The sequence below is a fragment of the Bufo gargarizans genome, chromosome 5 (genome assembly GCF_014858855.1).
Source record: "Bufo gargarizans isolate SCDJY-AF-19 chromosome 5, ASM1485885v1, whole genome shotgun sequence".
Taxonomy (NCBI): Eukaryota; Metazoa; Chordata; class Amphibia; order Anura; family Bufonidae; genus Bufo; species Bufo gargarizans.
In genome coordinates, this window is record NC_058084.1 from 448,204,874 (window position 1) to 448,349,052 (window position 144,179).

A 144,179-nucleotide genomic window follows, 5' to 3' on the forward strand; every position below is an offset into this window, starting at 1 on the left:
TGTGGGACTCATTATTAAAGCGCAAATGTGGGACAAATTATTTAAGCGCAAATGTGGGACAAATTAGTGAAGCGCAAATGTGGGACAACTTGTTAAAGTTTAAGCATTGAATAAAAAGAGGTAGCGCTCATCAATTAAAGAAGAATTTCTGAAATTTTATTCCCTGTCACCTATGCAGAGCAGGTGTTTATTCACATCCAAAATTGTAAAATGTCAACCCAAGAATGTAACAGAAAAAGTAGTTAAGTTTATTAACCTGTCTACTTGGTAGAGCAGGGGTCTATGACAGAAAAAAATTGTTTCACTCGAAAATGTAAAATAAAAATTTGTGGAATTTATTAAGCTGTCAACTTGGTAGAGGAGGGGTATATTACACCCAAATATTGGTGAATTTCACTGGAAAATGTAACAGACAAATTAGTGATTTTATTTTAACTGTCTACTAGGTATAGCAGTGGTACATCACACCCAAAATTTGGTGAATTTCACCCGAAAATGTAACAGACAAATTTTAATTTTTTTAACCTGTCTAGTACATATAGCAGTGGTACTGTCACCACCAGACATCTGAGAAGCTCTGACAGACGTTCTTCAGAACCTCCTCCTTGAGGTTCCTTTTGTTTTGCTTTCGTTTTCTCATCTCGTTAGCCTCTCTCAGCTGTCATGTAGTTGCACTGATTGCATCCCTTTAAATCCCTTCCCATACTGCATCACTTTGCGGCTTATACAACTTCCTGGAGTGTGTGCATGCTGGATGTTACTACTGAGTCTTCTACAGATAAGTTTTGTTCATTCATTTGTGTTTTCCTGTTTGCTGGATCCCAGGTGACCCTGACTCCCTCCGTATCAAGTGTAGGGAGCCGGTGGTCGTGTCCCTTCACTATTATAGGGTGTTCAGGTGTTATACAGTCGAGGTACGAGGATATGCGATCATCTACCATTGAGATTTTTGCATAGGCTGAGCAGTTAGGGAGAGAGCCAGGTCTGTTGCACGGCTCTCTCTTTGGTTCCTTAGTTTTGGATCCAGTCAGTCGGATCTTCATTTTGTGTTTTCTAGTTTTCTGTACACCTTCCATGACAGGTACATCACACCCAAAAATTGCTGAATTTCACCAGAAAATGTAACAGACAAATATTTTTTTTCTTGAACCTGTCTACTACTGTGTTTCCCCGAAAATAAGACATCCCCCGAAAATAAGTCCTACTTCCAGTTTTGCCTCTCGCTGTAATATAAGGCATCCCCCGAAAATAAGACCTCCCAGATAATAAGGCCTCACCGATAATAAGGCCCCGCCAGAATATAAGGCCCCCGAAGCTACCGTAAGGCGTCTGAATCGTCTGGACTGTAGCGGCGACCGCAGCCACGCAGCTCACTGATTGCCCGCAGTGTAGACAGAGCTGTTCAGGCAGTGTCTCTTTTAATCAGAGAGCCCGTGCCGCCGCCAGGATAAGCTGCCGCCTGCTGCTTGCTCTGCCCTGACAGAATCTGGCTGACTCGCAATTAGACAGTGAGTGAGTCACGCGGAGCAGGAGTTGGGCACATTGTGTGGAATCTGGCCGGCATGGACACACAGGGGTGATTGAGGTGGGGGGAATGTCTGATAAAGTAGTGGGGGATGTCTGGTGAAGGTTGGAGTGGGGAGAGACTAAATAATCCACTGTCCACTGGCACAGGGTAGGGGGAACACTTAAAATGACACAGGGGTATCAGAGGGGGGAATCAAAATGAAACAGGAGTATCAGAAAGGGGTACTAAAATAGTAATCCCCCCCCTCTGATTCTATTGTGCCATTTTGATTCCCCCTTCTGATCCCCCTGTGTCATGGAAAATAAAACATCCCTGAAAATAAGACCTAGCGCATCTTTGGGAGGAAAAATTAATATAAGACACTGACTTATTGTCGGGGAAAAAGGGTAGGTATAGCAGTGGTACATCACACCCAAACTATGGTGAATTTCACCTGAAAATGTAACAGACAAATTTTTTATTTTTTTTTAAACCTGTCTACTAGGTATAGCAGTGCTACATTACAACCAAAAATTGGTGAATCTCACCTGAAAATGTAACAGACAAAGTCGTGAAATGACATAAAATAAAATACGGACAAATATTTTTTATTTTTTATTTATGAGGTGGAGTTCCATATGGAGTAAGAGTTTGAGGAGGCGGTGGACGTAGCGGTGTAGGTGGAAGCGGCGGTGGAGGAGGACGAGGTAGCCAACACTGGTTTTTGGTTTTAATTAAAATATTTTTTTTAAATTAGGGTACACTCCAAAAGAGTGTGAAATATCCAAAATACAAGAATGAGCAATTGCGCTGTAGTATAACAATGGCTGGTTAAGGCCGGTATACATGTCTATTCTGCACAAGGTACAGATAAGTCCTGTGGGATCCATGCCTGTTTCATTTTAATAAACGTAAGCTTGTCAACATTGGCTGTGGACAGGCGGCTGCGCTTGTTTGTGATGACGCCCCCTGCCATGCTAAACACATGTTCAGATAATACACTGGCTGCAGGGCAGTCCAGCACCTCCAAGGTGTAAAGGGCAAGCTCAGGCCATGTGACCAATTTGGAGACCTAGAAGTTGAAGGGGGCAGCACATCCTCCACCCCGTCATCCTCCAGAACTGTGCCCTGGCGGGACAATTGTGTACCTGGCGTTTGTGGGTGCAGGAACCCACCGTTGGAGCCACTTGTGAATGACTGGCCGGAAACCCTACGAAATGATCCCTCTTCCTCCTCCTCCTCTTGTGCCACATCCTCTTCCATCATCGCCAGCAGCTTTCTTTCAAGGAGGCATAGAAGTGGGATAGTAACGCTGAGAAAGGCGTTATCGGCACTGGCCATGTTGGTGGAGTACTCGAAACAGCGCAACAAAGAACACAGGACTCGCATGGAGGCCCAGTCATTGGTGGTGAAATGGTGCTGTTCCGAAGAGTGACTCACCCGTGCGTCCTGCAGCTGAACCTCCACTATCGTCTGCTGCTGCTCGCACAGTCTGGCCAGCATGTGTAAGGTGGAGTTCCACCTTGTGGGCACGTTGCATATGAGGCAGTGAGCGGGAAGGCCGAAGTTACGCTGCAGCGCTGATAGGCGAGCAGTAGCAGGGAGAGAACGCTGAAAGCGCGCACAGACGGTCAGCAATTTATGCAGCAGCTCTGACATATCGGGGTAATTTTTAAGGAATCTCTGCACCACCAAATTCAGTACATGCGTCAAACCGGCTAGTCCCAGAGCTACTACGAGATTTCGCCCATTATAGCACACTACCAGGCCGGGCTTGAGGCTCACAGGCACCAACTACTCATCGGTCTGTTGTTCAAGGCCCATCCACAGCTCCTGCGCGGTGTGGGGTTTGTCCCCCAAACAGATACGTTTTAAAATTGCCTGCTGTCGTTTACCCCTGGCTGGGCCGAAGTTAGAGATGAAGGTGTTTCGCTGACCAGATGAGGAGCCGGTAGAGGATGCGGAAGCGGAGTAGGAGGAGGAAGCAACAGGAGGCAAACTGAAGCACCCTGCAATCTTCGGTGGTGGAAGGACATGCAGCAAACGGCTATCCGCCTCGGGCCCAGCCGCCACTGCATTTACCCAGTATGCTGTTATGGAGCTATAACGTCCCTGACCATGCTTACTGGTCCACGTATCCGTAGTGAGGTGCACCTTGCCACAGATGGCGTTGCGCAGTGCACACCTGATTTTGTCCCCCACTTGGTTGTGCAGAGAAGGGATGGCTCGCCTGGAAAAGTAGTGACGGCTGGGCACGACATACTCTGGGACAGCCACCGCCATAAGGCCTTTAAAACTCTCCAACTCCGTCTCCACCGACGGAATGACAGCATTTCAAAGGCCAGTAATTTAGAACTGCTGGCATTCAGGGCTAGGGATCGCGGGTGGGTAGAGGGGTACTTCCTCTTCCTCTCCTGTGTTTGGGAGATAGAGAGCTGAACGCTTCCGTGGGACATTGTGGAGATGCTTGGTAATCCAGATGTTGGTGTTGCTGGCAAATCCTCTGTTTGCGGGTTGGCAGGTGGCACTGTCACTCCAGAGGTGAATGAAGAGGCCGAGACTGCAGCAGAAGAGGAAGCAGGAGGAGCCAGAGACCTTTCTTGGCTTTTGAGGTGTCTACTCCACTGCAGCTTGTGCTTTGCACTTAAATGCCTGGTCATGCAAGTTGTGCTCAGGTTGAGAACGTTTATGCCTCGATTCAGGCTCTGATTGCACAGCGTGCAAACCACTCGTGTCTTGTCGTCAGCACATTGTCTGAAGAACTGCCACGCCAGGGAACTCCTTGGAGCTGGCTTTGGTGTGCTCGGTCCCTTTCTGCGGTGGGCAGTAGCAGGCGTACTGTCTAGGGGATGGCCGCTCCGCTTTTGCACCCTGCTCCCTCTTCTGCTGTGCTGGTGGCTCTGTGCGACCACCGCCTCTTCCTCCAAACTACATAGGTCACTCGCATGACCTTGATTCCATGTGGGGTCAAGGACCTCATCGTCCTCCACATCATATTCCACCCAGTCTTCAGCCATGCCCTCCTTGTCAGTCTGCACACTTTCGAAAGCCCCAGCAGTTGGCACCTGTGTTTCGTTATCATCCGAGACGTGCTCCGATGGTCCTCCCATGTACTCATCTTGAAACATAAGTGGTTGGGCATCGGTGAACTCAATCTCTTCCACTTCTGGGGCAGGGCTAGGTGGATGGCCCTGGGAAACCCTGCTAACAGAGTCATCAAAAAGCAGAAGAGACTGCTGCATGACTTGGGGCTCAGACTGCTAGGCTGATTTGCAAGGGGGTGAGGTGAAAGACTGATAGTCATTGGCTGCAGGTACCAACTCTAATCTTTCAGTAGGAGACTGGGTGGGAGACAATGTGAAGGAACTGGAGGCACTGTCAGCAACCTAATCTACTATGGCCTGTACTTGTTCTGGCCTCACCATTTGTAGAGCCGCATTAGGCCCGACCAAATACCGCTGCAGGTTCTGTCGCCTACTCACACCTGAGGAAGTGGTTTCACTTGTGCGTGTAGCTTGGCACAGATCGACCATGTCCTCTCTCTGCAACAGGAGCTCCACCAGCAGCACCAGGACCTGGACTACGTCCCTTATTTGACGCTCTCCTCATATTTCTCAAATTTAGGATATTGCCCTAAATGGGTGTTCAATTAAAAGCAAAATAGAACGACAGTATGTAAAGGTTGTATCTCACATGTACAGGTGCAGACTAGGCTGCAATTAAAGTTTTTTGCCTAAAAAAGGGTGTTTTATTATTAGAAGAATATAACCACAGTATCTAAAGTGTGTATCTCACACTTACTGATCCAGACTAGGCCGGAATTTAAGATTTTTCACAAAATGGCTGTTTTTCAAATAACTGAATAGAATCACAGTATCTAACGTGTATATATCACACGTATTGATCCAGACTAGGCCGAAATTTAAGATTTTTGCACAAAATGGCTGTTTTACAAATAACTGAATAGAACCACAGTATCTAAAGGGTGTATCTCACACGTACAGATCTAGACTAGGCCGCAATTTGAGTGTTTTGACCAAAAAGGCTGTTTTTCAAATAACTCAATAGAACCACAGTATTTAAAGTGTGTATCTCACAATGACATATGCAGCAAAGGATGCAAAATTAAGTTTAGGGCCCAAAATGGGTGTTTGTTTAACCACTTCAACCCCCCCTAGCTGAAACCCCCTTAATGACCAGGCCACTATTTACACTTCTGCACTACACTACTTTCACCGTTTATTGCTCGGTCATGCAACTTACCACCCAAATGAATTTTACCTCCTTTTCTTCTCACTAATAGAGCTTTAATTTGGTGGTATTTCATTGCTGCTGACATTTTAACTTTTTTTGTTATTAATCGAAATATAACGATTTTTTTGCAAAAAAATTTAATTTTTCACTTTCAGTTGTAAAATTTAGCAAAAAAACGACATCCATAAATACATTTTTCGCTAAATTTATTGTTCTACATTTCTTTAATAAAAAAAAATGTTTGGCCCCAAGAAAAAAATGGTTTGGGTAAAAGTTATAGCGTTTACAAACTATGGTACAAAAATGTAAATTTCCGCTTTTTGAAGCAGCTCTGACTTTCTGAGCACCTGTCATGTTTCCTGAGGTTCTACAATGCCCAGACAGTAGAAAACCCCCACAAATGACCCCATTTCGGAAAGTAGACACCCTAAGGTATTCGCTGATGGGCATAGTGAGTTCATAGAACTTTTTATTTTTTGTCACAAGTTAGCGGAAAATGATGATTTACTTTTTTTCTTACAAAGTCTCATATTCCACTAACTTGTGACAAAAAATAAAAACTTCCATGAACTCACTATGCCCATCACAAAATACCTTGGGGTGTGTTCTTTCCAAAATGGGGTCACTTGTGGGGTAGTTATACTGCCCTGGCATTTTAGGGGCTCAAATGCATGAGAATTATTTTTCAATCAAAATCTGTAAAAAATGACCGGTGAAATCCGAAAGGTGCACTTTGGAATGTGTGCCCCTTTGCCCACCTAGGCTGCAAAAAAGTGTCACACATGTGATATCGCCGTACTCAGGAGAAGTTGGGGAATGTGTTTTGGGGTGTCATTTTACATATACCCATGCTGGGTGAGAGAAATATCTTGTTAAAAGACAACTTTTCCCATTTTTTATACAAAGTTGGCATTTGACCAAGATATTTATCTCACCCAGCATGGGTATATGTAAAATGACACCCCAAAACACATTCCCCAACTTCTCCTGAGTACGGCGATACTACATGTGTGACACTTTTTTGCAGCCAAGGTGGGCAAAGGGGCACACATTCCAAAGAGCACCTTTCAGATTTCACAGGCCATTTTTTACAGATTTTGATTGCAAACTACTTCTCACGCATATGGGCCCCTAAAATGCCAGGGTAGTATAACTACCCCACAAGTGACCCCATTTTGGAAAGAAGACACCCCAAAGTATTCCGTGAGGGGCATGGCGAGTTCCTAGAATTTTAAAAAAATTTCACAAGTTAGCGGAAAATGATGATTTTGTTTTCCTTTACAAAGTCTCATATTCCACTAACTTGCGACAAAAAAAATAATCTAGGAACTCGCCATGCCCCTCACGGAATACCTTGGGGTGTCTTCTTTCTAAAATGGGGTCACTTGTGGGGTAGTTATACTGCCCTGGCATTTTAGGGGCCCATATGCGTGAGAAGTAGTTTGCAATCAAAATCTGTAAAAAATGACCGGTGAAATCCGAAAGGTGCTCTTTGGAATGTGTGCCCCTTTGCCCACCTAGGCTGCAATAAAGTGTCACACATCTGGTATCGCCGTACTCAGGAGAAGTTGGGGAATGTGTTTTGGGGTGTCATTTTACATATACCCATGCTGGGTGAGAGAAATATCTTGGCTAAAGACAACTTTTTCCATTTTTTTATACAAAGTTGGCATTTGACCAAGATATTTATCTCACCCAGCATGGGTATATGTAAAATGACACCCCAAAACACATTCCCCAATTTCTCCTGAGTACGGCGATACCACATGTGTGACACTTTTTTGCAGCCTAGATGCGCAAAGGTGCCCAAATTTCTTTTAGGAGGGCATTTTTAGACATTTGGATCCCAGACTTCTTCTCACGCTTTAGGGCCCTAAAAATCCAGGGCAGTATAAATACCCCACATGTGAACCCACTTTGGAAAGAAGACACCCCAAGGTATTCAATGAGGGGCCTGGCGAGTTCATAGAATTTTTATTTTTTTTGCATAAGTTAGCGGAAATTGTTTTTTTTTTTCTCACAAAAAGTCTCAATTTCCGCTAACTTGGGACAAAAATTTCAATCTTTCATGTACTCAATATGCCCCTCAGTGAATACCTTGGGTGTCTTCTTTCCAAAATGGGGTCATTTGTGGGGTTTTTGTACTGCCCTGGCATTTGAGGGTCTCCGCAATCATTACATGTATGGCCAGCATTAGGAGTTTCTGCTATTCTCCTTATATTGAGCATACAGGTAATGAGATTTTTTTTTTCCGTTCAGCCTCTGGGCTGAAAGAAAAAAATGAACGGCACAGATTTCTTCATTCGCATCGATCAATGTGGATGAAAAAAATCTCTGCCCAAAAAAAAAAAGGGGAAAGGTGTTTGCCAGGACATAGGAGCTCCGCCCAACATCCATAACCACTTAGCTCGTATGCCCTAGCAAACCAGATTTCTCCATTCGCATCAATCGATGTGGATGAATAAATCATTGCCGGGATTTTTTATTTATTTACAAAGTGTTTGCCAAAGCATAGGAACACCGCCTCCTCCGCTCATATGCCTCGGCAAATGTATCTTTTACTGCAGAGGAGAAATCTCGTCTTGCAGCGCCACATACACCGACTTGTGTGTAATCTGACAGCAGTGCAATGCTTCTGTCAGAACGCACATCAGTGCTGCAGCTAGTCGATCGGTTGGTCCACCTGGAAGGAAAAAAAAAGAAAAAAAAGAAAAAACCAGGCCGCAACGCAATAATTTTATTAACTTTTGAACAGAACATATAAACTTTAACTTTTTGAACTGAACATTAACCTTTTTGCTTACTGGTGATTATTTTTATTTTTTTACCTTTATAGGACAAACCTCTCCTTCCCCATGGGACAATGTGCAAAGCGCAAATCGCCCAAAGATGTGGCGAAGTGCGTTATGCACTTTGCCCCAGGTGAAAGGAGAGGTTTGCAGCAGCTCTGTGTGAATGGGCCCTAATAGCCCTGTGTGCCTGTCCTGGTGAGATGTGATCCCTATGCTAGGTGTACCTGTGTGTGGTACTTCCGGAAACACTCCCCTAAGCATAGGGCAGGGTGGTCAGGGCAGTCAGGACAGAAATAGCGGTGTCACGCCTTAGTGTCACGCCTTATTCCACTCCTGCTACAGACACAACATCTTTTTCGGGGTGACGGTTGGGTTGAGGTACCGGAGACGACATTGGGGAAATGTCGCTCGTGTAGACGGCTAACTACACTGGGCTAACTACACTGGTGGATGGGGCCACGAAACCTCCTGGGTACAGGAGGTTCTCGATGATCTCTTCCTGAAATTTGAGGAAGGATCGTGTTCTCCCAGCCTTACTGTAGAGAGCAAAACTATTATACAGAGCCAATTGAATTAGGTATACAGACACCTTCTTATACCAGCGTCTGGTTCTGCGGGACACTAAATACGGAGACAACATCTGGTCATTGAAGTCCACCCCTCCCATGTGAAGGTTATAGTCGTGGACTGAGAGGGGCTTTTCAATGACACGGGTTGCCCGCTCAATTTGGATTGTCGTGTCTGCGTGAATGGAGGAGAGCATGTAAACGTCACGCTTGTCTCTCCATTTCACCGCGAGAAGTTCTTCGTTACACAAGGCAGCCCTATCCCCCCTTGCAAGATGGGTGGTAACGAGCCGTTGGGGGAAGCCCGCACGACTAGTTCGCGCAGTGCCACAGCAGCCAATCTGTTGTAGAAACAAATGCCGGAAGAGGGCCACACTTGTGTAGAAATTGTCCACATAAAGATGGTACCCCTTGCCGAATAAGGGTGACACCAAGTCCCAGACTGTCTTCCCACTGCTCCCCAGGTAGTCAGGGCAACCGACCAGCTCCAGGGTCTGATCTTTTCCCTCATAGACACAAAATTTGTGGGTATAGCCTGTGGCCCTTTCACAGAGCTTATACAATTTGACCCCATACCAGGCGCGCTTGCTTGGGATGTATTGTTTGAAGCCAAGGCGCCCTGTAAAATGTATTAGGGACTCGTCTACGCAGATGTTTTGCTCTGGGATATACAAATCTGCAAATTTCTGGTTGAAATGGTCTATGAGGGGCTGAATTTTGTGGAGCCGGTCAAAAGCTGGGCGGCCTCTGGGACGGGAGGTGGTGTTGTCGCTAAAGTGCAGGAAACGCAGGATGGTCTCAAATCGTGTCCTGAACATAGCAGCAGAGAATATGGGCATGTGATGAATTGGGTTCGTGGACCAATATGACCGCAGTTCATGCTTTTTAGTTAGACCCATGTTGAGGAGAAGGCCCAGAAAAATTTGAATTTCGGAAACTTAGACTGGTTTCCACTGGAAAGGCTGGGCATAAAAGCTTCCCGGGTTGGCGGTTATAAATTGTGTGGCATACCGATTTGTTTCTGCCACAACTAAGTCTAAGAGCTCCGCAGTCAAGAACAGCTCAAAAAATCCCAGGGCCGAACCGATCTGAGCTGTCTCAACCCGAACTCCAGACTGGGCGGTGAAAGGGGGAACTACAGGTTCGGCTGAAGTTGGGGACTGCCAATCAGGGTTTGCTAGCACCTCAGGGATTCTAGGGGCTCTACGGGCCTGTCTGTGCGGTGGCTGTGACGGGGTAACTACTGCACGTGCCACCGTACCAGCTTCAACTGCCCTTCTGGTGCTCGCCACTTCACCATGTTGTACGGCAGTGCTGGTACTAGGTCCAGGATGTGCTGCGCTGCTGGTGTATGCCTCACCGCGTAATCCGACAGCGCCAGCCCCACTCTGCTGCCCTTGAAGCGGATCCTGCGCAACCTGTGGTCTAGCGACACAGGGCCGGGTACGCCTGGTGCTATCAGGGACCTCAGCCTCCTCGTCCAAACTTTGAGTCAGACTGCCACTGCTTTCTACAGGTTCATATTCTGACCCACTGGATTCATCAGATGAGGGTTCCCATTCCTCATCTGACTGGGTCAGAAGCCTGTAGGCCTCTTCAGAAGAATACCCCCTGTTTGACATTTGGGCAACTAAATTTAGGGGTATTCCCTGAGACTATCCAAGAAAAAAAGCAAGCCTGTCTTACAAATGGGAGGCTAGCGAAGTACCGGAGGCCACTGCGGTTGATAAAAAATATCAAAACAATTTTTTTTATCGCCGCAGCGCGTGTAAAGTGAATGTGCAGTGATAAAAAAATATATATTTTTTTGTCACTGCGGCGGGGCGGGCGTGGGTGAACGCACGTGTGGGCGACTGGTCAGGCCTGATAGGGCAAACACTGCGTTTTGGGTGGAGGGCGAACTAAAGTGACACTAATACTATTATAGATCTGACTGTGATCAGTTTTGATCACTTACAGATACTATAAAAGTACAAATGCTGATTAGCGATACGCTAATCAGCGAATAAGGGGACTGCGGTGCGGTGGGCTGGGCGCTAACTGATCCCTAAACTACCTAACCAAGGGGCCTAAACTATTCTAAAACCTAACGGTCAATAGCAGTGAAAAAAAAAAGTGACAGTTTACACTGATCACTTTTTTCCTTTCAATAGTGATTGACAGGGGCGATCAAAGGGGTGATCAAAGGGTTCATTGGGGTGCAGGGGGTGATCTGGGGCTAAAGTGTAGTGTTTTGGTGTACTCACTGTGAAGCCTGCTCCTCTGCTGAGACCAACCGACGAAAAGGACCAGCAGAGGAGCAGGGAAGCCATATAACACATCATGTTTCGACATTTTAAAAATTGCCAGCCTGCCAGCCACGATCATTGGCTGGCAGGCTGGTGACGAAATGGTGCTTGTAATTTTGCCGGCCCGCGATGCGCATGCGTGGGCCGGCTCAGTCCGAAATCTCGCGTATCGCGAGATGACACACGGATGCGTCCAGGAGGAATAAATCAACCGCCTCCCGGACGCATCCATGCGTTACATGGTCGGGAGGCGGTTAATAACCGAATATGACATCAGTATATAACCCTTGAATTTCACATGTTCTGATGCTGCAAGGGCTGTAAAATTGTGTTTCCTGCCCAAAATTGCTGTTTTTCAAATAACTGAATATAACCACAGTATCTAAAGTGTGTATCTCACATGTCCTGATCCAGACTAGGCCGGAATTTAATTTTTTGCACAAAATGGCTGTTTTGCAAATATCCGTATAGAACCACAGTATCTAAAGGGTGTATCTCAGAATTACATGTGCAGCAATGGCTACAAAAATAATTTTTGGGTCCAAAATGGTTGTTTTTAAAATAACTGAATATAACCACAGTATCTAAAGGGTGCATCTCACACGTCCTGATCCAGACTAGGCCGGAATTTAAGTTTTCTGCACAAAATGGCTGTTTTTCAAATAACTGAATAGAACTACAGTATCTAAAGTGTGTATCTCACAATGACATTTGCAGCAAAGGCTGCAAAATTTACTTTTTTGCCCAAAACAGGTGTTTGTTTAAAAACTGAATATGACAGCAGTATATAACCCTTGAATTTCACACGTGCTGATGCTGCAAGGGCTGTAAAATTGTGTATTTTCCACAAAAAGGGTGTTTTTAAAAACACAGAGAATTATGGTTGTATTTCTAGCTTAAATTGCACACTGACTAATCCAGATGTTGGATATTGCCAAAAAAAAGTGTGTTTTTTTTAGTAACAGAATATGAAAGCTGTATATAATGCTTGAATTTCACACGTGAAGATCTGTAAAATAGTGTATTTTGCAAAAAAAAAGGCTGTATTTCTAGCTTAAATTGCACACTGACTAATCCTGCAAATGCACCAGATGTTGTATATTGTCCAAAAAATTATTATTTTTTAAACCAGATTGTTGGTGAAGTATTTCAAGCTTGGATTTGAATGTCACAAATGCTCAGATGCAGTGCTTGTGAACTGAGCTTAATAAAATGTCCGCCGCCCACCTAACTAACAGATGGATAAAAGTTATTTGTTTCTGTCAGTGGTCACGAGGCAGGGTAAAAAGATTGTGCACTGCACCCACACAACTAAATGTATGTAGATTGCTGAGTTATATTCGAGTTCTGATCACAGATTCTGTCCTATTCTCTCCCTGAAATCACCAGCAGAAACCTCTCCCTACACTAGTAACAGCAGAGGTACGTGCAGCGCTACGTGACTCCAGCTTATATAGAGGCTGGGTCACATGCTGCACTGGCCAATCACAGCCATGCCATTAGTAGGCATGGCTGTGATGGCTTCTAAGGTCACACAGTTAAACGCTTGTTGATTGGCTGCTCTGCAGCCTTTCAAAAAGCTCTGAGAAATCGCCGAACAACAAACTTTTACTGAAACTTTACAGTTCGGGTTCGCTCAACCCTAGTCCTGAAGCAGTCAGTTTTGTCTGCGATTGCATGCAGTTGTTCAGTTTTTTCTGCGCGGGTGCAATGCGTTTTGATGCGTTTTTCACGCGCGTGATAAAAAACTGAAGGTTTACAAACAACATCTCTTAGCAACCATCGGTGAAAAACGCATCGAACCCGCACTTGCTTGCGGATGCAATGCATTTTTGACGCAGCCCCACTCACTTCTATGGGGCCAGTGCTGCGTGAAAAACGCAGAATATAGAACATGCTGCGATTTTCACGCAACGCAGAACTGATGCCTGAAAAACATAGAGGTGAAATAGAGGTGAAATTTCAAAATGTCATTTTTTTTTGATTTTTCATAGTTATTAAATTTTTTCTTGCAACACAAGAATGGTTAACAGCAAAATAAACCTAAATATGCATTAGGAGTAGGTATATCACCCGTAGGGGATATAAGACATAAGCGCTGGTACACAATCAAATTCAGCTAGTCCTAGGAAATTGGCACTATGCTTGGTGACAATCTGAATAATCAGATGATTTTGCTGCACAAGTAGGATGTATCGGAGTGTGGATAACTATCGTAGTAGGTCAGGATGTATAATCAGTGGCTGGGAGTGAGCGGACAGTGTGTAATAGGCACTAGGAATAAATCGGCAAATGAGAGGTGGATACTGGTATAACCACTATCCTGGGTACCTTGTTTGTTCTTTCTATAAGAAGTTCCTTATGTCGGTGTTCTATTGTGTTGTTCCTTCTGCATTCTTCTTGTTGCTTCCGAGGGGATGTTGATATCCTTTCAAGTACCGGCGTTCTTCTTGCTCTCCTGTCAGCAGCAGCGCGGCCCCGGCCGGAAGCACGCGCGTCGCGAGGGAGCTTGGTCCGTTACCCGGGAAACCGCTAGCGGTGACGTCACCTGATACGAGTATGGTGGCCTCCGTGGGGCAAAAGACTGTAACCTACGCGTTTCGGAGCCAAAGCGGGCTCCTTCGTCAGGGTTTAGGGTCTAAATATGCATTACTCTGATTCTGTAGTTTACAGAAATAACCCATATGTTGTGGTAAACTGCTGTAGGGGCACATGGTAGTGGTCAGAAGGAAAGGAGCGCCATGTGGTTTTTGGAGGCAGATTTTGCTAGAACGGTTTTTAGGCACTATTTTGTATTTGAAGAGACCCTGATGTACCTCTACAGTGGAAACCCTCAAAAAGTGACCCTCATTTTGGAAACTACACCCCTCAAAGAATTTATTAAGGGGGGTACTGAGCACTTTGACCCCATAAGCGTTTTACGGAATTCACTTGCTTTAATAATGTTGCTTTAACCCCAAATGATTTCATTTTTTTTACAAGGGGTATCAGGAGAAAAAGCATCCCATATTTTGTTATCCATTTTCTCCTGAATATGGCAATACTCCATATGTGGTGGGGCACATAGCAGGACTCAGCAGGGAAGGAGCGTCATATGACTTTTGCAGCACAGATTTTGATAGATTGGTTTACAGGCAGCATTGGTTTTTATTTTTGGAGCGATTGTCTTATGTGGAAGTCTATTTTTTTCGGAATGAGGTGATGTTTTCATTGGTATCATTTTGGGGTACATAAGACTTTTTGATCACTCGATATTGCGCATTTTGTAATGCAAGGTGACAAAAAAAACTGCTCTGGCACAGTTTTTATTTATTTATTTTTACAGCGTTCACCTGACAGGGCATATCATGTGATATTTTTATAGAGCAGGTTGTTACAGATGCGGCGATACATAATATGTTTATTAGGCCTCATGCACACAACAGTATTTTTTCACGATCCGCAAAACGGGGTTCCGTTGGTCCGTGATCCGTGACCATTTTTTCGTCCGTGGGTCTTCCTTGATTTTTGGAGGATCCACGGACATGAAAAAAAAGTCGTTTTGGTGTCCGCCTGGCCGTGCGGAGCCAAACGGATCCGTCCTGAATTACAATGCAAGTCAATGGGGACGGATCCGTTTGACGTTGACACAATATGGTGCAATTGCAAACGGATCCGTCCCCATTGACTTTCAATGTAAAGTCAGGAATCCCTTTTATACCATCGGAGCGGAGTTTTCTCCAATCCGATGGTATATTTTAACTTGAAGCGTCCCCATCACCATGGGAACGCCTCTATGTTAGAATATACCATCAGATTTGAGTTGCATCGTGAAAACTCATATCCGACGGTATATTCTAACACAGAGGCGTTCCCATGGTGATGGGGACGCTTCTAGTTAGAATATACTACAAACTGTGTACAAGACTGACCCCTGCTGCCTGGCAGCACCCGATCTCTTACAGGGGGCTATGATATGCACAATTAACCCATCAGGAGCCGCACCTGAAGGGGTTAATTGTGCGTATCATATCCCCCTGTAAGAGGTCAGGGGGTGCCAGGCAGCAGGGGGCAGACCCCCCTCTTTCCCCAGTTTGAATATCATTGGTGGCCAGCGCGGCCCCCCTCCCTCCCTCTATTGTATTATCATTATTGGCACAGTGTGCGGCCCCCCCCCGGTCCCCCCTCCCTCTATTGTATTTAACTCATTGGTGCCACAGTGTGCGGCCCCCCCTCCCTCTATTGTATTTAACTCATTGGTGGCACAGTGTGCGGCCGCCCCGGCCCCCCTCTATTGTATTTAACTCATTGGTGGCACAGTGTGCGGCTTCCCCCCCCCCCCTGATCATTGGTGGCAGCGGAGAGTTCCGATCGGAGTCCCAGTTTAATCGCTGGGGCTCCGATCGGTAACCATGGCAACCAGGACGCTACTGCAGTCCTGGTTGCCATGGTTACTTAGCAATATTAGAAGCATCATACTTACCTGCTGCGCTGTCTGTGACCGGCCGGGAGCTCCTCCTACTGGTAAGTGACAGGTCCGTGCGGCGCATTGCTTAATGATCTGTCACTTACCAGTAGGAGAAGCTCCCGGCCGGTCACAGACAGCGCAGCAGCCAGCAGGTAAGTATGATGCTTCTCCGCTGCCACCAATGATTGGGGGGGAAGGCCGCACACTGTGCCACCAATGAGTTAAATACAATAGAGGGAGGGAGGGGGGCCGCACACTGTGCAACCAATGAGTTAAATATAGTAGAGGGAGGGAGGAGGGCCGGGGGGGCTGCACTGGCCACCAGTGATATAAATATAATAGAGGGAGGGAGGGGGGCCGTACTGGCCACCAATGAAATTGAAACTGGGGAGGGAGGGGGGTCTGCCCCCTGTTGCCTGGCAGCCCCGGATCTCTTACAGGGGGCTATGATACGCACAATTAACCCCTTCAGGTGCGGCACCTGAGGGGTTAATTGTACGGATCACAGCCCCCTGTAAGAGATCAGGTGCTGCCAGGCAGCAGAGGGCAGTCATGTACACAGTTTGTAGTATATTCTAACTTGACGCGTCCCCATCACTATGGGAACGCCTCTGTGTTAGAATATACTGTCGGATCTGTTGGGGATGGGACATCGAAGTTTGGTCGAATGATCGACGCTCTGATCTCCTCTCCCTACAGGCCTCCCTCTCCTATTCCATCTAAATCCTTCATATATTACCCGACATCTGGATCTAGATCAACCGACTCCATGCCTCAATAAGATATGTGCAAAGGTTTCCTTCCCCTCCCCTCTCTCTCTCTCTCCCCCCCCCCCCTCCAGAAATATATAATGGATTCTATTGTTTTAGAAGATTGCTTTATACCTCGGTACTATAGGTTTTAAATATCAGTTATTATTATGAAATTATGGCCTCTCACAATGATATTATGGCATAATCCCTATTATAAACTTAATGGTTTAGCTTTATATGTACTATTGGTGATTTTAAGATTTTTTATATTAAATATATTATAACATATGAGGAGGAGACTATGTACAGATTTATATATACAATAATGTAGCACTATATTTAATGCAAAAAGACAGATGGTGAACAGGGATTCCGGTCCAGAATTTAGATATGATCCATTAATATGTGGACTGATAGGCGCATGACTATAAAAGACCGATACCAAGGCTCACTCCTGATATCCACTGAGGAAGGGGTTGTCCCCGAAACGCGTATGTTCCCAGGAAGTGAGCGCAAATATCCGATGTTTACATAAAGAACATTTGATCGATAATATGACAGGCCTGTCTAAGAAATAATCCAAGCCCGATCTAAACCTCCGGCAAGTACAACCAGCTGACCAGCAGGGGGAGCTCCGTCACGTGATACGCCGTGCCGACGCCAGCTTTGTCACCACGTGGGACGCTGTGTGAAGTGTGAGAAGCAGGGCAACGGAGGACGCCGTGGAGCGAGAGGCCGGTAAGAGACGCCGAGCATCAGGAGGCGGGCGAAGAGAACCCGGTAAGCAAAATCTATACCTAGCTCCGGATATAATTAGCGCACCTCACAGCCGGCTGGCTGATACATACAGTACATCAGAGCAATGGACCCAGAGAAAATTGACTCATAATATTGAAATACTATCAGGATAACAACATACTGGGCTGCTCAGACTGTACATTTTTATCAAGGAACGGCACTAGTGCACTTTAAAAGAATTAAGAAACTGAACACCATCTTTTTTGCAACTAAGGACCTACTATCCCTGAAAAGGAGATATATATGGTGGACTATTTACTAACTTCTTTCCCTTCATATAAATATTGATTTTAGGAATGTATTTTATATTGATTGATGTGGTTTTATTGGGAGTGGTAATATTTTAATATTTTAGGGATTGCCTATTATTGTCATTTTGTCATCTTGCAGTGAAGATATTAAATGTAATATTGATAACCAATTATATGGTCTATGTGTGATCCCATCTGTAGAGAGTGCCCCTCTTAACTTTATCCATATAATTTCTGGGCTTTGCTGAAGACTTTGGAGGATTTACTGGGATTTGCCATATAACTTGTGGTTTGGACGTAAGAATTTACTCAAGTCTGTTTTACTTCCCATGGTGCTGTATTATTTATAAGCTCCGCCCATAACCATTCCTCAAACATTTTTTACACGCCCGCAATCTATTTTCTTAGACTTCCAGTGGAGAAGAAGTAGACTTAGACTTTCTCATAATTATTTGGTTTAACATACCAAACGTGGGGGTATTTGCCTGCAATTATATGTGCATGTTGTCTGGATTGGCTTTATTCTCCACCCGTTAGGTTTGACTTAACTCTAAGTCTTTGTCTAATGTTCCTCTATGCTCTCTTTTACTTTTAGACAGGGTCAAGTTCATAAATTACATCTTACTAAAAATTCATTGATCAAATATGCAATTAATACTTGGCTAGACTCTAAATATGTCACTAACTTGACCCCAAATTACCCTGTCCTTCTCCAACTTTTGAGATGTGTCCTGCCTTATGGCTGACATTGTCAGCGAGGGCTCAGAAACTGAATACTGTACTCCTATCCCTTTGTCAGGATGGTGAGGATTCCTTTGCAGATCTTTCTAGTCATCCATCCTTATTATGCTTATCCCCTTTTAATTTGCATCATTTTAGATCTTATAATGTTTTAAACTCCACCTCTACAGCACCCTCTGCTTTTGAAACCTTAACATCGCGGAAGATGGAACTAAAAAGAAAGGTGTCTATATTGTACAATATACTGATCCAGACTTGCCTGTCCAAATATTATTTTATTTCTCTATGGGAACGGGAACGGGGTTTATCTTTTTAGATCAAGAAGTAAAGTTTCTGTTATGTAGTTCTACCTGGGTGTCCAGATGTGTCAAACTGCAAGAAACCAGCTATAAAGTGCTAACCTGCTGGCATTACATGCCACAGCATCTTCACTGTCTTTTCCCAGTCCTTTATGTTGGAGGTCTGGGAGGATGGTGGGTACTTACTTACATAAATGGTGGCAGTGTCCTTGTATTACTCCCTTCTGAAGAGAAGTATGCGATTTATTGTCTTAGGCCTGCAAAGTCTCAGTGACCCCAAAATTATGTCCTCTAGGTATAACTTCGGATATTAAAGGCCCCTCACATGTCCGCACCCCATTGATAAGAATATTTGGACTTTGCCAGGGAGAATTTTACTCCAAAAAGTTATTAGTGTCTTTTCACATAACTAGCAATTGATGCGAATACAGCAAGGAAGCTGTCCTGTGCGAGTCAGAAGGATTAAAGGGGTATTCACATCACAATGATCACTGTTAAATTTGTTAATGATTTGACAGTGATCATTTTTGTAAATACATTTTATTACCCAATTACCACCCTTTTTGAGAAAATAAGTCCCCTCTTAACTGATTGTTGTCTTTCGTCTCCCCTGGTTATGGCAACCTCTCGCTGTCGAATCCGGCCAGGCCGCGCTTGTGCAGAAGACTGAACGCGCACGCTGGCTCTGTACTATACAGGCCAAGAATAAGTCACCATGGCGCATGCACGGTGGCGTGCGTGTTCAGGACATTGCACGGCTCAACCGGGAGAAAAACTTCAGTCTTCTGGCCTGGCCAGGAGAAGACGTCAATCAAGCCCAGCCGAATCCAGGAAGTGAACGTCGTGCTGGACGAAGGTAAGTATGAAAACTCATGATGGGAGTACCCCTTTAAGAAAAGTTTTTTTCTTTTGGTCAAAACTATTTTTTAAAATTAGGTGGATTCTATGAGTAAGAGAGATTAGTCTAAATAACCATTAACTCTCAATATTTGAAGGAGTAAATGCCAACATGATAGAAATCTGGAGGACAATCAACATGACTTTAGAGAAATCAATTTCTATTCCAACAAGGAAGTGAAAATCACTGAACCTAATAATGGCATTCCCCTTTGGCATTGAAAACTTGAGTAGTAAGCTCTATTTCAGCACTCTTTTAATGATTGCTAATATATGCAAAAATAGGGATGGGCAGGCAGACCAACACTACAAAATGAGTGAATGCTAAGGGGTTATTAGCATTCATTCCATATCCCAGACGTGTAAGTACTGAAGGTACTGGTTTATCTGGTACTGTATTTTATTGTCCATTATGAATAGATATTTTCATTTTTAAATTTTTTCCCTGCTGTCGTTAGACTTCACTCTCATCTATTTCTAGAAAAGACCATATCATTTTTGTGAAGATGAATTTATTTTCAATTTGATATTTGGGAATTTTACTATGCTTTCATTTTTTTATCTCAATTATTTGTAGCTAGTTCTGGCATTGTTTTTTTGCTAACGGTTAGGGCTCATGCACACAAGCGTGTATACCCTGTGCTGCAGACAGCAAATAGCAGTCTGCTATGAATGGGCACTAGGCAAAGTACATGCCATTTGCGGCTTTGGACCCATTCCCCTAAATGGGTCCGTGATTTGCAAGATATGTTCCCCGTCGCCAAAAAAAATATAGATAACATTTTTGCGGTGTGGATGCATGGACCGAAATCCCACAATAGAGCTTTATAGTGCTTCAGTGGGCTTCTAATGCATCCCTCCTCTCCATATCTTAGGAATTGCGAACCCATTCAAGTCAATGGGTCTGCATCCGTGATACAAAGTGCACACAGCTGGTGCCTGTATATTGTGGACCCGCTCTTTGCGGTCAGCAATGCTGGCACGAGGCACATGGTCGTGTGAATGACCACTTAAGTGAACTGGTACCTTCATTCTCTGGGTCAACACAACTACAGAGATACTAAGGGGCATAGCTAGAACCGATTGGGCCCCACAGCAGAATTTTGCATGCCCCCCCTCTCCATGACTATTCTGGCATCGTATGTGTGCATATGTAAGGGAGGGTTCACATCACATTTTTGCCTTCCGTTTGATGTATACATTGTTATACGTTAATGTATAATTTTTTATTTTATTTTTTACAATGGGACTCTATGGTGACGGATGCCACTGTATGGTGTCAGTCTGAGGCATTTGTTAACATATACATTTTATGTATACATTAAACGAAAGGCAAAACGTGATGTGAAACCGGCCAATGTACTGCATGCTATAGTACAGAAGGGTGGCAGAGCGTATAGCCTGGTCCTGGTGATCAGTGGTGTGGACTGTATTCTACAAGGCTCACTCCACAGTATCATGTACTGGAATCTACAGTAAATACTGTAAAGATATTAGCCCTACCCCCGAATATTAATAGATTTAGTGACTATATAATCACCAACATATAGAGACTAAATAATACCACCATATTGGATAATAGCTCATACCATGACTGGATAACAAAACACTGTAACGTTATAGCTCCATATCATGACTGCATAACACCACCATAAAGCGACTGAATAACAGCCAAACAGTGACTTGATAACCGCCATACAATGACTGAATAACACCACCGTACAGTGACTGGATAACACCGTCATATAGTGACTGGATAACACCACCACACAATGACTGGACAATACCGCCACACAATGACTGGCTAACACCGCCATACAGTGACTGGATAAGACTGTCATACAGTGACTGGATAACACTGCCATACAGTGACTGGATAACGCCGCCATACAATGACTGGATAATGCCGCCATACAGTGACTGGATTGCACCGCCATATAGTGACTTGATAACGCCACCATACAGTGACTGGATAACAGGGTATAAGGGGACACTGTACAGTATGTGACCAGGGGCACAGTATAGAGTATAAGAGCGCACAGTACATGGTATGATTAGGGGCACTGTACAGGCTATGGTAAGGGGGCACAATGCAGGGTATGAGGGCATAGTATAGATTAGTAAGCACAGTACAGGGTATAAGAGGGCATAGTAGAGGTTAGGAGGCATAGTACAGGGGTATCCCCTTATGCTCCTGTAATGTGGCTCCTACAGGGTATGATAATGGGGCATAGAGCAGGGTATAGGGCACAGTACAGGGCAGGTGGCACAGTACATTATTAGGGGCACAGCATAGATGGCACATTACAAGGCAGGTGGCATAGTACAGGGCAGGGGGGACAATACAGCATAGGTGGTACAGTATAGGGCAGGGGGCACAATACAGCATAGGAGGTACAGTATAGGACAGGGGGGCACAATATAGCATAGGGGATACAGTACAGGTCAGGGGGTGACACAATGCAGCATAGGGGGACACAGTACAAGGTAGGGGGCACAGTATTGCATAGCAGGCACAGTACAGGGCAGGGGGCACACACAGTGCCGCATAGGGGGCACAGTATAGGGCAGGGGGCACAATACAGCATAGGGGGTACAGTACAGGGCAGAGGGAACAATACAGCATAGGGGGTACGGTACAGGGCAGGGGGCACACACATTGTAGCAAAGAGGGCACAGTGCAGCATAGGGGACAGAATACAGCATAGGGGACATAGTACAGGGCAGGATGCAGAATACAGCATAGGGGGCATAGTACAGAGCAGGGGGCACAGACTAACCATTGTTGGTCAAGCTGGCAGTGAGTCTGAAGGTCGGCAGCATTGGCCAGCAGGCAGGCTGCAGCAATGCTCAGAGGGCTGAGCAGGAGGTCAGCTGGCACTACAAGTGAGGCGGGTGGGCAGGTAAGAGAGACAGCCTGTCAGGCGGGCAGGCGCGCACGGACGGTCACATCCAGGGTCCACATGGAGCTTCTAGGAGTCTGGGAGCAGGCCCTGATTGTGACTGAAGTATTAGTTGAAACGATTGGTGGAGCAGCAGCTTCCGCTCACTGCTACCAATTGGATGACACAGTGCAGCAGCGCAGAGGTAGGAGAATCCCTCTCTCCCCTCTCCTCTCCTCTTGTTTCATTGTGCAGCATCACAACGCCCCTTCCCCAGCCAGGTAGAGACAGGAAAAAATATATGAAAAAAAATGGACTTATTAGAAATATGGCCCTGCTACCCACACCCCTGCTACTGCTCCCGGGCACCTACTGAGCTCGGGCCCCGAAGCAGTCGCTTCCCCGATAGCTACGCCCAGGGCCGGTGCAAGGATTTTTGCCAACACAAGTGAAGCTACACTTTGCCCCCCCCCCTCCCTCCTCGCAGCTTACCTGGCCTGGTCCCATCTGCAGCAGCTGGCTTCTCCTCTGTGTGGTCTTGGTATCTTCTCTCTGCTTCAGACAATCGCTGGTTTGAGGACCTTTTTTTTTCGCCCTCTAAGACACACCTAGGTGTTAGAGGAGGATAATAAGAAAAAATATTTTCCATTACACCTCAGGTCAGACCAGCAATCAGACCCCCAATGTTAATCAGACCTCAGATCAGACCCCAATGTCAGAAATCATACCCCATCCATCAGCCCCCCATGTCAGCCATCATGCCACCATGTCAGCCATTAGCCCCCCATGTCAGCCATCAGCCCCCATCCATCATGCCCCCACATAAGCCATCAGCTCCCCATGTCACATTTGTCCCCCTCCATGTCAAATCACCCCCTATGTCACATCAGCCCTCCATGTCACATTTCTCCCCCTCCATGTCAAATTTTTCCGCCCTCACCCAGAGTGCGCCCTAAGGCAGCCGCTTGGTCTGCCTTATGGTAGCACCGGCCCTGGCTACGCCACTTGAGATACCACAATTTTATCGTTTTTTTGGTGTTTCAATACTGAACAAAATAGCTTTGGAAAAAATTATATATTTTTTATCGCGATATTCTGACCCCTTAACTTTTTTTTATAGTTATGTCTATATAACTGTGTAAAGGCTCATTTTTGCGAGGTGATCTGTACTTTATTGATACCATTTTGGAGTGTGTATGACTTTTTGATCACTTTTTATTCAATTTTTGGAGAAGGTAAAGTAAGGAAAAAATGGCAAATTGGCCATTTAGAGTTTTTCCCATTATGCTGTTCACCATTTGGTATGAATATTTTTATATTTTAACCCTGCGTTTCCGTTTTTTATTCCCTCTCTCCTAGAGCCATAACTTTTTTATTTTTCCGTTCACATGAGGACTTTTTTTTTTTAACAGGACAAGTTGTACTTTCTAAAGCCTATATTTAATATTGCATAAGATGTAGTGGGAAGCTGTAAAAAAATTCCAAATGTGGTGGAAATGGAAAATAAAAAGCAGTTCCGCCACAGTTTTATGGGTTTTGTTTTTATGGCATTCACTATGCAGTAAAACTGTTCCTTTCATTCTCTGAGTCAGCAGTCCTCTCTTAAGGCTAATTTTTTTCAAGACGATCTGTACCTTTTATTGATAAAACATTTTGGGGTGTTTTTGATCACTTTTTATAAAAAAAATTGTGGGAGGAGAAGTGATGCAAAAATGGTAAATCAACCATTTCTATCTATTTTTCCGTTACGTCATTCACCGTATGGAGTAATTTAAAAAAATAATTTAATAGTAGGGGCCTTTTCCGACACTGTGATGCTTATAATGTTTATTTGTTTTTATTTTTATTTTGGGGAAAGGGGGTGATTTGAATTTTTAAATATTTTGATTAAGTAAGGGCTCATGCACACAACCATTGGTGTCCTGTGCCCGTATTGCGGACCGCATTTGCGGATCCGCAATACACGGGCACTGTTTCGTTGTCATTCCGCATCTTGGATGCAGATCCATTCATTTCAATGGGTCCGCAAATCCGGAGATGCGGAACGGTGTGGAACGGAAGCACGGAACGGAACACTATGGAGTGCTTTCTGGGGTTCTGTTCCGTGCCTCCGCCCTGCAAAAAGATAGAACGTGCTCTATCTTTTTGCGTAACGGAGGGATTACGGACCCATTCAAGTGAATAGGTCTGCGATCCCCATGCGCCTGCCCCACGGAAGGTGCCTGTGCATTGCGGACAGCAATTTGCGGTCCACAGCACGGGCACGGGCCACCAACGGTCGTGTGCATGAGCCCTAATGGAAATTTACGATACGCAAAAATCAGTATTAGTGTTGAGCAAATCGAAGTGAAACGAAATGACTTTGATCCAAATTTCTGGAAAAATTAGTTCTGACACGAAGCTGAATTTCCGCGCTCTTCACGATAATAAATCAATCTTTCTTGAAATGGGGTAAAAAAATGATGTCACTGCGGTTTTGCGTGGTTTCTTCAATCAAGATGGCCGCGACGGTCTCTTCACGAGCAAATGGATGAGGTGAGTATGTATACACACAGTTGAATGCGATTTGTGACAAACTAACTTGTTATGAATCGAATTTCTATATGAAATTTGGCGAAGCAGCCGAATCGAATTTTTGATAACTTCACTCATCACTAATCATTGTATACCAATACAGAGCTGCCACCTGAATTGGAATATATCAGTAATAGGCCTAGAAGCCTAGTACAGGCTCTTGCTTATTACTTCAATGGAATGCCTTCCTCAATCTCAGCCTGGGGGAGGCGTTCCTGCCTGGCAAGTGTGCGCTTTCAGGTTTTTGGCTGTAGATGCCATATAGATTATAGTGTGTGTGTGTGTGTGTGTGTGTATATATATATATATATATATATACTATTTTATATATATACAGACGTGGACAAAATTGTTGGTACCCTTTGGTCAATGAAAGAAAAAGTCACAATGGTCACAGAAATAACTTTAATCTGACAAAAGTAATAATAAATTAAAATTCTATAAATGTTAACCAATGAAAGTCAGACATTGTTTTTCAACCATGCTTCAACAGAATTATGTAAAAAAATAAACTCATGAAACAGGCATGGACAAAAATGATGGTACCCCTAACTTAATATTTTGTTGCGCAACCTTTTGAGGCAATCACTGCAATCAAACGCTTCCTGTAACTGTCAATGAGACATCTGCACCTCTCAGCAGGTATTTTGGCCCACTCCTCATGAGCAAACTGCTCCAGTTGTGTCCGGTTTGAAGGGTGCCTTTTCCAGACTGCATGTTTCAGCTCCTTCCAAAGATGCTCAATAGGATTGAGGTCAGGGCTCATAGAAGGCCACTTTAGAATAGTCCAATTTTTTCCTCTTAGCCATTCTTGGGTGTTTTTAGCGGTGTGTTTTGGGTCATTGTCCTGTTGCAAGACCCATGACCTGCGACTGAGACCAAGCTTTCTGACACTGGCTAGTACATTTCTCTCTAGAATTCCTTGATAGTCTTGAGATTTCATTGTACCCTGCACAGATTCAAGACACCCTGTGCCAGACGCAGCAAAGCAGCCCCAGAACATAACAGAGCCTCCTCCATGTTTCACAGTAGGGACAGTGTTCTTTTCTTGATATGCTTCATTTTTTCGTCTGTGAACATACAGCTGATGTGCCTTGGCAAAAACTTCGATTTTTGTCTCATCTGTCCACAGGACATTCTCCCAGAAGCTTTGTGGCTTGTCAACATGTAGTTTGGCATATTCCAGTCTTGCTTTTTTATGATTCGTTTTCAACAATGGTGTCCTCCTTGGTCGTCTCCCATGTAGTCCACTTTGGCTCAAACAACGACGGATGGTGCGATCTGACACTGATGTTCCTTGAGCATGAAGTTCACCTTGAATCTCTTTAGAAGTCTTTCTAGGCTCTTTTGTTACCATTCGGATTATCCGTCTCTTAGATTTGTCATCAATTTTCCTCCTGCGGCCACGTCCAGGGAGGTTGGCTACAGTCCCATGGATCTTAAACTTATGAATAATATGTGCAACTGTACTCACAGGAACATCTAGTTGCTTGGAGATGGTCTTATAGCCTTTACCTTTAACATGCTTGTCTATAATTTTCTTTCTGATCTCTTGAGACAGCTCTTTCCTTTGCTTCCTCTGGTCCATGTCGAGTGTGGTACACACCATATCACCAAACAACACAGTGATTACCTGGAGCCATATATATAGGCCCAATGGCTGATTACAAGGTTGTAGACACCTGTGATGCTAATTAGTGGACACACCTTGAATTAACATGTCCCTTTGGTCACATTATGTTCTGTGTTTTCTAGGGGTACCATCATTTTTGTCCATGCCTGTTTCATGAGTTTATTTTTTTACATAATTCTGTTGAAGCATGGTTGAAAAACAATGTCTGACTTTCATTGGTTAACATTTATAGAATTTTAATTTATTATTACTTTTGTCAGATTAAAGTTATTTCTGTGACCATTGTGACTTTTTCTTTCATTGACCAAAGGGTACCAACAATTTTGTCCACGTCTGTATATATATATATATATATACAGTGCTGCCCATAATTATTCATACCCCTGGCAAATTTTGACTTAAAGTTACTTTTATTCAACCAGCAAGTAATTTTTTGACGGAAAATGACATAGGTGTCTCCCAAAAGATAATAAGACTATGTACAAGAGGCATTATTGTGGGAAAAAAAAACATTTCTCAGCTTTTATTTACATTTGACCAAAAAGTGTCCAGTCCAAAATTATTCATACCCTTCACAAACTGTCATAGTCTGTGGGAAAATCTATGGAAAAGTTCTATACCATTCCAAATAGTTCAAGCTGTTCTAAAGCATCCTAATTACCCTGATTAATTGGGAACAGCTGTATTAATCAACTCAACAGATGAAAAACAGCAGCTCTCTGCAGTTGCTTTGTGGACAGTCATGGCTAAGACAAAGGAGCTTAGTGAGGACCTGCTGCGCATTGTGGCTGCTCCTAAGTCAGGAAAGGGCTACAAGGCCATTTCTAAATGTTTTCAAGTTCCAGTGGCTACAGTGCAAAGTATTATTAAAAAATACAAGATGTTCCACACTGTGGAAAATTTCAGAGGACATGGTCAGAAGTCAAAAGTGACACCTGTGCTGGCCAGGAGGATAGTTAGAGAGGTGAAAAAATCCAAGGATCACCACCAAGGCCATCCTGGTGAATCTGGGCTCTGCTGGGACACTGCACACTGCTGGGTTCCACGGATGCAGACCAAGGAGGACGCCACAAGGAGGACGCCACTTCTCCAGATAAGGCCTCATGCACACGACCGTTGTGTGCATCCGTGGCCGTTGTGCCGTTTTCCGTTTTTTTTCGCGGACCCATTGACTTTCAATGGGTCCGTGGAAAAATCGGAAAATGCACCGTTTTGCAGCCGAGGCCGTGATCCGTGTATCCTGTCCGTCAAAAAAATATGACCTGTCCTATTTTTTTGACGGACAACGGTTCACGGACCCATTCAAGTCAATGGGTCCGTGAAAGAACACGGATGCACACAAGATTGGCATCCGTGTCCGTGATCCGTGGCCGTAGGTTGCTTTCATACAGACGGATCCGAAGATCCGTCTGCATAAAAGCTTTTTCAGAGGTGAGTTTTCACTTCGCGAAAACTCAGATCCGACAGTATATTCTAACACAGAGGCGTTCCCATGGTGATGGGGACGCTTCAGGTTAGAATATACTGAAAAACTGTGTACATGACTGCCCCCTGCTGCCTGGCAGGTGCTGCCAGGCAGCAGGGGGCAGACCCCCCCCCCCCCTGTTTTTAACTCATTTGTGGCCAGTGCGGCCGCCCCCCCCCCCTCCCTCCCCTGTAGTTAACTTCTTGGTAGCCAGCCCCCCCTCCCTCCCCTGTAGTTAACTAATTGGTGTCCAGTGGGCCCCCCCTCCGTCCGCTATAGATAACTCATTGGTGTCCAGTGGGCCCCCCCTCCGTCCGCTATAGATAACTCATTGGTGGCCAGTGGGCCCTCTCCCCTCCCACCCCCTCCTAATTAAAATCGCCCCCCTATCATTGGTGGCAGTGGTGAGTACCGATCGGAGTCCCAGTGTAATCGCTGGGGCTCCGATCGGTAACCATGGCAACCGGGACGCTACTGCAGTCCCGGTTGCCATGGTAGCTTAGCAATTTGTAGAAGCTTTATACTTACCTGAAGAGCAGCGATGTCTGTGACCGGCCGGGAGCTCCTCCTACTGGTAAGTGACAGGTCTGTGCTATAAGCAATGCGCCGCACAGACCTTTCACTTACCAGTAGGAGGAGCTCCCGGCCGGTCACAGACATCGCAGCTCTTCAGGTAAGTATGAAGCTTCTACAAATTGCTAAGCTACCATGGCAACCGGGACTGCAGTAGCGTCCCGGTTGCCATGGTTACCGATCGGAGCCCCAGCGATTACACTGGGACTCCGATCGGTACTCACCACTGCCACCAATGATAGGGGGGCGATTTTAATTAGGAGGGGGAGGGAGGGGAGAGGGCCCACTGGCCACCAACGAGTTATCTACAGCGGAGGGAGGGGGGGCCCACTGGACACCAATGAGTTATCTATAGCGGACGGAGGGGGGGCCCACTGGACACCAATGAGTTATCTATAGCGGACGGAGGGGGGGCCCACTGGCCACCAACGAGTTAACTACAGGGGAGGGAGGGGGGGCCCACTGGACACCAACGAGTTTACTACAGGGGAGGGAGGGGGGGGGCGGCCGCACAGGGGAGGGAGGGGGGGGGGCGGCCGCACTGGCCACCAATGAGTTAACTACAGGGGAGGGAGGGGGGGCGGCCGCACTGGCCACCAATGAGTTAAAAACAGGGGGGGGGGGGGTCTGCCCCCTGCTGCCTGGCAGCACCTGCCAGGCAGCAGGGGGCAGTCATGTACACAGTTTTTCAGTATATTCCTAACCTGAAGCGTCCCCATCACCATGGGAACGCCTCTGTGTTAGAATATACTGTCGGATCTGATTTTCACGATGTAGCTCATATCCGACAGTATATTCTAACATAGAGGCGTTCCCATGGTGATGGGGACGCTTCAAGTTAAAATATACCATCGGATTGGAGAAAACTCCAATCCGATGGTATAAAAGAACTCCAGACTTTACATTGAAAGTCAATGGGGACGGATCCGTTTGAAATGGCACCATATTGTGTCAACTTCAAACGGATCCGTCCCTATTGACTTGCATTGTAATTCAGGACGGATCCGTTTGGCTCCGCACGGCCAGGCGGACGCCAAAACGACTTTTTTTTCATGTCCGTGGATCCTCCAAAAATCAAGGAAGACCCACGGACGAAAAAACGGTCACGGATCACGGACCCACGGACCCCGTTTTTGCGGACCGTGAAAAAAAACGGTCGTGTGCATGAGGCCTAAGGCACACAAAAGCTTGCTTGTCCTTTGCAAAAGCTCATCTGGACAAAGAAGAAGACTTCTGGTCTTATGGTTAGATGAAACAAAAATTGAATTGTTTGATCACAATGATGTTTCCTTCATTTGGCGTAAAAAAGAGAAACCTTCAACCCAAAGAACACCATCCCCACTGTCAAACATGGTGGTGGGAACCTAATGCTTTGGGGGTGTTTTCCAGCCAATGGACCAGGGAACCTAATCACAGTAAACGGCACCATGAAAAAAGAGTAATACATGACGATTCTCAACAACAACATCAGGCAGTCTGCAGAGAAACTAGGCCTTGGGCACCAGTGGACATTTCAGCATGTCAATGACCCAAAACACACAGCAAAAGTGGTGAAGAAATGGTTAGCAGACAACAACATTAACGTTTTGGAGTGGCCCAGCCAGAGTCCAGACTTGAATCCAATTGAGAATCTGTGGAGGGAGCTAAAGATCAGTGTGATGGCAAGAAGACCCTCCAACCTGAAAGATTTGGAGCTCATTGCTAAAGATGAATGGGCAAAAATACTGGTAGAGACATGCAAAAAGCTGGTCTGCAATTATAGGAAGCGTTTGAGTGCTGTAATAGCCAAAAAAGGCTTTTCTAATGATTATTGAGAAGGACATGAATAATTTTGGACTGGACACTTTTTGCTCAAATGTAAATAAAAGCTGAGAAATGTTTTTTTTTATAGAATAATGCCTCTTGTACATCGTCTTATTATCTTTTGGGAGACACCTATGTCATTTCCCATCAAAAAATTACTTGCTGGATGAATAAAAGTAACTTTAAGTCAAAATTTGCCAGGGATATGAATAATTATGGGCAGCACTGTATATATATATATATATATATATATATATATATATATATATATATATATAAGAACCCTGACTGCCATGGCAGCTCATCAATACAACTATGTGAGTATTGATCAGATGACAAAAGGAGTCTGATATCTAATCACTTGAATGCCACAGCATCTCAGGGGCCAAATGTCTGGGATCAGGGTCATCTCCAATGCCGGCCATTGCAGCAGAGAATCAACTATAATATACAGCTGACATCCACTGCTATCTACATATTGCCAGTGCTCTACAGGTTTACGATTCTGTGCCAAGATGTTAACCTTTTAAAGACCGGGCAATTTTCCGTTTTTTAGTCTCAGCCCAAAACCATTATTAGCCATAACTTTTTTAATTCTCAATTTACATAGTCATACGAGGGCAAGTTTATTACGGGACATGTTGTATTTTCTAATGGTACCATTTAGGGCTCTTTCACATGAGCGGATGCCGTGTGTGGAATCCGTTGCGTGAAAGAGAGCCTAGCCCTGCTCTAGACAGCAGAGACACAGAGCATTAACATGATTGATAATGCTCCGTGCCTCTCTGTGATCTTTTTACTACAAAATCACAGTGAGATAAAGTTGTCACTGTGATTTTGTAGTAAAAAGGTCACAGAGAGGCACAGAGCATTATCAATCATGTTAATGCTCCATGTCTCTGCTGTCCAGAGCGGGGCTTTGCTCTCTTTCACGCAGCAGATTCCACACACGGCGTCCGTTCGTGTGAAAGAGCCCTTATGGTTCCATACAATGTAGTGGGAAGAGGGAAAACATTTGAAATGAGATGGAATTTAAAAAAAAAAATCATTCCTAGCCATAGCACTCATCCAAAAGAGGATTTTGTTGGGTGCTCGTCCCTTTAAGAGTACCTCTCCACCCTTGGGACACAATATTGTCAAGAAACAGTTTCAGACAGCACTCCAACTTTAACGTTTTATCTGCTTCTCTTTATTCCATTATAGTTCAGCTATATGAGGTGCAGTGAAGCATTTACATGCGGTGTATTCAAAACATCAACATCTGTTCAAAACACAGGCAACTTTTTGGTTCTGTATTTGAGTGATCCTTTATCAAGCTGTGATCTGCGTACCTCACGGCGTATGGCTGCCATCCATTACTGGGTCATATTGTATATTATGGCCAACAGACAGTTTACTGGGCCCTCCATAGGAACCTCTGCATCTTCCAGTGGCCCGCACCCCCTCTCCAGCAGTCAGGGTTCGTCAACATCAGCAGAAGGAAGCGTTTATTCCTTCCCATGGACTCCAATGTCGTCTATTGCTCCTGATGCTCGACCTCCTCCTTACCTCATCACTTGTTTCGACAGTAATCGATCATTAAGGTGATTGCAAAAAGACAGCAGTATGTGTACACGCATCCAGTGGAGCAGAAGCTGAACGTGCACAGGGCCAAATTACTGGTACTATAGTCCTTCCCTTTGCATGTAGTTCACTATGGAAGTAGTATGTAGTAGAATATAGAAATCAATCTTTTTTATGCACCCCTGATGAGCAAAAGGGTAACGATGTTTTAAACTTTTGACTTTCAGGCTCCATATCTCACCATCCACAACAGCTTCGATCGTGAGACTACCATCATTTTATAGACAATCATCTTGGCTACCTGATACATAAATTAGGCTTGCAACTATTTAGCATATAATAATTATGCAGATTCTTCTCATGTAACTACATTGTTACTGTTTTGCTCCTGGTGGTTGTGTCCATCCATTTCAAAGCCAAGAGATGGACGTCCAAGCTAAATCTGGTAATAAAAAAGCCGGCTCATTACAAGGTATATCAGCTCTGGCACGATAAACATAGCAGTGGAGGTGCCTCGTATGCTTTGTAATAGTGAGATCACAGACATCCATGCAAGCACTGTGCAACACGCATTACACAAGTCTGGAATAGTGGCCCGAAAAAAGGTGAAGAATCCTAGAATTCAATATCGTCATAAGAAGCGTTGGTTTGTGTTTGCAAGAAAGTACAAACAGTGGGCAGTAGAAGATTGGAAACAGGTGATTTGGACTGATGAGACAAAAATCAATAGACTGAGCTCTGATGGGTGCAAATGAGTCTGGAAGAAGCAAGGGAGAAGTGGGCTAACAGATCGACAAATTAAAGGAACTGTCCGGTTCGTGAAGGAAGCCTAATAATATGGGGTTGTTTCACAGCAAAAGGCATTGGATAACCAGGATCGATGGTGGTCTTAATGCTGAGCTACATGTGAGTATCCTACAAGTTTCCTTGTAGTATCCTGGAGTACTATGGGTATGAAAAGGGTGACATAGTGTTCCAGCAGGACAACGACCCGAAGCATACATCAAGATTGGTGAAGAAATGGTTCATTGACAATGAAGTAGAGGTGCTGGATTGGCCCCCACAGTCCCCAGACCTCAACTCAATCAAACACTTGTGGGTAGAGTTAAAGAAAAAGCTGTATTCGTACCCAAGTGAGTCGACCAGCATGCACCAACATTGGGAACATGTAGAAGAGGCCTGGGAACAGAGTTAAGTCGAACAATGCTTGAATCTGATTGAGGGCATGCCCAGAAAGATTCAGGTAGTGTTGAAAGCCAATGGTGGATTTACAAAATACTAACAAAATAATATAAATTAAAATTTCGAATTTTAGGAGCAAAACAGTAACAATGCAGTTACATGACAAAAATCTGCATAACTAATCATATGCTAAATAGTTTCATGTCCAATTTATGTATGAGATAGCCAAGACAATTCTCTATAAAATGATGGTAGTATCACGTTCAAAGCTGTAGTGAATGGTGAGATATGGAGCGTGAAAGTCAAAAGTTCAAAACATTGTTACCCTTTTGTTTGTCAGTGTAGTGGTCAAATATTGGCACTGTGCAGCCCTTTTATGTAATTCTCATACAAAGGAGGATTTTCAAGAGATTGCAGACCACAGCAGCAATAATTGGCATATTTTGCCACGCACCTAACCAGCCTAAACCCATACCAGCAACTGCCCCTGCTTGGCCAACATATCGTATCGTATCGGCAGATACTAGTTTTCAGGTTCCTGTCCCTTATGGCAATAATCCAACGGCCATGTTTGATCCATCCCCCATGTTCGGCCCATCTGTTATTAACTGTAATACATATGTAAATGCTAAATGCCATCCGATTCATAGTATATATTCGTATAGTTTTCGATTTTACACGTAAAATATAGAAATCATTTTTTTAAAAAGGGATTCATGTCTACAGTATAAAAAAAAATTCTGTACTTTCAGTAGTTTTCCATTTGACAGAACAGAGCCATTTACAATTTTAGGGGGTAATTTATTAATATGAAATACACCTAAATTAGGCATATTTCAGTTGCAGATGGTGGCGCAACAGTTGGGCCACTATCTGTGACTTTTCCCCGCTCACACCAGGTTTAAAATTGGGCATGGCGTGGGTGGGGAAGGGGATGGGCCGGCAGGCCTGTCTGATTCATCATTTTCTAGGCATAGAAAATGGTCTAAATGTAAGACAGCAAGAAAGCTGTCTTACATTTAGAACTCTTGGTAACCACGGGTGAATCTAAATTCCCCTCGGTCAGGAAGGGAACGTAGAGACAAAAGAAGAGGGGTGGGGGGGCGCACAATAGGGTAGTATGTTAAAATACAAACTGAATTGTTTAAAAAATAGAGGTGCTCACCTTTTGAGGTTGTGCAATAATAGACACAACTCTATTGTAGGTATGTAGGTATATCAAGACCTTTTGGATCCGTGAATGCAGCCGCAGAAGGAGTGTCTTTGGGATCGGGTGCCCAATCCCCCAAAGGATGCTTGTACTAAGAAAGGTTCTGATCAGGCGCAAAATCACAGGTTCCAATACGTCTCTGTAGGTGAATCTTCTTTATTTTCATAAAAAGTAAGATGGTGTATAGAACAACGCGTTTCGGGGCTCAAATTGTCCCCTTCATCAGGTTAACAGTAGTCACAATAGCTAATAGTAGATACAGGTATATATAGGTGTAAAAAAACCGCCAAAAACGGGTTACCTGGGGGCTGCCCATAGATGGGAGGGGCTAATAAACTTCATCATATGTGTTGTTAGTTAATGCTGGTGGTGCATAGGTGGAATAGTGCAAGTAATGGATAGGCGATTCTTTATTAAATATCAGTGTACTATAATTGGTAAACTAAAGTCACATGACCGCTGCACTGCGGTCATGTGATAGAAGCAGGCCGGCTGCTGTGTTCAGTGAGCGCTCTGCTCCCCTTTGCCTCCTCTCTGGGCGGCCGGTCGTGTGATCGCTAGACTCGCGATCACATGGCCGGTATTGTGACTACTGTTAACCTGATGAAGGAAACAATTTGAGCCCCGAAACGCGTTCTATACACCATCTTACTTTTTATGAAAATAAAGAAGATTCACCTACAGAGACGTATTGGAACCTGTGATTTTACGTTTAGAACTGGCACTGGATGATCCGAGGTTATGGAGAGGCCTGCGCCTCTTCATAACTTTGGTGGATACTCCGCCAGCTGAGAGATGAGCGAATCAAAGTTGACAAAGTGGAATTCGATCCGAATTTCAGTAAAATTTTGATTCGTAATGTAACGGATCTCCTAGCACCCCGACCGGGTACCTCCGTTGATGTATGCTGCCAGTGCTTCCCGAGGACTTTAAGCACTCCACTCTACACCAAAACCACCACAGGAGCCAGGAACAGGAACAGCTCTTACAAGAGCTAGAAGTAATAGCCAGGTGTCACCACCAGACATCTGAGAAGCTCTGACAGACGTTCTTCAGAACCTCCTCCTTGAGGTTCCTTTTGTTTTGCTTTCATTTTCTCATCTCATTAGCCTCTCTCAGCTGTCATGTAGGTGCATTGATTACGTCTCTTCAAATCCCTTCCCATACTGCATCACTTTGCGGTTTATACAACTTCCTGGAGTGTGTGCATGCTGGATGCTACTGCTGAGTCTTCTACAGATAAGTTTTGTTCATTCATTTGTATTTTCCTGTTTGCTGGATCCCAGGTGACCCTGACTCCCTCCGTATCAAGTGTAGGGAGACGGTGGTCGTGTCCCCTCACTATTATAGGGTGTTCAGGTGTTATACAGTCGAGGAACGAGGATATGCAATCATCTACCATTGAGATTTTTGCATAGGCTGAGCAGTTAGGGAGAGAGCCAGGTCTGTTGCAGGGCTATCCCTTTGGTTCCTTAGTTTTGGATCCAGTCAGTCGGATCTTCATTTTGTGTCTTCTAGTTTTCTGTACACCTTCCGTGACATTATAAACCGCCAAAACCGTCTTAAGCATTAATACGGTTTCAACCTTGATTGACCGCATGCAGGGTCTTTCACTGGAGGTAGAAGATCTCCGGAAAACTGTCTCTCAGTTTGAGGTGACTGTTTTTGCTTGCGTTCATGGAATTTGTTCTGAGCCTAAAATCTTGCTTTCGAATACGTTCTCCGGGGGTAGTGAGAATTTTGTTCGTTTTAGAGAGGCTTGCAAACTCCATTTTCGCCTACTTCCCCATTCCTCTGGTGATGAGGAGCGGAGGGTGGGGATCATCATCTCGCTGCTCAGGGATAATGCTCAGTCTTGGGCCTTTTCGCTGCCGGTGGGGGCACGGCCCCTCCGTTCAGTGGATTAATTTTTTTTAGCCCTGGGTCAGATATATAATGATCCGGATCGTATTGCTCTGGCTGAGTCTAGACTACATCTTTTATGTCAGGGTAAACAATCCGCAAAGATATAATGCTCAGAATTTCGGAGATGGGCAGCTGATACTGGTTGGAATAATGCTGCACTCCGAAGTCAATTTTGCCATGGTCTTTCAGAGGGATTGAAAGATGCATTTGCCTTTCATGAGAGACCTACCTCCTTGGACTCTGCCATGTCTCGGGCCGTTCGTATTGACAGGCGTCTTAGAGAGAGAGGAGAGATCACTCCTTACTGTCATACTCAGTCCCAGGACAGTGCAGCGGTCTCATTCAGTGCACAGGGGTCTCAGTCGCTCTCAATCCCTTCTGAGCAGGGGCCCATGCAGCTGGGTTTGCTTGCATCTGACAATAGAGGATTCAACTCTCATAGGAAGGTTTGTTTCTGTTGTGGAGGTATAAATCATTTGGCAAAGGAGGAGGAGGCGGTTCTGAAGAACGTCTGTCAGAGCTTCTCAGATGTCTGGTGGTGACACCAGGGGAGTATACACGTATAGCAATCCCCACACACATGAGACGAGGCTCTATGTTGAATGTAAAACAGCAACTCTTTAATGGGTTACTTTTCAGCCTTTTATGCAGGTCTCCTAGCAAGGGACACTCCCCCTGGGGCCCTTGTAGAAGACTGTGACAGTTTACATTTTAGCCAATCACATGCATTTACAGTATTGAAACCTTCCCAGCAATTGTACAGAAAAACAACTTCCCTCTGTTTGTAACGCAATCAACAAAATACAATGAGCATTGTCTTTGACGCAATTAACTAACACACTGGCATTGTCTGAGATGCAATCAACAAAATACAATTACCAAACATAATGGTCTAACTTAATCACTCACAGACAGAAAACACTCATTTTTCCCAACACACAGAAAACACCTCAAAACCCCACACATCCCCATAATGTATACATCCATGGATAGCTCTGATCTGGGTGATCCAAAAATCACCCAGATCCGGGCAGAGGTTCCTGAATTTCATGGAAGTCACATTTGGCCGGCCGCAAACATGGCTTTCCTGCCCAAAACAGTTCCACAGATTTAAGCTGTGCGGCCGGTCTGTCTTCTCCTTCAAAGTTAGTATGGGCCATAATCCTGGGGCAAGAGGCTGGCAACCAGGCCCCTCCAAAACCCAGTGGCGAGGTTGGTTTTGCCACACGTACCAAATCCGAATTTCCTCACGCTTTGTGGTAACGAATCACATTTTTTTCTAAAATGGCTGCTGCACGTGTGAGGACATGGAGCAAGGAACTCTGGGAAGGCGGGATCACCCATAATGCCATGCATACAGCCAATCAGCAACCAGCCAGCACTGTGATGTCACAGCCCTATAAATAGCCTCATCCATCTTGAATTCTGCCATTTTCCAGTGTACTTAGTGCAGGGAGAGAAGTCAGCAGGAGCTAGGGACAGTGCTAGGATATGTGCCCCCTCAGAGTGGTTATGCCAGATTATGTGTCCCCTCACAGTAGTAATGCCAGATGATGTGCCCCTTCACAGTATTTATGCCCGGTTATGTGCCCCCTCAAAGTAAATATGCCCAGCTATGTGCCCCCTCAGAGTGGTTATGCCAGATTATGTGCCCCTCACATTAGATATGCCCACATATGGGCCCCTCACAGTGGTTATGCCAGATTACGTGCCCCTTCAGATTAGTTATGCCTTCATATGCGCCCCCTCATAGTTATGCCTTCATATGTGCCCCCCTCACAGTAGTTATGCCAGATTAGGTGCCCCCTCAAATTAGTTATGTCAGATTAGGTGCCCCTCAGTAGAGATGCCAACTTTTGTGCCCCCTCACTCTAGTTGTGTCCATCAAACACCCCTGCCCTCAGTCTGCAGCGTTATAAAAAAAAAAACATACTTACCTTCTTCCCTGGTGACAGGAGGCAGATTCCTGGGCTTTCAGCTCTCCTCCCACAGCCAGCAGCGCGATGTGGGGCCAGCAGGGGGAGCTCCTGAGCTCTGAAGATCAGTGAAGCAGGGAGCAGAGAGGTTTCCCTGCTTCACTATGGAAACGGAACTGCCTGGCCGGGTGAGTCAGTGCGCCCCCCCCCCCCCCCCCCCCCCGCCCCCCGCCCCCATATTATACATGGAGCGCTCTGATGGGGCCCAAAATTGCCACTGTATTTCATGCTGGGCCCCATCAGAGAGCTCCATTACATGTGAGTACAGCAGGGCCCCTGCCAGCAGCCTGGGGGGTCCACAGGCGGCCAGGCCCCCTGGAGTGCCGGGCCTGGTCCCAACAGCAACCCCTGTATGTACGCTACTGGCTGCATCACCCAGTGGCACGCAGCCGTTTTCAGGCAGTCAAGGCTCCACCAACTCAGCCGAAGGGAGCTGTCTGTACTTCCCATCAGCTACCAGTCCTGATGCTCCTGCTCCTCGTCAGTCATTGCTTAGGCAATCGATCAACAAACAGATTGCCAAGAGACAACAGTATGTGTGCACTCATCCAATGGCGGAGAAGCTGAATGTGCTCCTGGCCAAGTTGCTGGTGCTGCAGTCCCTCCCTTTCAAAGTGGTGGAAGAGTGGTGCACCTTTCAGATAACTGATGGCTTGTGACAAGCCGAGGTAGAGAGTCCCAAGCAGTCATTTTTTTGCCAAAAAGGCAGTACCAGCCCTGCACACACATGTAGAACAGAAGGTGAGCCTGTCGGTGCCTGCCAAAGTGCACGGCAGCGCTGACATGTGGAGCTGTAACTACGGTAAGGAACAATACATGTCCTTTACGGCCTACTGGGTGATAATAGTTCCTGCACAGCCACACCTGCAACTTGGCCAGGTGACACCGCTTCCGCTTCCACGTTGTCACGCCGTTGGTCCTGCGACAATGTCCGCCTCTGCCTCTTCTTCCTCCACCGTGTCCTCAGCCTCCACTGCAGGGACAATTCACAGTGCCCCTCCAGCATACCACATGTGCAGGGCAGGGCGGTGTCACGCTGTTCTGCACCTTGTTTGCCTGGGCGAATGGAGTCACACAGAGGTGAATTGCTCTGTATCCTTCATCAAGAAATCGAATCCTGGCTTTCTCCTTGACAACTGAAAATCGGAACCATGGTGACCGACAACCGGAAGAACATGGTGTCGGCGCTGCATCAAGGAGGACTGAGCCATGCTCCCTGTATGGCACACGTGTTCAATCTGGTTGTTAAGCGGTTCATGAAGTCTTCCACCCATCTGCAAGACATCCTAAAAATGGCCAGGAATCTTTGCATGCACTTCAGCCACTCGTACACCGCAAAACACACCCTCCTTGAGCTGAAGCGGCAGAATGGCATCCCCCCAACATAGGCTGATATGCGATGTTTCCACCAGTTGGAATTCCACCCTCCATATGTTTGACTGACTGTACGAACAGAGAAACGATTTCTTGATGATCCAAGCGGACAGGAGTACTCCCCTGTGTAACTTCGATTTCAGCCAGTGGCAGCTCATGCGTAACACCTGCCTTTTGCTCAGGCCCTTTGAGGAGGCCTCGTTATTTGTCAGTCGCCAGAACTTCGGAATGAACAATGTGATTCCACTGCTTCATGTCTTGGAACAGATGCTGGTAAATCTGGCTGGTCAGGGGACTGGAGACGTGGTGCCTACATCTCACGGCCACATGAGCCCTGTGGGGGCTGAACTGGGGGAGGAGAAAAACATTGGAGGAAAAGCAATGTGTATCGAAATGGGTGGTTTTTCTACACAGGTGACAGGAGAGGAGGAGCAGGAGCAGCCAGAGGAGCTACAGGCGATGAGGAAGAGGAGGCAGAGGACCCAGACACACCTTGGCAGAATGCAGTGGAGATGGAGGCAGGGAGTCCCTCTGAGTCACTTGCACAAATGACCTGATGCATGCTCACTTGCCTGCGTAGTGACAGTGAAATTGTCACCATTCAGCAGAGGGATGACTTCTGGCTCTCCACCTTGTTGGACCCTCGCTATCGGTCCAAAATTGGGCCCTTTTTTGCACCCACTGAGAGGGAGGACAAATTTAACTACTATAGAGACATCCGATATAGTGAGTTGGCCACTGCCTATCTGCGCCATCTTCCATCCTCTCGCAGGTCTGACCGGGGGGCCCTCTGTGCTGACGTTCCACTGCCATGGCTACTGGGGAGGGGTGGAATGGCAGGAGCAGTACCAGCTCCATCAGCAGCAGCCTGAGTCTAGAGTCACTGATGAGCAGCTTTCTTCACCTGCCTAGTGAAGAAACTACTCACCAGCAGCAGCATGTAGACCTGGAGCAGAACCTGAACCAGCAGGTGGTGGCATACTTGGACAGCACCCTGCCACCCCACATTGAAGATCCGCTGGACTACTGGGCAGCTAAACTGGACTTGTGGCCGCAACTGGTCGAGTTTGCCCAGAAAAGCTGCCCTTCCCAGCCAGTAGTGTGGCATCAGAGCGGGTGTTTGGTGCGGGGGCCATAGTTACCCCAAGAAGAACTCTCCTGTCCACCCAAAATGTGGAGAGACTGACCTTTGTCAAGATTAATCAGGTGTGGATCATCCAGGATTTCCACCCACCAATGCCTGATGCATCAGACTAGATCATCCATGGTGCCACACCAACACTTTGATAAAAGACACCGGTTTATTCTGGCTACCTGCCTTAGCTACTATTGTGATGCTGCCACCCGCCTGATACCACACATCTGATGCCAAGCGGTCCTTCTTTCACCCACCATCTTCAGCTGGTACTGGTATTGCCATCCACCTCCCCACTCTTTAACCAGGTCACTCTGTGGTCTCCTGATGCTGCTGCCACCTCCACACTATGTCACCTTGCCACTCTGTGGTCTCCTGATGCTGTTGCCATCTCCCCTCCACACTATGTCACCTTGCCACTCTCTGGTCTCCTGATGCTGCTACCACTTCCACACTATGTAGCCTTGCCACTCTGTGGCCTCCTGATGCTGCTGCCACCTCCACACTATGTCACTTTGATACTCTGTGGCCTCTTGATGTTGCTGCCACCTCCACACTATGTCACCTTACCACTCTGTGGTCACCTGATGCTGCTGCCACCTCCATACTATCTCACCTTTCCCTCTGTAGACTCCTGATGCTGCTGCCACCTCCACACTATGTTACCTTGCCATTCTGTGGTATCCTCATGCTGCTGCCACCTCCACACTATGTCACCTTGCCGCACTGTGGCCTCCTGATGCTGCAGCCAACTCCACAAAGTCATTGTGCCACTCTGTGGCCTCCTCCTAATGCTGCTGCCACCTCCACACTCTGTTATTGTGCCACTATGTGGCCTCCTGATGCTGCTGCCACCTCCACATTGTCATTGGGCCACTTTGTGGTCTACTCAGGCTGCTTCCACCTCACCACTATGTCATACAGCCACTCTGTGGACTTCTCATGCTGTTCCCACCCTCTCCACTTCATGACTGGACCACTATTTTGCCTTTCGGCCTGGCTGACATCATCATTTATTTGACCCTTCTTCGGATCTGTCAGAAGGAAGGAAAAATGAGACGCACAACTGATCCTGTCTGTGTAGCAGCTGTAAGGCCTGTATGGCCCCATCAGAATTGGCTTGTGATTAGGTAGCCAAAAGCAGGAGTGGGTATAAAACACAGAAGACCTGCAAATATTTAATTCACGTGTCATCTCTGTTTTGGATCCACTCCTGTTTTGTTTGGCATTAGCAATACTGATGGATTACTGACCAAATGCTGACCGAGTGAAGGCGGATGCTCCACAGATTAGAGGAAGGGCAAAATAATCAGTGACGTCAACACAAACCCACTCTGTTGGGGGGCTCGACTTGTATAAGATTTTAATAGAACAGGTTCTGTAGACATCTATGTGGAATCAGCTGACGACAGTGTAAAAGGAGTGTGCTTCTTCTTGGCGCTAACATGGAATTGTAAGGCTGAGTTTATACTTCCTACTATGCTTATTTGGTCAGGTTTGGCCCCATGACTGTCCAAATAAGTGAGGTGTGCAAGGATTCTAAGAGCAACGCCTGTCATCTACATGTCATACTGACTCACAGTATTATTTCACTACCAAAGCAGACTCCCTATGCATGTTACTGCAACTCACAGTGTTCTACACCACTATAAAGGCTCTCTGCACCCAGGAAATAGCATTTTTTTTATGCGATTCATCGCAAATAAATTCAGATTGAACCAAATTTTTTCATAAAATTCGGCGAACCGGCCCGTTCGGACTTGAAAAATTATCTCAACTCTAATCAGGACCAATAGACAAAAGGAAAGAAACGACTGCTTAATTCTGCTGAGGTTGAGGAGCCCTGACTGCTGGAGAAAGGGGGCAGGCCACAGTGGTTGCTGCACAGGGCTAATGTGCCAACATTAGCACCCTGACCGAGCTTCACCTTTTGCCCATATATCCTGCATACTGCCACGCTAACTTCCTCCAGCGACTTGATAAAAAAATCCCACATTGCAGAGTATGGTATTTTACCCCAACAACCATGCTGACTGCCTGCCACTGCCTTTTTGAACCCGTTCACAGATAGTTGTTTCCTGACAGGTAGGCACCTTAGTTGTAGGCGGCCTACCCCAGGCACATTTGGCTGCAGATCTCCCACTGCTTCAATTGTGCTGGCTCTTCGGCACGCTGCCACCCTGCTGCTGTCTTACGGGTCAGCTGCCACCCTCACCACCTGATGAAGATGATGATGATGCCCACTCTTTACCCGGCTCACACGTGCAATTAGTTACATCATCATCCACTACTGTCTGTTCTTCACTTATATCATCCTCCCCAGTCTCATGGCCATGTCCCTAACCGCTGGTAACACATGCTTCCACTCGAATGTCATAATCACTAGTTGCACCCCTAAGGGGGAACACAGTGGACCTCTCCACCAAGTCTGTGCTGGCCCAAGCTCGTTCTCGCTGAAAAGTGGAGCAGAGCCGACAGCATGCATTAGATCCTGAGCAGAAGGTGCACCAAAAGCAAGAGGCAGGTTCAGGGCAGGTAACAGCACAGAGGTTGTTCCTGGGCCATGCTAACTAAGTCTGGTGTTAGAGGAACCCACTGATTCCTGGCTGTTTGTATCTGTTGTGACCTGAGATGATGTTGAAGAGTGAGTCAACCATTCCAGTACAGTGGCAGCTCTGGCCTGTTGCTGCAGCTATCACCACCTCTTCTTCTGCTGCTACTTGTTTCAGCTACAACAACATTTTCGCCATTGCCTGTTCCTTTTGAGGGCCCAGGCAACTGTCTGTTGGCCATAGTGTACAGTAATTGAATCAGTTATGTAACTATGTAACTAGGTATGAATAGCACAGCAGTTGAACTAGATAAACATGCCTATATATTAGACTGCTGGTTGACGCTGAGTCGGATGCACATTAAGTCTATGTATAACAGAACAGATTAAGTATAAGTGGTGCAACAGGTGAACTAGACAAGCACACCTATATATTATACTGCCTGTTGACGCCCAGTCTGATATACAGTAAGTCTATGTAAAACAGAAAAGATGGCTCAGCAGATGAACTAGGTAAAGGCGCCTATATATTCGACTGCCTGTTCACGCTAAGTCTGATAGACAGTAAGTGTTTGTATAACAGAGCAGATTAAGTATAAATGGCGCAGCAGGTGAACTAGATAAATGTGCACATTTTGATGCCATATTGAATAACCCAATAGAAGATCAAACCTAAATCAACCAAAATGACACATAAAATTATAAAGTTTTATCTTTTGACAAGAGACAGGTCACTACTTTCTACTTAGATGGCAATCTATTTTATCTAGAAAGTGCATGTTTGTGACCAGATTTGGAGCTTTGTATCCAAAAAACTGAGCTTTGAATGATATGAATAAGCACAGAATGTTCAACCTTAAAAAGATGTTAAATTTAATTTTTCATCAGAGTACATGCCCACCAACTACTTACCCACCAATTTATCTTTCAGAGGTAAAGGATTGTCAGGATGGAAGAAGATCAAATAGCCATAGTTGGCATAGGATGCAAATTTCCTGGAGGTGAGTGTTATAACCATGGTGAACGTAATAATAAAGAAAACAAACTTCAGTTAGTCTCTCACTAAACTTCACGTACAAGATTTTCCATTAAAGGTGTTGTCCAATGAAAACTATTCTGCTGTTTTCAAACTAGCACCTGGATCTAAATACTTTTGTAATTGTATGTAATTAAAAATGTAGTGTCGTTCTCGCTGTGGTGGAAACACTGTCACGGAATGTGTACAGGTAACAAGGCAAAGCAACATGTATAAACGACTCGCTGGATCCAAAAACTAAGGAACCAAGGGAGACCCCTGCAGAAGACCTGGCACTTTCCCTGGCTGCTCAGCCTATGCAAAGATCCTAATGGTGGAGGTTTGCATATCCACGAACCTTGACTATAAAGCCCTGAGCACCCTACTATAGTGAGGGGACACGACCACCGGCTCCCTACACAAGACACGGAGGGAGTCAGGGTCATCTGGGATCCAGCAAACAGATATTAACATATAAAAGTACACTTAGCTTTGAAGCAAACAGGAGGACAGATCAGCGTGCACACACACTCCAGGAAGTAATATAAGCCGCCCAGAAAAGCATTCTGGGGAGGCATTTAAAGGGAAGCAATTAAGACATGACAGCTGAGAGAGGCTGACGAGAGGAGGAGCTGAATACCACAACACAGAAATTCAAGGAGGAGGTTCTGAAAGGCCTCTGTCAGAGCTTCTCAGCTGTCTGGTTGTGACAGTACCCCTCCCTCTACGAGTGGACTCCGGACACTCAGAACCCACCTTCTCAGGATGGGACCTATGGAAAGCCCTGATGAGACGAGAGGCCTTAATGTCCGTCACTGGGACCCACATCCTCTCCTCAGGACCATACCCCTCCCACTGAACAAGGTACTGAAGAGAACCGCGGACAAGACGAGAATCCACAATCCTAGAGACCTGAAATTCAAGATTCCCATCAACCATAATCGGAGGAGGAGGCAAAGGCGAGGGTACAATGGGTTGAACATAAGGTTTCAATAAGGACTTATGAAAAACATTATGGATCTTCCAAGTCTGAGGAAGATCAAGACGGTATGCAACAGGATTGATGACAGACAGGATTTTGTAAGGCCCAATAAACCTAGGACCCAACTTCCAGGAGGGAACCTTCAATTTGATATTCTTGGTAGACAACCACACCAGATCACCAACATTCAGGTCCGGACCAAGCACACGTCTCTTATCAGCCACACGCTTATATCTCTCACTCATGCTCTTTAGATTATCTTGAATCTTTTGCCAAATAGATGACAAAGACGAGGAGAATCTGTCCTCATCAGGTAAACCAGAAGACCCCTCTCCCGAGAAAGTCCCAAACTGTGGATGAAACCCATATGCACCAAAAAATGGTGACTTATCAGAGGACTCCTGACGACGGTTATTTAAAGCAAACTCAGCAAGGGACAAAAAAGAACACCAATCCTCTTGATTCTCCGCCACAAAACAACGCAGATATGTCTCCAGATTCTGATTGACGCGCTCTGTCTGGCCATTCGACTGCGGGTGGAAAGCAGAAGAGAATGACAACCGAACCCCCAAGCGAGAACAGAAAGCCTTCCAGAGTCTGGAAACAAACTGCGTGCCCCTATCAGAGACTATGTCTGAAGGAATACCGTGCAACTTGACAATGTGATCAACAAATGCCTGCGCCAGCGTCTTAGCATTGGGCAAACCAGGAAAAGGGATGAAATGCACCATTTTGCTAAAACGGTCCACCACCACCAGAATCACAGTCTTCCCCGAGGAACGAGGCAGGTCCGTGATAAAGTCCATGGACAGATGTGTCCAAGGACGGGAAGGAATGGGTAAGGGAAGGAGAGGACCTGATGGCCGTGAATGAGGGACTTTGGCACGAGCGCAAGTCTCGCAGGCTGCCACAAAACCCTCAACCGACTTACGAAGCGCAGGCCTCCAGAATCTCCGAGCGATGAGATCCAGTGTGGCTCTTACCCCCGGGTGCCCAGCAAGGACCGTATCGTGGTGTTCTTTAAAAATCTTGTGTCTTAAAGCGAGAGGCACAAACAACCTCCCAGGAGGACAAAGATCAGGAGCCTCTGACTGGGCTGCCTGCACCTCTGCCTCCAATTCAGGAAAAAGAGCAGAGACCACCACACCTTCAGCCAAAATGGGACCCGGGTCTTCAAAATTCCCGCCTCCCGGAAAACAACGTGACAGGGCATCTGCCTTCACATTCTTAACTCCAGGGCGGAACGTGACAACAAAATTAAACCTAGAAAAGAACAACGACCATCTGGCCTGTCTCGGGTTCAGACGCTTGGCTGACTCCAAGTAGGCCAGATTTTTATGGTCAGTAAATACGGTAATAGGGTGTCTGGCTCCCTCTAGCCAATGGCGCCATTCCTCAAAAGCCAACTTGATGGCCAACAATTCCCTATCTCCCACATCGTAATTTCTCTCCGCGGAGGAGAGTTTTCTTGAGAAAAAGGCACACGGTCGCCAATTGGCAGGAGAGGAACCCTGAGACAAGACCGCCCCCACACCCACCTCAGAAGCATCAACCTCAACTATGAAGGGTAAAGAAACATCAGGTTGCACCAAGATGGGAGCGGAAGCAAAATTTTCCTTGATATCAGAAAAGGCCTTACGCGCCTCTACTGACCAAGAAGAAAAATCTACCCCCTTTCTGGTCATATCAGTGAGTGGTTTAACAATAGAAGAATAATTCAAAATGAACTTCCTGTAATAATTGGCAAAGCCCAAAAAACGCATCAGCGCCTTTTGATTCTCAGGAAGCTCCCACTCAAGCACAGCGCGGACCTTCTCGGGGTCCATGCGAAAACCAGAAGCGGAGAGAAGAAACCCCAGAAATTGAATTTCTGGAACCGCAAACACACATTTTTCCAGTTTCGCATATAATTTATTCTCCCGCAGGATGAGCAAAACCTGACGTAAATGTTCCTTATGAGTTTTGAAATCGGGAGAAAAAATCAAAATGTCATCCAAATACACCAATACAAATTTTCCCATCAAATGATAAAAAATGCTGTTCACGAAATGCTGAAAAACGGCTGGGGCATTCATCAAACCAAAAGGCATAACCAAATTCTCAAAATGGCCCTCAGGGGTATTGAAGGCCGTCTTCCATTCGTCCCCTTCTCTGACCCTGACCAGGTTGTATGCCCCTCTTAAATCTAATTTGGAAAAGACTTTAGCCCCAACAACCTGGTTAAACAGGTCCGGGATCAGAGGAAGCGGATAAGGGTCACGAATTGTGATATTGTTCAGCTCCCTGAAATCCAGACAAGGTCTTAAAGAACCATCTTTTTTCTTAACAAAGAAAAAACCAGCGGCAACAGGTGACTTTGAGGGTCGTATGTGTCCCTTTCTCAGACTCTCAGAGATATAAGTACGCATAGCGATCCTCTCAGGTTGGGAAAGATTGTATAAACAAGATTTAGGCAGCTTGGCGTCTGGGATGAGATTAATAGGGCAATCGTACTCCCTGTGCGGGGGCAAATCCTGAACTCCACTCTCAGAGAAGACATCCGAAAATTCAGAGAGAAAAGATGGTACAGTCTTAGTAGCAACCTCAGAAACAGATGTCGTGAGGCAATTCTCTCTGCAAAAGTCACTCCAACCATTTATTTGCCTCGCTTGCCAATCAATGGTGGGGTTATGTTTAGTGAGCCAGGGTAGCCCCAACACTAGAGGAGTCGGCAAACCGCTAAGGACGAAACATGACACATCCTCAACATGAGCATCACTCACAATTAAACGGATATTGTGAACTATGCCCTTTAATGACTTCTGAGAAAGTGGAGCGGAATCGATAGAAAACACAGGTATATCCTTTCTCAAAGCGCACACCTGGAAACCATGAGTTATCGCAAAGTGATTATCAATGAGATTGACCGCTGCTCCACTATCCACAAAAATCTCACAAAAAATGTTCTTGCTCTCTAGCGCCACCCTAGCCGGCAGGACAAAACGGGAACTACAAGCAAACGGAAAATCTTCAATTTCCGCCTCAATCCTGCCAATAGTAACAGACGGAACATTTTTCAAAGATTTTTTCCTCTTTGTTTCTTTATTATACCCAGAGAACTGCCTGAATCTCCTAGAGGGACAAATATTTGCCAAATGATTAATACCTCCACAACAAAAACAAACCCTCTCATGCGGGCTGAATCTTCTATTGTCAGAAGCAATCAACCCCAGCTGCATGGGCTCCTGCTCAGAAGGGGCTGACAGCGACTGAGACCCCTGCGCAGAGAATGGGACCGCTGCACAGTCCTGGGACCGAGTATGACAGGAAAGAGAGATCTCTCCTCTCTCTCTAAGACGCCTGTCAATACGAACGGCCTGAGACATAGCAGAGTCCAAAGAAATAGGCCTTTCATGAAAGGCAAATGCATCTTTCAATCCCTCTGAAAGACCATGGCAAAATTGACTTCGGAGTGCAGCATCATTCCAACCAGTATCAGCTGCCCAACTCCGAAATTCTGAGCAGTATATTTCTGCGGATTGTTTACCCTGGCATAGGAGACGTAGTCTAGACTCCGCCAGAGCAATACGATCTGGATCATCATATATCTGACCCAGGGCTAAAAAGAATTCATCCACTGAACGGAGGGGCCGTGCCCCCTCCGGCAGCGAAAAGGCCCAGGACTGAGCGTTACCCCTGAGCAGCGATATAATGATCCCCACCCTCCGTTCCTCATCACCAGAAGAATGGGGAAGAAGGCGAAAATGGAGTTTGCAAGCCTCTCTAAAACGCACAAAATTCTCACTACCCCCGGAGAACGTATCCGGGAGCGAGATCTTAGGCTCAGAACAAGCTCCATGAACGCAAGCTGAACCGGTCACTTGAAGCTGAGACAAAGTCTTACGGAGGTCAGCTACCTCCAATGAAAGACCCTGGAAGCGTTCAGCCAAAAGTGAAACCGGATCCATGCTTAAGACGGTTTTGGCGGCTTATAATGTCACGGAATGTGTACAGGTAACAAGGCAAAGCAACATGTATAAACGACTCGCTGGATCCAAAAACTAAGGAACCAAGGGAGACCCCTGCAGAAGACCTGGCACTTTCCCTGGCTGCTCAGCCTATGCAAAGATCCTAATGGTGGAGGTTTGCATATCCACGAACCTTGATTATAAAGCCCTGAGCACCCTACTATAGTGAGGGGACACGACCACCGGCTCCCTACACAAGACACGGAGGGAGTCAGGGTCATCTGGGATCCAGCAAACAGATATTAACATATAAAAGTACACTTAGCTTTGAAGCAAACAGGAGGACAGATCAGCGTGCACACACACTCCAGGAAGTAATATAAGCCGCCCAGAAAAGCATTCTGGGGAGGCATTTAAAGGGAAGCAATTAAGACATGACAGCTGAGAGAGGCTGACGAGAGGAGGAGCTGAATACCACAACACAGAAATTCAAGGAGGAGGTTCTGAAAGGCCTCTGTCAGAGCTTCTCAGCTGTCTGGTTGTGACAAACACATGCTAAGTTCCGTCCTTCAACTGCCTCTTGAGCTGTAATAGGGAGAGAGCTGCAGCAGAAAGGACACACCCTATGATGTCAGCAGAAAGGGCATGCCCCTAACCTGCCAGCATGATGTAAATCTAGCAGCACAACTGGTAAAATTAATGCAGAGATCTCTGAATCCATGTGAGGTACAGGGCTGGCTCTAGCTTTGTTATAAAGAGGTTCTCATGTACTATATGATGTCTTATTTTCACTTTTTACATTCATTATAGGATAACCCCTTTAATTAAATAATGTTCTGTGGACAATTATCTGCCTTAACAGTAGCATTATATGTGCCAAGTTTGGCACATTAATTAGTTTAAGGACACAAGACAGAACTTATTAGACATAGTTTAGCATAACAAAAATGGTAGAATGTTTGAATAATAGAAAAAAGACATCAAATGACATATAGTACTATAATGCAGAACAATTTCTCGATAAACTAGGAGCCTAGCACTCAGGCATTTTGGTATCGTATCTGGTACCTGATAAAGAAAGAAACCAGGGCAAGTCCTCAGTTTGATTTATCCCCAAAGAAATTACCCCTAGCAACACTTATTTATTCTTTATAAATAGGGTTAAAGGGAACCTGTCACCTGGATTTTGGGTATAGAGCTGAGGACATGGGTTGCTAGATGGTCACTAGCACATCTGCAATACCCAGTCCCCATAGCTCTGTGTGCTTTTATTGTGTAAATAAAATGATTTTATACATATGCAAATTAACCTGAGATGAGTCACAGCTTGAAAATATGACTCTTCTCTGGTCACACAAGTAAGATATGACTCTTTTATGTTAATTTGCATATGTATCAAATCAGTTTTTTTTACACAATAAAAGCACACAGAGCTATGGGGACTGGGTATTGCGGATGTGCTAGTGGCGATCTAGCAACCCATGTCCTCAGCTCTATACCCAAAATCCTGGTGACAGGTTCCCTTTAAGCTAATTGAAGTTAAAAAAGTGTACTTCGATTCAAATTTCAGGAAAATTTCGATTTGCTGCAATGCCCTGGCCATCTTGCTTGAAGAACCAGCGTGAAATCTTGTGTGCAATGACATATGACGTCACCACGCCAGCTGACGTGATGATGTCATCATGCGCCGCACAAGATTCCGCGCTGTATCTTCAAGCAAGATGACCATGGCGGACAATTTTTTTTAAAATATATATATGATCAAACTCTAAAATATTGATCTTAGATGCCATGATCTTGGTGAATCACATTTTATGACTCTCTTTTAGGATGCTGTATTCACAATCTTTGTGGGCTCATGGGTTTTATTACTATGACACCTTTCTTTGAGCACATATTAGAGACAAATTAATGCACTTATCAAACCTGTCATAATGGTATGCATGTGTACATACTAGTGTTAGTAGATTCTGGTTCAACCTGCTTTGGACGAATCAGAATGTTGTTGGTGCTTTCACTAAACATTATGAGTTCCTGATCACTGTACCTTCATTATACAGCACTGGCTCCACTACGGCCGAATGAAGATGGCTACCAGTAAAAAGAGACTATGTGAGTCTTGCACATGCACTGTTACTGTAAGTACATGCCAAACTGTATTGCAGAATGAATCTGAACCTGGATTCTTTGACTGTTCGGCATGCACTGGTACTTACAGTAACAGCTCATGGGCGAGACTCACATAGCCTTGCATTACTGGCAGCCATCTTCATTTGACCATAGGGGAGCCAATACTGTGTAATGAAGGTACAATCAGGAATTTATATTGTTTAGTGAAAGCACCAAAATGAAAAGGATGAATCTGAATCTACCAACACTAATACATACCAAACTGAATACTTAATCTGGTGAACTCATTTTCATCTTTTAGCTGCAGATTCACACATTTCCAGCCTCATCTTCTGTCATTCAAGATGGCTAAAATGCTTCACAGACTACCTGTAATCCAAGACACTTCCTGCTGCCCTCAGATTGGCCAGAACTGCTCACGAGAGCAGAGCTGGCCAATTCGAAAGCAGCGCTGGACAATAAGGAAGTGTCTTGGATTACCAAATGCACAGTGTGCATCAGGTAGTGTAAGATGATGTGTGGTTATCTGGGATGACAGAAGAGAAGACTGGGAATTGGCGTATCTGTAGTTGAAAAGATGAAAAGCCACCATGAAAGTACACTGTTCACTCTCTAGTTCATGTGAATTTTTTTCTTGAACCACAGGGTCGTTTTAAGATTAGAATACTCACTTATTTTATATTTCAGCATTAAAAATAAATTAATCCATCAGTGTAATAGAATATATTCAATAGATAAAACCGCAAAACCCCTTATGTGTTTACTGATCCTTTTGAATTATTATCAGTTACGTCAATAAATCTTTCTTGGTGTACAGACATCTGATGGGCCTGCAAAGTAAAACAAATCCAAAATGTGAAAAAAGCCAGCACTCCTTCACTTTAAAATGTAAAGTTTTGTTGTATATGCTTGGTTTTACTTATCTAACGTATTCTGAGACAGTTTTTCTGGTGACACATTGTACTTCATAAAGATACAATTATGAGACGCACAGGAGTGGGAGCCCAGTATATTTTATTTCACATTGTACTTCATGTTAACAGTAAATTTGAGTCAATATTTTTTTTCCTTTATTTATAAATAAAATTCAAAAATTACCAAAAATTTTGAACAATTCACAATTTTCTAAATTTGAAATTCTCTACTTTTAAGACAGATAGTAATACCTTATTAAAAAGTTATCAGTCAACATTCCCCATATGTCTACTTTATCATTTTTAAAATGTCATTACATTTTTTTATTACATTAGAAGGCTTAGAATATTCAAAGCAATTTTTCATATTTGTAAGAAAATTTCCCATGCTGTTTTTTTTTTAAAGCACCAATTCAGTTCTAAAGTGATTTTGAGGGGCTTACGTAATAGTAACCACCCATAAATTATCCCATTTTAGAAACTAAAACCCTCAAATTATTCAAAACTGATGTTACAAACTTTGTTAACTCTTGAGATGTTTCAGAACAGCTAAAGGAAAATGAAGGTGACATCTCAAAAGTTTTTTTTTCACTTTTTTGCAGATTTTCTATGTTTTTTCTTGTTAATCCATTTTCCTTCAACACACCAAGGGTTAAAAGCAAAATAAACCTCAATATTTATTACCCTGATTCTGCAGTTTACAGAAACACCCTTATATGTGGTCATAAACTGCTCTATGGGCACATGGCAGTGGTCAAAAAGGAAGGAGCGTCATATGGTTTTTGGAGGGCAGATTTTGTTGAAATCGTTTTTGGGCACCATGCAGTATTTAAAGAGACCCTGAGCTACCAATACAGTGAAAAACCCCAAAAAGTGACCCCAGTTTGGAAACTATACCCTCAAGGAATTTAATAAGGGGTGTACTGAGCATTTTGACCTCAAAAGCATTTTACAGAGTTTAGAAACACTTGGCTGTGAAAATGGAAAATAGCCCCAAATTCTTCATTTTCACAAAATACCCATTTGCTCCTGAATACAGCAACACCCCATATGTGATTGTAAACTGTTGTAGGGGAACACTGCAGAACTCAGAAGGTAAGGAGCGCCATATGGCTTTTGCAGTACATATTTTGAATAGGGTTGAGCAAACCCGAACTGTAAAGTTCGGGTTCGTACTGAATTTTAGGATTTTTTAACCCCAAACATTTCAGTAAAAGTTTGTGTTCGGTGTTCAGCGATTTCTTAGCGCTTTTTGAAAGGCTGCAGAGCAGCCAATCAACAAGTGTTTAACTGTCTGACCTTATAAGCCATCACAGCCATGACTACTAATGGCATGGCTGTGATTGGCCAGTGCAACATGAGACCCAGCCTCTATATAATCTGGAGTCACGTAGCGCTGCAGGTCACTCTGCTGTGCTTAGTGTAAGGAGAGGATGCTGCTGTGAGGGAGAGAATAGGACAGAATCTGTTATCAGAACTCCAATTGAACTCAGCGATCTACATAGATATAGTTGTGTGGGTGCAGTGCTCAATCTTTTTACCCTGCCCTGGGCCCAGTGCCAGAGAAAAACAACTTTTATCCGTCTGTTAATTAGGTGGGCGGCGGCGGCGGCCATTTTATGCAAGCTCAGTGCATAAGCACTGCATCTGTGCTTTAGTGACATTTAAATCCAAGATTGAAATACTGCAATAATAATCTGGCTTTGAAAAAATGCCCATTTTTGGCAATTTTCAACATTTGGTGCCTTTGCAGGATTAGTCAGTGTGAAATTTAAGCTAGAAATAGAGCTATAATTTTCTGGGTTTTTAAAAACACTATTTTACAGCCCTTGCAGCATCAGCATGTGTGAAATTAAAGGGTTATATACTGCTGTCATATTCAGTTATTAAACAAACACCAATTTTTGGCAAAATAATAAATTTTGCAGCCTTTCCTGCATATGTCATTGTGAGATAAACACTTTAGATACTGTGGTTCTATTCAGTTATTTGAAAAACAGCCATTTTGGACAAAAAAACTTTAATTGCGGCCTAGTCTGCATCTGTACGTGTGAGATAAAACCTTTACATACTGTCATTCTATTTTGCTATTAATTAAACACCCATTTAGGGCAAGATCCTAAATTTGAGAAATATAAGGAGAGCGTCAAATAAGGGACGTGGCCCAGGTCGTGGTGCTGCTGTTGGAGCTCCTGTTGCAGGGAGAGGACGTGGTCGATCGTACCAGCTACACGCACAAGTGAAACCCCTTCCTCAGGTGTGAGTAAGCGACAGAACCTGCAGCGGTATTTGGTCGGGCCGAATGCGGGTCTACGAATGGTGAGACCAGAACAAGTACAAACTATAGTAGATTGGGTTGCTGACAGTGCCCCCAGTGCCTTCACATTGTCTCCCACCCAGTCTCCTGCTAAAAGATCAGAGTTGGCATCTGCAGCCGATGTCCATCATTCTTTTACCTCACCCCCTTGCAAATCAGCAAAGCAGTCTGAGCCCCAAGTCATGCAGCAGTCTCTTCTGCTTTTTGATGACTCTGTTAGAAGTGGAAGAGATTGAGTGCACCGATGCCCAACCACTTATGTTTCAAGATGAGTACATGGGAGGACCATCGCAGCACGTCTCGGATGATAACAAAACACAGGTGCCAACTGCTGGGGCTTTCGGAAGTGTGCAGACTGACAAGGAGGGCAGAGGTGAAGACTGGGTGGAAGATGATGTGGAGGACGATGAGGTCCTCGACCACACATGGAATCAAGGTCATGCGTGTAACCTAAGTAGTTCGGAGGAAGAGGCAGTGGTCGCACAGAGCCACCAGCACAGCAGAAGAGGGAGCAGGGTGCAAAAGCGAAGCGGCCGTCCCCTAGACAGTATGCCTGCTACTGCCCACCACAGCAAGAGACCGAGTACACCAAAGCCAGCCAGACAATGTGCTGACGACAAGACACGAGTGGTTTGCACGCTGTGCAATCAGAGCCTGAAGCGAGGCATAAACGTTCTCAACCTGAGCACAACCTGCATGACCAGGCATTTAAGTGCAAAGCACAAGCTGCAGTGGGGTAGACACCTCAAAAACCAAAAAAGGTCTCCGGCTCCTCCTGCTTGCTCTTCTGCTGCAGTCTCGGCCTCTTCATCCACCTCTGGAGTGACAGTGCCACCTGCCACCCCGCAAAGAGAAAGTACCCCCCTACCCACCCACGATCCCTGGCCCTGAATACCAGCATTTAAAAATTACTGGCCTTTGAAATGCTGTCATTCCGTCTGGTTGAGACAGAGACTTTTAAAGGCGAGCCATCCCTTCTCTGCACAACCAAGTGGGGGACAAAATCAGGTGTGCACTGCGCAACGCCATCTGTGGCAAGGTGCACCTCACTACGGATACGTCGACCAGTAAGCACGGTCAGGGACCTTATATCTCCATAACAGCACACTGGGTAAATGCAGTGGCGGCTGGGCCTGAGGTGGATAGCAGTTTGGCGCATGTCCTTCCACCACCGCTTCAGTTTGCCTCCTGTTGCTTCTTCCTGCTATTCCACTTCCTCATCCTCTACCGGCTCCTCATCCGGTCAGCATAACACCTTCACCACCAACTTCAGCACAGCCAGAGGTAAACGACAGCGGGCAGTTTTAAAACGAATCTGTTTGGCGGCCTGGTAGTGTGCGATAATGTGCAAAATCTCGTAGCAGCTCTGAGACTAGCCGGTTTGATGCACATCCCTTGCCTGGTGCATGTTCTGAATTTGGTGGTGCAGAGATTCCTTAAAAATTACCCCGATATGTCAGAGCTGCTGCATAGAGTGCGGGACATCTGTGCGCGCTTTCGGCGTTCTCACCCTGCTGCTGCTCGCCTGTCACCGCTGCAGCGTAACGCCGGCCTTCCCGCTCACCGCCTCATATGCGACGTGCCCACAAGGTGGAACTCCGCCTTGCACATGCTGGCCAGACTGTGCGAGCAGCAGCAGGCGATAGTGGAGTTTCAGCTGCAGCACTCACGGGTGAGTCGCTCGGCAGAACAGCACCACTTCACCACCAATGACTGGGCCTCCGTGCGAGACCTGTGTTCCTTGTTGCGCTGTGTCTCGAGTACTCCACCAACATGGCCAGTGTTGATAACGCCGTTCTCAGCGTTACTATCCCACTTCTATGCCTCCTTGAAAAAACGCTGCTGGTGATGACGGAAGAGGATGTGGCACAGGAGGAGGAAGAGGGATCATTTCGTAGGGTTTCCGGCCAGTTATTCACAAGTGGCTCCGAGGGTGGGTTTCTACACCCACAAACGCCAGGTACACAATTGTCCAGCCAGGGCACAGTTCTGGAGGATGACGAGGTGGAGGATGAGGAGGAGGAGATGGAGGAACCATGTCCACAGCATGGTGGCACCCAGACCAGCTCATGGCCATCACTGGTGCGTGGATGGGGGGATGCAGAGGACACAGACAATACACCTCCCACAGAGGACAGCTTTTTGTTGCCTCTGGGCAGCCTGACACACATGAGCAATTACATGCTGCAGTGTCTCCGCTATGACCGCCGAGTTTCCCACATTCTAACTTGTGCTGACTACTGGGTGGCCATGCTGCTGGATCCCCATTACAAGGACAACGTACCGTCCTTAATTCCCTCACTGGGGAGGTGATCGTAAGATGCGCGAGTACAAGCGCATGCTGGTAGACGCGCTGCTGGTGGCATTCCCACCTGACAGAGGGAAGCACAAGGCGAAGGCAGAGGAGGAGGTCGCCAATGCAGCTGGAGCACCGCCAGCACCTCAGAAGGCAGGGTTAGCATGGACGAAATGTGGAAAAGCTTTGTCAGCACTCCACAACAACCAGCACCACCAGCTTATATGGAATGTCTTAGCAGGAGGCAGCATTTAACCAACATGGTGGAGCAGTATGTGTGCACACGCCTACACGTACTTATTGACGGTTCTGCCCCCTTCAATTTCTGAGTCTCCAAATTGGGCACATGGCCTGAGCTTGCCCTTTACGCCTTGGAGGTGCTGGCCTGCCCTGCAACCAGTGTATTATCTGAACGTGTGTTTAGCATGGCAGGGAGCGTTATCACAGACAAGCGCAGCCGCCTGTCCACTGTGGCTGTGCGGTACAAATCGTAGCGGGCGCATGCGCAATGCGATGCCCGCTCCTGGCAGGGCATCGCAATACCTATTGCGCATGCGCCCGCTACGATTTGTACCGCACAGCCGCAGTGGAAAGGGACAGGGGAGGGGAGTAAACGGGCGGGCAGAGGCGCACGGAGGGCGGAGTTATCAGCCGTTTAGGAGGTGCCAGCCTGGGGCTCCGAGGATTGAGAGACCGCCCTGGGCACTTGAGAGGGCTCAGAAAATAATCTTATAACTTCGTTTTCTGCAAATTGAAAAGTCCGTTTTCTACCACAAAGGTACCGTTTTTATGTTCTGGCTGGATCACATAACCCTATTTTAATGGTCTAACATGCTAAAATGTGGTGACAGACTCCCTTTAACCAGCCATTGTTATACTACATCGCAATTGCTCATTCTTGTATTTTGGATATTTCACACTCTTTTGGAGTGTACCCTATTTTTAAAAAAAAATTATTAAAACCAAAAAACAGTGTTGGTTAGCTTGTCCTCTTCCACCTACACAGCTACGTCCACCGCCTCCTCAAACTCCTACTCCATTTGGAACTCCACCTCATAAATCTATTTTTTTTTTATTTGTACGTATTTTATTTTATTTGATGTCATTTCACTACTTTGTCTGCTACATTTTCGGGCGAAATTCACCAATTTTTGGGTGTGATGTACCACTGCTATACCTAGTAGACAGGTTAAAAAAAATTCACAAATTTGTCTGTTACATTTTCAGGTGAAATTAACCAATTTTGGGGTGTAATATACCCTTCCTCTACCTAGTTGACAGCTTAAAAAATTTCACTACTTTTTCTTTTACACTTTCGGGTGATATTAAACAAAAAAAATTCTGTCATAGACCCCTGCTCTACCAAGTAGACAGGTTAATACATTTCAATAATTTCTCTGTTACATTCTTGGGTTCATATTTTTACAATTTTGGATGTGAATAAACCCCTGCTCTGCATAGGTGACGGAATAAAATTTCAGAAATTCTTCTTTAATTGATGCGCGCCACCTCCTTTCATTCAATGCTTAAACTTTAACAAGTTGTCCCACATTTGTGCTTCAATAATTTGTCACACACTTGCGCTTTAATAATTTTTCCCACATTTGCGCTTCAATTATTTCTTCCATATTTGCGCTTTAATAATTTTCCCCATATTTCCGCTCGATCCCCAAAAAATGTAATCTATTTATCTCCATTGGATGTGCTCTCTTTTTCTCACACTCCCTCTCTGGCGTGGAACCCTGATTCGCTGATAACAAAGATCAACATGGTAGGCTCAGAAAAGAACATCGAAAGTTGATAGAGAAGATATCCAAATGGATGGTGGACGCCACAGGGACTTGCGATAAGGCAGAAGTTATCTAGAGTCAACAAAGCGGCAGCAGGGCCTCTCATGGCTAACGTTTCCAAATCCAAAATACCACAGTGACATTCCCTATAATTTTTTATTAATCATTCAAATAACAGGGCATCTTAAGAGTACTGTATTGTTATTTATCGTCACTACCTCCCCGAGTTGGGAGTGGGTAATTGCCGCGTGCCCCCTCCTTTTCTTCAATTCTTTCGTTTTAATAGCTTTTCCCACATATTCGCTTGATCATAATTAAATTCCATGCATTGATCTCCCTTGGATGTGGTCTTTCTTTCTGACGCTCCCTTTCCGGGGTGGAACCCTGATTCGCCGCTAACCGTCATCAACATGGTAGGCACAGAAAAGAACATCGAAAGTTGATAGAGCAGATATCCAATTGCATCATGAACATCACAGGGACGTGCGACATGGTGGAGCAGTATGTTTGCACATACCTACACAAACTGACTGTTGGTTCTGCCCCCTGCAACTTCTGGGTCTTCAAATAGGGCACATGGCCTGAGCTTGCCCTTTACGCCTTGGAGGTGCTGGCCTGCCCTGCAGCCAGTGTATTGTCTAAACATGTGTTTAGCACGACTGGAGGGGGTTATCACAGGTTATATTTCCCAATGTTTTGGGGTGTACCCTAATTTAAAAAAATAAATAAAAAATTTAAAACAAAAAAGCAGTGTAGGCTACCTCCTCCTCCTCCACCACCTTCTCAACCTCCTACTCCATATGGACCTTGTCCTCTTAGATCAAGATTATTATTTTTAATTTTTACTTATTTTATGTTATTTGAAGTCATTTCCCTATCCACATTTGTTTGCAGAGCACTTGCCATGCTCTTAACCACATTTTGCTGGCATTTGCAGCCCTCTAGCCCTTTCTGTGACATTTTTAGAGCCATTTTAGTGCTCAAAAGTTCGGGTCCCCATTGACTTCAATGGGGTTCGGGGTCAAGTTCGGGTCCTGAACTCGAACTTTTTTGTGAAATTCAGCCGAACCCGTCGAACCCGAACATCCAGGTGTCTGCTCAACTCTAATTTTGAAGGATTGGTTTACGGGCACCATGTTGTAATGGAACAGTATCTGAGGTACCAATACACATTTTTTTTATAAACATAAGTTTTTCTCTATGTGGAAGAACGAGTGAAACGTTTTCAAGAAATCTACAGTACGTCCAGTGGCCTTGATTTATTCTTTACAGATTTATTTTTTGTGGTTCTATTTTGGGGCATATGCAAAAGTTTGATCACTTTTTATTTCGTTTTTTGGGAAGCAGGATAACAAAATACAACAATTACTTTTTGTGTTTTGTTATTGCAGCATACACCATACAGGAAAAATGTTATCTTTATTCCGCTGGTCAGTGCGATTTCAGAGATTTTTTATTTATTTTTTACATTTTACCACTTTTACATTTACCACTATCATGTTTTTGCATTGCCATTTTCTGAAAGCCATAATTTTTATTTTTTATTTTTATTGTCTTATGTAGGGGCAAATTTTTTTGTAGGATGAGGTGATGCTTTCATTGGCACCTTTTTCGGTTCATACGACTTTTTGATCGCTCGATATTATGCATTTCGTAAGGTATTGTGACAAAAAATGACTGTTCTTACAAAGTTTTTATTTATTTTTAAAGCTTTCAACTGGCAGGGTAGATTATGTGATATTTTTTTAGAGAAGGTTGTTATGGATGTGGTGATACCTAATATGTCTTTTTCTGAAAGCCATATATTTTTTTAAATTTTTCAGGCAATTGCAGGATGAGAAGATGGTTTGATTGGAACCATTTTGGGGTACAAACAACTTTTTGATCGCTTGGTACTACGCTTTTTGTGAGGCAAGGTGACCAAAAAATTGCATACTTATTATTAACTTTTTTTTTTACGGCATTCACTTGACAAAAAAGTTCATGTGATAATTTTATAAAGCCAGTCATTACAGACTAGGCAATGCCTAATATGTATATTTTTCTTTTTTTCCTATTTTATACAATTTTATATGACTTAATTGAAACTTTAATTTTTTACTATGTACAACACTTTATTTTCTTACTTTTTATTTTGTCCCACTCCGGGACTTCAACTTTTGGGGGTCTGATCCAATCTACAATTCATTACAATACATCAGCAACAGCTGTGCCCCTGCCACTGATCAAGCGGGCACACTGGACAGCTAGTCACATCCCGCTGCACTGTACACGGCGCTGGTTGGGAAGGGGCTAAACTCAATATTCATAGAAATTCATAGAAATGTTTTAACATTTTTGGCTGTTTTGCTTTTTTGTTTCAGTAGTACTATGCCATTGGAAATGAAATACTGTACATATTAATGTCCTTCTGTAGCAGTCAACACAAATGCTAAAACCTCCTATGTAGATAGGTTATTCATTGTCATTTTACTGCTGATGTCCGAAAATAGTATGTGAAGGGTAATCCTCATCATAATAGTATGTGTAAAATTGGGATAACTACATGACAGCTCTATTGTTGTCTTGACACTCTTAGATAAAGAAACCCACAGAAGACCATTATCCTTATCCGTGTAATGTGTGATGATCTAACTGACTCACTAAGTTGTGGAGTGACTTTAAAACAGTATGTAATAAAACAATTATGGAAGTGTACTGTTAAGAACATGCTGCCAGCATTAAAATGAGGTTTACAAGACACCTCACACTCTTGCATATTTTGAACCAAGTTTGTTCATAAACCGAGGTGTAACTAGAAATGAATGGGTCTCACAGTAAATTTTGAAAGGACCCCCACCCCCCAGCAACTTCTTCGCAACCTACACTCCTGTGGCTAGTCAAGATCTCTCTCTCAGTCCAGGCCCAGCAGCCGCTCCGTCTGTTTCCTACACGTATTTATTGTCACTGTATATAATGTCTTTGTACAGATGTAGCAACGTTAGCGATCTCTTTTTTCATATAACAAAAGCAATGAATCGTGATACTAACCTGCAAGTCATAACAAAGCCAGTAGATGGCAGCATTAACCAATCCTAATTAAACCACAGTAACTGTTTTAACTAAATTATATCTATCTCTTTTTAACACATTAAGCTTAATTTTTAAATAGTTATATATTATTTTTTATTATTATATACTTTAAAATAGTTTAAATTATTTAAAAACATTATTCATAACACACAGGCTATATGCCAAAAGCCGGGTATGATGCAAGCCAGCACCTAAAACAGGTAACCGAGATACCTTACAATGGCAGTCTGGTGTACTATTAGATTTTTAAAACCATCTCTCATCTAACTGAGAGTCAGTAAATCTCAAAGTTGCCTGAGAGCTCTTGGATAGCTTGGGGGACCCATGCACCTAAATCTTTATCATTAGGGTGACAAAATTATAATTTTTTATTTTTTTTATTGCTAGCTAATTCTTCTCTAACTGCTTAGGAAGGCTGCATAAAAATTTACGGCTTTCTAATTGTTCTAATATATATTTAACCACTTCAACCCCGCTAGCCGAAACCCCCTTAATGACCAGGCCACTTTTTACAATTCTGCGCTACACTACTTTCACTGTTTATTGCTCGGTCATGCAACTTACCACCCAAATGAATTTTACCTCCTATTCTTCTCACTAATAGAGCTTTCATTTGGTGGTATTTCATTGCTGCTGATATTTTTACTTATTTTGTTATTAATCAAAATGTAACAATTTTTTTGCAAAAAAACTTAAATTTTTCACTTTCGCTAAATTTATTGTTCTACATGTCTTCAATAAAAAAAAATGTTTGGGCAAAAAAAAATGGTTTGGGTAAAAGTTATAGCGTTTACAAACTATGGTACAAAAATGTGAATTTCCGCTTTTTGAAGGAGCTCTGACTTTCTGAGCACCTGTCATGTTTCCTGAGGTTCTACAATGCCCAGACAGTAGAAAAATCCCACAAATGACCCCATTTCGGAAAGTAGACACCCTAAGGTATTCGCTGATGGGCATAGTGAGTTCATAGAACTTTTTATTTTTTGTTACAAGTTAGCGGAAAATGATGATTTTTTATTTTATTTTTTTCTTACAAAGTCTCATATTCCACTAACTTGCGACAAAAAATAAAAAAATTCTAGGAACTCGCCATGCCCCTCACGGAATACCTTGGGGTGTCTTCTTTCCAAAATGGGGTCACTTGTGGCGTAGTTATACTGCCCTGGCAATTTAGGGGCCCAAATGTGTAAGAAGAACTTTGCAATCAAAATCTGTAAAAAATGACCGGTGAAATCCGAAAGGTGCACTTTGGAATGTGGGTCCCTTTGCCCACCTTGGCTGCAAAAAAGTGTCCACATCTGGTATCGCCGTACTCAGGAGAAGTTGTGGAATGTGTTTTGGGGTGTCATTTTACATATACCCATGCTGGGTGAGAGAAATATCTTGGCAAAAGACAACTTTTCACATTTTTTAATACAAAGTTGGCATTTGACCAAGATATTTTTCTCACACAGCATGGGTATATGTAAAATGACACCCCAAAACACATTCCCCAACTTCTCCTGAGTATGGTGATACCATATGTGCCACACTTTTTTGCAGCCAAGGTGGGCAAAGGGGCACATATTCCAAAGTGCACCTTTCGGATTTCGCAGGCCATTTTTTACACATTTTGATTGCAAAGTACTTCTCACACATTTGGGCCCCTATATTGCCAGGGCAGTATAACTACCCCACAAGTGACCCCATTTTGGAAAGAAGACACCCCAAGGTATTCCGTGAGGGGCACGGCGAGTTCCTAGAATTTTTTATTTTTTGTCACAAGTTAGCGGAAAATGATGATTTTTTTATTTTTATTTTTTTCCTTACAAAGTCTCATATTCCACTAACTTGCGACAAAAAATAAAAAATTCTAGGAACTCGCCATCCCCCTCAAGGAATACCTTGGGGTGTCTTATTTCCAAAATGGGGTCACTTGTGGCGTAGTTATACTGCCCTGGCAATTTAGGGGCCCAAATGTGTGATAAGTACTTTGCAATCAAAATGTGTAAAAAATGGCCTGCGAAATTCGAAAGGTGCACTTTGGAATGTGTGCCCCTTTGCTCACCTTGGCTGCAAAAAAGTGTCACACATCTGGTATCGCCGTACTCAGGAGAAGTTGGGGAATGTGCTTTGGGGTGTCATTTTACATATATCCATGCTGGGTGAGAGAAATATCTTGGCAAAAAACAACTTTTCAAATTGTTTTATACAAAGTTGGCATTTGACCAAGATATTTTTCTCACCCAGCATGGGTATATGTAAAATGACACCCCAAAACACATTCCCCAACTTCTCCTGAGTACGGTGATACCAGATGTGTGACACTTTTTTGCAGCCAAGGTGGGCAAAGGGGCACATATTCCAAAGTGCACCTTTCGGATTTCGCAGGCCATTGTCACAACCAGACAGCTGAGAAGCTCTGACAGAGGCCTTTCAGAACCTCCTCCTTGAGTTTCTGTGTTGTGGTATTCAGCTCCTCCTCTCGTTAGCCTCTCTCAGCTGTCATGTGTTGGACTAATTGCTTCCCTTTAAATTCTTCCCCAGAAGGCTTTTCTGGGCGGCTTATACTACTTCCTGGAGTGTGTGTGCATCGCTGACTCTGTCCTCCTGTTTGCTTCAAAGCTAAGTGTTGTACCTTTATCTGTTATTTTCTGTTTGCTGGATCCCAGGTGACCCTGACTCCCTCCGTATCTTGTGTAGGGAGCCGGTGGTCGTGTCCCCTCACTATTGTAGGGTGCTCAGGGCTTTATAGTCAAGGTTCGTGGATATGCAAACCTCCACCATTCGGATCTTTGCATAGGCTGAGCAGCCAGGGAAAGTGCCAGGTCTTCTGCAGGGGTCTCCCTTGGTTCCTTAGTTTTTGGATCCAGCGAGTCGTTTATACATGTTGCTTTGCCTTGTTTCCTGTACACCGTCCGTGACATTATAAGCCGCCATAACCGTCTCAAGCATGGATCCGGTTTCACTTTTGGCTGAACGCTTCCAGGGTCTTTCATTGGAGGTAGCTGATCTCCGTAAGACTTTTTCTCAGCTTCAAGTGACCGGTTCAGCTTGCGTTCATGGAGTTTGTTCTGAGCCTAAGATCTCGCTCCCGGATACGTTCTCCGGGGGTAGTGAGAATTTTGTGCGTTTTAGAGAGGCTTGCAAACTCCATTTTCGCCTTCTTCCCCACTCCTCTGGTGATGAGGAACGGAGGGTGGGGATCATTATATCGCTGCTCAGAGGTAACGCTCAGTCCTGGGCCTTTTCGCTGCCGGAGGGGGCACGGCCTCTCCGTTCAGTGGATGAATTCTTTTTAGCCCTGGGTCAGATATATGATGATCCGGATCGTATTGCTCTGGCTGAGTCTAAACTACGTCTATTATGCCAGGGTAAACAATCCGCAGAAATATACTGCTCAGAATTTCGGAGATGGGCAGTTGATACTGGTTGGAATGATGCTGCGCTCCGAAGTCAATTTTGCCATGGTCTTTCAGAGGGATTGAAAGATGCATTTGCCTTTCATGAGAGGCCTATTTCTTTGGACTCTGCTATGTCTCAGGCCGTTCGTATTGACAGGCGTCTTAGAGAGAGAGGAGAGATGTCCCCTTCCTGTCATACTCAGTCCCAGGACAGTGCAGCGGTCCCGTTCTGTGCGCAGGGGTCTCAGTCGCCGTCAGCCCCTTCTGAGCAGGAGCCCATGCAGCTGGGGTTGATTGCTTCTGACAATAGAAGATTCAGCTCGCATGGGAGGGTTTGTTTTTGTTGTGGAGGTATAAATCATTTGGCAAATATTTGTCCCTCTAGGAGATTCAGGCAGTTTTCTGGGAGTAATAAAGAAACAAACAGGAAAAAATCTTTTAAAAATGTTCCGTCTGTTACTATTGGCAGGGTTGAGGCGGAAATTGAAGGTTTTCCATTTGCTTGTAGTTCCCGTTTTGTCCTGCCGGCTAGGGTGGCGCTAGAGAGCAAGAACATTTTTTGTGAGATTTTTGTGGATAGTGGAGCAGCGGTTAATCTCATTGATAATCAATTTGCGATAACTCATGGTTTCCAGGTGCGCACTTTGGGAAAGGATATTCCTGTTTTTGCTATCGATTCCGCTCCACTTTCTCAAAAATCATTAAAGGGCATAGTTCACAATATCCGTTTAATTGTGAGTGATGCTCATGTTGAGGATGTGTCATGTTTCGTCCTTAGCGGTTTACCCACCCCTCTGGTGTTGGGGCTGCCCTGGCTCACTAAGCATAACCCCACCATTGATTGGCAAGCGAGGCAAATAAATGGTTGGAGTGACTTTTGCAGAGAGAATTGCCTCATGACATCTGTTTCTGAGGTTGCTACTAAGACTGTACCATCTTTTCTCTCTGAATTTTCGGATGTCTTCTCTGAGAGTGGAGTTCAGGATTTGCCCCCGCACAGGGAGTACGATTGCCCTATTAATCTCATCCCAGACGCCAAGCTGCCTAAATCTCGTTTATACAATCTTTCCCAACCTGAGAGGATCGCTATGCGTGCTTATATCTCTGAGAGTCTGAGAAAGGGACACATACGACCCTCGAAGTCACCTGTTGCCGCTGGTTTTTTCTTTGTTAAGAAAAAAGATGGTTCTTTAAGACCTTGTCTGGATTTCAGGGAGCTGAACAATATCACAATTCGTGACCCTTATCCGCTTCCTCTGATCCCGGACCTATTTAACCAGGTTGTTGGGGCTAAAGTCTTTTCCAAATTAGATTTAAGAGGGGCATACAACCTGGTCAGGGTCAGAGAAGGGGACGAATGGAAGACGGCCTTCAATACCCCTGAGGGCCATTTTGAAAATTTGGTTATGCCTTTTGGTTTGATGAATGCCCCAGCCGTTTTTCAGCATTTCGTGAACAGCATTTTTTATCATTTGATGGGAAAATTTGTATTGGTGTATTTGGATGACATTTTGATTTTTTCTCCCGATTTCAAAACTCATAAGGAACATTTACGTCAGGTCTTGCTCATCCTGCGGGAGAATAAATTATATGCGAAACTGGAAAAATGTGTGTTTGCGGTTCCAGAAATTCAATTTCTGGGGTTTCTTCTCTCCGCTTCTGGTTTTCGCATGGACCCCGAGAAGGTCCGCGCTGTGCTTGAGTGGGAGCTTCCTGAGAATCAAAAGGCGCTGATGCGTTTTTTGGGCTTTGCCAATTATTACAGGAAGTTCATTTTGAATTATTCTTCTATTGTTAAACCACTCACTGATATGACCAGAAAGGGGGTAGATTTTTCTTCTTGGTCAGTAGAGGCGCGTAAGGCTTTTTCTGATATCAAGGAGAGTTTTGCTTCCGCTCCCATCTTGGTGCAACCTGATGTTTCTTTACCCTTCATAGTTGAGGTTGATGCTTCTGAGGTGGGTGTGGGGGCGGTCTTGTCTCAGGGTTCCTCTCCTGCCAATTGGCGACCGTGTGCCTTTTTCTCAAGAAAACTCTCCTCCGCAGAGAGAAATTACGATGTGGGAGATAGGGAATTGTTGGCCATCAAGTTGGCTTTTGAGGAATGGCGCCATTGGCTAGAGGGAGCCAGACACCCTATTACCGTATTTACTGACCATAAAAATCTGGCCTACTTGGAGTCAGCCAAGCGTCTGAACCCGAGACAGGCCAGATGGTCGTTGTTCTTTTCTAGGTTTAATTTTGTTGTCACGTTCCGCCCTGGAGTTAAGAATGTGAAGGCAGATGCCCTGTCACGTTGTTTTCCGGGAGGCGGGAATTTTGAAGACCCGGGTCCCATTTTGGCTGAAGGTGTGGTGGTCTCTGCTCTTTTTCCTGAATTGGAGGCAGAGGTGCAGGCAGCCCAGTCAGAGGCTCCTGATCTTTGTCCTCCTGGGAGGTTGTTTGTGCCTCTCGCTTTAAGACACAAGATTTTTAAAGAACACCACGATACGGTCCTTGCTGGGCACCCGGGGGTAAGAGCCACACTGGATCTCATCGCTCGGAGATTCTGGTGGCCTGCGCTTCGTAAGTCGGTTGAGGGTTTTGTGGCAGCCTGCGAGACTTGCGCTCGTGCCAAAGTCCCTCATTCACGGCCATCAGGTCCTCTCCTTCCCTTACCCATTCCTTCCCGTCCTTGGACACATCTGTCCATGGACTTCATAACGGACCTGCCTCGTTCCTCGGGGAAGACTGTGATTCTGGTGGTGGTGGACCGTTTTAGCAAAATGGTGCATTTCATCCCTTTTCCTGGTTTGCCCAATGCTAAGACGCTGGCGCAGGCATTTGTTGATCACATTGTCAAATTGCACGGTATTCCTTCAGACATAGTCTCTGATAGGGGCACGCAGTTTGTTTCCAGATTCTGGAAGGCTTTCTGTTCTCGCTTGGGGGTTCGGTTGTCATTCTCTTCTGCTTTCCACCCGCAGTCGAATGGCCAGACAGAGCGCGTCAATCAGAATCTGGAGACATATCTGCGTTGTTTTGTGGCGGAGAATCAAGAGGATTGGTGTTCTTTTTTGTCCCTTGCTGAGTTTGCTTTAAATAACCGTCGTCAGGAGTCCTCTGATAAGTCACCATTTTTTGGTGCATATGGGTTTCATCCACAGTTTGGGACTTTCTCGGGAGAGGGGTCTTCTGGTTTACCTGATGAGGACAGATTCTCCTCGTCTTTGTCATCTATTTGGCAAAAGATTCAAGATAATCTAAAGAGCATGAGTGAGAGATATAAGCGTGTGGCTGATAAGAGACGTGTGCTTGGTCCGGACCTGAATGTTGGTGATCTGGTGTGGTTGTCTACCAAGAATATCAAATTGAAGGTTCCCTCCTGGAAGTTGGGTCCTAGGTTTATTGGGCCTTACAAAATCCTGTCTGTCATCAATCCTGTTGCATACCGTCTTGATCTTCCTCAGACTTGGAAGATCCATAATGTTTTTCATAAGTCCTTATTGAAACCTTATGTTCAACCCATTGTACCCTCGCCTTTGCCTCCTCCTCCGATTATGGTTGATGGGAATCTTGAATTTCAGGTCTCTAGGATTGTGGATTCTCGTCTTGTCCGCGGTTCTCTTCAGTACCTTGTTCAGTGGGAGGGGTATGGTCCTGAGGAGAGGATGTGGGTCCCAGTGACGGACATTAAGGCCTCTCGTCTCATCAGGGCTTTCCATAGGTCCCATCCTGAGAAGGTGGGTTCTGAGTGTCCGGAGTCCACTCGTAGAGGGAGGGGTACTGTCACAACCAGACAGCTGAGAAGCTCTGACAGAGGCCTTTCAGAACCTCCTCCTTGAGTTTCTGTGTTGTGGTATTCAGCTCCTCCTCTCGTTAGCCTCTCTCAGCTGTCATGTGTTGGACTAATTGCTTCCCTTTAAATTCTTCCCCAGAAGGCTTTTCTGGGCGGCTTATACTACTTCCTGGAGTGTGTGTGCATCGCTGACTCTGTCCTCCTGTTTGCTTCAAAGCTAAGTGTTGTACCTTTATCTGTTATTTTCTGTTTGCTGGATCCCAGGTGACCCTGACTCCCTCCGTATCTTGTGTAGGGAGCCGGTGGTCGTGTCCCCTCACTATTGTAGGGTGCTCAGGGCTTTATAGTCAAGGTTCGTGGATATGCAAACCTCCACCATTCGGATCTTTGCATAGGCTGAGCAGCCAGGGAAAGTGCCAGGTCTTCTGCAGGGGTCTCCCTTGGTTCCTTAGTTTTGGGATCCAGCGAGTCGTTTATACATGTTGATTTGCCTTGTTTCCTGTACACCGTCCGTGACAGCCATTTTTTACACATTTTGATTGCAAAGTACTTCTCACACATTTGGGCCCCTAAATTGCCAGGGCAGTATAACTACCCCACAAGTGACCCCATTTTGGAAAGAAGACACCCCAAGGTATTCCGTGAGGGGCACGGCGAGTTCCTAGAATTTTCCTAGAATTTATTATTTTTTGTCACAAGTTAGCGGAAAATGATGATGCTGGTGAAGTGCTGGTACTAGGTCCAGGGAGGGCTGCGCTGCTGGTGTATGCCTCACCACGTAATCCAACAGCGCCAGCCCCACTCTGCTGCTCTTGAAGCGGATTCTGCGCAACCTGTGGTCTAGCGACACGGGGCCGGGTACGCCTGGTGCTATCAGGGACCTCAGCCTCCTCGTCCGAACTTTGGGTCAGAGAGCCACTGCTTTCTACAGGTTCGTATTCTGACCCTTTAGATTCATCAGATGAGGGTTCCCATTCCTCATCCGATTGGGTCAGAAGCCTGTAGGCCTCTTCAGAAGAATACCCCCTGTTTGACATTTGGGCAACTAAATTTAGGGGTATTCCCTGAGACTACCCAAGAAAAAAAGCAAGCCTGTCTTACAAAGGGGAGGCTAGCGAAGCACCGGAGGCCGCTGCGGTTTATAAAAAATATCAAAACTGATTTTTTTATCGCCGCAGCGCGTGTAAAGTGAATGTGCAGTGATAAAAAAATATATATTTTTTTGTCACTGCGGTGGGGCGGGTGTGGGCGAACGCACGTGTGGGCGACTGATCAGGCCTGATCGGGCAAACACTGCGTTTTGGGTGGAGGGCGAACTAAAGTGACACTAATACTATTATAGATCTGACCGTGATCAGTTTTGATCACTTCCAGATACTATAAAAGTACAAATGCTGATTAGCGATACTCTAATCAGCGAATCAGTGACTGCGGTGCGGTGGGCTGGGCGCTAACCGATCCCTAAACTACCTAACCAAGGGGCCTAAACTATACTAAAACCTAACGGTCAATACCAGTGAAAAAAAAAAGTGACAGTTTGCACTGATCACTTTTTTCCTTTCACTAGTGATTGACAGGGGCGATCAAAGGGGTGATCAAAGGGTTAATTGGGGTGCAGGGGGTGATCTGGGGCTAAGTGTGTACTGTTGGTGCTACTCACTGTGAAGCCTGCTCCTCTGCTGGATCCAACCGACGAAAAGGACCAGCAGAGGAGCAGGGCAGCCATATAACAGATCATATTTACTAATATGACCTGTTATCTGGCTTCTCATTGGATTTTTTAAAAATCATCAGCTTGCCAGCCACGATCATTGGCTGGCAAGCTGATGACGCGACCCCCCTTGCCGAAATGCCGGCCCGAACTGCGCATGCGCGGGCCGGCAAAGCGCGTCATCTCGCGTCTCGCGAGATGACGCGTATATGCGTGACTCTGCGCAGCGCTGCCGCTTCCGAACCGCACATCTGCGTTAGGTGGTCCGGAGGCGGTTAATAACCCATCTATACTGTTTTGTTATGTAAACTAATTTGCATAAATATGAAAGAAATAGCACTTGTGAAAGACATAGTCTTATTGCCCTATATTATGCAGATTAGCCTACTTTCCATATTGGATACATAGTCTTATGTCCTCCTACCGTCTGCAGACTATTATCATTTTCCTCATGAACAGCGCCATCTATTGGATACATAGTCTTATGCCTTACATCATGCAGATTAGCATAAAGTTCTTCTCATGCACAGCACTGTCTATTGGATTCACAGTATTATGCCTTACATCAGGGGCGTAACTAGACTGTTATGGGCCCCAGTGCAAAACTTGAATCGAGGCCCCCCCCCCCCCAATTTTTACAAAGAGGCTGCAATTTTTTTTACACTAAGCCCAATGCATGGCTACACTCACCCAGTCCTAATAAAATCTGCTCCTACCTCATCCAGGGTGTCGCTGGCGTCGGCGTGATGTCCACTGGATCCAAAACAAGGTCCCTGCGGTGATAGAGAAAAAAAGAATAATCACATAAGGAAGGGATGGTGACTGCCCCTGTGAAATCACCAGCAGGGGGCGCTGTGCTGGTCCTGTAAGACTGAGCCATGCCAATGTATAGCAGGGTAATCTAGGACATTTCCCCTAAATGCTGGTACACAGTACTAATGCCCACATTGTGGCCCCTTCACAAAAGTTATGTCCTTCTTGTGGCCCCTCACAGCAGTTATGCCCACCTTTGTTCCTGTCACAGTAGTTATGCCCAGATATGTGCCCCCCTCACAGTAGTTATATCCAGATATGTGCCCCCTCACAGTAGTTATGCCCAGATATGTGCCCCCTCACAGTAGTTATGCCCAGATATGTGCCCCCTCACAGTAGTTATGCCCAGATATGTTCCCCTCACAGTAGTTATACCAGATATGTGTCCCTTCATAGTAGCGATGCCCAAATATGTGCCCCCTCACAGTAGTTATACCAGATATGTGCCCCTTCACAGTAGCGATGCCCAGATATGTGCCCCCTCACAGTAGTTATGCCCAGATATGTGCCCCCTCACAGTAGTTATGCCCAGATATGTTCCCCTCACAGTAGTTATACCAGATATGTGTCCCTTCATAGTAGCGATGCCCAAATATGTGCCCCCTCACAGTAGTTATGCCCAGATATGTGCCCCCTCACAGTAGTTATGCCCAGATATGTGCCCCCTCACAGTAGTTATGCCCAGATATGTTCCCCTCACAGTAGTTATACCAGATATGTGTCCCTTCATAGTAGCGATGCCCAAATATGTGCCCCCTCACAGTAGTTGTAGCCAGATATGTGCCCCCTCACTGAAGATATTCCGATATGTGCCCCTCACAGTAGTTATTCCAGATATGTGTCCCTTCATAGTAGCGATGCCCAGATATGTGCCCCCTCACAGTAGTTATGCCCAGATATGTGCCCCCTCACAGTAGTTATGCCCATATATGTGCCCCCTCACAGTAGTTATGCCCAGATATGTGCCCCTCACAGTAGTTATGCCCAGATATGTGCCCTTCACAGTAGTTGTAGCCAGATATGTGTCCCTTTATAGTAGCGATGCCCAGATATGTGCCCCCTCACAGTAGTTGTAGCCAGATATGTGCCCCCTTACAGTAGTTATGCCCAGATATGTGCCCCTTACAGTAGTTATACCAGATATGTGTCCCTTCATAGTAGCGATGCCCAGATATGTGCCCCCTAACAGTAGTTATGCCAGATTAGAGAAGCCCACCATCATCAGTGCCAGAAAGGGAGTCACACACTGCACAGGGGGCACCATCCTCATCATCATCAGTACTAGGGAGGGAACCACACACTGCACAGGGGGCATCATCATCTGTGCCTTCCTTCCCCCCTCCCCCAGTCTGCAGCTTTAGGGGGAAAAAACCACATGCTTACCTGAGTCCTTGATGACGTGCTCCCACACTCATTCCCGGTCTTTAAGCGCTCCTCCCACAGCCAGCAGCACGATGTGCGGCCAGCAGGGGGAGCGCTGGAGCCCTGCTTCACTCTGGATACAGCCCGGCCGGCAGTGACAAGAACTGCCGGGTGTCTGTGTGAGTGTGCGCGCCCCCCTTTGCCTCTGCCCCAACCTCTCCCCCCCGCTCATATTATACAGTACACTAAAGTTGTTTGAAGAGCGCTCAGACGGGGCCCGGCATTGTCACTGTACTTCATGCCGGGCCCCGTCAGAGGCGAGCACTCCATGAGTCAGGGCTTTACTCTGTCTCTCCTGGGGGGCCCTGTGGGGCAAGTGCGACCGCTGCGACCCCTATAGCTACGCCACTGCCTTACATTCTGCAGACTAGCATCATTTTACGACGGAACTGCTTGCCGGATCCGCCGATCTGGGTGACAACTGAAGGCATTTGTGGACGGGTCCGGATGCGTTTCACAAATGCATTGCAAGAAAGGTCCGTTCTTGAACAGCTCCATCTATTCGATTCACAGTCTTATAACCTACATTTGGCAGACTAGCTTCATTTTCCTTATACACTGTTAAAGGTGGCGGGCACAGTGTAGGTCACTGTTAGAAGGGCAATTACTGTGTATTTTACTGTTAAGGGGCATGCTGATGCAGAGGTCACTGTTAAAGGGGTTGTCCGGGTTCAGCTACTTTCCGCCAGGCAGTGTGTTATTATAAACAAAAGTGCCTTTTCCCTGTGCGATGTAGCGCAGGGCAAAGGAGAGAGCATCAGAGCATAAACTGCTCTGATGCACCTGTCAGGGGGCTGCCAGGGTGGAAATGGAGGCATGAACCCGGACAACCCCTTTAAATGGGCGGGCACTATGGATGTTACTGTTAACTAGTGTTGATCACGAATATAGGCACTTTGAGAATTTGCGAATGTTTTGAAGATCACGAAGTATATTCATTATTGCAAATATTCGTTTTTTTAAATACCAGTTTATGCTAAAAAAATTATGCGAATTTTCGCAATCAAGAAAATAATGACTGGAGATCACTAATTCTCGAATATATGGTGAATATTTGCCCAAATATTCGAGAAATATCGCGAATTTGAATATTGCCCCTGCCGCTCAACATTACTGTTAACGGGTAACGGGTAGGCTGTTGTGGAGGTCACTGTTAAAGGGGCAGGCACTGTGGATGTTACTGATAAGGGGTTAGGCTGCTATGGAGGATGCATCCACAGTGCCTGCCCCTTTAACCCTTTAAGTGGGTGGACACTTTGAAACATGCCATCTACTTAAAAAGCTGATCCTCTAAACCAGGGATCAGCAACCTTCGACACTCCAGCTGTTGAGAAACTACAATTCCCAGCATGCTCCATTCTTTTTTGTGAGAGACGGAGAGACGCGTGACGGATCACTTTCAAATGGATCCGCAAAACGAGAGTGTGAAAGTAACCTATATTGAAAAAAAAATAAAAAATACTGTATTGTTCTCAAAGGAAAGTAAATAAAATAAAGGGCATAGTGCATCTCCTTTCATCACAGGTCCGTTCCTTAGTTTTTTTCCCTTTGAGAACAATAGATGGACAATGTTGGAGGTTGGTGTTAGTCACAGCTGGAGTGAGATATATTTCTGTTGGTTGCAATACTGACACAGAGACACACACGTGCCTATAATTGTGTATAAAAAAACAGACAAACAAATAGTTTTTTTTGTCTTTATCTAATATTAATAACCACTTATTATATAGTTTCTTTCCTACCATTTATAACTTCTTATTACCAAAATGATAATAGACAACATAAAACTGAAGGCTATATGCCATAAGCAAGGTATGTGCAAGCCAATGTCCTATCTGTGAGACAGGTACCATCAACATACCTCACAGTGGCAGCCTGAGACATATTAAACTAGCTCTCTATCCAAAAGGAGAGTGCCAGTAAGTCTCAATATTGGTTTATTTCGGATTTCTAGGGGGAGGACAATTGTAATTTTATTTTTTACGCTAGCTAACTCCTCTTTCACTGCTTAAGAGGGCTGCATAAAAATGTTCTGTTTTCTAACTATCCGAACTACAGTAAATTCAAATAACCTTTCTATAATGTTTTGTCAAGTAAGCTCATTTGCATAAATATGGCCAAGATATTGCAAATGAGTTTACTTAACAAAACATTATAGAAAGGTTATTTGAATTTATTTGAAAAAAAAAAAAATTACAATTGTTTTCACCCTAATGGTAACGACTTAGGTGCACAGGACCCCCTAGAAATCCAAAATAAACCAATATTGAGACTTACTGGCACTCTCCTTTTTGGATAGAGAGCTAGCTTAATATGTCTCAGGCGTCCACTGTAAGGTATGCTGATGGTACCTGTCTCACAGATAGGACATTGGCTTGCACATACCTTGCTTATGGCATATAGCCTTCAGTTAAAAAAATAACTGTTTTGTGTTGTCTATTGTCATGTTGGTAATAAGAAGTTATAAATGGTAGGAAGGGAACTATATAAAAAGTGGTTATTACTATTAGGTAAAGACAAAAAAAAACTATTTGTTTGTTTGTCTGTTTTTTATACACAATTATGGGCAAGTGTGTGTCTCTCTGTCAGTATCGTAACCAACAGAAATGTATCTCACTCCAGCTGTGACTAACACCAACCTCCAACATTGTCCATCTATTATTCTCAAAGGGGAAAAAACAAAGGAACGGACCTGTGATGGAAGGGGACGCACTATACCCTTTATACACACTCTCGTTTTGCGGATCCATTTGATAGTGATCCGTCACGCGTCTCTCCGTCTCTCACAAAAAAGAATGGAGCATGCTGGGAATTGTAGTTTCTGAACAGCTGGAATGCCGAAGGTTGCTGATCCCTGGTTTAGAGGATCAGCTTTTTAAGTAGATGGCATGTTTCAAAGTGTCCACCCACTTAAAGGGTTAAAGGGGCAGGCACTGTGGATGCATCCTCCATAGCAGCCTAACCCCTTATCAGTAACATCCACAGTGCCTGCCCATTTAACAGTGACCTCCACAACAGCCTACACATTACCCATTAACAGTAGTGTTGAGCGGCAGGGGCAATATTTGAATTCGCAATATTTCTCGTATATTTGGGCAAATATTCGCCATATATTCGAGAATTTGTGATCTCCAGTCATTTTTTTCTTGATTGCGAAAATTTGCATAATTTTTTTGCATAAACTGGTATTTAAAAAAAAGAATATTTGCAATAATGAATATACTTCGTGATATTCTAAACATTCGCAAATTCTCAAAGTGCCTATATTCGCGATCAACACTAGTTAACAGTAACATCCATAGTGCCCGCCCCTTTAAAGGGGTTGTCCGGGTTCATGCCTCCATTTCCACCCTGGCAGCCCCCTGACAGGTGCATCAGAGCAGTTTATGCTCTGATGCTCTCTCCTTTGCCCTGCGCTACATCGCACAGGGAAAAGGCACTTTTGTTTATAATAACACACTGCCTGGCGGAAAGTAGCTGAACCCGGACAACCCCTTTAACAGTGACCTCTGCATCAGCATGCCCCTTAACAGTAAAATACACAGTAATTGCCCTTCTAACAGTGACCTACACTGTGCCCGCCACCTTTAACAGTGTATAAGAAAAATGAAGCTAGTCTGCCAAATGTAGGTTATAAGACTGTGAATCGAATAGATGGAGCTGTTCAAGAACGGACCTTTCTTGCAATGCATTTGTGAAACGCATCCGGATCCGTCCACAAATGCCTTCAGTTGTCACCCAGATCGGCGGATCCGGCAAGCAGTTCCGTCGTCGGAACTGCCAGATCACACTGCTGCAAGTGTGAAAGAAACCTTAATCCAATAAATGGCGCTGTGTATGAGGAAAATGATGCTAGTCTGCAGAATGTAAGGCATAATACTGTGAATCCAATAGACAGTGCTGTGCATGAGAAGAACGTTATGCTAATCTGCATGATGTAAGGCATAAGACTATGAATCCAATAGATGGAGCTGTTCATGAGGAAAATGATAATAGTCTGCAGACTGTAGGACATTAGTGATGAACGAATCGTTCTTTTGAATGGATTCAGTTCACTGAACCGGAGGAGTCAGATAGCAGAGCAGAGAGACGCTGGCAGCAGGGAGGAGCGTAATCTGATCCTCGAGTGGAAGCCAGCCCCTCCCCTCCCCGCCCCGCCCCTTTAAATTACACACAGGGTTTTAAAGAATAAACTTCCTGACTCAGACCAAGAGCCGACTCAGCGAGTCAGCAAGTGAATCGAAGCATCCGCGCATGCGCATTGCGCAACCTAAGCTTCGGTTCACTTGCTTCTTGTCAGCTCAGCGAATGAACCAAATATTCGATTCATGAATCGGTTCATTTGAATGAACTGATTCAAATGAACCGATTCATGTGAAAGATCCGAACTTCCCATCTCTACAGGACATAAGACTATGTATCCAATAGATGGCGCTGTTCATGATGTAAAGTAGGCTAATCTGCATAATATAGGGCAATAAGACTATGTCTTTCACAAGTGCTATGTCTTTCATATTTATGCAAATTAGTTTACATAACAAAACAGTATAGATGGGTTATTAAATATATATTAGAACAATTAGAAAGCCGTACATTTTTATGCAGCCTTCCTAAGCAGTTAGAGAAGAATTAGCTAGCAATAAAATAAATAAATATATATATATAATATTGCCAAAAATAGTTGAAGTGCTAGTGTGGTCATTGTAAAATGTCTGTAGGTATGTTAAAATCTTAGAATGTAATAGTTCTATGCGCCATCTGCTGATTACAGAGGTAAATTGCATTCAGATTTTTTAGTTTCTATTTTTACTTGTGTTATCGTTGTTCGCTTTCGTGATTGGAGCGTTAGTCCTCCTCTTGGGTGGACTCCTTCTGAGTTCAGGCCTTGTAGCAGCTTCCTCTGCATCCACTACAGCTATGCCCCTGTTCTTAAACCTCTACATTTCAGCAGCCATCATTTTTTATTGTTTTGTTTTTATTTTTGTATTGTTCCCATTTGACACTGAATGTCCTGTTCATCTAATCTATATAGGATTTGTGTAAATAATTTGGGCATAATAATACTTTTAATACAAAATCATAAAAAAAAATTATGGACAGCTTTTTCTTACAATTTAAAATCATTCAAATTATTTGTAACTTTATTTATCCTCATAATGTATTATCATACTCTTGTAAATACATTATACTCTGTAACTTAAAGGTACAGGCTGCAGTTAGAGCAACACTAGAGTGCACTAACATCAGGATTCCTGAAAAGACAACCCTGGGGTCTTTTTCCCAGTGCTGACTGTACTGAATAGAAGGAACCTGCCTGAAGAACCAGAGGAGTTAGTTACAGTTCGTTTTAAGAGCATGAGAAGTCACTGATGCTCTCACAGCCATTTTCTAGAGCAGCTCCAAAGATGCAGAGGAAGACATCAAAAGACACCAGGAATGAAAGAATATACAATAAAGCTTTGAATGATTGAAAGTTGCAAGAATGCTGGGTTTCCTGAAATTTTATAATAAAGGTGACATTCATGTTTTGTCATGTTTGTTTTATTCTATCTTGTTAATGTGGGGTACTACTGATTTATTTTAAGATAAAATTACTTCAGAGAACTATACATTGCTGAGTAAAAGGGGTAACAATGTATTATAGACAATCATCTTGGCTATCTCATACATAAATTGGACCTGCAACTATTTAGCATATGATTAGTTATGCAGAATCTTGTCTTGTAACTGCATTGCTACTGTTTTGCTCCTACATGTTTTGCTCCTAAAAGTTACAAGACAAGATTCTGCATAACTAATCATATGCTAAATAGTTGTAAGTCCAATTTATGTATGAGATAGCCAAGATAATTGTCTATAAAATGATGGTAGTCTCACGTTCGAAGCTATAGTGGATGGTGAGATATGGAGCCTGAAAGTCAAAATATCAAAACATTGTTACCCTTTTGCTCATCAGTGTAACTCTAAATATAGGAATGGTTTGAGTTCTAGTTTATTTTTGTGTAATATGCATATGAAATGATCATTCAATAGGTGAAGGCATAGAAAATTTCTGGAAAGTTATTTTTGACGGAAGAAATTGTACAACAGAAATACCAGAAGAAAGATTTGACCTGAAAAAATGGTACGATTCTGATCATACCAAACCAGGCAAAATGTATACCAGTCGGGCAGCTTTTGCAGATGGGTAAGTAACTATGTTTCTTTCTGTTATATAAGGAAAATAATCATTAAAACAGTACCTATAAAATTATTAGACTTCCACACATCGATTTTATGCCTGTTTGTGAGCAAGTGTAGATTTGCCTCAAAATGTGCGCCATTTCCTCGATGTAGCCTCAATTGTTTTCTTTGATGACCACAATTGCTATTCTCACAAATTTTACTGCCAAAATGTTAAATGTTTTCTCTACACATGGTGTACATTGCTTAATAATTGTAAGCAAATGGATTTCACTTATCAAAACCGTCTATCAAAAGAAAATAAAATGCTGCACATAGCAACCAATCCAAGCTTAGCTGTCATTTTTAAAACTGCTCTAGAAACGTGAAAACTGCACTATGATTACTTGATAGACAACAAGGATTGTTTTGAGGTTTAATGAATTAGTAAAAAAAAATTAAATTCTAATATACAATGCATTTGGAAAGTCTTCAGACCCTTTTGACATTTTATGTTGCAGTCTTGTGCTAAAATAAAATAAAAATAGAAAAATCTGCACTCAATACCTCATTATGACAATGTGAAAGCAGAATGTTAGAAGTCTTTCGCCAATATATTACAAAGGAGAAACTAAAATCTTGCATTGACATAAGTATTCAGACCCTTTACTCAGTACTTAGTTGAAACATCTTTGGCAGCGATTACCACCTCCAGTCTTCTTAAGTATGATGCCACAAGATTTGTTGGTTTGTGGATTTTCTGCCATTCTTCTATGCAGCTCCTCTCAAGCTTTGTCAAGTTGGATGGGGACGGCTGGTGGATGGCAATTTTTAGGTTTCTTCCTTTTTTCCATAGTTGTTTTTGGGTTCAAGTCAGGGCTCTGGCTGAGCCACTGAAGAACATTCATAGAGTTGTCTGTAAGCCACTACTGTGATGTCTTGGCTGTGTACTTAGGGTCAATGTCTTGTTGGAAGGTGAACTTTCATCACAGTCTGAGGTCCAAACCACTCTGGATCAGGTTTTCATTAAGAATATATCTGCACTTTGCTCTATTCAGCTTTCCCTCAACTCTAAACAGTTTCCCTGTCCCAGCCACTGAAAAGCATGATGCTGCTACCAACAGGCTACCCTTCTACATTGGGCAGGTGATGAGCAGTGGTTGGTTTCTTCCAGACATCACTCTTGGAACTGAGGCCAAACAGATTAATCTTGGTTTCATCAGAGCAGGGAATCTCACAGTCTGAGAGTCCTTTAGGTGCTTTTGCAACTCCAGGCGGCTTTCATTTAGCTTATTTTCGGCCACTCTGTCTTAAAGCCCAGATTGGCGGAGTGTTGCAGTGATGGTTGACCTTCTGGAAGTTTCTCCTATCTTCACACAGAATCTTTGGAGCTCAGTCAGTGAGTCATTGGGTTCTTAATCATCCCTCCTACAAAAACTCTTCCTACCCAATTACTTAATTTGGTGGGGCGGACAGATTTAGGAAGGGTCTTGGTTGTTCCAAACGTCTTCAATTTAAGAATTATGGAGGCCATTGTTCTCTTTTTTTGTACCCTTCTTCATATCTGTGCCTCTACACAAGCCTGTCTCTAAGCACTACAGGCAGTTCTTTCTGCCTCATGGCTTGTTTTTTCCTTTGATATGCATTGTCATCTGTGACCCTGTCACGAACCGGTGGGTGTAACCACTTATATAGGTGAAGGATGGCTGGGATTGGTCGCACAGGTGACATGTGCAAAACACATCACAGGAAGTGATGCATGCCAGCGTTTACCGAGGTGCTACAGGTGCAACCGGCTAGAAGGCATGCTGTGTCCAGGGCAGAAAGAAAACTGTGGAACACATTCCAGAAGGTACCACATCTGCGGTCACAAAGTCCAGGACAAGAGCAGTGCATGGAGAGACACCGGCAGCAGATCACCACTGCTGCCTGGCCTGTAATGCTGCTGGATGCAGGCAATGATGGAGGCGGCCAGGGAGGGCAGTACTCGCCTGAGCATCGAGCCTGGGACCGCAGTAGTGAGTAAGCAAACCCTGTTGATCCGCAACCGCTGTATATAGACAGGGGTATATCCTTCCAAATCATGCCCAATCAACTGAGTTTACTACAGATAGTGTCCAATCAAGGTCCAGAAACATCTGAAAGATGATTAAGAGAAATGGGAGGTCAACAGAGCTACATTTTAAGTATCATTGCAAAGTATCTCAGCTTATATCGAGCAAAATTGAAGTAAAGATTGATGGGGGGAAAACTTGTAAACTCTTTGGAAGACATTTATGAAAATTAGTGCCCCAGTATTTTGGTATGAAAATGTTGCAACTAATTTTGCAAAATTTTTGCCTCTGCTCCACTTTCTATTTTGGAGTACAGAAGGGAGTGTAGTTTCAGTGTAGATCACTTTTAAGCTACATTTATCATTAGAGAAAGCAGTCATCACCCAGACCACCGCTAGTGTGCCCACAATCTGCTACCAGCCTTCTGAAAGCTCTCCGTATAGCATTAAACTAAGGCAACCCTTAGGTATTCACCAAAGCCTGCCACAAGGGAGGATGGACTTGGCTGCTAAGGACCCAGATAACTGTTTACTCATGCAGGCACACTAGTAGCAGATCTCTTAGGAAAATCAGTTACAGTAAGTAAAAGAAGCATCAGCAGACAGGGTCAGAAGATCAGGAGAGATAAACACAATGATTTCAGCAAACAAAATAAAATCCTGTTCCTAGGAGAGTCAATTTGAGCTGAATCAGCAGTAAAGGATAATCCAAAAACAAGTGCAGGTCAAAACCAGAAAGCAATAGTAATGACAAATTATAGAGCCTAGACAAACAAAATGCCAGGCACTGATGATTGGGAACAGCTGATTTAAATACACTGACTTGCTCTATGATTGGACACAGAGACTGAATTTTGATTGACTCTGCACAGCAATTCAAGAAAAGCTCCTGACATTTATTATATGCCATTTTTAGAATTCTTGCACAAACGCATTGCAGCGGAACGGCTATGCTGGGTTCTCCCATAGATTATAGTCAATCTCTGGGTTTCTCCTGTAGCAGAGGAACACCCTGTGATCAGTAGTGATGAGCGGGAGGTGCCATATTCGATTTTGCGATATTTCGCGAATATTCGATTGAATATTCGTGTTATATTATTTGAAATCGAATATTCGTAATTATTCCAATTACCGCGAATAATATGCGATTTAATTAATCGCGTATTGCGATTCTTTCTTTTGATAGTATAAGGCAACGTTCCTATGACTAATTGACTATGGCTAGGCTAATATGTGTATTTTACGAATATTCTTAATATTGCTCTAACTTCGTCTTTTAGAATATTCGGAATGTTCTAAAAGACGAAGTTAGAGCAATATTACGAATTTTCGTAAAATACACATATAGATTGTAATTTAGCTAATATAGTGCTATAATCCTTTTTTTTTCAAAAAATTTTTTGCCTCTTATGAACTTAAGTTTTGTAAAATATGTACACTATTAAAAAAATTACTATAGCAGTATATTAGCTAAATTACAATCTATATGTGTATTTTATGAATATTCTTAATATTGCTCTAACTTTGTCTTTTAGACTATTCGTAATATTGCTCTAACTTCGTCTTTTAGAATATTCGTTATATTGCTCTAACTTTGTCTTTTAGAATATTACGAATATTCTAAAAGACGAAGTTAGAGCAATATTAAAAATATACGTAAAAGTTGAAATCGCAATTCGATTGTTATAACTTGAATTAATCGAATAGCGATTTCAACTTAGCACTGCTATATTCCATATTAGGCTAGAATTAACGAATATGGAATATAGCAGTACTAAGTTGAAATCGCCATGCGATTAATTCAAGTTATAATAATCGAATTGCGATTTCAACTTGGACCTGGTTTACTATGGTTGGCTTCAATGGTTTGGTAGAATTAGCGAATATGATGAATGTATTCGTCATATTCCACAAAACGAAGATAACAAAGTATTCTCCATCTTCGTTTTAGCTACCTATTCATCAACTTCGCTAATTCTAGCAATCATATAGGAAAGTTTATTATAGAGACAGCTAAGTTTAATTCGCTATGCGATTATATTACTTAGCTTTTTTTTAAATAAACAGAATAATTATAATAACTGATAATTATTATAATTATTCTAGTTAGAAAAAAAAGCTAAGTAATATCATCGCATAGCGAATTAAACTTAGCTGTCTCTATAGTCAACTTTCCTATTTGATTGCTAGAATTAGCGAAGTTGATGAATAGATAGCTAAAAACAAAGATGGAGAATACTTCGTTATCTTCGTTTTGTGGAATATGACGAATACATTCGTCATATTCGCTAATTCTACCAAGCCAACCATAGTAAACCAGTACAGTAATACACTGGTATAGATCATACCAGTGTATTACTATATTGTGGCGGCAGCAGGGAGCGCACGGCGTCATAGCAACCAGTGACGCCGTGCGCTCCTGCTCTCAGGAGGGATCCAGGCCGCGGTTCCACTGCCCGCACACGGCTGTGAAACACGGCCGTGTGCATGGGGCCATACAGCCAGGCCCCTCTTGAACTCTTTTAGTGAACTCACCATCACCACCTCCTCAGGCAGAGAGTTCCATAGTCTCACTGCTCTTACCATAAAGAATCCTCTTCTATGTTTGTGTACAAACCGTCTTTCCTCCAGACGCAGAGGATGTCCCCTCGTCACAGTCCTGGGGATAAATAGATGATGGGAGAGATCGCTGTACTGACCCCTGATATATTTATATATATTTATTATATCTCTCCTCCGTCATCTTTTTTTCTAAAGTGAATAACCCTCTTTCAGGGTACTGTAGTCCCCCCATTATAGTTATTACTTTAGTTGCCCTCCTCTGAACCGTCTCCAGCTCTGCTATGTCTGACTTGTTCACAGGAGCCCAGAACTGTACACAGTACTCCACAGTACTAGTGATTTGTAAAGTGGTAGGACTATGCTCTCATCACTGGCATCTATGCCCTTTTTGATGCAATTATCCATTATCTTATTGGCCTTGGCAGCAGCTGCCTGACACTGGTTTCTACAGCTTAGTTTGCTGTTCACTAAAATTCCTAGGTCTTTTTCCATGTCAGTGTTACCCAGTGTTTTACCATTTAGTATGTACGGGTGACTTGCATTATTCTTTACCATGTGCATAACCTTACATTTGTCAGCGGTAAACCTCATCTTCCACTTATCTGCCCAAGCCTCCAATATATCCAGATCCCTCTGTAGCAGTATACTGTCTTCTTCCGTGTTAATTACTTTACACAGTTTAGTGTCATCTGCAAAAATTTATATTTTACTGTGCAAGCCTGCAAGCCTTCTACAAGATCATTAAACAATATATTGAAGAGAATAGGGCCCAATACTGACCCCTGAGGTACTCCACTAGTGACAGTGACCCAATCTGAGTGTGTACCATTAATAACCACCCTCTTTTTTCTATCACTGAGCCAGTTACTTACTCACATACAGTTTCTCCCAGTCCAAGCATTCTCTTTTTATATACTAACCTTTCATGCGGTACAGTGTCAAATGCTTTGGAGAAGTCCATATACAGTATATGACATACATTGATTCGCCGCTGTCAACTCTAGAACTTACCTGCTCATAGAAACTTATTAAACTAATTTAATGACATGACCGATCCCTCATGAAGCCATGCTGATATGGCGTTATTTGCTTATTTTCATTGAGGTACTCCAAGATAGCATCTCTTAGAAAACCTTCAAACAGTTTACCCACGTTAAACTTACCGGCCTATAGTTTCCGGGCTCTGTTTTTGGACCCTTTTTGAATATTGACACCACATTTGCTATACTCCAATCCCGTGGAACACTCCCTGTCAGTATAGAGTCCTTAAGTATCAGAAATAAGGGTCTGGCTCTGACATTACTTAATTCTCTTAGGATACGGGGTGTATGCCATTTGGCCCTGGTGATTTGTCTGTTTCAATCTTTTTAAGACGCCGCTGTACTTCTTCCTGGGTCAGACAGGGCACTTTGAATTGAGAATTTACTTTTACATTCTGCATTTCATCTGACAGTTTATTTTCCTCAGTGAATACAGTGTAGAAAAAAATATTTAATAGTTTTGCTTTCTCCTCATCGCTCTCTGCAACTCCCCCCTCATTACTCTGTAGAGGGCCGACACCTTCAGAGTTATACTTTTTACCATTTATATAATTGAAGAACATTTTAGGGTTAGTTTTGCTCTCTTTGGCAATTAATCTCTCGGTCTCCAGTTTGCTTTTATTTCTTTTTTCCTTATAGTTTTTCAGTGCTTCCTCGCAATCCTCCTGTTTTAGTGATTTAAATGCTTTTTTGTCATTTATTGCTTTCTTTACAGTTCTATTTATCCACATAGTTTTTGTTCCTGAAGCTTTTATTCCCATAAGGTATGTAACACTCACAATTATATTTTAGGATGCTTTGAAAAATATCCAATTTTGTGGCTGTATTTTTATTTTTGAAGACTTTATCCCAGTTAGTTAGGCCTATGGCCTCTCTTAGTTGGCTAAATTTTGATTTTTTTAAGTTTGGTATTTTTGTTCCTCCCTGAAGAAACAGTCTTTTGAATGAAAATTGAAAGGTTATTACTTTATGATCACTATTTCCCAGGTGTCCCCCATCCTGCACATCTGTTGTTCTGTCAGGTCTATTGGTTAATACTAAGTCCAGTATAGCTGTCCCTCTAGTCGGGTCCTGAACCAGTTGGGAGAGGTAATTGCCTTTGGTTATTGCCAAGAACCTGTTTCCTTTATGAGATATACAGTTTTCAGTTTCCCAGTCTATGTCTGGGTAGTTGAAGTACCCCATAATAACTACCTCATTAAGATATGCCGCCTCGTCTATCTCATTTAGTAGCAGATTTTCTGTGGACTCTGGTATATTAGGTGGTTTATAATAAACTCCTATTAGTATTTTATTATTGTTTTTGCCTCCATGTATTTCTAACATGATTCCACATGATCATGTCCTTCACTTATTTCTTCTCAGACTGTGGGCTTTAGACAGGACTTTACATAAAAGCAGACCCCTCCCCCTCTTCGGTTTTTGCAATCCTTTCTAAACAGAATGTAACCCTGTACATTAACTGCCCAGTCATAGCTATCATCCAGCGATGTCTCAGTTATTCCCACTATGTCATAGTCCTCCTCACACATCACTACTTCCAATTCACCAATGTTATTAGTCAGGCTTCTGGCATTAGTATACATACAATTAAGAGGTTTATGTATATTTTTTACTCTACACCTTTCCTTCTGAACTGTTCTAATTCCTCCTTCCATTCCTCCCCAGTCACATTACCTTGCCCCCGGTCTCTATCTGCACTATCTTCCCATCCTATAACGTAATTACCCTCCCCCAGTCCCAAGTTTAAACTTTGCATATACAAATAAACAGTAAAAAAAAAACATGATAGGTATTACCAAAATGTCTGAACTATTAAAATATGAAAATATCTATAGTCACGATTGGCAGTTTTTTTTTGTCACCAGGCCCTCCTTCCAAAAAAAAGAAATGATAAAAGTGATTAAAAAGTCATGTATCCCAAAACGGTAGAAAAAAAATATACAATTCGTCCTGCAAAAAACATGCCCTCAAAAAGCTCTGGGTGTCTGTATATAGCGATGCAAAGGTTTCTATTATTTTTTTTAGTTAAAAAAAACACACAGTATACTGCATAATTTGTGTATCACCGTAATTGTACTGACCAGCAGAATAAGGTCGTTGTGTAATTTTTAACGCACAGTGAACACTGTGAAAACAAAACCCAAAAGCCATTTAGGAATTGTGGGTTTTTCAATTTCACCCCAGAAAGATTTTTTTTCCTGTTGTCAAATATAACATATGGTACATCAAATGTTGCCATTAAAGAATACAACTTGTCCTGCAAACAAAAATCCCTCAAAGGCCTATGTGAACAGAAAACTAAAAAAGTTGTGGCACTTGGAAGGTAGGGAGGAAAAAAATTACAACACACAAATTGTTCAGGTCCTTAAGGGGTTAAAGTAGATGGCCAATATTCATAATGCATGGGGAATTCAAAGTCTATCTTGGTAAATCTGCTCTTTATAGGAGGTGGCCTTCCCAAAATAGGAAGTCTTTTGGATAGGCCGCTAGGTTACATTATCCAGGTTGGTCCAGTGAACGCACATCTCTAAATAAATTTAAAAAAATGCTTTTTTCTTTTTTAAGGATTAATGAATTTGACAATAAAGTATTTGGAATGAATAATTCGGAAACTGCCAATATGGATCCACAACACAAATTACTGCTTGAATGCACATATAGAGCTCTAGAAGATGCAGGCTATCCCTTTGAAAATGTTCGTGGAAGGAAAATTGGAGTGTTCATAGGTAAGAAAATCAATATAACAAACCATATTATAATGTATATGGGCAGGGATCAGGGGAGCAGAACACTATAGAGTAACGCAGTTTTTGTTCTTTTTTTACTATAAATTGGATAAGCGGAATAAAAAATTCTAAATAGATCTTCTGAATTCTTAGTTTTGGGAATATACATATGGAGGAAAGGTACTACAGTCATATAAAAAAGAGCTCAAACAGTTCATTGTTAAACATAAAATTATACAACATTTACAGATAAGAAATATATCACAGTGCCTTCATAAGAAGAGAAGAAAACTGTATATTTTTAATTTATTATGGTTGAGTAGAGCACTCATGCTTGAGCACCATTATACAATACAGCTACTGTATGTCATATGAATTTGTCTCCCCCTCGGGACTGCACATAAGGATTCATGCACACAGCTGCAAGTGTTTTGCGGATCTGCAAAACAAGGATGCCGGCGGAGTGCATGCTGTCATTTTTATTCTCCTGCAGGAATGTCTGTTTTGCAGAGCCATAGAACGGACATAAGGACGCAGACGCATATTTTGAGGCCCCTATTGACATGAATGGGTCCACACATGATCCATAAAAAACGTGGATCAGATGCGGACCAAAACTGCATGTGCATGTGCCCTAAGACACAGACAGACCCATTCACCCCTGAATTGGGCATTATGGTCTAGATAGATGCATCACAATGACTGAGATCAGGCATCCCAGTCATTTAACCCCTCAGACGCAGACCATTCCATCTGAGAGTTAGTCAGAGGAAGAGAGCTCCGTAAGCATTCTGATCGGCACCGCCTCGTCAAAATAATGGGTTGCTGATTGATTGCTAAGGCGGTCTTAGGCCTTGTTTAGGCTCCCAGGCCTGCAATAGTAAAGGACCTATTAAGCCCTTCCTGCATGCATTATGTATCTATGCACTAAGCCAAAATTGCTTGAGTGGTTCTTCACTAAAATTGGTTCCTTAACCACCTAATTGTTTTGACCGAGTCCAGCTCGTGCATTGGGAAAAGTAGCTAACTGGATGGGGGAGTGCTGCTTTAGATGCTGCTATCTCCTGGATGGTAGCAGATAGAAACATGCAACTGGTCTTGTTTGAAAGCTGATATTCCTTTCATAGGAAAAGCTAAAGTCCAAGCAACAGAGTAGGAATCACTGTTAGAAATCGGGTCGGGAATAATCTCGGGGAAAACCTGATTTTAATTTCACTTTTAAATGTATTCACAGAATCCCGATTTCTATCAGTGATATCTTCCCCTGCAATTAATATATTGCTGTCATTCTGGTATTGTCTGAAAGCTTTCAAACAAGACCAATTGCATGTTTCTAGCTGCTACTAATCAGGAGATAGCAGCATCTAAAGCAGCTCTTGTTCCTCCAGTTAGCTACTTTTCCCACTGCTGGAGCTGGACTCGGCAAAACAGTTAGATGGTTAAAAGTATCAATGCATAGATGACATTTGGTTATCATATTTACAACAAACATTGCTCAATATACACTGAACAAAAATATAAACGCTTTTGGTTTTGCTCCCATTTTGCATGAGCTGAAGTCAAAGAGCTGAAACATTTTCTACATACACAAAAGACCCATTACGCTTAAATATTGTTCACAAATCTGTCTAAATCTGTGTTAGTGAGTACTTCTACTTTGCCGAGATAATTCATCCCAACTCATAGGTGTGGCATATCATGGTGCTGATTAGACAGCATGAATACTGCACAGGTGTGTCTTAGACTGCCCACAGTAAAAGGCCACTCTGAAATGTGCACAGTTTTGCCTTAGTGGGGGGGTCAGAAAACCAGTCAGTATCTGGGGTGGCCACCATTTGCTTCACGCAGTGCAGCACATCTCCGTTGCATAGAGTTGATCAGGTTGTTGATTGTGGCCTGTGGAATGTTGGTTCACTCCTCTTCAATAGCTGTGCAAAGTTGCAGAATATTGGCAGGAACTGGAACACGCTGTCGTATACGCCGATCCAGAGCATCCCAAACAAGCTCAATGGGTGACATGTCTGGTGAGTATCCTGGCCATGCAAGATCTGGGATGTTTTTGGCTTCCAGGAATTGTGTACAGATCCTTGCAATATAGGGCCATGCATTATCATGCTGCAACATAAGGTGATGGTCGTGGATAAATGGCGCAACAATGGGCCTCAGGATCTCATCACTGTATCTGTGCATTCAAAATGCCATCAATAAAATGCACCTGTGTTTGTTGTCCATAACATACGCCTGCCCATACCATAACCCCACCGACACCATGGGCCACTCGATCCACAATGACGTCAGCAAACCGCTCACCCACACAACGCCACACACACTGTATGCCATCTGCCCTGAACAGTGAAAACTGGGACTCATCCGTCAACAGAACGCCTCTCCAATGTGCCAGACACCATCGAACGTGAGCATTTGCCCACAGCACCTCCTGAGACAAATCACAGGTGCAAGCTACCCGGCAATAATACAGCAAACAAATAAAGTAGCAGCACACCACTAAATGCACTAAGACTTAGTGAACAGGTGAATGTGTGAACAGGGTCAAATACATGACGCCAATACTTACTGCAAAGCAGTGAAGAAGGTCCTAGCGCATATTATTGATCAAAAATATGTCAGGTCCACCTACCAGAGGACAAGGTAGCTTCTTATCAGGTAGGACCTACTCTAACATGGAGGGTCCAGCTCTATTTTTACTCTGATTAAAAACACCAAGGGGTGGGGGATGTGCGAGGAGTGCTAAGTTCCAAAGAGGATGCCTGGTCCTCTGCGCTAATATGCGCTAAGAGCTTCTTCACTGCTTTGCAGTAAGTATTGGCGTCATGTATTTGACTCTGTTCACACATTCACCTGTTCACTCAGTCTTAGTGCATTTAGTGGTGTGCTGGTACTTTATTTGTTTGCTATATATATATATATATATATATATATATATATATATCTTCAATATACAGTATATTCATTCATTTAATAAATATCTACATTTTTTCAGGGGATAAGGGTATCTTTCCGCCCCAGACGAATATTTTCACCAAATGGCACTTGTTAAAATCGTGATACCAAATCATTTACACACTCCTATGTCACTCAAACTTATCAACATTACAGTTGGAAAATTCAGGGCATGTAAGGCCCACCCCAGGAATGCCCCCAAACCCACCCAGGACACCCAGAATTCAAATTCAAGACTGTTTCCAACTATGATATCACTATCTTACATGCCATCAGTATTACTGTTTTGTCCTCTATTAACTACACTGCAGTTAGCCCATTATAAAAAATATTCTGCAGTTAGCATTTTTTATGTTCTTTATGAATTTTACATAAAAAATAATAATTCCCTCCCTATATTATAATGTATAAAATGTTCTATTTTATACATTTACAGGTCTCATGAACAGAGATGCCGACTATATTTATAATAATTCTCCAGAAAACATCAATCATTTTAATGGCACTGGGACAGCAACAAGCATAGCTGCCAACAGGATATCCTACTGCTTTAATCTGACGGGACCTTCCCTATCAATTGACACTGCCTGCTCTTCATCCTTGGTTGCTTTACACTATGCTTGTCACGCCATCAGGCAAGGTAAAAACAATTAATTAGAGTGAAACTAGACTGATCTTTCTTTGTCTTTTATAAGTATATATCACCCTAGTCATGCAGCTTCTTCTTCATGTAATGATTAGAGATGAGCGTATCGAGGTTGACGAAGTGGAATTCGATCCGAATTTCAGGAAAAATTCGATTTGCACCGAATCAGACAAATTTTTTCCTAAAATGCCATCTAATGCCATGCATGCAGCCAATCAGCAGCCAGCCAGCCCTGTGATGTCACAGCCCTATAAATAGCCTCAGTAATCTTGGATTCTGCCATTTTCCAGGCGCTAGGGACAGTGGTTGAAAATACTTTAAAACTTTTATTTTGCTCTATAGACATTCAGGGAAAGGATAGGGAGGAATCATTCCACAGTATTGAAGCAGAACAGTGTTCAGTAGGGGAGTTTACAGCCTGGGTAATAGGAACAATCCTATTACACCTTGCTGTACTGACTGGGGATCCAAATTGCCATTATACAGCTCTGTAATTCCAGCAAACCGTTCTTGTTATCGGGGTGCAAGGGCTTTTTGATACAACAATTTACAGGGTTTATTACAAGGAAATATTTCTACATCTTATTTGCCCTTGTGCGGTGCAGTTATATGCTCAAAAGCATTTTTGGGCTTGTATAAGTGGGGGAAAAAGGGCTTATTAGCCGCTGTGTGGTGAATTCAGAAAATTACAGCCATTTTTGGCATGTATTAGTGGCAAAAAAATATACATTTGCCGTTCAGTGGTGCAGTTATATGTTCTAAGGCCCTTTTTGGTGTGTATTTGTGGCAAAAATTATATATTATTTGCCGTACAGCGGTGCAGTTATATGGTCTAAAGCCTTTTCTGGCTTGTATAAGTGGAAAAAAATAAGAGCCTTTTTGCTGTTCAGCGGTGCAGTTATATGTTCTAAAGCCTTTTTGGCGTGTACTAGTGTCAAAAAAATATATATTTGCCGTTCAGCGGTGCAGTTATATGTTCTAAAGCCTTTTGTGGCATGTATAAGTGAAAAAAAAAATAAGGGCATATTTGCCGTTCAGGGGTGCAGTTATATGTTCTAAAGCCTTTTGTGGCATGTATAAGTGAAAAAAAAAATAAGGGCATATTTGCCGTTCAAGGGGTGCAGTTATATGTTCTAAAAATCTTTTTGGCATGTAATAGTGGCTATAAATATATATTATTTGTATTAGTGGCAAAAAAAAATATTATTTGCCGTTCAGCGGTGCAGTTATATGTTCTAAAGCCCTTTTGTAGAGTGTATAAGTGAAGAAAAGTAAGGGCCTATTTGCCGTTCAGCGGTGCAGTTATATGTTCTAAAGCGCTTTTTGATGTCTATTAGTGGCAAAAATATATATTTGCCATTCAGCAGTACACCCCTTTTTGGTGTGTATTCGTGGAAAAAATATATACTGAATATTTACAGTTCAGCGGTGCAGTTCTATGTTCTAAAGCCTTTTGTGGTGTGTATAAGTTGAAAAAAATAAGGGCATATTTGCCATTCAGTGGTGCAGTTTTATGTTCTAAAGCCCTATTGGCGTGTATTAGTGGCAAAAATATCTATATTTGCCATTCAGCGGTGCAGTTATATGTTCTAAAGCTATTTTTGGCATGTATTAGTGGCAAAAAATATATATATTTGCCGTTCAGTGGTGCATTTATATGGTCTAAAGCCTTTTGTGGCCTGTATAAGTGGAAAAAAATGTGAGCCTATTTGCTATTCAGCGATGCAGTTATATGTTTTAAAGCCCTTTTTGGCGTGTATTAGTGGCAAAAAAATATATATTTGCTATTCAGCGGTGCAGTTATATGGTCTTAAGCCCTTTTTGGCGTGTATTAATGGCAAAAAATATATATATATATTATTCGCCCTTCAGCGGTGCAGTTATATGTTTTAAAGCCATTTTTGGCATGTATTAGTAGCAAAAAAATACATTTGCCATTCATCGGTGCACCCCTTTTTGGCGCATATTAGTGGAAAAAATATATACTGAATATTTGCTGTTCAGCGGTGCAGTTATATGTTCTAAAGCCCTTGTTGGCGTGTATTAGTGGCAAAATTATATATATTTGCCATTCAGCGGTGCAGTTATATGTTCTAAAGCCTTTTGTGGCCTGTATAAGTGGAAAAAAATAAGAGCCTATTTGCTGTTCAGTGGTGCAGTTATATGTTCTAAAGCCCTTTTTGGCATGTATTAGTTGCAAAAATATATTTGCCGTTCAGCAGTGCAGTTATATGGTCTAAAGCCCTTTTTGGCATGTTTTAGTGGCAAAAAAATATATATATTTGCCATTCAGCGGTGCAGTTATATGTTCTAAAGCCTTTTGTGGCGTGTATAAGTGGAAAAAAATAAGGGCCTATTTGCCGTTTAGCAGTGCAGTTATATGTTCTAAAGCCTTTTGTGGCGTGTATAAGTCGAAAAAAATAAGGGCCTATTTGCCGTTCAGCAGTGCAGTTATATGTTCTAAAGCCTTTTGTGGCGTGTATAAGTCGAAAAAAATAAGGGCCTCGTGACATCAGACACCCCCAGCCAAGAGTCGGTGGGTTCGTCAGACACAAACCTTAGTTGGCATGGCCCAGGAGCAGGTCCTGTGCCCTTACCTGTCCTCAACCTGCCTCTGTCCTTTTCTGTTCCCTCAGCCAGAGAAGTATTATATGCTGTGGGCTCAGCTCCACTATACAGCGAGGACGAGCTACTAGAGGACAGTTAACTAGTATAGCCGGAAGTCAGCAGGGTGGCAGCAGTGGGAGGTCGGGAGCCAAACGTACCCGTGGTAGACCACATGCTTCGCAGAAGCCTACCTGCCCGTAAAGTAGTGGTGGCAGCGGTGGTAGCAGTCAGTCAGTGCAGAGTGTTGGGAGAAAAATCACCTATTCGGCGGTGTGGCAGTTTTTTGTTAAGCCGCTGGAAGAGGTGAACATTCCCATTTGTAGAATCTATGGGCAGAAGGTGAAGCGCGGCCAGGGTGCCAATGTTGGCACCACAGCCCTGCGTCAACATATTCAGTCTCACCATAAAGTGGCCTAAGAGAACCGTGGCTCCAATGTGGAGGTGCAGCCTGCGGCAGCAACCACTGCATCACCCAGTGGCACGCACCCGGTTTCAGCCAGTCAAGGCTCCACCACCTCAGCTGAAGAGGGCCTGTCCTTCCCATCATCTAATGGTCCCGATGCTCCTGCTCCTCGCCCTCCTACTCCTCGTCAATCATTCAGTCAGCAATCGATCACCGAAGCGACAACAGTATGCGTGCACTCATCCATCTGCGCAGAAAATGAACATGCTTCTGGCCAAGCTGCTCGTGCTGCAACCCCTCCATTTCCAAGTCGAGGAGTCTGCACCATTCTGAGAACTAATGGCTTGTGCCAAGCCAAGGTGGAGAGTCCCAAGCCATCGATTCTTTGTCAAAAAGGCAGTACCAGCCCTGAAAACATATGTAGAACAGAAGGTGGGTCAGTCCTTGAGCCTGTTGGTGGCTGCCAAAGTGCACGCCAGTGCCGACGTGTGGAGCTGTAACTACGGTCAGGGACAATACATGTCCTTTACGGCCTACTGGGTGAATGCGGTTCCTGCACGGCCACACCAGCAACTTAGCCAGGTGACGCCGCTTCTGCCTCCACATTCTCACGCCATTGGTCCTGCCACAATGTCCACCTCTGCCTCCTCATCCTCCACTGTGTCTTCAGCCTCCAATGCAGGGATAACTCACTGTGCCCCTCCAGCATACCACATGTGCATGGCACAACGGTGTCACGCTGTTCTGTACCTCGTTTGCTTGGGCGAACGGAGTCACACAGGGGAGGAACTGCTCCGTGTCCTTCATCAAGAAATCAAATCCTGGCTTTCTCTCTGACAACTCAAAATCTGAACCATGGTGACCGACAACAGGAAGAACATGGTGTCGGCGCTGCGTCAAGGAGGGCTGAGCCGTGCACCTTGCATGGCACACGTGTTCAATCTGGTTGTCAAGCGGTTCTTGAAGTCTTCCAACTATCTGCAAGACATCCTAAAAATGGCCAGGAAAATTTGCATGCACTTCAGCCACTCGTACACTGCAAAGCAAATAACACCGTCCTTTAGCTGCAGCGGCAGAACGTCATGCCCCAACATAGGCTAATATGCAATGTTTCCACCCGTTGGAATTCCACCCTCCATATGTTAGACCAACTATACAAACAGAGAGAGGCCAGAAACGATTTCTTGATGATCCAAGCGGACAGGAGTACTTCCCTGTGTAACTTCGATGTCAGCCAGTGGCAGCTCAAGCGTGACATCTGCCGTTTGCTCAGGCCCTTTGAGGAGGTCACATTATTTGTCGCCAGGACTACGGGATGAACAACATCATTCCACTGCTTTATGTCCTGGAACAGGTGTTTGTTAATCTGGCTGGTCACGGCCACGTGAGCCCTGTGGGGGCTGAACTGGAGGAGGAGGACATTGGAGCACAAGCAATGTATAGCGAAATGGGTGGTTTATCTACACAGGTGACAGGAGAGGAAGAGCAGGAGCAGCCAGAGGAGCTACACGGCGATGAGAAAGATGAGGCAGAGGACCCAGACACACTGTGGTAGTATGCAATGGAGATGGAGTTACTTGCACAAATGGCCCGATACATGCTCACTTGCCTGCGTAGTGACAGCCGAATTGTCAGCATTCGGCAGAGGGATGACTTCTGGTTCTCCACCTTGTTGGACCCTTGCTACTGGTCCAAATGGGGGCCTTTCTTACACTGACTGAGAGGGAGGACAAACTGAACTACTATAGAGACATCCTATGTAGTCAGTTGGTCGCTGCCTTTCTGTGCCATCGTCCATCCTCTTGCAGGTCTGACTGGGGGCCCTCTTTGCTCACGTTCCTCTGCCATGGCTGCTTTGGCAGAGTGGGGGGGTAGGAGCAGTTCCAGCTCCATCAGAAGCAACTTAAGTCTAGAGTCGCTGATGAGCAGCTTTATTCACCCTCCTAGTGAAGAAACTACTCACCAGCAGCAGCAGCAGCTAGACCTGGAGCAGGACCTGAACAAGCAGGTGGTGGCGTACTTGGAAAGCACCCTGCCACCCCACATTGAAGATCCACTGGACTACTGGGCAGCCAAACTGGATTTGTGGCCGCAACTGGCCGAGTTTGCCCTGGAAAAGCTGTCCTGCCCAGCCAGTAGTGTGGCATCACAGCGGGTGTTTAGTGCAGGGGGGGCCATACTTACCCCAAGAAGAACTCACCTGTCCACCCAAAATGTGGGTAGACTGACCTTTGTCAATATGAATCAGTCGTGGATCAGCCAGGATTTCCACCCACCAATGCCTGATGCATCAGACTATATCATCCATGGTGTCACACCAACACTTTGACAAAACCAAAGTTTCTTCTGGATACTTAGCTTAGCTACTATTCTGTTGCTGCCACCCGCCTGATGCCACACATCTGATGCCAAGTGCTCCTTCTTTTACCCACTATCTTCAGCTGGTACTGGTATTATCACCCACCTCCCCACTCTGTCACCGGGTCACTCTGTGGTCACCTGATGCTGCTGCCACCTCCACACTATGCCACCTTGCCACTCTGTGGTCTCCTGATGCTGCTGCCGCCACTTCACACTTTGTCACCTTGCCACTTTGTGGTCTCCTGATGCTGCTTCCACCTCCACACTATGTCACCTTGCCACTCTGTGGAATCCTGATGCTGCTGCTACCTCAACACTATGTCACCTTGGCACTCTGTGGCCTCCTGATGCTTCTGCCACCTCCGCACTCTGTCATTGTGCCACCCTGTGGCCTCCTCCTGATGCTGCTGCTGCCATGCCACCCTGTGGCCTCTCCTACTGATGCTGCCACCACCTCCACACTTTGTCATTGTGCCACTCTGTAGCCTCCTGATGATGCTGCCACCTTCACACTTTTATTGTGCCACTCTGTGACCTCCTCCTGATTTTGCTGCTGCCGCCTCCTCCACACTCTGTCATTGTGCCACCCTGTGGCCTCGTGCTGATGCTGCTGCTGCCACCTCAACACTCTGTCATTGTGCCGCTCTGTGGCCTCTGGATGCTGCTGCCACCTCCACACTGTCATTGTGCCAGCCTGTGGCCTCCTCCTGATGCTGCTGCCACCTCCAGACTCTGTCATTGGGCCACTCTGTGGTCTCCTCATGCTGCTTTCACCTCACCACTATGTGATAGGGCCACTCTGTGGACTTCTAATGCTGTTCCCACCCTCCCCACTTCATGACTGGGCCACAATTTTGCCTTTCGGCCTGGCTGACATCATCATTTATTTGACCCTTCTTCTGATCTGTCAGATGGAAGGAAAAAATTAGACTCACAACGGATCCTGTCTATGTAACAGCTGTAAGACCTGCATGACATGGTCCCTATTTTGAATCAGAATTGGCTTATGATTTGGTAGCCAAAAGCAGGAGTGGGTACAAAACACAGACGACATGCAAATATTTCATTCACATGTCATCTCTGTTTTGGATCCTCTCCTGTTTTTTTTTTTGCTTTAGCAATACTTATGGATTGCTGACCAAATGCTGACCGAATGAAGGCAGATGCTCCACAGACAGGATTCGTTTTTGGGGGGTTATTGTTCTGACGTAACAGAGTGAGGGCAAAATAATCAGCGATGTCAACACAAACTTACTGCTGACACCCTCTCCACTCGGTCGGGGAGCTCTACTTGAATAAGCGTTTAATAGAACAGGTTCTATAGACATCTATGTGGAATCAGCTGCCGACGGTGTAAAAGGAGTACACTTCTTCTTGACGCTAACATTGACCTGCAAAGTTGAGTTCATACTTGAGTTATTTGGTGAGTTTTGGCCCCGTAACTGCCCAAATAAGTGAATTGTGCAGTGATTCTAAGAGCGACGCCTGTCATCTGCATGTCATACTGACTCACAGTCAGGGCCGTCTTTACGAAGGGGCAGCTGCCCCAGGCCCAGTTGCTCCTGGGGGGCCCAAGGCAGCTGCCTCCTGAGCCATGCTAGCTACTGCCCCGGGTGTCAGGCTGTCAGCTACACAGGGGGTGCTGCCATGTGTCCAGGCATCGTACTGTAAGTAAGAGCTGTGATCTAGGACCTGAGATTACATCACCACCATGTGACCAGTAACCTAGCAATATTACTGGTCACATGGCTATTAGGTCATCACAGGTCCTACCAGGAGTGTTGCAGGAGAAGTTAACTGTGGAGCTTTTTTGTGTGAAGATTACATCAGAAAAAGGTGACAAGGGCTGTTATGTTAATATACTGTATACTGTGGGGGGGCCTGTATACTGTGGGGGGGCTGTATAGTGTGGGGGGCCTGTATACTGTGGGGGGGGCTGTATACTATGGGGGGCTGTATACTGTGGGGGCCTGTATAGTGTGGGGGGCTGTATAGTGTGGGGGGGCTGTATACTGTGTGGGGGCCTGTATACTGTGTGGGGGGCCTGTATAGTGTGGGGGGGCTGTATATTGTGGGGGGGCTGTATATTGTGGAGTGCTATACTGCTGTACTGTATACTGTGGGGGTCTGTGTACTGTATACTGTGGAGGCTGTATAGTGTGGAGTGCTATATTGTTGTACTGTATAGTGTGGGGGGCTGTATCGTGTATAGTTTGGGGTGCTGTATACGGTGAGGTGCTATACTGTGAGGTGTTGTATACTGTGGGCTGCTATACTGCTCTACTATATACTGTGTGGTGCTGTGGTTCACTGTAACACTAGGGTGAGCCGAGCCCTGGTCTCCTTCCTGCAGAGCGGTGCCCACTTCCAGTCTGAGCCCAGCTGCCCAGAGCACTGATCCTGAGCCACTGGAGTCTTCAGAACTGGAAGTATTTACAGTCATTCACAATACTCTACCAGATTTTTTGTGTGTGTGTTGTGGTGGAGGGCGTGATTGCCTGCTAAGGTATGGGAAGGCGGATCCAGGGGGCCCAAGTAAATTTTTGCCCAGGGTCCAATCAATATTAAAGACAGCCCTGCTCACAGTATTGTTTCACTACCACAGCAGAGTCCCTGCAAGGCAGTCTTCTACACCACTGTAAATGCTTTCCTCAGCCAGTAAATACCAGTTTTTTAAATGCAATTCGCCACAAATAAATTCTGATGTAACCAAATTATTTTTTTTATTCGGCGAGCCGGCCGAATCAAATTTTTGAGAAATTCTCTCATCTCTAGTAATGATCTGAAACATGAGAAGCCACTGAATCTTGACCTCTGGGCATTCTGTACAGTAATGGTAGTAAACAGGATATAACCTTACTCCAATATGAGTCACTCTCCCACTTGAAATAACCTGGTGCAGTACAGGGTAGGGTAGTAAAAATCTCAATGATTTATTACTAAAAATATATACAGTATATAATGTTAGCAGGGCCCTTGCTGTTATTAATAATAGAAATACATATAACAATAAATAATTAGATCATAAAACACTGATTGTGCGATATATCAGAAACAGATGCAAATTATCTGTTAACAAGCTATGCCTCTAATGACACCAGATGTAAGGCAGCTATCCTATAAGTCAATGTTCAACCCTTTAAATAGGCCTTGAGACATGACTCAGATATTAAATAAGCCAGCACCTCATCTACAGATGGGTGATTGCTTCTTATCAGTACAGAGCATAGAGTACTGTCTTAACTGGGTGAAAGTCAGGATTTGGGGGGTACTGTCTCTCCTTGGGGAGATCACCTTAATCGGCGTGTGGAAACTTATAGGCCATACATGCTAGTTTAGAATTCTGGAAAGTAGTTATGCAAATGAGCTCTTAACAAGCTCTGCCTCTAATGCCACCAGATCTAAGGCAGTATAGTATTTGCCCTCAAACTCTGGACTGTTTGTCCTCAAACTCAAAGATATGGGCTGGATCGCTGATTCAGCCAACAAAAAAGTATAATAGAAAACTGTCACGGAGTAGCGTCACGGGTATAAAGATAGAGCGGAGGTGCACCCCCTGAGCTGCCACCCGGTCCCCTGTCCCTGCCAATCTTGCACCACCTGCCCTAGGTGACAGGGCGCAACTGGGCGACAGTTGCTGAACTGAGTAAGTGCAAGCAGAGAGATAGAGACAGCAGGGAAGCGGACACCCAATGAGAGGTAGCACTCGAGCGGACAGAGAGGTGGAACAAGCAAGGTACCACCAAAAATGGAAGGGCGAGGCGGGTCAACTAGCCGGCGTCAGTCCAGGTGGTCACGTCAGTACAAGACAAGAGGCAAAGACAAAATCCAAAAGCAAGCCGAGGTCAAAATCCGAGAGGTAGCGTCAAGGTTCAGGGAGCAGGCGGAAGAGGTGTCAGGAAGCAGATCAAGGGTCAAATCCAAAGGTAAGCTAAATAACAATAATAATACACAGCCTAAGGGACCAAAATCACAGGCAACCTGTAGCCAGCAGGTTGCCTGTATTTATAGTGGGGAGTGAGGGTCATGTGACGTGGCCAGTGTCACATGACCGACAGACAGACAAGTCGAGCACCGAGTGATCAGCTCGGCACTCAAGGCAGACCTAGGAGCAGGTAGCCTCGCAGCTAGCAAAGCCACCCTGGGAACAAGGCCGAACACAGATCCTCGCTCCTGAAGCTAAGCAGCAGGTCTGCGGCTGATGGGAGACCGAGTGTGCCTTTAGCGCCTCGTTACAGAAAACATTGTGATCATAAATTGAATGGCAATACTAATCATTATAATAAATCATTTATGAACAAACTTGCATATATTAGCATGATTGTTTTCTATGCATTTTTTCTTTATATAATTTCCTCTTATTATATTTCTTATGGGTTATTCTTATAACTAGAGATGAGCGAAGTTCTTAAAATTCAATTAGGCTGCTTCGCCGAATTTTACAAAAAAATTTGCTCCGTTATGATTTGCTTTGTCACAAAGCACATTTCTTTCTAAGTATCGGGTGCAATGACGGGGAACGGCAATTGTGCCACCCTTCATCATTTAACCTCTCAGATGCCGCGTTCATCGCTGATCGCTGCATCTGAGATTTATATTAAGGTCTTTCAGGTGTTAACCATTTAAAAAAATGCTACTAACCTTAGTGAACTTTGATCCGAGTTTCAGGGAAAATTCTATTTACCTCAAAGCCGAATTTCCTCAAGCACAAGGAAATTCTGCTTCATGGTGATTCGAATCTTCCCCAAAATTCGGATCGAAGTCCACTTCGGATACTTCGATTCGCTCAACAATACTTGTAACCTTCACATTGCCTAACACTAATATAAAATTAAAAATACACTGAAATAATTCTGCTGTAGAAATCTAAGCTTATTTTATAACCCATCCCATATCAATCTATCAATTTAGAACTCCCTCATTATTACTGCCTTATGGTCGATCATATGATAATACTACAAACTAGTGAATTGTAGATAATATAGATTATATTATGAATATTTTGGGATGAGTAGGGGCCATCCCCCAAGGGAGCAACAGAGTCCTGGGTAATAGCTTGACTTTGGTGCTCCGTGGGAGTGAGGCGCTCACCCATCACCAATGAACCCTTAGAGATAGCCCACTGGGATAGCCACCCACCAAGGGAGTAAGCATTCTCCACATCCAGTTAACCTACAGGAAACCAAATAATTCAATCTGCATTTAAACCTCCCAGAAGCACTTCTCTAGTGCTACAAAAATGAGCCATGTGGGGTAACTGTTGTGGTACTGTTTGAAAAAAAATTTGGGGAACTTTGTGATTTTACAATTGTTGCAACTGCCACAATGAAAAAAACTTTCAGACCTAACAATGTTGCTATTGTGTTATTGTTCTTTTCTAGAGTTTTAACAAAGGGTGCAACCTTCAGACCTAAACTGGAGGCTTTTGTGTATGTAAGTCGTAGGATTTTCTGTAACAGAGGTCCTATAATCTTATCCCTACATAAATGATGCCAATATTTGTTTATATTCTTTTCTATGAGTTTAGGGTCGAAGGGTAGAATGAATAGTACCCAATTTTGCTGTATTGGTCCCACATAACTTTTTACTATCAAAGAAGGTTTATCTATCTATTGAGTGTACTTTCTCCATTACTGAATTCATGACCTCTACAGGGTAGGTTTTCTTAATAAATGGATTATTTAGTTTTTTCACTTCCTCCTTAAAATGAGAATTGACTGTACAGTTACGTTTTAACTGTTGGAACTGGCTGGTTGGTATATTCACTAACCACCTCGGAAGGTGGCAGCTTGAGTAAACAATACAGCTGTTCCTAGCTACAGGTTTTTGTATATGTACTACAGATGATTTTTGATTCTTTTACTGAAATGAGGAGATCTAGGAATTCCACTTGAGTTCTACTGATATGTGAAGTAAACTTTAAATTTCGTCCATTAAACAACGCAACAATGATTTTGCTACTGAGAGAAAAACATGAGATTTATACTAAAATGAGCGTGCTGATTCCAAATATGAACTCGGAATTTGCCTGACACGTCTAGATTTTAAGTTATACATGCAAAGCCTATTCAGATATAATATTAATGCATTATATTGGACATATTCCAATGGACATGTCCAGACCTGTTTGGACGCACTCAGGCTGATGTCAGCAGTAAGTATATAAGGCAAGCTGGACAGATTTTGATAAAGTGATGTGTTATAGTGCTATCAGTTTTGAAACTTAAGATGGATAAACGCAAATGTGTTAACGATCCGGACAATTTCTGCTACATATGTGGCAAATACACTACTTATGATCAGCGCAAGAATCTGACAAAGCAAGTGCGTCTTGCATCTTGGGATGCATTTGTGCTAGTAGTGCAGAAATTCCTTGGGAACAGACAAGCTGCAAACTATGCTCCATTAGTAGACAACAGGCTTACAGCACATGAACAACTTGGCTGCCGAATGTCATTGAAAGTGCATTTCTTACATTCCCATCTTGACTTTTTCCCACCCAATTTGGGACACATAAGTGACTAATATGGAGAGCGGTTCCATAAAGATATTTCTACAATGGAGAACAGATATCAAGGCCGCTGGAATCCCAACATGATGGGGACTACTGCTGTTTTTTGCAACGTGAAAATATGACCGTTCACAAATGCAAAAGCAGATGCCTGAAGCACTGTTAACAGTACTGGGCCTTGCTCAAGTAAGACTTTTAAACAGAAAAACTAGACTTTTTGAAATTTTGTTATTCCATTACATTTTCATACACAGTTTACTACGCAAACTGTGATGGAGATCAGGTAATTGTTGGAGTAAAACTTGTTCTGTTCAAAATTATTCAATGCTTTCCAAGTGCTTAATTCATTTAGGCATACTTATGCATAGCTAAATTTCATGACGTGTTACAACAATTCTGACTTCGAATTTGTAATTTGCACATTCGATTTAGTATAGGACAAATGGTTTTTGCCCAGTAGCAGATGAAAAGTTTTTCTTTGTTGCGTGGTGTTATCATTTAATCCTTCAGGAAAAATATTCCAGATTTCTGCCAAATAAAAATTATATTGTCTATATAAGGTCACCAGAGTACCAGGTGATGACTGCTTGTTCCCACTGTACCATAAATAAGTTGGCATAACTGAGGGAGAACCTGGTATATATGGCGGTGCCCCTCTTTTGTAAATAAAAATTACATGTCTATATAAACTTAATACCCTCCATTACAAAGTATTTTTTTTTCAATATTTGTCTATTTTCTTCCATTATTGTACTGCCGCTGTTCCCTGTCCATGCTCAATAATTGTGTACAATGAATTATGTACAATGATTGCACAATGATTGCACAATAATATATCTACAATTCATTAGTTTGTAGTATTATCATATGATGGTCCATAAGGCAATAGGGAGTTCTACATGGATACATTTATATGTGGTAGGTAATAAAAAAAGCTTACATTTCTAATATTATTTCAGTGTATATATATATATATATATATATATATATATTTCAGTTTATTTTACATAATTAATTTAAAATAGTGTTAGACAATGTAAAGGTTACAAGAATAACCCATATACATAATAAATGCAATAAGAGGAAATTACGCATTGTGCACAAAAAAGCATAGATAACACAGAACATGCATATGAAAAAGCATGCTAATATATGCAAGTTTGTTCATAAATTTATGATTAGCATTCCCATACAATTTAAGTTTTTCTGATCATAATGTTTTCTATCATACTTTTTTGTTGGCTGAATCTGCAATCCAGCCCATATCTTTGAGTTTTCTGCAAAAAAGACCCAGTCCACATTTTGAGGACAAATACTATAAATGACCACTAGGAAATTACAACCATACTATGGCCACTAAGGAAGAAGCTAGTTTTAGACCAGGTTTCAGCTCTCTAGCACGTACAGTTCATAAAATATTCCCAAAAAATGCTAATATGGCTTATCACATGACCTACATTAGGCAATAGAAGCCTGAAAGCCTTTCACTCATATCCCAACTGCCATACACACAGTCACATGAGCCTTATCAGCCAATAGAAGCTCGCAGGTCCTTAGTCTCCACATACACACAGTTTTACACCAGGTTTCCATAACAACCCAGCCATTTTTCTACACTGCTGTAGTTCAGCTTTGAAGGGGCAGGGTACTGTGGATGACACTGTTAAGGGAGCGGAGTGCTGTGGAGGTCACAGTTCAGGGGGCAGGTAGGGTGGCCATTCAGGCCACCATCAAGAAACGGACTTAAAAACTCCGCCCCCAGGTCCTGCTATGCCACGCCTCTGATTCGGTTAGACCACACCCCTCCCACTCAGCAGCCCATGCAGATTGAAAAAAATGAAGGTAAAAATCAACTTCTGTCAGCTGGAGGGGTGGGAGGGAGGGTTTCTCCCTGCAGCTCTCGCTCAGACAGCACAGTGCTGCTGTCTGAGAGTGAGCTGTTCAAAAGGACATTCCTGTGTCTGTCCAGGCCCTACGCTGGACAGAGGATAGGGAGTCGGAAAGCCGGACTGTCCAGCCTAAAACAGGACTACTACCCTAGAGGCAGGCTGCTGTGGAGGTCACAGTTAAAGGGATGGTCCGCTATGGAGGTCAGTGTTAAGGGGCAGATTGCTGTAGAGGCCACTGTTAAGGGAGCGGGGTGTTGTGGAAATCACTGTTAAGGAGATGGGGTACTGTGGAGGTCACTAATAAAGGGGTGGCCGCTGTGTAGGGCAGTGTTAAGGGGCAGAATGCTGTGGAGGTCACTGTTAAAGGGGCAGGCACTGTGGAGGTCTCTGTTAAGGGGGCAGGGAATGGTGGAGGTCACAGCTAATGAGACGGTCCACTATGGAGGTCAGTATTAAGGGGTGGGGTGCTGTAGAAGTCACAGTTAAGGGGGTGGGGTGTTTTGGAAGTCACTTTTTAAGGGAACAGAGCTCTGTAGAGGTCACTGTTAAAGGAACAGGGTACAGTGGAGGTCTCTGTTAAGGGGGCCTGGAATGGTGGTCAGTTAAGGGGACTGTAGCCTAAGTCTGCGGTCAGTGTTAAGGGGAGGGTGCTGTAGAGGTCACTGTTATGGGGGCGGGCTCCTGTGGAGGTCACTGTCAAGGGGGTGGGGTGCTGTGTAACTCACTGTTAAAGGGGCAGGCTGCTGTAAAGGTCAAAGTTAAGGGGGTGGGCTGCTGTGGAGGTCCCATTTTAAGGGAAAGGGCACTGTGGGGGGCTCAGTGTTAAGGGGTGAGGGGCTGTGGAGGTCACTGTTAAGGGGATGGGGTGCTGTAGATGTCACTGTTGTAGTGGATACTGTCAATATCTTTTAACAACACACACAAACATTAAATGAAATAGATTAAATATACCCGTGCAAATCTGCCCCCTGAATTCTGAGTGTGACCCGCATCTAATCGGCACGGCTTGCATGTAAATATCTGTGTATTGCCAACTGTTAGCAGCACTTGCATATCTGTGTGCTTCTGTAACGGATCTCCTGGCACCCTGACTGGGTACCTCCGTCGATGGATACTCCTAGCGTAAGCGCTGCAGACCCCACGAACCGCTGAAGCTTTGTACAGGTCTCACCGTCTGCTACCCACCCCGGACCTACGACAAGGCTCTAGGCTCCAGTGGGTGAACCACTCCTAAATCAGAGAGCAGGAACAGCTCTTACAAGAGCTAATAGTATAGCCAGGGGAGTATAGCAAATCTTCAGCATATAGCAGTCCAGTGTTAATCAGTTACCCAAACATCCGCCTCAACATGATGAAGGGTAAACAGGAACTCTTGAACACACAAGCATTGACTTATACACATTTTCCAACAAGGTTACCACCCACAGGGTTTTGTAAAAACAACCAATAAACACGTACAATACACTCAGACACAACCCATTGTGATACAATTACCCCACACAATGGGTTGGTGCAATTGTATCACAGGCAGGAGAATACACAGTGTCTTCTGTCCTGGAGATAACCGAGGAGTAAGTCAAGTCTCTTTCAGGACAAAGGGAAATCGCCAATACACACGTGGGGACAATAGGACAGACATCACTACTCAAATATACAATGTCCCACCCTTTACAGTACACATCGACATTTAACATATCCCAAAATGGCACGAATTAGACCAGGGGTTCAAAAGTTAGTAAAAGTCCTTTGTGAACAAAGGAAGCCTGGCTGATGAGAGGGCCCATAATCCTGGGGCAAGAGGCTGGTAGCCAGGCTTCTTCACCACCCAGTGGCGAGGTTGGTTTCGTCACAGCTTCCATCTGTGAACTGGCTTTGGAGGTCGCTGAGCTAAGTGAGAAAAACACGTGGCGTGCCTGGAGGGGGGAGACGCCGTATCAGCCGCAAGTTTGTATCCATTGACTAACAGCCGGTCATAAAAGAAGATTTTTTCATCTACTTCAAAGCGGTCTTCTGTATGAGAAGTGGTAAAAGTTAATTGCTCTTATGTGACTTGTTATATACTACTTCATCAAGTGGAAACATTGTGTGATTTATATGAAAGCAGCCTCCTGGTCTAAATAGCTGTGAACTATCAGTTCACCCAGCATTGACTACCTAGGGAACAGTGAACTTAATGTTCCTCTGATATGATATATCTCACAATGAGTATTTTATGAACGAATTATTGTTTCATGTGTTTTTATTAATTAATAACAGAAAGGGCCCTGCTGACATTATATATTGTATTTATGTTTTTACTAATAAATCATTGAGATTTTTACTGCCTTGTACTGCACCAGGTTATTTCAGGTGGGGGAGTGCCTGCTATTATTTTGTATGTAATCCCCCCATGTATCCAGCAGAGGTGAGCAACTGAATATTTTGCAAAGCCTGAAGGGGTTTGCTCACTCTTTTACTATTGATTGCCTATCCTCAGCATATATCCTCAATATAAGATGAGTTTAAAGAGGCAGGGGGCACACCAAATACTGACAGGAGTGCAAAGGGTGGAATAATTACATATGACAAATTATCTGACCCAAGAGAGAGTCAAAAAGAGCCACCCCATAAATGCACATCCAACCATAAAGGGATACAAAAATATATATAAAGTTTATTTAGACACAACAACACACATGCATTAAAAAAATTTGTATACAATATGGAACAAAGTGCGGTATGCAATAAAATATATGTAACCGACACATACAGGTCCACTGAGTTTAGTACATCTGATTATATGTGTAATCAACCAGCATATAAAACAATACAATAAATCACATGTAGCAAATGTAAGGTAAGGTGAGACCACTAGAATTGAAAATGCAGGCAGACCAACATAGGGTCCAATATCAAGAGCCAAACCTACATAGCCAGCTGGTGCAGTGGACCTGGAAACATAACAAGCGCCCAACGCGTGTCGCCGGAGCAATCCGGCTTCCTCAGGGGTAAAGGACTGTGTGTTGGGGCGTCAGTTAATATAGGGTGTAGGATAAGGTGTAACTATGTTCACCTGTGCAGCAGGAACTGTTGTCAGTGTGTGAATATATTAAACTCCGGTCAAAGCAGGAAACCGGAAGTGTGGATCACATGATCGGCTGGTGGAACGCATGGTGGAACGCATATGCGCTCCACCAGCCAAAACACAGCCACAAGTCAAGGAGAACATGAGGGAGACATAAGTGTATGCTGAATGGTGTTAAGTATTTACATTTTTTAATGTGTGTGTGTTGTTGTGTCTAAATAAACTTTATATATATTTTTGTATCCCTTTATGGTTGGATGTGCATTTATGGGGTGGCTCTTTTTGACTCTCTCTTGGGTCAGATAATTTGTCATATATATCCTCAATATAAGATCACCAGGGGTCCAACACCACACACCCAAGACAATCAGCTATTTCAGAGTAGCACCGGAGTCTGAACTACACAGCTCCATCCGTAAAAAGTGGGCAGAGCTGGTTACTGTAGCCCTGCTCCCATTGAAGTGAATAGGAGCAGAGCTGAAGTTACAAGCACCATGCAGAGGAGTGTGGACAGAATTGTGTAGTTCCAGCACTGACTTCCTGTACTGGAGCCAATGGTGGATTGGAAGCTTAAAATGGCCCCAGAAAAAACACTTTGTAGCAACTCATTCAGGATTTCATAAAACATTCTTTCTAGCCTCACCTATAGTCAGTGGTTGCTTACTTTAAAGATCAGAAACACTTCAGTGTGACAAATAAGGAACAGTATTGTTCATATGTATATTTCTTTTTCAACAGGATTTAATTCATACATGTATTTCTTTCTGTACATTTAAAAGGTGATTGTGAGATGGCGATATGTGGTGGTGTCAGCTGTATCATCGAACCTCGCATCTTCGTTTCCCTTTGTAAGGCAAAGATGCTATCCGCTGATGGAACCAGTAAACCTTTCTCTAATAGAGCAGATGGATACGGAAGAGGAGAAGGATGTGGCATTATTCTACTAAAACCTTTCAAAAAGGTATGGATTGTTGGCTGACTCAATATTTTCTACAAGTCTTCAGCAAGATCACTTTTTTATTGAGCTCCACCACTTGACTTGACTCCAACGTTTCACCTACGCGTCTTTTTATATTAAGTAATTTTCATTTATTTTTTTTTTCATAGAAAAGTTACTTCCTTCTCTTATCAGGCTCTTATCCTGCTTCCCCTCCTCTTTTCCTAATTCTATAATTCACTGTTCAGACCTATCTTCAGTGAAGAAAGGCTGCCTGCTCACTGGAAGATCAGATTAAATAGATGTCTATGGAGAAAGAAGGGAGGAGGGGGAAGAGAAGGGAGGCAGAGTATTGCTGGTTTGTAAGTGATTTACTGTCTTAACTGCTGCATTCACATTTATACTGCTAGTTCTGGTATGTATTGTCCTTCATTACTGCTGCAGATTTTGAGGTTGCGCTGCAGAGTGTAAGGGAAAAGATTTTCCTGTTTCAGCACCTCCTATGTCTGGACATACATTAAACCAGCTAGTCACGGCCCACAACCCCTGAAAAAGCTGACAATTACAGGAAGATTCCAGAGGAAAATCATGCTAAAAAATATCTGAAAAACTACCTGAAATGGCAGTTACACTTGAAATAATGCTTTATCATGACTGCTTTCCCTACAGTAACCAATGTTTTGGTTTGACACCTGTTTTCATCATGTTCACTGGACATTTGGTGCACATGCTATTATCCGTGTCCGCATTTCTATTTGGCTGTGAATATTTTGTTTAACACTTGGTAACATCTCCTTCATTTTAACATTTCATAGGCTAAAGAAGAATACTGTAAAGTCTGGGGACTTATAAGTGCAAGTGCAATAAACCAAGATGGACACTCAGTATCACCCATCACAAGGCCATCTCAAGATCAGCAGGAATATTTATTGCAACACATCTATAGCAAGATAGATCCATGTTCTGTGCAATACATTGAGGCTCATGGTACTGGAACAACAATTGGTGACCCAACAGAAGCTGCCAGCTTAGGAAATATCATTGGGAAAAAAAGGAATGGAATGAAACCCCTAAAGATTGGATCCGTTAAAGGAAACATAGGTCACACTGAATCTGCTGCTGGAGTTGCTGGCTTAATAAAGGTTCTTCTCATGATGCATCATGAAATAATCCCTCCATCTCTACATTATTCTAAAGAAAATGGCATCAAAATGATTGGTGAATCAAAACTAGAAATTCCAACCAGAACTGAAAAGTGGCAGGAGGACATCAAATTTGGAAGAATGGCAGGAATAAATTGTTTTGGGTTTGGAGGAACTAATGTTCATGTTGTTATCAAACAAAATAAGCAAGAATATCCCAAATATCACTCAAAACGATCAGTTGACATATTTATATTATCTGCAGCCTCAAGCAAATCCCTTCAACTGTGTATCGAAGACACAAAAATAGCATTAGGCAGCACAACATCCTTAACTCTGGAGAACCTGGTCTACACAGCAGCTTGCAGGAGAAGTCATTTAAATTACAAACACAGAATAGGATTTATGGCCTCTTCATTAACTCATTTGCATCAACAGTTACAAACTGTGAGCAAATACCCCCTTATAGCTACATCCAGCCCTCATATTGTGTTTGTATTCTGTGGTAATGGAGTCCTTTATAAAGGGATGTGTAAGATGTTACTTGAACATGAGCCAGTGTTCAGGACAAAATGTATGGCAGTTGATAGGTTGATTCAGTCTTACACCTCCATTTCTGTTTTGCAGTTGTTACAGGAAGAGTTTGATGATTTCTCAAGACCAGATGTGGCACAGTTGTTGCTCTTTACAATTCAGGTGTCATTAGTAGCTCTCCTAAAACACTGGGGGGTAAGGCCAAACTGCACTGTGGGCCATTCAGTTGGAGAAGTTGCGGCAGCACATTGTTCTGGACTTCTTTCACTTGAAGATGCTGTAAAAATTATATATTATAGGAGCACACTGCAATGCAAAGCTGTTGGGGGACTTATGTTGGTAGTTGGAAATATACTCGTGATGGAAATATCAAAAATAATTCAGTTATACAAGGGAAAAGTATGTATTGCTGCTTATAACAGTCCTACTTCATGCACATTGTCAGGTGACACTTTTTCAATAAAACACCTCCAAGGGGAACTGACCAAGAAATACAATGAAAATAATATATTTCTGCATATACTTGATGTCCCTGCTGCATACCACAGCCACATGATGGATCCTATATTGAATGAGATAAAAGAGATGTTGAGAGATTTACAGGGAAAAGATATTCATGTTGATATTATATCAACAGTGACCGGAAAGCCTGCATCCAAAGGAGATTTCACCACTGGTGATTACTGGGCTAAAAATATTCGTGAATCAGTTGCCTTTCAACAAGCTATAGAAGCTTCAGCAAGAGATAAAGAAAACACTCTTTTTATTGAAATAGGTCCTCGGAGAGCACTACAAAGGAACATAATTGAAACGTTAGGCCCCAACACAACAGTATTACCTGCTTTACAGCCCAATAAAGAGTATGAGACCATCTTTTCCATGCTGATTGCACTTTTTACACAAGGATACAATCCTGAGTGGTGTAATGTTTTTGACGCATATAAATCATCTCCATCTATAATTCCAAGATATCAATTTGATCACATCAAACAAGATATCAGATATGAAAAAATTAGACAGGGGAACCAAACAGCATCCAGTCCTAACCACCCATTAATTCGTAGCTTGAGTGAGGATTTCACTGACTTCCAATGTACAGTATCTAAAACCATTACTTCCTATGTCTATGAACATACAAACTGGGGTTCTGCCCTCATTCCAGGTGCATTTTATGTAGAACTTGGATTAGCAGCTGCATCTATGAGCTTCAAACCTAAACCACCTTTAAGTTCTTTAGAAATCAGTGTAACATTTTCCAACCCTTGTGTTCTTCACCAAGACTCTGTTGACCTGAAAATCAAGCTACACCAAGAAGGCAAAGTAACTCATTTTGAAGTTCTAACATCACACATTTTTGCAAGTGGGCAACTCCTAAAGCACAACTCTATAGCAAACACAGTAAAAAGAATCTCAGTTGAACAGATATTCAGTAGATGTACCTCTATTTTTAAAACTGAAAGGATTTATGAGCAGCTCTCTACACTTGGATTTGAATACGGGAAAAGTTACAAGCATCTGGGTGATGTTCATTATGGAAATGATCTCAAAGAAGGGATTGCCAGAGTGAAAGTGAGTGAAGAAGTCAGAGAAACAATGTATGAGTACCACATCCATCCAGTCATTTTAGACTGCTTTCTTCAAATGGGAGTTTGTGTGGGATCGAGAACAAAAGAATCAGCAATCTTCCCATCATCCATTGGAAGTTTAACGATTCTACAGCCTCTTCAAGAAGAAATGATCATCTACATGAAAACAATAAAAACAACAGAGAAGTACATTGAGTTATGTGGATGTTTTGCAGACAACACTGGTTCAATTTTAGTAGAAATAAAAAGTGCTAAGTTGTCATTTCTAAAACAAACAGAGAACAAACAAGTGAAAACTTTTTACCAAGTTAAATGGACACAATGTTCACAACCCAGTCATATACCAGAAAATGAGCCAAAAATGTTGATTTTTTCTGACACTCTAGGAATAGGTGAAAAATTATCAAAGTACATGCCAAATGAACCTAACTATATTATGTTCAACAGCTGGGATTCAGATTTTCAGGCACAAAAACTTCTCAATAGTGACTGCACTGATGTTGTGTTTATGTGGGGAATTCAAAGGTTATCTGACAATATTTCAAGTAACTTTACACAATATCTAGCAAAATGCTGTGACATCTATAGACAGCTGATTTTAGCAGTGAGAAAAAAGTCCTCTATGCCTTCTATCCGTACAGTGACATTCAGAACAGTAGACAGCACGGTGGATAATATTAACCCTGGATTTGCATTTGTTGGAATGACAAGAGCTTGTCTCTTTGAAATACCTGACATAACATTTCAGCTGATTGACATTAGCTCCACAAGTCCCCAAGATGTTAAGGCACTAGCCCAGGTTCTTCATAATTATAATCCAGAGGACCATCCAGAGATCTGGATTAATGAAGGCTCTGTTTATGACAATGAAATAATTTTCACTGAGACTGAAAAGAGAACACGAAAGATAGATTCTTTAGAGAAAACTGATAATTTCACCCTTTACACTTCAGAGCCTTATACGGTAACTAACATTTCTGCTGAACAGTCTAATCGCAAATTATCTGACCTTAAAAGCAAAGACTTGGAGATTTGTGTTGATAAAATTTGCATCCACACAGATGATTATTTTCCTATTAGCCTTTCAAGTTGGAAATATGGGAATGCTTTGTACTGGAACTCTTTGACTAGTGATAAGCATGAGCTTGTTGCTCTGGATTTTGCTGGTATTGTGACTGCCGTTGGCAAATGTGTTAAAAAAATTCAAGTTGGTGATCGAGTTGCCGCATGCTATCCAATAACAGCAACCTCTAAAGTCACTCTTTCAGAAAATGTTTGCTACTTAGTCAAAAAAGCTCCAGTGATAAAAAGTGCTCCTTGCATCTCATTCTTTGTCTTAGCCTGGGAAATTTTGCACAATCAACTACCACGTGCAAAGAATAAGTCTAAACTCGCTATTTTAACATCTGATGTAAACTCAGTCTTATGCAGAGTTTTGTCCAAGACAGCAAAACAGAGTGGATGGGAAACTGTAATATCTGTTGGAAGTAGGGAGGTTGATAAGCAGTGCACTTCAATGGTTATTCTTCCGACAGTAGGAGATGTCTCTAGAGAGGTTCTTAATGCACTACCACTCCTCAAAGATGTGGTTTCTATAACTGATCATAAGAATTTTAAGAACTGGCAAAATATAATTCTTAGCAGTCAAGATTTTTATGTCCACTTGCTTGATATTTCTGCCATTTTCCGGAAGGCATATTTACAAAAGCATGCAAAAAATCTGCATAAGTGGCTTTATTCCATTACTTCAAAAAACACCATTATCATTCCAAAACATTTGATCCAACCATCAGGGAAAGAATCTGGCTGTTTTAGTGGAGAAACCAGCTACTTTACCACCCAGTCCTTACCTATAATTGAGCTAGACAATAGTACTGTCTCATTGATACCAATGTCAGCACCCAATCCAATGCTCTTCAAAGATAAAGCTGTTTACATTGTCACGGGTGGTCTGACTGGTCTTGGATTTGAAACAGTGAAATTTATTGGGAATAATGGTGGGGGCCACATAGTGATCCTGTCCAGAAGAAAACCAATCTCAGAAATGGAACAACAGTTAGCTGAAGTTCAGAATCAGAAAGAAAGTTGCAATGTAGTCAGTATACAATGTGACATTTCCTGTTACTCAGAAGTAGAAAAAGCTATTTATTTTATTAAAACAAGATTTCCAAATATCCCGGTGAGAGGTGTTTTCCACAGTGCTGTTGTTTTTCATGATAAGATTCTGCAGAATCTTAGCTTGTCCCTGTTTGAGAAAGTTCTTGGCCCAAAAGTTGATGGAGTTGTGAATCTTCACCTTGCCACATTAAACATGAAACTTGACTATTTTGTTTGCTATTCATCTATTGCTTCATTTGTTGGAAATTCAGGACAAGCAAATTATGCTGCTGCCAACTCCTTCCTAGATATCTTCTGCCAATATAGAAGGAATATGGGCCTTTGTGGACAATCGATCAGTTGGGGTGGCCTCAATCTTGGAGTACTAACCAATCAGCTTCATGTGCATAAAATCTTAGAAGCAAAGGGAGCACTTCTTTTTAGCATTGTGGAAATTCATGAGCATCTGAAGAATTGTCTTCAACTAAATAATTCAAGTCAAGCAATAGCCAAATTTAACTTTAAAACCATGTATGAAAACCAGATGTCTCAAATTCCAGCAGTAAAAAAACGATTCTACAGTGTGATAATAGGAGACATGAGTAGTTGGGAGCAAACATCAAAAGAAAACCATTCTTCCAATAGTAACAATGAAACATGTGAAGATTATATTTTGTTAGTAATTACTGAACTCACAGGAGTCAGCCCAAGTGACATCACTATGAGTACTCTTCTCAGTTCTCTAGGGATTGACTCGATGTCAGCTATGACATTACAGAGTCGAATCCTCAAAGAGAAGAACATGAGGATACCCCTGCTAAAACTACTTGATCCCAAAACAGCAGTCTCAACGTTGGTATCCCTGGTTAAAGAAACTTTAGATAAAAAAGAGATTGGAAGCGAGATAATAGAGGAAACTATTCTGTGATATGGGAAAATTCATCAACAATGAACCCTATGAATTCAAGGACTGTTCGTTATGGCATTTTGTGTACTTTTTTCAACAGATGGCAATGCATAGTGTTTTTGTTATCATGCAAAATTTATTTTTTATTCTGATAATTTCTTTAATTATAGTAGAGTTACAGTTAAGATGATAGTCTGTCCATAGTAACATCATCTTCTATTGGTTCAGCTGGCACCTGACTTGGTGCCACTATGGATGTCACACCAGCTGACAAAGTAGCAATGATAGCAGTGGGGGCACGCAAAACCAGTGGCAGACAACTAGAGCAAACTAAGTAAAGTATTTGCAATTTTAAGCTTGTAAACACAGATTTTCATGTTTAATCTTTTTTTTTTTTTTTTTACCAAAGCTTAACAGATTTTGTATAAAATACAGTATTTTTCGCCCTTTAAGATGCACCTCCCCATAAGGCGCACTTAGGTATTTAAAGGGATTTTGTCACCTGGATTTTAGTGACAGAGCTTTTAACATCATCACATCATTCTGCCCGTTTTGTATTAAAATATACTAGTATTACTACCCTAAGTGTTGTCCTTCGTCTAGAAAATCTCTTTTTTTAATATGGTAATTACCTGAGTAAGGTGCCCAAGGGGCTGTCCCTCTGGCCGTTGGTGCCCCGCCACACCCCTTCTCCTGTAGCCCAGCACCACCCCACTGCTAATTTATTCACTCCTCATTGCCGTCTGGTGTATGTGCAGTGCGTCCTGTGAGGCCGATTCCAGGCGCTGACGTGTATCCACGGCACATGCGCGAGCTTATGGATACACATGTCAGCGCCTGGAATCGGCCTCACAGGACGCACTGCACATGCGCCAGACGGCAATGAGGAGTGAATAAATTAGCAGTGGGGCGGTGCTGGGCTCCAGGAGAAAGGGCGTGGCTGGGCACCAACGGCCGGAGGGACAGCTCCTTGGGCACCTTACTCAGGTAATTACCATATTAATAAAAGCGATTTTCTAGACAAAGGACAACACTTAGGGTAGTAATACTAGTATATTTTAATACAAAACGAGCAGACTGATGTGATGATGTTAAAAGCTCTGTCACTAAAATCCAGGTAACAGAATCCCTTTCAGGAGGAAAATAATAAGAAAAAAAATATTTTACACCAAAAGGTGTGCTTTTGGTGGGTTTTGAACTAATGGTGGTCTGTGGATGACACTATTATGGGGGATCTGTGGATGACGCACTGTTATGGGGATCTGTGGATGACGCACTGTTATGGGGATCTTTGGATGGCACTGTTATGGGGGAGGATCTTTGGATGGCACTATTATGGGGGGAATCTGTGGATGGCACTGTTATGGGGGATCTGTGGATGGCACTGTTGGGGGGATCTGTGGAAGGCACCTTTATGGGGCATCTGTAGATGGCACTGTTATGAGGGCATCTGTGGATGACACTGTTATGAGGGCATCTGTGGATGACACTGTTATGGGGGGAATCTGCAGATGACAAATACCATATATAGCATATTATGCTATATATGTGTCATCCATAGATATCCCCCATAACAGTGTCCCTGTGTACATAAATAGTGACCCCGATACAGGGCGTGAAGGCTGGCAACTGGTGTTGAAATCTCGACGGGGCCCGAAGCAATCAATGTACTCATTTACACCGGGCCCCGCACACACCAGTATTCATATGTAAACTGTAGGCAATCCATATGTAAACTGCAAGGTAGTGCAATCCACATAGTACTCTCTATGAAACTCCCGTACTAACAGGCACTGGAGGCTGGACGGTCACTCACTTCCTCACGCGCCTGCTCCGCTTGCTTCATTAATAAAGTGGGAGGAGCATGTGCGTGAGGAATTGAGTGACTGGCCAGCCTGCCTGCTAGTACGGCGTTTCATAGTGAGTACTATGTGGATTGCGCTACCTTGCAGTTTACATATGGATTGCCTACAGTTTACATATGAATACTGGTGTGTGCGAGGCCCGGTGTATTAGAGTACAGTGACTGCACCGTGCCTCGCCGCAAATTGCCCGCCTCCAGCCCCTCATCCCAAACTGAAAAATCGCAGCCGGTTATGTATCAGTGTTAGCGGTGTAAAAATTTCAGCATTCGCCCCATAAGACCCTTATGGGGTGAAAAATACGGTACATTAAAATTCTTCATTGTACACCAAAAATACAACTTATAAAAAATAAGAAATAGCAATCAATGTTCCTTTTTGGTAACCCTGAATTTCCTAAAATGCACAATTAGGAAGAAGTGCTGAAATGAATTATATTCGCTGGAGAGATTTCATAAAGCCTCACTTATACGTCAGTGTTCAATGAGCACATGTACAGATTCATTTTAATGCATGTATTTACACATCAGTTATTACCACGGTCCGTGGGTCGATGTTTTTTAGCATGGTTGTATGCTCTATTTTGTCCGTGTTCATGGATCCAGCACACCCATTATAGTCTATAGGTCAGTGAAATTACAGCTGGAACACTGTGTTTCATGGATCATTACGAAGAGATGCTTGGAAACTGATATAACAAAAATGTATAGCGAGAATAAGGAAAGAGAAATAGAGAAAAATAGAGGCAAAGAAAGAAACAAAGTAAAAACTAAGAAAGGAAAGTTGGTGACAGGGATGTCTTTCCATCCTAAGCCAGAGAGTAGATCATTGATTGAATAAAAAAAAAATAAGGAAAACCTCCATAATGTTTTGATCTACTGTATATAGTTGTCTTATGATTTGTTGTAGTCACATTCTGTTTATATGTAGGCTAGTTGTATATGTACTATACTCATTGATTAAAAAATAATGCACCAAGAAGGAGTATTTGGAATTGACTGAAACTTTCTATGTGTGAATGCAATGATGATATGTGTAAGTGATTACAATATTAGAGGCAAAGGATACATTTATTGGGGAAATTGTATAATTGAAAGGAGACTGTAGTACTCTGTTGTGCTGCATGGAGGCATGTAGGTTCTTTATGGTATCCTCCAGCACATTTGCCCACAGATATTGCAGCTGGTCCTGTCGATCCTACACATTTGTAGGTTGCCTAACCTGGTGTCACAGCTGGTCCCATAAGTACTCAACCGTCGATAAATCTAGCGACATGGCAGGCAAGTGAAGTGTTGCAATCTGGAGAAGACATTTCTGGGAAGACCTTGATTGTGGGGTTGAGCATTATCTTGCTTAAAAATGCTAGTTGGAAGCCCTGCCATAAGAGGTAACATGTGGCTGCAGGATGTCCTGCACATATTGGTAATCTGTTAGGGTCCCTCGCATGACTACTAGGAGTAAAGAACTGTCGAATGCAATGTCTCCCTAGATCATCACAACAACAGTTGGGGCAGGAATAAAGTACTCACCCCCCCATACTCAAACTCGATCGCCATTGGATCCCAAACAGAACCTAGATTCATCGATAAAGACAATAGGGTTCCATTCTGTACAATTTCAGGTTTCTCATTCACAAAACCACCTCAAACGAAAGGTCCAGTGACACCAAAATTATCAGTCACATGGAAATCTATAGATACAGTATGTTCTACATGCTTAGCAAGTTGTGCCAAATATATTATGCCACAAGCAGAACTCTAATAAATTTGGCAAAATATGCATGCAAATCTACATTAACATCTTTTCTTTTTCCAGTGTTGTAAGCACTGGAGAAATTATTTCCTGGTTGGTCATGATAGCTAATACTGATAATCCTTTTCTTGCATCTCATGTTTAATTCACAAATCATAGCCTTATTAACTAATCATACTCTTGAATGACCAATCAATACTTTTTTTATGTCGCTTAGATTAGGCCACCCTTGGGTTGTTTTGTATCCAATGGCTAAATGAGGAAACAATACTTTTACATTTCCCTCTTAACTCAGGGAAACATAATGGAACGTCAGACTCTTTACTCACAGATCGGCAGGGGTCAGACTCCAGACAACTCCAATGATCAGCTGTTTAAATCTGGTGAACCCAGCAGTTTCTTCCTAGGTCAGTGACATCACATTTATCGGTCGCATGGCCAAGGTGCAGCTCTGTCCCATTCAAGTGAAGGGGGCTGAGCTGCAATAGAAAGCACAATTACTTTTCAATATTGAGTACTGTGCTTGTTAAACTGTGAGAAGCCCGCGGCATTCACTGGTGCGCCACAGCCTCCTTAAACACCTTATCAGGGGGTCCGGATTGTTGGAGCCCCACATATATGATATTGATGACATATCCTGAGAAGAGTTGAGCGAACACCTGGATGTTCGGGTTCGAAAAGTTCGGCAGAACTTCCCGGAAATGTTCGGGATCGGAACCCGACCCGAACTTCGTCCCGAACCCGAACCCCATTGAAGTCAATGGGGACCCGAACTTTTCGGCACTAAAAAGGCTTTAAAACAGCCCAGGAAAGGGCTAGAGATCTGCAAAAGGCAGCAAAATGTAGTTAAATTCCCTGCAAACAAATGTGGATAGGGAAATAAATAAAAATAAAAATAAAATAAATAAAAATTAACCAATATCAATTAGAGAGAGGTCCCAGAGCAGAGAATCAGGCTTCATGTCATAGCAGAGAATCAAGCTTCATGTCAGCCAAAACTGGAACAGTCTATTGTCAGATATTTAGGCCCCGGCACCCAGACAGAGGAGAGAGGTCTCATAGCTGAGATTCAGGCTTCATGTCAGCAAAGAATCAGTCTTCATGTCATAGCAGAGAATCATGCTTCACGTCACCCAAAACTGGAACAGTCCATTGTCAGATGTTTAGGTCCCGGCACCCAGACAGAGGAGAGAGGTCCCATAGCAGAGATTCAGGCTTCATGTCAGCAGAGAATCAGTCTTCATGTCATAGCAGAGAATCAGGCTTCACGTCAGCCAAAACTGGAACAGTCCATTGTCAGATATTTAGGCCCCGGCACCCAGACAGAGGAGAGATGTCCCATAGCAGAGATTCAGGCTTCATGTCAGCAGAGAGGCTTCATGTCAGCAGAAAATCAGTCTTTCTGTCATAGCAGAGAATCAGGCTTCACGTCACACAAAACTGGAACAGTCCATTGTCAGATTTTTAAGGCCCCGGGACCCATACAGAGGAGAGAGGTCCCATAGCAGAGATTTAGGCTTCATGTCAGCAGAGAATCAGTCTTCATGTCATAGCAGAGACTCAGGTTTCACGTCACACAAAACTGGAACAGTCCACTGTCAGATATTTAGGCCCTGGCACCCAGACAGAGGAGAGAGGTCCCATAGCATAGATTCAGGCTTCATGTCAGCAGAGAATAAGGCTTCATGTCAGCCAAAACTGGAACAGTCCATTGTCAGATATTTAGGCCCCGGCACCCAGACAGAGGAGAGACGTCCCATAGCAGAGATTCAGGCTTTATGTCAGCAGAGAATCAGTCTTCATGTCATAGCAGAGAATCAGGCTTCACGTCAGCCAAAACTGGAACAGTCCATTGTCAGATATTTAGGCCCCGGCACCCAGACAGAGGAGAAAGGTCCCATAGTAGAGACTCAGGCTTCAAGTCATAGCAGAGAATCAGTCTTCATGTCAGCCAAAACTGGAACAGTCCATTGCCAGATATTTAGGCCCCGGCACCCAGACAGAGGAGAGAGGTCCCATAGTAGAAATTCTGGCTTCATGTCAGCAGAGAATCAGTCTTCATGTCATAGCAGAGAATCAGGCTTTACATCAGCCAAAACTGAAACAGTCCATTGTCAGATATTTAGGCCCCGGCACCCATACAGAGGAGAGAGGTCCCATAGCAGAGATTCAGGATTCATGTCATAGCAGAGAATCATGCTTCATGTCAGCCAAAACTGGAACAGTCTATTGTCAGATATTTAGGCCCCGGCACCCAGACAGAGGAGAGAGGTACCATAGCAGAGATTCAGGCTTCATGTCAGCAGAGAATCCGTCTTCATGTCATAGCAGAGAATCAGGCTTCACGTCACACAAAACTGGAACAGTCCATTGTCAGATATTTAAGGCCCCGGCACCCATACAGAGGAGAGAGGTCCCATAGCAGAGATTCAGGCTTCATGTCAGCAGAGAATCAGTCTTCATGTCATAGCAGAGAATCAGGCTTCACGTCACACAAAACTGGAACAGTCCATTGTCAGATATTTAGGCCCTGGCACCCAGACAGAGGAGAGAGGTCCCATAGCAGAAATTCAGGCATCATGTCATAGCAGAGAATCAGGCTTCATGTCAGCCAAAACTGGAACAGTCCATTGTCAGATATTTAAGGCCCCGGCACCCATACAGAGGAGAGAGGTCCCATAGCAGAGATTCAGGCTTCATGTCAGCAGAGAATCAGTCTTCATGTCATAGCAGAGACTCAGGCTTCACGTCACACAAAACTGGAACAGTCCATTGTCAGATATTTAGGCCCTGGCACCCAGACAGAGGAGAGAGGTCCCATAGCATAGATTCAGGCTTCATGTCAGCAGAGAATAAGGCTTCATGTCAGCCAAAACTGGAACAGTCCATTGTCAGATATTTAGGCCCCGGCACCCAGACAGAGGAGAGAGGTCCCATAGCAGAGATTCAGGCTTCATGTCAGCAGAGAATCAGTCTTCATGTCATAGCAGAGAATCAGGCTTCACGTCAGCCAAAACTGGAACAGTCCATTGTCAGATATTTAGGCCCCGGCACCCAGACAGAGGAGAGAGGTCCCATAGCAGAGATTCAGTCTTCATGTCATAGCAGAGAATCATGCTTCACGTCACCCAAAACTGGAACAGTCCATTGTCAGATATTTAGGCCCCGGCACCCAGACAGAGGAGAAAGGTCCCATAGTAGAGACTCAGGCTTCATGTCATAGCAGAGAATCAGTCTTCATGTCAGCCAAAACTGGAACAGTCCATTGCCAGATATTTAGGCCCCGGCACCCAGACAGAGGAGAGAGGTCCTATAGCAGAAATTCAGGCTTCATGTCAGCAGAGAATCAGTCTTCATGTCATAGCAGAGAATCAGGCTTTACACCAGCCAAAACTGAAACAGTCCATTGTCAGATATTTAGGCCCCAGCACCCATACAGAGGAGAAAGGTCCCATAGTAGAGATTCAGGATTCATGTCATAGCAGAGAATCATGCTTCATGTCAGCCAAAACTGGAACAGTCTATTGTCAGATATTTAGGCCCCGGCACCCAGACAGAGGAGAGAGGTCCCATAGCAGAGATTCAGGCTTCATATCAGCAGAGAATCAGTCTTCATGTCATAGCAGAGAATCAGGCTTCACGTCAGCCAAAAATGGAACAGTCCATTGTCAGATATTTAGGCCCCGACACCCAGACAGAGGAGAGAGGTCCCATAGCTGAGATTCAGGCTTCATGTCAGCAGAGAATCAGTCTTCATGTCATAGCAGAGAATAAGGCTTCACGTCAGCCAAAACTGGAACAGTCCATTGTCAGATATTTAGGCCCTGGCACCCAGAGGAGAGATGTCCCATAGCAGAGATTTAGGCTTCATGTCAGCAGAGAGGCTTCATGTCAGCAGAAAATCAGTCTTCATGTCATAGCAGAGAATCAGGCTTCACGTCACACAAAACTGGAACAGTCCATTGTCAGATATTTAAGGCCCCGGCACCCATACAGAGGAGAGAGGTCCCATAGCAGATATTCAGGCTTCATGTCAGCAGAGAATCAGTCTTTATGTCATAGCAGAGAATCAGGCTTCACGTCACACAAAACTGGAACAGTCCATTGTCAGATATTTAGTCCCTGGCACCCAGACAGAGGAGAGAGGTCCTATAGCAAAAATTCAGGCATCATGTCATAGCAGAGAAACAGGCTTCATGTCAGCCAAAACTGGAACAGTCCATTGTCAGATATTTAAGGCCCCGGCACCCATACAGAGGAGAAAGGTCCCATAGCAGAGATTCAGGCTTCATGTCAGCAGAGAATTAGTTTTCATGTTATAGTAGAGAATCAGGCTTCACGTCAGCCAAAACTGGAACAGTCCATTGTCAGATATTTAGGCCCCGGCACCAAGACAGAGGAGAGAGGTCCCATAGCAAAGATTCAGTCTTCATGTCATACCAGAGAATCATGCTTCACGTCACCCAAAACTGGAACAGTCCATTGTCAGATATTTAGGCCCCGGCACCCAGACAGAGGAGAAAGGTCCCATAGTAGAGACTCAGGCTTCATGTCATAGCAGAGAATCAGTCTTCATGTCAGCCAAAACTGGAACAGTCCATTGCCAGATATTTAGGCCCCGGCACCCAGACAGAGGAGAGAGGTCCCATAGCAGAAATTCAGGCTTCATGTCAGCAGAGAATCAGTCTTTCTGTCATAGCAGAGAATCAGGCTTTACATCAGCCAAAACTGAAACAGTCCATTGTCAGATATTTAGGCCCCAGCACCCATACAGAGGAGAGAGGTCCCATAGCAGAGATTCAGGATTCATGTCATAGCAGAGAATCATGCTTCATGTCAGCCAAAACTGGAACAGTTTATTGTCAGATATTTAGGCCCCGGCACCCAGACAGAGGAGAGAGGTCCCATAGCAGAGATTCAGGCTTCATGTCAGCAGAAAATCAGTCTTCATGTCATAGCAGAGAATCAGGCTTCACATCACAAAAAACTGGAACAGTCCATTGTCAGATATTTATGCCCCGGCACCCATACAGAGGAGAGAGGTCCCATAGCAGAGATTCAGGCTTCATGTCAGCAGAGAATCAATCTTCATGTCATAGCAGAGAATCAGGCTTCACGTCAGCCAAAACTGGAACAGTCCATTGTCAGATATTTAGGCCCCGGCACCCAGACAGAGGAGAGAGGTCCCATAGCTGAGATTCAGGCTTCATGTCAGCAGAGAATCAGTCTTCATGTCATAGCAGAGAATCAGGCTTCACGTCAGCCAAAACTGGAACAGTCCATTGTCAGATATTTAGGCCCTGGCACCCAGACAGAGGAGAGATGTCCCATAGCAGAGATTCAGGCTTCATGTCAGCAGAGAGGCTTCATGTCAGCAGAAAATCAGTCTTCATGTCATAGCAGAGAATCAGGCTTCACGTCACACAAAAATGAAACAGTCCATTGTCAGATATTTAAGGCCCCGGCACCCATACAGAGGAGAGAGGTCCCATAGCAGAGATTCAGGCTTCATGTCAGCAGAGAATCAGTCTTCATGTCATAGCAGAGAATCAGGCTTCACGTCACACAAAAATGAAACAGTCCATTGTCAGATATTTAAGGCCCCGGCACCCATACAGAGGAGAGAGGTCCCATAGCAGAGATTCAGGCTTCATGTCAGCAGAGAATCAGTCTTCATGTCATAGCAGAGAATCAGGCTTCACGTCACACAAAACTGGAACAGTCCATTGTCAGATATTTAGGCCCTGGCACCCAGACAGAGGAGAGAGGTCCCATAGCATAGATTCAGGCTTCATGTCAGCAGAGAATCAGTCTTCATGTCATAGCAGAGAATCATGCTTCACGTCACCCAAAACTGGAACAGTCAATTGTCAGATATTTAGGCACCGGCACCCAGACAGAGGAGAGAGGTCCCATAGCAGAGATTCAGGCTTCATGTCAGCAGAGAGGCTTCATGTCAGCAGAGAATCAGTCTTCATGTCATAGCAGAGAATCAGGCTTCACGTCACACAAAACTGGAACAGTCCATTGTCAGATATTTAGGCCCCGGCACCCATACAGAGGAGAGAGGTCCCATAGCAGAGATTCAGGCTTCATATCAGCAGAGAATCAGTCTTCATGTCATAGCAGAGAATCAGGCTTCACGTCAGCCAAAACTGGAACAGTCCATTGTCAGATATTTAGGCCCTGGCACCCAGACAGATGAGAGAGGTCCCATAGCATAGATTCAGGCTTCATGTCAGCAGAGAATAAGGCTTCATGTCAGCCAAAACTGGAACAGTCCATTGTCAGATATTTAGGTTCTGGCACCCAGACAGAGGAGAGAGGTCCCATAGCAGAGATTCAGGCTTCATGTCAGCAGAGAATCAGTCTTCATGTCATAGCAGAGAATCAGGCTTCACGTCAGCCAAAACTGGAACAGTCCATTGTCAGATATTTAGGCCCCGGCACCCAGACAGAGGAGAGAGGTCCCATAGCAAATATTCAGGCTTCATGTCAGCAGATAATCAGTCTTCATGTTATAGCAGAGAATCAGGCTTCACATCAGCCAAAACTGGAACAGTCCATTGTCAGATATTTAGGCCCCGGCACCAAGACAGAGGAGGGAGGTCCCATAGCAGAGATTCAGTCTTCATGTCATAGCAGAGAATCATGCTTCACGTCACCCAAAACTGGAACAGTCCATTGTGAGATATTTAGGCCCCGGCACCCAGACAGAGGAGAAAGGTCCCATAGTAGAGACTCAGGCTTCATGTCATAGCAGAGAATCAGTCTTTATGTCAGCCAAAACTGGAACAGTCCATTGCCAGATATTTAGGCCCCGGCACCCAGACAGAGGAGAGAGGTCCCATAGCAGAAATTCAGGCTTCATGTCAGCAGAGAATCAGTCTTCATGTCATAGCAGAGAATCAGGCTTTACATCAGCCAAAACTGAAACAGTCCATTGTCAGATATTTAGGCCCCGGCACCCATACAAAGGAGAGAGGTCCCATAGTAGAGACTCAGGCTTTATGTCATAGCAGAGAATCAGTCTTTATGTCAGCCAAAACTGGAACAGTCCATTGCCAGATATTTAGGCCCCGGCACCCAGACAGAGGAGAGAGGTCCCATAGCAGAAATTCAGGCTTCATGTCAGCAGAGAATCAGTCTTCATGTCATAGCAGAGAATCAGGCTTTACATCAGCCAAAACTGAAACAGTCCATTGTCAGATATTTAGGCCCCGGCACCCATACAAAGGAGAGAGGTCCCATAGCAGAGATTCAGGCCTCATGTCAGCCAAAACTGGAACAGTTCATTGTCAGATATTTAGGCCCCGGCACCCAGACAGAGGAGAGAGGTCCCATAGCTGAGATTCAGGCTTCATGTCAGCAGAGAATCAGTCTTCATGTCATAGCAGAGAATCAGGCTTCACGTCACACAAAACTGGAACAGTCCATTGTCAGATATTTAGGCCCTGGCACCCAGACAGAGGAGAGATGTCCCATAGCAGAGATTCAGGCTTCATGTCAGCAGAGAGGCTTCATGTCAGCAGAAAATCAGTCTTCATGTCATAACAGAGAATCAGGCTTCACGTCACACAAAACTGGAACAGTCCATTGTCAGATATTTAGGCCCTGGCACCCAGACAGGAGAGAGGTCCCATAGCAGAGATTCAGGCTTCATGTCAGCAGAGACTCAGTCTTCATGTTATAGCAGAGAATCATGCTTCACGTCACCCAAAACTGGAACAGTCAATTGTCAGATATTTAGGCACTGGCACCCAGACAGAGGAGAGAGGTCCCATAGCAGAGATTCAGGCTTCATGTCAGCAGAGAGGCTTCATGTCAGCAGAGAATCAGTCTTCATGTCATAGCCGAGAATCAGGCTTCACGTCACACAAAACTGGAACAGTCCATTGACAGATATTTAAGGCCCCGGCACCCATACAGAGGAGAGAGGTCTAATAGCAGAGATTCAGGCTTCATGTCAGCAGAGAATCAGTCTTCATGTCATAGCAGAGAATCAGGCTTCACGTCACACAAAACTGGAACAGTCCATTGTCAGATATTTAGGCCCTGGCACCCAGACAGAGGAGAGAGGTCCCATAGCAGAAATTCAGGCATCATGTCATAGCAGAGAATCAGGCTTCATGTCAGCCAAAACTGGAACAGTCCATTGTCAGATATTTAGGCCCCGGCACCCAGACAGAGGAGAGAGGTCCCATAGCAGAGATTCAGGCTTCATGTCAGCAGAGAATCAGTCTTCATGTCATAGCAGAGAATCAGGCTTCACGTCAGCCAAAACTGGAACAGTCCATTGTCAGATATTTAGGCCCTGGCACCCAGACAGAGGAGAGAGGTCCCATAGCAAAGATTCAGGCTTCATGTCAGCAGATAATCAGTTTTCATGTTATAGCAGAGAATCAGGCTTCACGTCAGCGAAAACTGGAACAGTCATTGTCATATATTTAGGCCCCGGCACCAAGACCGAGGAGAGAGGTCCCATAGCAGAGATTCAGTCTTAATGTCATAGCAGAGAATCATGCTTCACGTCACCCAAAACTGGAACAGTCCATTGTCAGATATTTAGGCCCCGGCACCCAGACAGAGGAGAGAGGTCCCATAGTAGAGATTCAGGCTTCATGTCAGCAGAGAATCAGTCTTCATGTCATAGCAGAGAATCAGGCTTCACGTCAGCCAAAACTGAAACAGTCCATTGTCAGATATTTAGGCCCCAGCACCCAGACAGAGGAGAGAGGTCCCATAGCAGAGATTCAGGCTTCATGTCATAGCAGAGAATCAGTCTTCATGTCAGCCAAAACTGGAACAGTCCATTGCCAGATATTTAGGCCCCGGCACCCAGGACGAGGAGAGAGGTCCCATAGCAGAGATTCAGGCTTCATGTCAGCAGAGAATCACTCTTCATGTCATAGCAGAGAATCAGGCTTCACGTCAGCCAAAACTGAAACAGTCCATTGTCAGATATTTAGGCCCCAGCACCCATACAGAGGAGAGAGGTCCCATAGCAGAGATTCAGGCTTCATGTCATAGGAGAGAATCATGCTTCATGTCACCCAAAACTGGAACAGTCCATTATCAGATATTTAGGCCCCGGCACCCAGGCAGAGGATAAAGGTCCCATAGCAGAGATTCAGGCTTCATGTCATAGCAGAGAATAATGCTTCACGTCACCCAACACTGGAACAGGCCACTGTCAGATATTTTTAGGCCCCGGCACCCAGACAGAGGAGAGGTTCATTCAACTTTGGGTTGCCCCGCAATATAATGGTAAAATGAAAATAAAAATAGGATTGAATGAGGAAGTGCCCTGAAAGTACAATAATATATGGTTAAGGGGGGGTAGTTAATGTCTCATCTGCACAAGGGATGGACAGGTCCTGTGGGATCCATGCCTGGTTTATTTTTATGAACGTCAGCTTGTCCACATTGGCTGTAGACAGGCGGCTGCGTTTGTCTGTAATGACGCCCCCTGCCGTGCTGAATACACGTTCAGACAAAACGCTGGCCGCCAGGCAGGCCAGCACCTCCAAGGCATAAAAGGCTAGCTCTGGCCACGTGGACAATTTGGAGAACCAGAAGTTGAATGGGGCCAAACCATCAGTCGGTACGTGGAGGGGTGTGCACACGTACTGTTCCACCATGTTAGTGAAATGTTGCCTCCTGCTAACACGTTCCGTATCAGGTGGTGGTGCAGTTAGCTGTGGCGTGTTGACAAAACTTTTCCACATCTCTGCCATGCTAACCCTGCCCTCAGAGGAGCTGGCCGTGATACAGCTGCCTTGGCGACCTCTTGTTCCTCCTCTGCCTTCGCCTTGGGCTTCCACTTGTTCCCCTGTGACATTTGGGAATGCTCTCAGTAGCGCGTCTACCAATGTGCGCTTGTACTCGCGCATCTTCCTATCACGCTCCAGTGCAGGAAGTAAGGTGGGCACATTGTCTTTGTACCGTGGATCCAGCAGGGTGGCAACCCAGTAGTCCTCACACGCTAAAATGTGGGCAACTCTGCTGTCGTTGTGCAGGCACTGCAGCATGTAGTCGCTCATGTGTGCTAGGCTGCCCAGAGGTAAGGACAAGCTGTCCTCTGTGGGAGGCGTATCGTCATCGTCCTGCGTTTCCCCCCAGCCACGCACCAGTGATGGGCCCGAGCTGCGTTAGGTGCCACCCCGCTGTGAACATGCTTCATCCTCATCCTCCTCCACCTCCTCCTCATCCACGTCCTCTTCGTCCTCCAGTAGTGGGCCCTGGCTGGCCACATTTGTACCTGGCCTCTGCTGTTGCAAAAAAACTCCCTCTGAGTCACTTCTAAGAGACTGGCCTGAAAGTGCTAAAAATGACCCCTCTTCCTCCTCCTCCTGGGCCACCTCCTCTTCCATCATCGCCCTAAGTGTTTTCTCAAGGAGACATAGAAGTGATATTGTAATGCTGATAACGGCGTCATCGCCACTGGCCATGTTGGTGGAGTACTCAAGACACAGCGCAACAGGGCACACAGGTCTCGCATGGAGGCCCAGTCATTGGTGGTGAAGTGGTGCTGTTCCGCAGTGCGACTGACACGTGCGTGCTGCAGCTGAAACTCCACTATGGCCTGCTGCTGCTCGCACAGTCTGTCCAGCATGTGCAAGGTGGAGTTCCACCTGGTGGGCACGTCGCATATGAGTCGGTGAGCGGGAAGGCCGAAGTTACGCTGTAGCGCAGACAGGCGAGCAGCGGCAGGATGTGAACGCCGGAAGCGCGAACAGACGGCCCGCACTTTATGCAGCAGCTCTGACATGTCGGGGTAGTTGTGAATGAACTTCTGCACCACCAAATTCAGCACATGCGCCAGGCAAGGGATGTGCGTACAAACCGGCTAGTCCCAGAGCTGCAACGAGATTTCGCCCATTATCGCACACCACCAGGCCGGGCCTGAGGCTCACCGGCAGCAACCACTCGTCGGTCTGTTGTTCTATACCCCGCCACAACTCCTGTGCGGTGTGGGGCCTGTCCCCCAAACATATGAGTTTCAGAATGGCCTGCTGACGTTTACCCCGGGTGCTGAAGTTGGTGGTGAAGGTGTGTGGCTGACTGGATGAGCAGGTGGAAGAAGAGGAGGAGGAAGCCGAGTAGGAGGAGGAGGCAACAGGAGGCAAAGAATGTTGCCCTGCGATCCTTGGCGGCGGAAGGACGTGCGCCAAACAGCTCTCCGCCTGGGGCCCAGCCGCCACTACATTTACCCAGTGTGCAGTTAGGGAGATATAGCCTCCCTGGCCAGTGCTTACTGGTCCACGTGTCTGTGGTTAGGTGGACCTTGCCACAGATGGCGTTGCACAGTGCACACTTGATTTTATCGGATACTTGGTTGTGCAGGGAAGGCACGGCTCTCTTGGAGAAGTAGTGGCGGCTGGGAACAACATACTGTGGGACAGCAAGCGACATGAGCTGTTTGAAGCTGTCTGTGTCCACCAGCCTGAATGACAGCATTTCATAGGCCAGTAGTTTAGAAATGCTGGCATTCAGGGCCAGGGATCGAGGGTGGCTAGGTGGGAATTTACGCTTTCTCTCAAATGTTTGTGAGGTGGAGAGCTGAACGCTGCCGTGTGACATGGTTGAGATGCTTGGTGACAGAGGTGGTGGTGTTGGTGGTACATCCCCTGTTTGCTGGGAGGCAGGTGCCAACGTTCCTCCAGAGGCGGAGGAAGAGGCCGAGGCGGCAGCAGCAGAAGAGGTCGAGGCGGCAGCAGCAGAAGAGGTAGCAGGGGGAGCCTGAGTGACTTCCTTGTTTTTAAGGTGTTTACTCCACTGCAGTTCATGCTTTGCATGCAGGTGCCTGGTCATGCAGGTTGTGCTAAGGTTTAGAACGTTAATGCCTTGCTTCAGGCTCTGATGGCACAGCGTGCAAACCACTCGGGTCTTGTCGTCAGCACATTGTTTGAAGAACTGCCACTCCAGGGAACTCCTTGAAGCTGCCTTTGGGGTGCTCAGTCCCAGATGGCGGCGGTCAGTAGCAGGTGGAGTCTCTTGGCGGCAGGTGCTCTGCTTTTGCCCACTGCTCCCTCTTTTGCTATGCTGTTGGCTCAGTCTCACCACTGCCTCTTCCTCCGAACTGTGAAAGTCAGTGGCAAGACCTTCATTCCATGTGGGGTCTAGGACCTCATCGTGCGCTGCATCGTCTTCCACCCAGTCTTCCTCCCTGACCTCCTGTTCAGTCTGCACACTGCAGAAAGACGCAGCAGTTGGCACCTGTGTTTCGTCATCAGAGTCGTGCTGAGGTGGTATTCCCATGTCCTCATCATCAGGAAACATAAGTGGTTATGCGTCAGTGCATTCTATGTCTTCCACCGCTGGGGATGGGCTAGGTGGATGCCCTTGGGAAACCCTGCCAGCAGAGTCTTCAAACAGCATAAGAGACTGCTGCATAACTTGAGGCTCTGACAGTTTCCCTGATATGCTTGGGGGTGATGTGACAGACTGATGGGCTTGGTTATCAGGCGCCATCTGTGCGCTTTCTGCAGAAGACTGGGTGGGAGATAATGTGAACGTGCTGGATCCACTGTCGGCCACCCAATTGACTAATGCCTGTACCTGCTCAGGCCTTACCATCCTTAGAACAGCATTGGGCCCCACCAAATATCGCTGTAAATTCTGGCGGCTACTGGGATCTCAGGTAGTTGGTACAATACGACATGTGGCTTTGGCAGAATGGCCACGTCCTCTCCCAGCAGCAGAGGGTCCACTAACACCACCACAACCATATCCGCGTCCCTTACTAGATGTTTTCCTCATTGTTACTGTTCACTACAATAAGAAGAAAAATATTTGGCCCAATTTATTGAATTCAAATTCAGGCCTTTTTTTTTTTACAGACACCTAACACTATCTGGCTATCTATTTAGGTACTGTATTATACTAATACAGGCACAGCAGTAATGAAAGATTTAGCTGAATATAAATTGTAGGCCTAGTATTTAGGCGCTGGATAACAGGTATACGTTTACGGACAGAATTACACTTGGAAATGCACGGTAGCGTGTGACGTTATTGAGAATGACCCTATCCGCACCTTCAATCTAATATACCCTTTTATGGATAGATTTAAAGTAGGCCTGATACAGCAGAAACCACTAATTTAGGGAATTGCTAAGTTGGGAATTGTATTTCAACCCAGAACAAAAACTGTGCTTTGACGGACACCAAATAACTTGGCCAGCCACAGCAATAATGACAGATTTAGCTGAATATAAATTGTAGGCCTATTATTTAGGCGCTGGGTGACAGGTATACGTTTACGGACAGAATTAAACTTGGAAATGCACGGTAGCGTGTGAAGTTATTGAGGATGACACTATCCGCACCTTCAATCTAATATACCCTTTTATGGATCGATTTAAACTCGGCCTGATACAGCAGAAACCACTGATTTAGGGAATTGCTAAGTTGGGAATTGTATTTCAACCCAGAACAAAAATATATCCTTTGCCAGACAGCAGACAGTATTACAATTGGCTAGCCACAGCTGAAACACCAGATTTAGGGTACTGCTATTTTGGCAATTGTATTTCACCCCTTAATAAAATAGCAAGCACAGCCAAGCCCCTGATGTAGGATATAGCAAAAAAATAACCACACTATTGATGGTTAAATGGACTTGGTGGCAGCTTGTGCTGGCGCACCACAAGACACAAAATGGCCGCCGATCACCCCAGAAAAAAGTGACATAAAAACGCTCTGGGCAGCCTAAAAACAGTGAGCAATTAAATAGCAGCAGTTCAATGATCCACAGCTGTAGATCGATCACTGAATTAAGTGTTTTTGCTGAGTTAATCACTGCCTAATCTCGCCCTAACAGCAGCTGCATCCTCTCCCTACACTGATCAGAGCAGAGTGATGTGCGGCGCTATGTGACTGCAGCTTAAATAGAGGCTGGGTCACATGCTGCACTGGCCAATCACAGCCATTCCAATAGTAGGCATGGCTATGATGGCCTCTTGGGGCAAGTAGTATGACGCTTGTTGATTGGCTGCTTTGCAGCCTTTCAAAAAGCTCCAAGAAAGCGCCGAACACCGAACCCGAACCTGGACTTTTACGAAACAGTTCGGGTTCGCTCATCCCTCGTAGAGAAATGTGTGTTTTTTCTACACAGGTGACAGGAGAGGAGGAGCAGGACCAGCCATAGAAGCTACAGGGCAATGAAGAAAACGAGGCAGAGGACCCAGACAGATGGTGACAGTATGCAGTGGAGATGGAGGCATGGAGTCCCTCTGAGTCACTTGCACAAATGGCCCGATGCATGCTCACTTGCTTGCTTAGTGACTGCCGAATTGTCACCATTCTGCTGAGGTATGACTACTGGCTCTCCACCATGTTAGACCCTCGCTACAGGTACAAAATGGGGGCCTTTTTTACACCTGCTGAGAGGGAGTACAAACGGAACTACTATCGAGACATCCTATGTAGTCAGTTGGCCGCTGCCTATGTGCGCCATCGCCCATTTTCACGCAGGTCTGACCCGGGGGGGCCCTCTGCGCTCACGTTCCACTGCCTTGGCTGCTGGGTGGGTGGGTGGGGGGGGGCAGGAGCAGTACCATCTCCATCAGCATCAACTTAAGTCTAGAGTCACTAATGATCAGTTTTCTTCAGCCACCTACTGAAGAAACTACACACCACCAGCAGCAGCTAGATATAGAGCAGAACCTAAACCAGCAGGTTATAGCATACTTGGAGTGCACCCTGCCATCCCACATCGAATATCCCCTGGACTACTGGGCAGCTGAACTCGATTTGTGGCCACAAACTGGCTGAGTTTTGCCTGGACAAGCTTTCCTGCCCGGCCAGCAGTGTGGCATCAGAGCGGGTGTTTAGTGCGGCGCGGGCCATAGTTACCCCAGGGAGAACTCGCTTGTCTACCCAAAATGTGAAGAATCTGACCTTTGTGAAGATGAATCAGGCGTGGATCAGCCAGGATTTTCATACACCAGTGCCTGATGCATCTGACTAGTTCATTCATGGTGCCAACACTTTGACAAAAGAGACATGTTTTTTCTGGCTACCTGCTTCAGCTGCTATTCTGATGCTGCCCACCCTCCTGATGCCACACCTTCTGCCAGGTGCTTCTACTGCCTGCCACCATCTTCAGCTGGTACTGGTATTGCCTCCCACCTCCCCACTCTTTAACTGGGCCACTCTGTGGTCTCCTCATGCTACTGCTACCTCAACACTATGTCACTGGGCCACTCTGTGGTCTGCTTATTCTGCTGACACTTCAGCACTATGTCACTGGACCACTTTGTGGTCTGTTCATGCTGCTGCCACTTCACCACTCTGTGGTCTCCTCATGCTGCTGCCACATCACTACTCTGTGGATTCCTCATGCTGCTGCCACATTACCACTCTGTGGTCTGCTCATGCTGCTGCCACATCTCCACTCTGTGGTCTCTTAATGCTGCATCCACATCACCACTGTGTGCTCTTCTCATGCTGATGCCACCTCCCCACTATGTCACTGGGCCACTCTGTGGTCTCCTCATGCTGCTGCCACATCACTACTCTGTGGTCTCCTCATGCTGCTGCTACCTCAACACTATGTCATTGGGCCACTTTGTGGTCTCCTCATGCCTCTGCCACTTCACCACTCTGTGGTCTCCTCGTGCTACTGCCACATCCCTACTCTGTGATTTCCTCATGCTGTTGCCACCTCAACACTATGTCACTATACCACTCTGTGGTCTTCTCTTGCTGTTGCCACTTCATCACTCTGTGGTCTTCTCATGCTGCTGGTACCTCAACACTATGTCACTAGGCCACTCTGTGGTCTTCTCTTGCTGTTGCCACTTTATCACTCTCTGGTCTCCTCATGCTGCTGCCACATCACTACTTTGTGGTCTCCTCATGCTGCTGCTACCTCACCACTATGTCATTGGGCCACTTTGTGGTCTCCTCATGCTTCTGCCACTTCACCACTCTGTGGTCTCCTCGTGCTGCTGCCACATCACTACTCTGCGGTCTCCTTATGCTGCTGCTGTACACACACCCAGTTCGGTTAACGAATAATACACATATTCAAAAAAAAAAAAAAAAAAAATAATTGCACATTTACATACAGATGTAAACAAACCTTAACCCCCCCGAACCGCACATAACCTTATGCGGTAATTATACCTTTTAACAGTCTCTTATCTTACTGTACCAGTGGTTATAACAAAAACAGTGTATGTCCTCTTTTGTAACCATGTTATGTTTCACCCCCCTTTCCTCTGAACTCCTTATCTTAGACTGTTACTTCTCTCACTCATAAGCAAAAGATGCCCAGATGGTAGCCCTGGTGCTGATAACCACTGCCCCCAAATAGATTCAAATTTCTTAAAAGTATTTCTCTTGGTATATATTCCTCCCTCCAACTCTATTAGCGTGTTCATACAGGCAATAAACTCCACCTTGTTAGGTACTTCAGTACCAATCCAATACTTTGCAATCAGTTTTCTGGCATTGTATAATAATCTATCAATACCAATAGCTACTCCCTCCACTGCTTCATCTTGTAGGAGGCCCAGGATGCAAATTAAAGGACTAGCCTGGAGTCTGATATTATATATTTTAAGGATGATGTCTTAGCCATCCAGCGAAAAGGGGCCCAGAGCCGTACACTCCCAGAACATATGTATAATATGTGCATCATGAGTACCACATTTAGGACATTGAGAAATGTCTCACAGTCCCACCTTCTAAAGAAACATGGGCGTCCTATATACTCTATGGACCAAATAGAGCTGTGATAATCTCTGAGGTTCACAGCGTGATAACCTAGGGACGTTCTACAGTACTTCCGCCCATTGTACGTCAGTTAAGGGTCCCACATCTGCACCCCATGCATCCTTAACTTTTAGAGGGAAGCGCTCCTGATAAAATGAGAGTAACACTTTATAAAAAGTGGAAATGGCCCCTTTAGTATTCCCTCCCCTTCTAATCTGTTCCACTATGAAAGAAACTTTTATGGTAATATCAGTAACCTTCCCCTGCACAGCCAGCGCATGTCGCAGTTGGAGCTATTGATAAAAACTGGAGTTCTCAATTTTAAACTCCTCCTTGAGACGCTCAAAGCTCTTAAGGGTGCTATTGGCATATAATTGCGATAGCCACATCACTCCTTTATCCCACCACTTCCCAAAGCCATTATAATTTCATAGCGGGGTGAGCGCATTGCAACCTGAGATTTTTGTGATATCTTTACATTTTTGCCAAACTTTACAGAATAAAAAAATACTCGGGAGACTGTCTGGTGGACGGGTATCTGAGCTGAGCTCCTAAATATAATTTGGTGGCTTACCCCCCATTAAGTGTGAGACTAAAATACCCACTGAATTAAAAGCACCGTCTTTACCCCTTTTGTAGCGTTTCTAACCTAATTCTTGGAGAGTTTTTATTCCAAATTAAATACCTAAATAATCCCTGTATTTTATAAAAATAATTCATCGGTATCCAAATTGGACTGTTAGGAAGTACATACAGGAACTGCGGCATGAGCACCATTTTCACCAAATTGGCCCTACCTATGATTGAGAGAGGCAGTTTACACCAGCTATTTATTTTTTGTGCACCTTTATCTATTAACGGGTTCAGGTTTAACACAATATATTCTTGTGGCCCGTAAGAAATATTTATCCCCAGGTATTTAAAGGACGTATCCACTCGCAGGGGCAGTATTTTATGATATAGGGTCTATGGGCAACATAACAGATTTATCCCAATTTATAGAAAGTCCCGAATACAATCCAAAACTCTCTATCAACCTCATCACATAAGGTACTGAAATTAAAATGTTATCAAGAAAGATCAACATATCCTCGGCGTACAGTGCGATTTTTTCCTCTATATTTGGGCCGAAGGTTCAATAGCCAACGCAAAAAGCAGCGGCGACAACGGGCAGCCCTGGAGTGTGCCCCTTCCCATGGCAAATGGTTCTGACAGTAACCCATTGGAAATAAAAAGGTAGAATCCAGCTTCCAAACAACGTGTTAAATAAATAAGTGCTTTAAAATCCAACATGTACATCTAAGTCTACACGTTTTAGATCATTCCATACAGCTCCTTACTCATGACAAAAAAGGAATGTATAACTCTGACCTTAAATAAAGGGCAAGTCAAACATGTCAGGTGGAAATAATTAGCAACAGCTCCACCTCTGAGACACTAAAAAATGTATTAAGAACCAAAAACAATGCATCAGGATCAGTAATGCAATATAAGATCGTGTCTACGATTTAAACCCATTGGTACACAAGTGTTCATAGAAAAAAATCCAATAGGATTCTCTATTTAAAAGAGCCCTTCTTAGGGTCTTTCACAGATCGGCTTTCTGCATGGGTTGACAGTTTATTACAACCATTGCTTCAGACTATTCCTGGTTTCCTTTTAGATACAAGAACAGTTTTGCAGTCTTTTTATAATTTTACATGGAAATCGGAATATGCCTGGATCACTGCAGATGTGACATCTTTATATACTGTCATTCCCCATGATTCAGCCATTTCTTCTTTGCGATGTTTTTGAAAATGTATGCAGATTATAGTATTGAATTCCAAGATTTCATCTGTGATGTTGTTTATTTTTTGTTGAAGCACAATGTGTTTATGTTCAACCACCGCTTTTTTCTACAACGCATTGGTGTTTCGATGGGAGCGAAATTCTCGCCCTCCATGGCAAACATCTATATGGCATGGTGGGAACATCGATATCTGTTCTCTGAAGACACTGTATGGACAGCTTTCCTACAGTGGTACGGTCGTTATATCGACAATTTATTGCTTATTTGGTCTGATGACCATGCTGCCGCGCCACTGTTTGGGAAGTATTTGAATGATAACTCTCTAAAATTTAAATTTTCAGGTAATTTTGATTCTACATCAATTTCATTTTTAGATCTCACCTTAGAGGGTGATGTCATTGAATCCACCATTATTACCCATACTTACCGCAAAGAAACTGCTAGAAACAGCATGCTTTTTGCTTCATCATGTCATCCTGCTCATGTTCGCAATATTCATACACCTCAGAAGAAATTGTTCTAGCGAAGTTGGTTTTCAGGAAGAGTTGAGTCTGGCCACGGACCATTTAGCTGTCCGTGGCTATAGTGACAACCTTCTGAAACAAGCCAGGGCACTCGTATCAACTAAATTGGCTTTTCCTAATAGTAGAATTAGAGGTACTTTTAAAAATACCAGTAGGGCCTCCCGGAATAGGGCCCCAGTTTTTGTTACTAATTACAGTCTTGAACATAAGAAGATTTGCCAAATAGTTAAAAAAAATCTGTCATTGTTGCGTGCTGACGAACAATGGATGAATACAGTACATTTGGGTGTCAAATGCATTGCCCGTCGAGGGCCCACACTGGCTCAGCGAGTCAGCCCTAGTTTGTTTCTTGATGATCCTCAGAAACAACTGAGCTGGCTACGCTTTAAGGTTAATTTTAAATGCGGGCATCGAGTCTGTATTTGTTGCAGCTATATTTAAATTGGCCAAACACTTGTTTCTTTGGCCAATCAAAAAACCTTTTCACTCAAACAATATGTTAACTGCAAAACAAATTTTGTGGTTTACTGTATCACCTGCACGATATGTCGGTTGCAATATATAGGTTGCACTACTAACAGCCTCAAAACCAGAATTCGCAGACACATCTCTGATATTCCCCATGCGCTAACAAGAAATGTGTCTGCGGTCAGGTCACATTATGAGGCTTGTCATGCAGGAGATACTAGAGGTCTAATTGTGCAGGGGGTGGAAAGAGTTAATTATCCTAAATGTGGAGGAGACCATAGGAGGGTTCTTTTAAATAGAGAATCCTATTGGATTTTTTTCTATGAACACTTGTGTACCAATGGGTTTTAACTCATAGACACGATCTTATATTGCATTACTGATCCTGATGCATTGTTTTTGATTCTTAATACTCGATTTAGTGTCTCAGAGGTGGAGCTGTTGCTAATTATTTCCACCTGACATGTTTGACCTGCCCTTTATTTAAGGTCAGAGTCTTACATTCCTTTTTTGTCATGAGTAAGGATCTGTATGGAATGATCTGAAATGCGTAGACTTGGATGTACATGTTGGATTTTAAAGCACTTATTTATTAAAGTTTAACATGTTGCTTGGAAGCTGGATTCTACCTTTTTATTTGCATTTGCTCATCGCCCGGTTCCTGGCGTATGTCCGGATCTGCCTTCAACACAGACCAGGTGAGTCTCAACCCCCCTCTTCTATGAACTTATCTCTGACAGTAACCCATTAGTACGTACCCGTGCCCTCGGTTGGTTGTATAGGAGTTGGACCCACTTCGTATATATAGGCCCAAAACCCATAGCCTCTATTACTTCCAATAGAAACCTCCCCTCAACGCTGTTGAAAGCCTTCGCCGTTTCGAGTGAGAGAATCGCCCTATGTCCAATCGTGTCTCTAGACATCTACAGGTAAAGCTGCGGGCGTCTAATATTAATAGCTGTTGACTTACCAGGCATAAAATCCATTTGGTCGCCGTGAATCAAGTTGAGGATAACAGTAGACAATCTGTTGGCCAAAACTTTAGCCAGCAGCTTGACATCTGTACGTAAAAGCGATATGGGTGTATATGAGATCGGATCCAAGGGATCTTTACCTGGTTTAGGCAGTACAATTATAATGGCTTCTCCCATAGATTTTTGTAAGGTGATGTGTAATTCCGCCTGTTCGAACACCGTGAGAACCTGTGGCAAAATAAAATCTCCATATTTTTTCAAGAATCCCCCAGGAATCCCATCCGCCCCGGTGCCTTTTCGTTAGGAAGCCCTTTTACCGCTTCTTCTAGTTCATCCAGACTCAAAGGTGCCTCCAAACTATCCCTTTGCTTCGCAGTTAAAACCGGTTATTGCAGGGGTTCTAAAAACCTTTTGATCTCGTCTCCGATACGCTGTAGTCTGGTGGTATACAGCTGTTGGTAATATTAGCTGAATGCTCCCAGAATACTTTGACTACCTTATACCCGACTACCACCACTATCCTGGATGCATCCCACATAGGAAGGAGATTAATGTTGGTTTGTGGTGGCTCACCGCACTGTTGTGTATGGATTGGGTGCTCCAACTGATATAGACACACCCAGTCTATATAAAAGAGTCAATGTAGAATATAATATAGTTGTGCACACCTCATCTGGAATAATGCAGCTTACACATATAGGATATATTGATTAAAATTATAGTTATATGACAATGTGTGTAGTCTTAAAAACCAAAGTCAGGTATGCTAATAGGTGTCTCAATTAATCCCCATATAATTATGTACCTCTAACTGTACAAAGGGAACAACAACACAGGGGGTATTGTTGTTTATTCAAGGAAACACTCAGAGGCAAACCAAGTTTAGGTGAGCCAATTGGTGCTTCAGATAATCCCTGTATAGTTGTAAATATCTGAACACTTAGAGATTGTGTTATTATATATTAGATCAGTATATGAATCATATGTGAATTACAACGTACAGGTACGATCGATACTATTCATCAATGTGATAATACAACCAAGTAAAAACTATCCACAATGGGACCACAAAGATTTTTAAATGTGAGAAAAAGTGATCAATTAGCAAAAAAAAGGGAAAAAAGGAAAAGAAAAAGGAAAAAAAATCCATATAGTGAGTTCACAATTAAGAATATATATATATATATGCCGTGAATGCACCTTTGAAAATTAGATGAATAGGGTGAATCCACCTGTAAGAAACACATATATCCACATTTGATTATGGAATGTTTCCACTTCTATATGGAGAGTTCCACCTGTAGAATGAAGGGAGAGGGAGGTTCCACCTCTATATACTGAGAAGTTATGTGTATGGATCCTTTGTCCACAGCAGAGTCACACTGATAAAAATGTATAAAAAAGTTACACTAAAAGGTTAATCCACTAAAAGGAACATCAGTAGCTATTGCAATAAGTGGCTTCAGGTAGTTCCAATCGTGCAACAAAGTGTCACCACAGTATTAAAGGAGACGTCTGTATCTGGGATACATTGATAGTTGTTGCAATTTTCAGCAGTTCCTGTAATTGCAAGTGATCAAACTGGATGGCAATGTCCGTACTTACAGTTTGATGTTTTCAACTGGAACACGGCCTAGCAGTATTGTACTGCAGCCAAGGATAGCCGCTGTGCTACGTGTCTGCCGCTGATGATATTTGTAATCCTGGTATTCAGAGCAGTAGATTTATGTTGTTTGTACCTGTGGCCGCGGCGTCCCACGTGCCTACAGCGCTGATGATGTACTGACTTCCCAGCGTCTCCTTCTGGTCTGGAGTGATTACCGGAGTTACAGGGTCCTAGTGCTCATAGTGTTGGATACTGCGTAGATAGTATAGTTAGAGCGCTTTAACAGGAAACTTCAAAAATGATGAATAGCGTCTGGGGGTCCTCACCATACGCGTTTCAGAGATCTCTGTCTCCTTCCTCAGTGGCTAGGAGACCCCCAAGTGTAACGGACCTTATATAGTCATTGTTCAATTGATGTTTTCAGTTTGATGGAAAAACTGACATGGAATCGATATCCCACCAATCTTCATTAGTATTAGTGTGGTGCGTTTTTCATGCGTCTTTTCCAAATGATATATAGTACTACAGGTCTTTTGAAGTGATTATGATTATTTGGAATAGTCACTGAAACAGCATTTTGCAAATACTAGGCGGCATTATATATAATGATCATAGTATACAATGATATTATTGGTAAGGTTGATATCGAGATACATTATGTCTATATATATTTATAGTTATACCAGATTAGTTAGCATGCAGGGTAATCTAACCATTTCATTTTTTATGCGTTTTTTTTTATTGTGAAATAGCATCATATATATATACCAAGATAGTTCTATACATAGGCATATGCATACCATTCAAAGATATTCCCATATGTGGGAAACATATAATGGAAAACCTGTATTTCTGCTATACAATATCTTCTAATATGCAATATGGGTTTGATAGAAGTTTTGGATGTGGGCGCTAGATGTAGAGGGGAGATAGCAGTGCTGATATAAAACAGCCTGACTGCTGTTTCGCATCGATAAACAGCGCACCGCATCATAATTAGTCTTATATGAAACCGAAAATTTCAAGATCAGCGTTCAATCCCTTGGGGAGGAGGGTACCAAACTCATATATTCTTTTGGATTCTAATCTAGACATCCTAAGAATATGGCTACCTCCTCTCCAATGTATAGGAACTTTTTCCAGTGCAGCAAATACAGACCCTGTGGGATCTTGGTTGTGGGCCGTTTCATAATGTTTTGATAGAGTGTGATTGTCGTATCGCTTTTTGATGTTGTTCATATGTTCGGCTATACGCTTCTTGAGAGGCCTCTTGGTCCTTCCCACGTACTGCATTTTCCATGGACATTGGAACATATATATCACACTACTTGTGTCGCATGTTATGAAGTCTCTAATTTTATGTGTATGACCATTGGTAGAGGACATAACAGAATGGGTGGTTTTTGAAAATTTAGTTAGGCGGCATCCCATACATCTCCCACACAGGTGGAAACCCGAAAGGCCCATCCAGCCACTTAGGGTTGGTGTCTTTCTATCTATAATTCTTTTCATTTTGACTATTGGAGCTACCAGTAAGTTTAGATTAGGGGCTTTGGTAAATGCAATGTTTGGTGTATTGGGCATTAATGGTCCTATCACTTTATCAACCTGAATGAAATGCCAATGTTTTTGAATAATAGATTTTTTTTTTTTTATATTGAGGATTAAAAGGTAGAATTAATCTAATGGTACTATCCTCAACATTGGCTGTCACTTCATCATTTCTGTCTTCAAAAAAGGTCTGACGATCTAACTGGCGCACTTTGTCTACTGATTTATCCAATAGTGATGGTGGATATTTTTTCTTTTGAAACTGATCTTTCATTTTTTGTGCTTCTATTTCAAAAGTTTCCATATGGGTACAATTTCTCCTAATACACCTAAATTGACCCTGTGGAATATTTAACAGCCATTGTGGTAAGTGGCAACTGTAAAAAAGTATGTAGTTATTTTTAGAGACTTCTTTCTGATAGGTTTTGCAGATTAAATTCTTATTGTCCACTAAAATTCATGTCGGAAACAATATATAGGTAGGACCAAGCGCGCCCTGAAAGTCAGGATAGCAGAACACCTTAATAATATTACTAAAGGTTACGACAAACATTCGCTGTCCAGACATTTCAGGATTGCACACAACCAGGATCCTAGGGGTCTCTCCGTCATGTGCCATCCGACTAATTATAGATGGACTAAACCAAGAATGCAAAACTGCAAATATAATAGAAAAAACGCATCTTTAGGGAAATTGCCGCATTAAAACCGCAAGTAAGCTATAATGACGAAAAATGACATCCAGAAATACGAGCCAGGTTGGCTTTTTGGTGCAACCCTGAGCCCAGACCAGATTTTGAGCAAGACCAACATCCATTATAAACTATACTGACTTACAAAATTGGGGTATACCACTGAAGAAGGGGAATGCGTCTCCCCGAAAAGCGTCTGGTGTGAAATCGTGACAAATACCCCGTTTTCTATGGATGTAAGTGCACTACAAAGAAGAAGATTACAGACTTCTGCTACCTTAGAAAGACCTCAAGACGTCATTTACCTGCGCCTAAAGCTGTAAGTACGTGACTCTCAAATCGAGTCAGTCTTTGGAATCAGCTGTGAAGCACACGTGGGACGCGACAAACTCCATAGCCGGGATGCCGGCATTCAATACGGAGTAAAAGCACATTCGCAAGCCCCAGCAAACGAAGAACTAGGCAAAGGTAAGCCCATATTTTGGGTAAAAACTAATGAGGCAAAGTACTAAACTATTAGAAGAAGAGATAATGAACTGCATTTAGTAACATACTAAGGACTTTTCCGGCTAGTTAAATCGCAATATTACCCTGTCGATACAACAGAGACTGGACACTTTTTGCAAAGACTATTTAGCGCAATAGAAAAGCTATACATGTGGAGCGCCATCTATACATTTAATCGTGGATATATTCTATATTAATCACGAATATTCAGTGGCAACAAAGCACAGGAGTGTGCGTTTTTATATCTGAATATAGGACTGAATGTAATACTTGATGTGTATTTTAGGAATTGGTCATATATGCCATTTTATATAAGCTTTGGAGGATAATCACTATACGTTTGAGCAGAGATTAACCGCGCAATTACCGTCCTCTCTCCTATCAAATTACAGATTTGTATGGGAAAATACCCAGAGAGGATTTTTTGTGCGATCTCTACCCAAAGGATGCCAATCTTTTTATTTATTTTTAATCTAATGTATTTTATTGTATTGTTATAAAACATATGTTCCAATAAACTTTGTCCTATATTTCCATATAGAGTGCC

General features: G+C 44.0%; 1 protein-coding gene across 2 annotated transcripts; it reads left to right on the forward strand.

Moving 5' to 3' along the window:
* The first annotated feature begins 44,355 nt into the window (after positions 1–44,355).
* LOC122938599 (highly reducing polyketide synthase PKS6-like) lies at positions 44,356–115,356 on the forward strand. Of its 2 annotated transcripts, XM_044294227.1 has the most exons (6): positions 44,356–44,419; positions 79,022–79,175; positions 87,374–87,534; positions 90,932–91,135; positions 108,756–108,937; positions 109,729–115,356. In XM_044294227.1, exons 1-6 carry the CDS (start codon positions 44,368–44,370, stop codon positions 115,198–115,200), a joined length of 6,225 nt encoding a protein of 2,074 aa, XP_044150162.1. In that variant the 5' UTR covers positions 44,356–44,367; the 3' UTR covers positions 115,201–115,356. The 2 variants fall into 2 exon arrangements, with proteins under 2 accessions (XP_044150162.1, XP_044150163.1); XM_044294228.1 differs by lacking the exon at positions 79,022–79,175 and having other exon boundaries at positions 44,363–44,419.
* Positions 115,357–144,179: the final 28,823 nt, after the last annotated feature.

What these genes read in the sequence shown, in the direction of transcription:
- LOC122938599 (XM_044294227.1), top strand. Translation starts at nt 44,368, where the DNA reads ATGGAAGAAGATCAAATAGCCATAGTTGGCATAGGATGCAAATTTCCT. An exon ending in GAAAATTGGAGTGTTCATAG is followed by an intron (nt 87,535 to 90,931) that starts GTAAGAAAATCA and finishes ATACATTTACAG; the next exon opens with GTCTCATGAACAGAGATGCC. An exon ending in TTGTCACGCCATCAGGCAAG is followed by an intron (nt 91,136 to 108,755) that starts GTAAAAACAATT and finishes TACATTTAAAAG; the next exon opens with GTGATTGTGAGATGGCGATA.